The sequence below is a fragment of the Papio anubis genome, chromosome 3, assembly GCF_008728515.1.
Source record: "Papio anubis isolate 15944 chromosome 3, Panubis1.0, whole genome shotgun sequence".
In the NCBI taxonomy this organism is placed as follows: Eukaryota; Metazoa; Chordata; class Mammalia; order Primates; family Cercopithecidae; genus Papio; species Papio anubis.
In genome coordinates this window covers 98,797,073-98,941,251 of record NC_044978.1, presented here as the reverse complement: position 1 = coordinate 98,941,251, position 144,179 = coordinate 98,797,073, and the positions used below count along the sequence as shown (strand labels likewise).

The 144,179-nt window shown below is 40.7% G+C and overlaps 1 protein-coding gene across 6 annotated transcripts; it reads right to left on the bottom strand.

Annotated features, from left to right (window-relative positions):
- Positions 1 to 55,958: 55,958 nt before the first annotated feature.
- KIT (KIT proto-oncogene, receptor tyrosine kinase) lies at positions 55,959 to 139,289 on the bottom strand. Of its 6 annotated transcripts, none has more exons than XM_021938619.2 (21): positions 139,130 to 139,289; positions 100,452 to 100,721; positions 97,647 to 97,928; positions 96,444 to 96,580; positions 92,768 to 92,939; positions 89,325 to 89,514; positions 87,091 to 87,206; positions 73,002 to 73,116; positions 70,680 to 70,873; positions 69,357 to 69,463; positions 69,139 to 69,265; positions 68,754 to 68,858; positions 68,560 to 68,670; positions 67,196 to 67,346; positions 65,286 to 65,374; positions 64,706 to 64,833; positions 63,521 to 63,643; positions 60,125 to 60,236; positions 59,914 to 60,013; positions 59,455 to 59,560; positions 55,959 to 58,308 (listed from the first exon to the last, which is right to left on the bottom strand). In XM_021938619.2, the coding sequence occupies exons 1-21, from the start codon at positions 139,194 to 139,196 to the stop codon at positions 58,180 to 58,182; spliced, it is 2,931 nt and encodes a 976-aa protein (XP_021794311.1). In that variant the 5' UTR covers positions 139,197 to 139,289; the 3' UTR covers positions 55,959 to 58,179. The 6 variants fall into 6 exon arrangements, with proteins under 6 accessions (XP_021794311.1, XP_021794309.1, XP_021794312.1 ...); XM_021938617.2 differs by having other exon boundaries at positions 65,286 to 65,377; positions 139,130 to 139,288; XM_021938620.2 differs by having other exon boundaries at positions 65,286 to 65,377; positions 70,692 to 70,873; positions 139,130 to 139,288.
- Positions 139,290 to 144,179: the final 4,890 nt, after the last annotated feature.

Below are 144,179 nucleotides of genomic sequence, written 5' to 3'. Positions count from 1 at the left end.
TTACAAAATCTAACATCATCTGGTAAACATTTTTCTATGTTGTTATATATTCTTCAAAATTACAAATTTGAATGAATATATAAAATTGTATTGAATTGTTGCAGTATAATTTTCTTAACTGTTCCTTAATGATTAGGTGTTTAAGTGGCTTCTAATTCTGTAGTATAGATAATACTATATTGAATATCTTTATCCGTTTATCTTGCCTCTGTTGAATGTTTCCTTGAGACAAATTCTTACCCTTTACAAAATCAAAGGGTAAGAATATTTTTATGGATCTTAAAAGATGATGTGATATTGCTTTCCAAAGAAGTTATAATTTTGGGTACTGCCAATGGTATATAAGTGTCACAATTTCCCCAAATCTTTACCTATAATGGGTACTATTATTGAATTTTTTTCTAATTTAACAGTTTTCAAAGCATCAAGAAGATAGTCTGATGTTGGGTTGCCAAGGAGTGAAGTGGAGAATGAGAAGAGTATACTGGGAGGATGGGGAAGTCTGGTCTATAATGGGAATGGATAAAGCTTCTATGCTTTTAAGTAACAACTGGAACCAAGAGGCTATATGAGTTAAGTAGCAGCACTCATGGACTTAGTAAACAGTGCATTCCCACTGTCTGTCCAGTCCCTTTTCAAGCTTCCACTTCTAAATGTTATCAGTCAAAATGGAAACCGGGAGTCAGGGTTTGATCAGGACAAACAGGATTACCCTGGTCACTTTGTAAGGCTACTGTGATATGGTAACAGTATGGGCTATCCTCAGGAGTATGTCATTCTCTCTAAACAATTGCCTGGTGCTCCATAGCAGCACCATCCAATAGAAACATAATGCAAGCCACATATAGGTAATTTTCAGTTTTCCAGTAGCCACACTAAAGAAAAAAAGTAAAAAGAAACAAATGATCTTCCTGACTTCAAAATATATTACAAAGCTACAGCTGTTAAAACATGGTACTAGCATAAAGACAGACATACACACCAATGGAACAGAATAGAAAGCTCAGAAATAAACTCACAAGTATACAGTCAACTGAGCTTTGACAGGGGTGTCAAGAATATATAAGAGGGAATGGACAGTATTTTCAACAAATGTTGTTGGGAAAACTGGATATCCACATACAAAAGAATGAAATTAAATCCTTATCTTACTGTATGCATAAGGATTTATTCAAAATTGATTAAAGACTCAGACATAAGACCTGAAACCATAAAACTCCTAGAGAGAGGAAAAGCTTTAGTATATTGGGCTTGCTAATAATTTCTTGGATATGATACCAAAGTACAAACAACAAAAGCAAAATTGTACAATGTGACTACATGAAACTAAAAAGTTTCTGTACAACAAAGGAAACAATTAACAGAGTGAAAAGGCAGCCTACAGAATGGGAGAAAGTATTTTCTATATATATATTGATAAGGGATTAACATCCAAAACAAATAAGAAGCTCCTACGACTTAGTAGCAAAAAACCAAATGACTTGATTTAGAAATAGGCAAACAGGCAAAGGACTTGAATAGAGATTTCTCCAAAGAAGACATGTAAATGGGCTACAGGTGTTTGTAAAGATGCTCAACATCACTAATCATCAGGGAAATGTGAATCAAAGCCACAGTGAGATATCACCTCACACCCATTGATATGGCTATAGTGAAAAATAAAACAAGGCCAGGAGTAGTGGCTCACACGTGTAATCCCAGTACTGTAAGAGGCCAAGGCAGGAGGATCACTTGAGGCCAGGAGCTCAAGACCAGCCTGAGTAACACAGAACGACCCCGTCTCTGCAAAAAATTAAAAAATTAGCCAGGCATGGTAGTGTGCCCGTATAATCTCAGTTACTTGGAAGGCTGAGGTAGGAGGATCGCTTGAGTCCAGGAGTTCGAGACTGCAGTGAACTATGATCACACCACTACACTCCAGCCTGGGTGACAGAGCAAGACTTTGTCTCAAAAATAAGTAAATAAATAAGACAAAAAAGATTACAAATGTTGGCGAGACTGTGGAGAAATTGGAATCGTTATACACTGTTAGTGGGAATGTAAAACAGTGCAGCCAATATAGAAAACAGTATAAATGTTCCTCAAAAAGTTAAAAGTAGAACTACCATATGTTCCAGCAATTCCACTACTGGGTATATCCCAAAAGAATTGAAATTAGAATCTTTCAGAGATATCTGTACTCCCACGTCCATTGCAGCAGTATTAGCAATAGCCAAGATATGGAAGCAACCAAAATGTTCACTGGCAGATAAATGGATAAAAAAATAAGGTGTATACATAAAGTGGAATATTATTAAGCCTTTAAAAAGAAGAAAATCCTGCCACTTGTGACAACATGGATGAACCTGGAGGACATTATGCTAAGTGAAATGAGCCAGTCACAGAAGACAAATACTGCATGATTCCACTTCTATGAGGTATCTAAAATAGTCAAACTCATACAAGCAGAAAATAGAAGTGGCTACCAGGAGCTGAGTTGGGGGGAGTAGGTTGGGACTTGTTCAATTGATATAAAGTTTTGGTTATGCAAGAGAAATAAGTTCTAGAGATCTGCTGTACAGCATAGCACTCATAGTCAATGGTACTGTATTATGCCCTTAAAAATTTGTTAAGAGGATAGATCTCATGTTAAGCATTCTTGCCAAAAACAAACAACACAAAACGAAAAAAGAAAAAACAGTGGAAGGAGGACACAGGGCAACTTTTAAGGTGATGGAGATGTCTATTACCTTGATTGTGGTGATAGTTTTATGGATGTATGCATATGTCCAAACTTTTCAAATTATATGCATTAAATGTATGTAGTTTTAATATATCAATTATATCTCAATAAAACTATTAAAAAGCAAATCAAATTACTGCAGTACTATATATTATTTAACCCGTCATATCTTTAAAAATATCATTTCAGCATGTAATCAACATAAAAATTATTATGTATTTTCACAGTTCTTTTTTTAAACTAAACCTTTGGAATCTGTTGCATATTTTATACTAACAACACATCCCAGTTCCAGACACCTATATTTCTAGTACTCAATTGCCACATGTGGTCATGGCCACTGTAGTAGACAGTGCAGCTCTGTGGCCTCAGCCCACAAAGGTGAGCCTAGGATGCTTTGCATTGTAGAACCGTCTTCTCTTAATGCTCGAGCTACTGGGAAATCAGAGCCATGTTATTTATCATGAAAGAGCATTTGATTAAAAGTATAAAATATCCTAGGTCAAATGGCTCACTGTAGTTGTAGGGGAGACAGTGTGAATTACTGACCATGCACATGCTCTGCTGACCATGCACACGAATTGCTGACCATGCACATGATCTTCATGACCATTTGATTGTGATACATCAAAATATGGGACTTCTAGGCCCCACCTCAGCCGACTCTATCAGGATCTTTGGGGTGAGTCTAGAAAACAGAATTTTAAGCACAGGTTTTAATATGATAAAGGGGTGTCTGTTACTAATGGGAGGACATTGAATGCCAGAGAGAATGAGTGACTCACTCATGTTCTTCTCATAGTTAAGGGTCAGCCAGACCTAGAACCTCAATTGGACCCCCTAGACACCTTTCCACACCCTCACCACAGTCACTGCCAACTGCTATTCCAGCACAATTCTTGCCAAGAAAATACCTGTTGTCATGTGACAGGTATCGGCACACTTTAGGAGAGGTCAAGACAACTTCCTAAGAAGGTAAACTACATTTTCCCAACTTACCAAATTAGAGTAAGAAGAATAGATTTCTTCCTTTAAACTGGCTTTGTCTCAGACTGGAAGTGCTCTCTTGTCCAGTTAGAAACTAATCATGTGATAAAATTAGTAGTCCAGAAGGACACTCACGGCCCATCTTTAACAGGCTTTGTAGCCCTGGTTCCTTTTCTTGTTGCCTCTGTGGAAATGTGCAAGCATACATATAGTCAGGAAGGTTTGAAGCAAATGCCTTAGAGAAGTCTCAGTGACCAAGAAAAGCTAGTCAATGTGTTAAAATGCTCTGCAGACCCAAGTGTGATCATGAAACAAGTACAGCAAGAACAGCAGGTCTGTAAACATCCTGATGACAATGGGGAACAAACAGCTGGGCTGAGACCAGATCAGTTCAGGCAAATGTGCTCGTGCTTTTGATCCAAGTGCAAGATGAGCGGATGCAGGGGAGGCGGCAGCTGCGGCACAGCTGGACTCAGGAGGCATGTGATAGCGTGACTTGCAAATCATGCTTGAAAAATTCATTCTACTAAGCTTGGACGTGAACACAGTCACGTGGGGCCCATCAGCTCACACACTGCAGCCAAGGGCGAGACAGAAATGCATCCAGGCTAATAAGAGGCGTCAGGCCCACTTCTAGTTGGACACGGCTGTCTTTCAGGGAAGGAATGGGACAGGAAATGCACTATATTTGGAAATGACTCTAAATTTAGAAAGAGGGACTGACCTGAGAAAAGTGAAAACTTGATTGAGAGATACTTAAATGTATTTTATAAGCATGGAAGGCATTTATTGGGGTCTTTACCATAGTGTTTTTTGCTTGTTTGTTTCTTTGTTGAAGACAAGGTCTCACTGTGTCACCCAGACTGGAGTGCAGTGGCACAATCACTACAGCCTTGACCTCCTGGGCTAAAGTGATCTTCATGCCTCAGCCTCCAGAGTAGCTGAGACCACAGGCAAGCACCACATGCCTGGCAAATTAAAAAAAAAAAATTTGTAGAGATGGTGTCTCCCTATGTTGCCTTGGCTGGTCTCAAACCCTTGGTCTAAAGTGATCCTTCCCTCAGCCTCCTAAAGTGCTGGGATTGCAGTTGTGAGCCACAGCTCCTGGCTTCATAGTGTTTAATATGAAAAGCAAATCCGATCTTTCCTATTGACCTGGCACTTTGGGGTTTGCAAAGAGCCTTGCATTCGCTTTCACTTCATAAATGAGTAAATAAGTCTCAGAGAAACTGAGTAAATACTGAATGTGTGTGTGTGTAGACATACAATACTACATGATGTGCTATTTAAATATCGTGTGTATATATACTGTTTTACACATATTTATATATAATATTATCATACTATATATACATATATGCATACTATTATAATCATTCATTTAACAAATATTTATTAAGCAATTACTAGGTACTGGGCACAGTGCAGTATATCAACAAGGGTAAGGGATACAGACATTGCCCCAACTCTCATGAAACTCAGAGCCTAGTTAGGAAGAAAACCATTGCATAAACAATCACATCATAAATATATGATTAGAGTCTGGAGTAAGTGCTACAAAAGAAAAGTCTAAGAGGTCACAAGAGTATAAGAAGAGGGTCTGCCTTGCCTGGGGTGTCAGATGCTGCCCTGAGGAAGGAGCCTGTGAGCTGAGTGGTCTGGATGAGCAGGTGTTTTCTACAGTCTGTGCATTGTGTCTGCTGAGAATCTGGAAACTAAAACTGCTGCTGTTGGGGGTTTTGCCATGTACAGACGAGGCAGGAGTTCCTCCAAAAAATACAAATTCCACGAACTTAAATCATACCTCTCAGCCCCAATTAAAAGGTAAGGACTTCGTGGAAGCTAAAGTCAAAGTCCATTCGACTTAATAGACCCTGAGAATGTAACGTCCTATGGAAGCTGAAATCTGAGTGCAGGTTAGTTCTCCCAATTGCCTTCTGCTCTTTAAGGTTGGAGAAAGAAGACAGCAAGAAGAACAAAACTGAGTTGTGGCTCTCAGAGGCACAACTGAAGTTTTCTTTCTTCTGTCTACTCCTTTCCCTGCTTTCTCCTGTCTGTCTTTGTCCTCTTTGAAGTTTTCTTTTTTTTTTTTTTTGTCTTCTCCTTTACCTGCTTTCTCCTCTCTCTGTCTTTGTCCTCTTTCCTCTCCCTTCTTTATTTTTCACTCTTATAGATTAGTAGCATCTATTCTATTAATGTTGACTATAAATACATATATTCTTCATGTTAAATGCTTATCAATTGTCTTCTAGCTTTCAAAAGTTAAAAATGTATATATGATACAGCAAAACTTTTACCAGATCACAAAAGTAAGCTTTCATTTTTATTTACACAGGTATGTGTGTACACACAAACACACTAAATACTAAATACAAAGGGTTGCTGCTATAGGCTAGCATCAAATAGCTTCCTGATGCTCAACACATCAGGTCATATAAATTCTAGTAAGCTCAGCCTGCCTCTAAATGTTCATATCAATTAGCCTTAAGGTCTTTTTCTGAAGCACACAGTAAAATCAACACAGCATTCAGAGCTATTTTCTCAAAAACAAAGAGTTTGAATTCTTGCTGTAGTAGTTCTGAAGTAAAAGAGAGGCTCCTTGCCCCTGGTTGTTCAAAGTCATCCATTTCCAACAGGCGAGGGCATCAACAATTTGGCAGAGGCAGGTGAAAAAGAGCCAGTGGAACCCAAGTGAAATTTCACCACAGTGGTTGCCTTGGAACCCATTTGGAGGTTAACTTGCTCTTGTTTCTCCAGCATTTCCTTGCTGAAGGAAATTTGTACTCCAATTCCAGCCTCATTCCAACTCCAATAAAACAGTGATAAGATGCCCTGGAGGGTTGCAGCCAAGCCTGTGGGTGCAAACAGGGTCAAATCACATCATGGGAACGAGATGGGATTCTACATAGTTTGAGTGTTGACTGTTTTCCTCTTGCCAACAGTGGGACGTTTGTTCTCATTGTTAAATAATTAAATAGGCAGTTTGTATTTATTTAACATACAGACTGTAGCCAATTCCTGCTGACAGCTACCAAAATAACCCCACATTTCCTAGCTCTGAATCACTCAGAAGACTGTTTCCTGACTGCGGGGGCATCACCACAGAGCGAAACTCTCCTCCAAGTCTCTGAACACCTTTTTCATCACTTTAAACAATAAATCAATTCACAGCATGTGATCCAACAACAACAGACCAGTTTTATTGGATGAGGTTCTTTTCATTCTCTCAGGCACTCCTCCACTACCAGCACTGAGCTGTCTTGAAACTGTACTTGGCTGTGGATAGAAAAAAAAATCTACCAGTTTTCCTCATTTATACTTGCCCATTTAAAAAAAGTAAATTGTGACCTAATAACTTAAAAAAGAAAAAAAAAGAATGATAACTTGGAGGAGAAAGTAGAAAGTTTGGGAGAAGCAGGCCAATCAGGAAGTCAGGGGAAACAAGTATTTAAATGTGGAGGTGGGTAGTCTTTGGAGCTTGGGAATGATTCAAGATAAGGTAGAGACTCTCACTGGTCCCCTAAGTTGGTCAACAGGGCAGAGGGAAGAAACCCAGCAGCCAAAGACAGCATCCTCTGTGGAGGGTGCTGCTAAGAGAGATTCTAGGACCATTTACATGTGATCAGTGCTTTGACCTTGTCATGTGTATCAGAAGAGATGTAGACCAGGCCGGGCATGGTGGCTCATACCTGTAATCCTAGCACTTGGGGAGGCCAAGGCGGGCAGATCACTTGAGGTCAGGAGTTTGAGACCAGCCTGGCCAACATGGTGAAACCCCATCTCTATTAAAAATATAAAAACAATTAGCTGGGCATGGTGGCAGGTACCGGTAATCTCAGCTACTTGGGAGGCAGAGGTCGCAGTGACCGAGATTGCACTACTGCACTCCAGTCTGGGTGACAGAAACTCTGTCTCAAAAAAAAAAAAAAAAAAAAAAAAAAAAAAAAAAACGGAGATACAGACCAGACTCCTCTTGAAATTTCCTGGTGTTTATAGTGTCTGAGGCATTTAGACAGTAGGTGCTAAAGACTTATCCCTAGAAGTCCGGAGTCCCACTTAAGTGGAAGAAGGAAGTGATTTTCCCTGTCCTAAGTGGCTCACTACCAGCCAGCAGCCAGGCGATGTGTGGGTACTGACATATCACAGCATCTTTCTCTCAATACTCCCACTAATGTGGCCACCAAAGGTCCACCCTTGAGGAAACAGCAATGAAAGAAAACAGGACAAAAGACCCCATGGCAAGAAAAAAGACGGCCTAATTTTTTCTTTCTCACCATTCCTCTTGTCCTCTTAACTCATCTCTTTACTGTGCAATTTGCGCTTTGAGTGGCTCTACAGATGGTGGATACCATGAAGACCTCTGTTATCAATACTAAAACTGAGCATCAGTGAGTCAACAAGGCTCCACTTTGTCCTGTTCAACTTTAGCAGCACCACAGAGATCAGAGCTAAGTAAAGCCATTTACACAATTAAGGAGGAGGCCACCTTTTAGAGCAGCACAAGCATTTCCTCTGGAGTAGTGTGTCTGAACCAGGAAGTCCCTCTTTGCCTTGTCTGTGGATTTTAGATGGTCTGAATTCAGTTTCTTCTTCTGTGAAATAGATCAGTCCCACTTGTCCTGTCACAGTATTCTTCTGAGGATGGAAAAGGACAATGGAAAATGAGGTGCTCTGTATTCTGTTATTTGTCATTAGTCGTGTTCTACTAACCAAACTTTAGGCATGCTAGAGTTCATTTCTGCCTCTTCTGGAGATAGGAAACTATAGAACCAACTTCACATGTAGATTTTTTTAAAGTTGTCACTCTGTCCCTTTTCTTGTTTGTAAAAGGAGGAAGTGCTTCTGTGTGCTCTCCAAGGCTTCTTCCAACCTTCCAAAAAAAAAGAAAAAAAGGCAGACAGTCCATTCAAGAATGGCAATCATGAAGTCTTGACCTACTTTGGAATGAGAGGCAACATCTAAGAACACCTCAGTTTAATCTCTGTTAGCTCACCACAGAAGCATATATTCTGGGCTAGGATCTCTCAGAAGCTGGGCCATGGCCATGGCATGTGCTTAAAGCATAATAAAATGGATGTGGAAAACAGAGGCGTGTATCCCACCTGCTCATTATCTAGGGCCATATTCCTAGCAGGCTAGTTCAACTGTTCACAGCCAAGAAACATTTTTGATCAGAGTCCAAATCTCCATCCAGAAGCAGGCTCCTGGCATACCACTCGCCCCTGTAATCAGTTCCCTGGACTGTGAATCAACTGACTACTGCCAGAGCAATGGAGTTGGATTGTTGACTTTTTGACAGGCCCCTCGGCTCTTTCTGCATCTTATGTCTTCCCTGCTCTCCTTGCCCCACCTACTGGAGCCCTCTACCTTCATCCCTTTTCTCCCTTACCAATCTCTCCTGCCTCCGTTTTTTCCATTCTCTGCACGTCAGCTGATGGCAGATACTATTTTTCATATTTCTAAGCTTGCATCAGTATCAACACAGCCAGATTCACTCATATTTCCCTTCCCCTCCTCCCTCCCTGTCCCACTCCAATTCTTTCCAAGGAGAACTTGGGGATTATGTCCAAACTGGGACTGAATACAACCAATGAGGAACCCGATGACCCAAGCCCCACCCCCATAACACACTATAATCCAGCACTGTATAGAGCAGTTCACAGAACCCAATATAAGGTCCTTATTAAGAATAAACATGTTGGCTGGGTGTAGTGGCTCATGCCTATAATCCTAACATTTTGGGAGGCTGAGTTGAGTGGATAACTTGAGTCCAGGAGTTCAAGACCAGCCTGGGCAACATGGTGAAGCCCTGTCTTTATAAAACATACAAAAAACAAAATTAGCTGGGCATGGGACATGTGCCTGTAGGCCTAGCTACTTGGGAGGCTGAGGTGGGAGGATAGTTTGAGTCCAGGAGGTTGAGGCTGCAGTTAGCCATGATTGCATCACTGCATTCCAGCCTGGGCAACAGAGCAAGATCCAATCTAAAACAAAAACAAAAAAAGAGAATGAACATTATTCCATATGGAGACTCAGCCTCTGTCAGTTAGACCCGTTGACATCCATAACACAGAACTGGAAACTGGACAATGGGCAAAGAAAGAAAAATCACAGGTTCAGTTTAGAGAAAAGAAGGCAGGAAGAAAGAGCAAGTTAATCTAAATACTGGGTAAGAGACAAAAAGCTAAATGAGATGGGGGAGTATTCTGTGGTGGGAGTGGGAGGTGTTAGTAAATGGGGGCTGTGGAACAACATGGGTCCAGGAGAGTTGGGGAGACAGAAAAGGACATATGAAAAGTGTTGCCAGTTTGTAAGTCACATCCTCATAACTTCTTTTTAAGACATACATATTAGAGGCTCAATTCCTTTTTTATTACTTTTGACTGCTTGGTCTATAAGTTTGTGAATATAAATCTCTGGAAACTGAGGCATGTGGTCAAGGAGGCACATGGACTACGGTGCTGGAATCTAGTTTAGTTAACTCTCAGATCTTCTGAGCCATCTTCAGATTAATCTCAGATCACGGAGGTCTAGCAAGGGAGATGATCTCAAGAATCTCCCTTACAATACACTCTCATCAGATACATTTTTCAGAGGACATTTGTTTTAGCAGAATTGGAGAGAGATAAATGGCAGCCCTGTGCATTTGATACTTGATACATCCTTCCTCCACTGAGAAGCTAATGCTCTAGTTCTGGGTTTACCTGAAGCCATTAGGAGAACTAAAACTCCATGTAATGTGCTCTGCTAAAAGTAAGTGGATTTTGGAGCTAGAAGGAGAATTGTGTCTCTCTGTAGTTCAAATGGCATTCAGAAATCCAATTAGCGTTGGTTTTTCTAAAGCAGAATCTGTAATTGTGTTCAGTACAGCCAACTGTTCAGTTTGATAATAAAACAGGCTATTCTTAAGATGGCCTATAGTCATTTGGGAAAATCTAGCTCTGTAGGATACAATTTCTCTTTGGAATAATATATGTAATGTTTTTATAATTTCTTTCATCCAAGCATTTTAAAATAATTTGGAGTCATAGGATATATATGTTTCATAAATTAAGCTACATATGTCAATACTTTGCCTAGGGACAGAAATTAATTATTCCACAGAAGTGATGTTGGTATCTAATCTTATTACATTTATGCTGTAAAAGTATCATTATTAATAATTATGACAGCTATTATTTATTGAAAGCAGAATGCTTATCCTGTTAGGCATTGTGTTAAGTGCTTTGTGTGTATTATCTCATTTAATCTTCCCATGAATCCAATTCTAAATCTAATCCCATTTCACTATGATTCTATGAGAAAAGTACTACTTCTATCTTTTTTTCACAAATGGTGTCAATTAGGTTCAAAAAGGTTAAGTAACATGCCCATTGTCACGTCGCTAGTAAGAGTGGTGGAGCATCTCTTATTGGGGAGGACCAGTTATTAAGAGTTCGATGGTCAATTTCCTTTTCAAATGTCACCTGCATGGAATGTTGTGCAGCCTGTTTGATCATGAAGAGATGGTCTTCTTAATTTTAGAACTATGTGGCTGAGATCTTTTGCTAATTCTGGAATGTACCAAGGCCTCCACTGTCTCTCAACATCTTGTAAGTAAAGAAAACTTAAGGGTGATTTTTAAAGTATGGCAAAGGACAACCTTTCTCAACTGTCAGCCAGTTCTCTAGATCACAACCATAGCACATACCATACCAAAAAATTACAAAATTTGGAAACATAAAGCTATCATCGTCCTCCTGGGTTATTGCAATGTCCTCCTAATTGGTCTCCTTGCTTCTCATTTTGCCCCCTTGGAATAAAACCCATGGCTAAATGTTTTCGCCTAGTTTACCAATAATCTCATCTCATCTTACGTCACACTCTTCCTAACCCACTCTACTCCAGTCACACTCACTCAGCCTTTTCCCGCTCTTCAAACACGCCAAGTTCTTCTTACCTTTATACATACTATCACCTCCTGCTGAAACCTCATGCTCCTGCTCTTCTCCCATATTCCTTCCTCCTATTTCTCGGCTCTTAAATGTTACAAATGGTGTTCAATCACATACATACACACATCACAAACACACACCCCACATCTAAATTACACCCTTGCTATATCTTCCCCTGGCATCCCGTTTTTCCTTCCTAGTTCTTATCCATATTTACAGTTTTCTGTTGTTTTGAGTACTTCATCTAATGAGTGTCTCTTCAATTGGACTATAAGATCCATGAGGGAAAATTTCATATCTCTTCATTTACCATTGTATTCCCAGTGCCTGAGACACTGCCTGACTATATTAGAAGCCAGTGAAATATTTGATAACTTGAATTCCTTATCAAACCTAAGTTTGATTCCTTATCAACCACTTAATTGCTATGTGATCTTTGGAAATGCATATTCAACTTCTTCTCTGAGTGTCAGTCTTTTCAACTGCTAAATGGGGCTCACAATACCTATATTACAGGATTTACATGGAGAAGATGTATGCTAATATGTATATAAAATGCTTCATAAATTCTTAACCTTGTAGAAGCTCAAACTTCAAATTCAGTATCGCCCCATTGAAGCAAAGGGTGTTTCCTCCAGTTTGGTAGGCTAAACTTGCAGAAGGAGCAGACTTTGGACAGCATGTGGGCAATTTTCACAAGGCTTTTAACTGGGCTTCAAGCCCAGGGCACTCAGAGGCTCAGCAAGGAGTGAAATAGGGCCAGCTCGTCCCCTGAGGGGTGCATCGGTCCCCTGGCTGAGCTGGTATGCTTATGTGGTGTATTTGTGCTTCATAAACACAGCCATCTATCTGGCTTTTTGTTCTCTTTTCTGACTGACTTCTCATTCAAAGCACAGAGAAAAAGAAAGGAAATGCAAAGTCATGTGCATCAACAGAGCCTATACCTTTGAGTACCTTAGTGACTTGGGATTATTTTAAGGGACAACAAGTGGACTAGCTCTTCAGGGACCTAACACACAAGGCTGGCTCTCATCCATACTCCAAGTAGACATCACTTTCTTTTTTTTTTTTTTTTTTTTGAGACGGAGTCTCGCTCTGTAGCCCAGGCTAGAGTGCAGTGGCCGGATCTCAGCTCACTGCAAGCTCCGCCTCCCGGGTTCACGCCATTCTCTGGCCTCAGCCTCCCGAGTAGCTGGGACTACAGGCGCCCGCCACCTCGCCCGGCTAGTTTTTTGTATTTCTTAGTAGAGACGGGGTTTCACCGTGTTAGCCAGGATGGTCTCGATCTCCTGACCTCGTGATCCACCCGTCTCGGCCTCCCAAAGTGCTGGGATTACAGGCTTGAGCCACCGCGCCCGGCCGACATCACTTTCTTAACTGTTGTAGATATTTGGAAGGAAGGGTGTGTCTGATGCAGCCTAGAACTTTTCCCAGGGATTTTGGGGAAAGCTCTCTTCCTTCTTATTGATCTGGATTTGAAAAAGCAGTAATATCTAAAACTATGTTAGGGGAAAGGTCAGAAAAGAGAGGTCACCTGATAGAGAAGGGGTCAGGGTGGACAGAGGTCACCTGTGGAGACCAAGGTCTAAGACATATGGTTTCCTTTGACTTTCTTCTCCTCACCAGTGGATCAACTGGTGACCTGGATATCAGCATTCTTGGAAACTCCTGGAAGTTTTCTAATTCCCTCCAGAACCTTGAAGTGAACAGGGTGCTTCAAAGAAGACTTGATCCATAGCCCTTGCTTTTCTACAGGTTAGTCTCTTAAACAAATGAGGAAATAATTCACATTATAAGTGGTATTCCAAAAACAACAGCCATTTGGGATTCTTATCTGGTATTGAGGGGTAGACAGGATTTTTCCAAGCTTGAATAAAAGCCCCAGGGTCTGCCAGACACTGGGAATTTACACTCTCTTCTTTATCCATGTGAAATCTCACTCCACGACCACTCCCTGACCCAGGCCCCATCGTCTCCTGCTTGGGCCACTGCAAGAGACTCCTAAGCAGACTTTCTGCTTCTTGTCTGGTGCCTGCTCCACATCACCCCTAATCCATTCACACTTTACCCAGACTGATCTTTCTGAAACAAATCTAATCATACAAACCCTGCTTAAATCTCTTCCATCATTCCCCATGGTTGTGGAGGTAAAGTCCACACTGTAACATGGCCTATGAGGCCTGCCTACCTCACCAGCCTCATCTCGTATAATTCCTCCCATATCTCTCCACCTACCTTGGCCCACCTCTTATTCCTCAGGCATGCTGTTCTTGCAGCAGGTCCTGAACAGGCTGTGCTCTCTTGGGACTCTAGGTCTTTACATATCTGTGAATTATAAAGTTCACCTTCTCACTACTACCATTCAAAACATTTTCTTGGAGCTCTTTCATTGTGCCTAACATTGTACTTGGCAGTAGAATAGACAGACAGGTAAACAAATCATTACAGTTCAGATATTACAGAGGACAAAATGTATAAATATGATAAAAGCCAGAGAAAGGGGCAACTAATTTGGCCAGGGCGAAGCAAAGGAGAGTTTCACAAGAAAAGAAGACCAATCATATTAGCTCACATTTATTGAACATTTACTTAGCTCTGTGCTAAAGTGTTTTACAAATGTTATCTTACCAAATTATCAAAATAACTCCATGAAATGGATACCTTCAGGAGAGAGGAGAGCATAATAGTTAAGCACATGAGCTAGGCCTCAGCTTAAACCCTGGCTCTACCACTTAGAAGATTTCTGGCCTTGAGCAAGTTATTTAACTCCCAAGGCATTTTTGTCACCTTCAAAATGGAGATAGATAGTAGCTTTTTAAAAAAATTAGTTCTTATTTTTGTAAAAGACAGTGACGTATGTAAATACTTAGTATGGTGCCTGGCACCTAGCAAGTGTCCACTAAAAGGCGGCAACTACTACTATTCTTCTTGGCTTACAGAAAGGTTAAGCAACCTTCCCAAGGTCACACAGCTAGTAAATTCCAGAGCCTGAATTCAAACCCAGAACAGTCAGGCTCCAGAGCCCAGTCTCTCAACCAGGATCAGGCTCCAGAGCCCAGCCTCTAAACCAGGATGTTTCTTTTGAGTGTGAAAGAGGAATAGAACTTGATGATGAGTATTTGAAACTGCTTCTCGAAGTAGGGGTCATAAAGAAAAGAAGAGAAAAGAGATAGTGTTGATGCAGCACCAGTCTAGGAACAGATACTTGGAGTTGAAATCTGAAAAACATATGACTTACCCAGAGAAGAAAGTGCTGAGGCTGACACAGCTCATGTTGGTGGTGCACACATGGTGAGAAAGCAGCAGCAATTTACGCTATGCCCAAGGCTGGCTGGCGGGGGCAGCTGGGACAGCCTCCGGGATGATAGAACCAACTCTCTCTGCTGCTCTCCCTGCCACCCAGGTTGCTGCTTCTGGGATCTACCTTGAATGCAAAACAGCTGCCTCCTAAATACCAGGTTGAGCCTCTCTCAGCTATTCTCACTAGCTCTATTAGGAGCTGGAGGGATGCAACAAAGAAAAAGCAGAGCTAGGGGTCAATTCCGCAAAATTCAACTGCTCCAAAGGAGCAATCATGGTGTATCTACGTAACAGACCCTAATTATCTGTTAACCCAATAAAACGAGTTCAAAGGGCCACAAAGACCTATTTACCAAATGCGTAATCTGTAATTACAAATCATCCATTGGGCAATCAATAGATGTTTTAAACAATTACTTGAAAGTTTATGTGCTTCTCTGACAGATGGTTTTCCTGAGTCCTGTTATGTTTGTTTTAGGTTGATCATAGGAATAAGTTATCCACTGTTACAGAACTCACAGCAGGGTGAAATCACTGAATTTGGATGAGTTTACTCATACAGATTATGATGTTGAGAGTAGTCCCCAAATTGTACTAGAGGCAATGGACTTGGCTCTTCAAAACTTGAGATGGATTTGGGCCTTGAAATGGTCTACATTAATGAAATACTCATCCAGGCAAAACCTGACAGCTTTCAGTGTGTCTTATCCATGAAACCAGATTATGCAGTCTAGGCAAACAGATTCTGACTCTTGAGATGAATGGGACCCCTGTGAGGTGGTTTCATCCACATATTCATTCACCTTGCCAACAAAGAGTTGAATTGCACTGCAACTCTATGCCACTTTGCTAAGCAAGGAGGATCAGATTGACAAGGTCCTGCTCCTGTGGAGCTTATATTTGGAAGTTGGAATGAGGGCAGCAAGATATAAGTAAACATAATTTCAGAGAATGGTAGTTGCTATTGAGAAACTCAAATGAGATAATGGGAGAGTGAGTATCCAGCCAGAGGGCTGAGGATAGGTGGTCAGAGAAGCTTCTCTGAGAACGTGGTTTTTTGGCAGAAGACCAATTGATGAGCAGGATCTGATAGCATAAAGATCAGCAGTGAGCTTGCCATGTTTGAGAAACAAACAGAAGGCCAGCATGGCTGGAGCACATTGAGCGTGGAGGTACAAGAGGGTATCAGAGAGGCAGGCAGAGACCGCTCATCCAAGGACCTTCAGTGATTGTAAGGAGTTTGGACTTCATTTTAAGTGTAGTGAGAAACTATAGGAGTGTTTTAAACAGAGAGACGACATGAAAATCTACATTATAAAAAGCACATTCTGGCTTCTGAGTGGATAATGGATTACAAGAGAACAAGAGTAGACTCAGGGAGACAGCTAGGCTACTGCAGTAATCCAGGTAAGAAGAGATGTAGGCTGAGATTACAGTGACAACAGTGCAGATGGTGGAAATGGTTGAATTTGTGATCTATTTTGGCATCAGAGCCAACAAGATTCACTTCATATGGAAAATGAGGGACAGTGATAAAGGGAGGATGACTGGAGATTTTGACTGGAGCAATGGAAGAATGTTGGAGACATTCACTAAAATGAGGGAAGGTAGATGAGGAGGAAGCTTCAGAGCATGGAGCTGCAGGAATCAGAAATTCTGTTGTGAAAATGAGTTGAATATGCCTGTTGGTATCAAAATGAATACATCAAATTGGCATTAGATGACTTAGAGCTCAGAGGAAAAGTCAGGGCTAGAGTGTTAGCATATTTGTATTCATTCGTTTTCACGCTGCTATAAAGAACCTGACACTGGGTGATTTATAAAGGAAAGAGGTTTAGTTGACTCACAGCTCTTCATGACCTCAGGAAACTTACAATCGTGGCAGAAGGCAAAGGGGAAGCAAGGCACATCTTACATGGCAGCAGGAGAGGGACAGAGGGAGGACCTGTCAAACACTTTTAAACTATCAGATCTCATGAAAACTCACTCACTATCACAAGAACAGCATGGGGGAAAATCTGCCTCCATGATCCAATCACCTCCCACCAGCTCCCTCCCCCAGCACATAGGAATTACAATTCAAGATGAGATTTGGGTGGGGACACAAAGCAAACCATATTGATATTGAAAATTATCTCCCTTTGGCCGGGCGCGGTGGCTCAAGCCTGTAATCCCAGCACTTTGGGAGGCCGAGACGGGCGGATCACGAGGTCAGGAGATCGAGACTATCCTGGCTAACACGGTGAAACCCCGTCTCTATTAAGAAATACAAAAAAAAACTAGCCGGGCGAGGTGGCGGGCGCCTGTAGTCCCAGCTACTCGGGAGGCTGAGGCCGGAGAATGGCGTGAACCCGGGAGGCGGAGCTTGCAGTGAGCTGAGATCCGGCCACTGCAGTCCAGCCTGGGTGACAGAGCGAGACTCCGTCTCAAAAAAAAAAAAAAAAGAAAATTATCTCCCTTTTAAGAAAACTGAGGCTTAGAAAGGTTACCTAAAGTCATACGGCTTATTAGTGTGACCTCCAAAAGCCCTTAAGATGTGGGGTCTCTTTCTGTCTTCTCAGCCTCCTCCAGACTTACTGGCCTATGTTGGCTAGCCTCTAGCCACATTGGCTTCCACTTCACTTCCAAAAGATGTCGCTCCTTCCTGCCTCAGTGCCTTATACACAAACTACCTTCTGCCTGAACATCCTTCTAGATTTCAATCTGCTGAGAGGCACCATGGCACTTCTCAGAAAAACTTTTCCTGAACCCCTGAGATAAATCTCAGATCTCTAAAACATGTTTTCATGATTGCTTTTATGTGTTACATGTCATGATCCAATTTGAGTATGAGTGACTATTTGATTAATTTCTGCTCATTCTCTAGAATATAAGTTTCAGGAATGGTCTCTTACTATTGTATACTCAGTATGTGGAGAATCATGAAATATACATTGAAAGTGATTATTGGTAAAAAGTGGTAATCAATGAATACACAGTAGTTCCTCCTTATGAGATGAGGTCCTGAACAGGCTGTGCTGATCCAGCTTCAAGTCAGCTCATTGGGTCAGGATGATCCAACCCCCTGTAACTGCCTGCAGAAGTAAAAGCAAATTCTCAAAATATATAAAGCGAAATTTGACACACCTAAAAGAGGAAACAGGAAAATTCATGAACACAGTGGGAGATTTTAACGCATTCCTCTTAGTGATAAAATAAGCAGACAAAAATATTAATACAGACATAAGAGGCTCGAACAGCACTACTACTAACATTGACCTAATTTATAAATATCTATAGATATACATAAATGTATAAATATATAAATGTTCCAAAACCCCCCAGTGGATGCCTGAATCTACAGATAGTACTCAACCCTCTATCTACTGTTTTTTCCTGTACATACATACCTATGGTAAAGTTAATTCATAAGTTAGGCACAGTAAGATATTAATAACAATAATAAACAGAACAATGTAACAATATACTGTAATAAAAGTTATGCGTATGTGGTCTCTCTCTTTCTTTCTCTCTCTCTCTCAAAATATCTGACTGTACCATACTCACCTATTTTTGGACCACAGTTGACCACAGGTCATTGAAACTGCAGAAAGTGAAACTGCAGGGGGGGACCTGCAGTATATTGAAAAAATTGATACTTTTCTTAAATAAATTGATGACTACATAGATGAATGATTTTACTACCTCAGTCATGTTAGGGAAAATATTTAGCTTTTCTTCTTCTACCAGACTTACAGAATTAAAATGAAAATACCTTCTGTCTCCTATTAGGGCTGTTAAAAAACTAACGATAGACTGCTTTGCCAGTTAGAAAATAAGACCTATATAAGTACAGGGTATTTTTAAAGCAGAGAAAATACCAAAGCATCATTTAATTAATAGTCATAATTTATCCACTTTGCCAAACCTTTTCTTAGGGTTGTAAACAAATTCATTTCAACAGATTCCCGTTTCTCTTCTCTTTTCATCCTTGTTCACTCACTTTTAGGAAGGTGGAAATACTTTTAGAAAATGTCTCAAATATCAGCAACTGAGAGGAGCCAGGAATATCCCAAGTAATCCTTAAATATCTACAGAATTATTCTCAAAGCAGAAGTTAGAAAAGCTGACTGCATTTTTCTTTCCAGTGTGCCTGTTGCTTCTTTCATTGGTGGCCAAGAGAAGTGGGATCTAAAAAAGCCTTCATAGGGAATCTGTGGGCCATGGCAAATAAAGTGCCATTTGCATGTGAGCCAGATGAAAGAAGTCAGCTACGCTGCTCAGAAGACCACGTGGAGAGGAATACCCCTGGGACTAGATGGAGAGTGGGAGAATGGCCCAGCTATTCCAGCATCCCAGCTAAGCCCAGTCTTCCTGCCATTCTCACCAAGGTACCAAAAATGTGAATGAGTCAGTTTTGGAGATTCCAGTCCACCGAACCCCCAACATGACTATAGAAACAGCTGAATTCCTTGAAAAGCAGGAAAAAAATGCTATTCAAGCACACAAACATGAGAAATAATACATTGTTATTGTTTGAAGCCTCTGATTAGTGGAGTGGTTTGTTATGCAGCAATAGAAATCAAAATAAAAATTGCTACAGTCAGCAAGATGCTTCCATAACAGAAACCTAAAATATGTGGCAGTGGGACCAAATGCCAGGTAGAAGCTAACCTTGAGAATACTTTCAGTAAAGACTGGACAGGCATGAAGAAAATGTTATTGGAGCCCAGAGAAGAGGCAACTCTTGTTATGTAATTACAGAAAGTTTGCCAAAACTGTTTCCCACGGCTACTGAGAAAACAGAAAGGATATTTAATTAATTAGTAGTTATGTCTAAGGAAATTTCCAGAAAGTATATTAAAAGTATCAGTCTGTTTTATCTAGCTGCCTATAACGTATAAGAAGAGAGAGATTAACTAAAGAAAGAACTGCCTAATTCTCATGCAGGATTTAAAGCAATATAGAAAGCTCAGAAAAGTCTTTCTAGTCTGAAAAGAAGCTCTTAAATTAAGAGATGTTCTTAAGCAAAGACCAAAGCTAGGACACTACCAGTTAAAATGGACTCAGGTTAAATTCAGATCAACTATGTGGCTGGGAAAGTCATTAAGACCTTTGGTAAAATATAAGGTAACACCTTATATATCCTAGCTGACTAGAAAAAGACTTCCATTCTACTTCTGTTCTTCAGGTATTAGAATTCTTGTTTAAAGGCAAGTTTTTGAGTCTACATGGGATGAAGTAAAAAAGTGACTTCTGAGAAATTAGTCTGGCAGTAGACTGTAGGATGGATTCAAGTGGTAAACCCTGAGACATTAGGAGACAAAATGGGAAATACCTTAGTGGTGGTGATTCCTTCTCAGAGACAGTTGCATTCACTTCATAATCCTTAGAATAACACAGATGATTCAGTTACCTATTACAGTACCTAGTACATAGTAGATATGCAAGAAGTATTGTTAATGTATGAACAATCTTATAGTTTGGAATATTAAGCAGGGAGGATGAATAGGAACAGACCAGCTCTCACAAAGATCCAGCTTCAAGTCAGCTCATTGGGTCAGGATGATCCAACCCCCTGTAACCGCCTGCAGAAGTAAAAGCAAATTCTCAAAATACATAAAGTGAAATTTGACCCACCTAAAAGAGGAAACAGGAAAATTCATGAACACAGTGGGAGATTTTAACACATTCCTCTTATTGATAAAATAAGCAGACAAAAATATTAATACAGACATAAGAGGCTCAAACAGCACTATTACTAACATTGATCTAATTTATAAATATCAATAGATATACATAAATGTATAAATAGATATAAATTGACACACACACACATACACACACACACGCTGTAGAATACATGTGCTTTTCAAATGCATATGGAGCATTTCTTTAGAGTCCAAATGATGGACAAAACTCAAAATTTTCAGAGGATTGAAATCATGTGGAGTACATTCTCTGACCACTGAGGAATTAAGCTAGAGATCAATAATAAAAATAACTTCAAATGTTTAGAAATTGACTAAAAAGGTTAATTAGAAAAAGAAGAGCAAATTAAAACTAAAGAAAGTAGAAGGAAGAAAACAATAAAGATAAGAGTGGAAATTAATGAAAGAAAAGCCATGTACAATACAAAGGATTCAAAGTTGATTCTTTGAAGACTAAAAAATTTTATAAACTTCTTGATAACCTAATTAAGAAAAACGAAATAATAGTCAAATAACCAATATCAAGAATAAAAAGGTGAATGTCATTCTATATCTTACAGACTCTGAAAATATAATAAAAGAATATCATGAATAATTTTTGCCAATAAAGTAAAAAAATAAGGAAAAAGCAAATAGAAAAATCAAAACCTACCAAAATGCATCCTTGAATAAAAAGAAAATCTAAACAGCCATGTATCTGTTATAGTAATTGAATGTGTAGTGAAATCTTTCCTGCAAAGAAAAGTCAGACCCAGATGGCTTCATCAGTGAATTCTTCCAAATATTTAAGCTATTTAAGGAAGAAAAAACATCAATCTTGTACAAGCTCTTCCTGAGAAAAGGAAAAAATGAAACATTTCCCAACTGATTTTATTAGACCAGCAATATTTTGACACTAAATCCTAAGAACCGCATTATAATGCAGGCCAGAGTCTCTCACAGAGATGCAAAATTCCAAAAATTCCAAAAAGAGTATTAGCGCATTGAATATAAGAAAGAAAATGTATCAGGACTAAGCTGGGTTTATTCCAAGAATGCAAAATTGATTTAACATTTGAAAATCAGTAGCTGTGATTTACCACTTTTATAGAACAAAGGGGAAAGAAATCATATAATCATCTTAATAGAAGCAGAAAAAACATTTTACAAAATTTAACACCCACACAGGATAAAAATTTGTAGCAAGCTAGAAATAGAAGCGTGCTCCCTTAATCTGGTGAAAACTATCTGCAAAAATTCTACTAAACACTGAGATCAAGAACAAGATAATGATGCCCCATCATGACTTCTGATGAACATTATACTAGAGGTCTTAGCCAGTATAATGTAAAAAAGGCAACAATGTAATAAAAAAGAATAAAAGGTAAAAGGATTAAGAGTCAAGAAATAAAGCTGTCCTTATTTACAGATGGCATGATTTGTATCTACACCTAAGAAGTCTACATATACATTTTTATAAATAATAAGTTAATTTGTAAGATTTTTGAATATAAGAGAAACAAGAGATAATTTATATTTTTATATACCAGCCACAACAAACAAACAAAACCTATAAAATATAATAGCATCAAAACAGTCAAATATCTAAGACTAAATCTAATAAAAGCTGTTCAAGATCTCTATGCTGAAAACTATAAAATGTTCCTGAGAGAAATTTTTAAAATCCTAAATCAATTGAAGGCTATGCCAGTTTTCATGAATCAGATTAATATTATAAAAATGTCAATTCTCATCAAATTGATCCACAGATTTAATGTGATGCCAATCAAAATCCCAGCAGGCAATTTTGTTAAAAATTAATGAGGCAATTTTTAATTTTATATGAAATACAAAGGGTCAAGAATAGCCCCCAAAAAAATTTGAAGAAGTTCAAGTATAGAGAACTTACCTTACCGGACATCCAGACTTATTAAAAAACTCTGCTAATAAGGACAGTTAGTAAGTTAATGAGCTGATAAGGTGATGAGCGTGATCACTTTGTGATAACTAACAGAGCTGTCCATTTATTATTTGTGCACTTCTCTATGTATATACTGTACTTCAATTAAAATGTTTATTAAAAAATTGCTTTGCCAATGTGGGACAGATGGTCATCCTATGCCTTCAGAAGTGTGTCCTGAGAAGACCACTTTGGTTATGTAACAGTCCAGTCTAAAAGCGAAATCTGAATTTAACCATGGGAAACATCACTCAAACCAAAAATGACGAAAAAAATCTAAAGAAGGGGAAACACAATCATATTCTTTAAAAATGTCTGTGCCATGCAAGGCTGTGGACACATTCTGGATCAAAGGTGACTAAAGAGACAGCAGCTAAATGTCATGCCCGATCCTGCACATAGGAATAAAATTATAAAAGGTATTTTTGGATGGATTTACCTAACTGGACAACAGAGAGTAGTATTCTTATGACATGTACACTAAAATATTTAGGCATAAAGAACCAGGAGGAATGCAACTTACTCTCAAATAGTTTGGAAAATAATATTTTACTATATACATATATGTATATATTTGTATGTGTGGGTATATATATATATATGTACATGTGTATTTGTGGGTATATATACACACACGTATATATATATACACACACATATATATACACACACATATATATAGAGAGAGAGAGAAAAAGCACAAATAGAAAGCAAATAAGGCAAATATTAAAAACAGGTGAATCTGGGTAAAGGCTATTGGTTGTGCTTTATGTACTATTCCTATTCTTGCAAATTTTCTGTAAGTTGAAAGTTATTTTCAAATAAATTTCTTTAAAAACTGCATTGGTTTATTGGACAACTTCACTGCACTGAGACTAGTTGACGTGGTTTTTGAGTTTGCAAGTGTTACAGATAAATTGAATAAATGAATGAAAAGCCTGCACAGACCATTCTACCTAGTTACTGAGAAGTACTCCAATCCCAGCCATATAGATAGATTTAATGAGAAGGATGTCCCCAGCAACCCTGTCAGACTCCTGTCATATAGAATTAGCATAGATTTGCAAGTCATTTGTAATATTCCTTAAGTTTGAGGACAGATAAAGCCAGCGAAGTTTGCATAGCTTTTCTTATGATTTGTCAGCTCAATCACTGAGCACCTACTATGTGCCAGGCCCTGTTTTAGGCACTGAAGGTAGTGAAAATATATATGCTACCTGAACTCCAAAAGGGAACATAAAAACGTAACTAAAAACAATATAATTCAACCAATGTTTATTTTAGGAATGCTTATTGACTGAATTCTAATACAATTCAACAGACTCCAAAGGACCACTGTATACAAAGACAATAAAGCTATGAGAGCTCTGTCTTCCTAACTCTTAATGATCCAGAATTACCATGCTAAGGAAGCATGTGTTTTATTTATTGTTGTTGTTGCCCTCTACTAATATATTCAGCACAATCTCATCATAACAGCTTCCTGTGGAATCCATACCAAAAAGGACAAAAAGAGTAAGTGCACGCTGGGATCATGGCGGTCGGGAGGCAGGACTAGACTGCAGCTCCCACTCGGAGGGACAGAGCAGCGTGTGGAGGCTTGCATCATGAACTTTTGCTGCGGATCGACTGCAAGAATAAATCGGGAAACCTCAAAGGACCCACAGACCACCTGAAGGAAGTGGCTTGCTCCTGCAGGACCCTGGAGACACCCCAAATACTCAGCTGCCGCAAGACCTGCCCTAGGAGAGTCTGAGCTCAGACACGCCTAGCCCTGCCCCCACCCAATGTTCCTTCCCTACCCACCCTGGTAACTGAAGACAAAGGGCTTATACTCTTGGGATTTCTAGGTCCTGCCCCCACCTGTTCCTCTCCATACTACCACAGCTGATGTTCTCTGGAAAGCGCCACCACCTGGCAGGAGGCCAACCAACACAAAAGTAGTACATTAAACCACCAAAGCTAAGAACCCTAACAGAGTCCATTTCAAGCCCCCTGCCACCTCCACCAAAACAGTTGCTGGTATCCATGGCTGAGATACCCACAGACGGTTCACATCACAGGATTCTCTGCAGACAACCCCCAGTACCAGCCCAGAGCCTGGTAGACTTGCTGGGTGGCTAGATCCAGAAGGGAGGTAACAATCACTACAGCTCAGCTCTCAGGAAGCCACATCCATAGGAAAAGGGGGAGAGCACTACATCAAGGGAACACCCTGTGAGACAAAAAAATCTGAACAACAGCCTTCAGTCCAAGATCTTCCCTCTGACAGAGCCTACCCAAATGAGAAGGAACCAGAAAACCAACTCTGGTAATATGACAAAACACCAAAAAAATCACACTAGCTCACCAACAATGGATTCAAACCGAGAAGAAATCCCTGATTTACTTGAAAAAGAATTCAGGAGGTTAGGCCAGGTGCTGTGGTTCATGCCTGTAATCCCAGCACTTTGGGAGGCTGAGGTGGGCAGATCACCTGAGGTCAAGGGTTCGAGACCAGCCTAGTTAACATGGTGAAACCCTGTTTCTACTACAAATACTAAAAATTTGCCGGGCATGGTGGCATGCACCTGTAATCCCAGCTACTTAGGAGGCTGAGGCAAGAGAATCACCTGAACCCAGGAGGTGGAGGTTTCAGTGAGCCAAGATCACACAATTGCACTCTAGGTTGGGCAAGAAGAGTGAAATTCCATCTGAAAAAATAAAAAGAATTCAGGAGGTTAGTTATTAAGCTAATCAATCAGGGAGGCACCAGAGAAATGTGAAGCCCAATGCAAGGAAATTTTTTAAATGATACAAGAAGTGAAGGGAAAAATATTCAAAGAAATAGATAGCATAAATAATAAAACAACCAAAACTTCAGGAAACAATGGACACACTTACAGAAATGCAAAATGCTCTGGGAGATCTCAGCAACAGAATTGAATAGGTAGAAGAAAGAAATGTAGAGCTCGAAGATAAAGTCTTCAAATTAACCCAATCTAACAAAGACAAAGAAAAAAGAATAAGAAGATATGAACAAAGCCTCCAAGAAGTCTGGGATTTTGTTAAAATGGCCAAACCTAAGAATAATTGGTGTTCCTGATGAAGAAATCTAAAAGTTTAGAAAACATATTTGGGGGAATAGTTGAAGAAAACTTCTCCAGCCTTGTTAGAGACCTAGACATTCAAATACAAGAAGCACAAAGAACATCTGGGAAATTCACTGCCAAAAGATCATCCCCTAGGCAATTGTCATCAGGTTATCTAAAGTTAAGATGAAGGAAAGAATCTTCAGAGCGGTGAGAAAAAAGCACCAGGTAACCTATATAAAGAAAACCTATCAGGTGAACAGCAGATTTCTCAGCAGAAACCCTACAAGCTAGAAGGGATTGGGGCTGTATCTTCAGCCTCCTCAAATGAAACAATTATCAGCCAAGAATTTTGTATCCAGCAAAACTAAGCTTCATATGTAAAGGAAAGATACAGTCTTTTTCAGACAAACAATTCTGAAAGAATTTGCCACTACCAACTGACCACTACAAAAACTGCTAGAAGGAGCTCTAAATCTTGAAACAAATCCTGGAAACACATCAAAACAGAACCTCTTTAAAGCATAAATACAAAACCTATAAAACAAAAAAGCCTGAATTTAAAAAACAATAACAGGGGAAATGGAGAAAGATGGCGAATAGGAACGGCTCCAGTCTTGCTAACTCTAAGCGCCAGCGACACAGAAGACAGTGATTTGGGCATTTTCAACTGGTACTCCGGTTTGCTCTCACTGGGGGTGCGGAATTCGGTGCGGTCAGCTGCTGCAGCCCGACCAGCGAGGCTGGAAGCAGGGCGAGGGCATTGCCTCACCTGGGAGGCGCGGGGGGAAGGAATCCCTTTTTTCTAGCGGGGAACTGAGACACACAACACCTGGAGAATCGGGTAACTCCACCCCAATACTGCTTTGAGCAAACAGGCACACCAGGAGATCATATCCCACACCTGGCTGGGAGGGTCCACACCCACGGAGCCTCACTCTCATTGCTATCACAGCTTGATCTGTGATCTACCACCCGGCAAGGCAGCAGCAGGCTGGGGGCTCACGCCATTACTCAGGCAGGCCAGGGTAAACCAAAGCTGCTGGGAAGCTCGGAGGCAGGTGGGCCCCAGCAGCTCAAGGAAACCTGCCTGTCGCCAGACTCCGCCTCTGGGGGCAGGGCACAGTAAACCAGCAGCAGCAGCAGATACCTCTGCGGGCCCAAAACGACTCTGTCTGACAGCTTTGAAGAGAGCAGTGGATCTGCAACACGGAGTTGTGAGATCTGAGGAGACGGACAGACTCCTGCTCAAGCGGGTCCACGAGCTGAGCAGCTAACTGGGAGACATCCCCCACTGGGGCAGTGCAGAGCACCCCACACCTCACAGGGTGGAGTACACCCCTGAGGAGAGCTTCAAAGCAAGAATCAGACAGGTACACTTCATGTTCAGAAATATTCTATCTTCTGCATGCCTCTGCTGCTGATGCGAGCAAACAGGGTCTGGGTGGACTCAAGCAATCTCCAACAGACCTACAGCTGGGGTCTGACTATTTAGAGGAAAACTATCAAACAGGAAGGACACCTATAAAACCATCCGCATCATCAAAGACCAAGGGCAGATAAAACCACAAAGATGCTGGGGGAAAAAGCAGGGCAGAGAAAGCTGGAAATTCAAAAACAAGGCATCTCGACAAGGGCAGCTCATCTCAGCAGCGGATCAAAGCTGGACGGAGAATGACTTTGACGAGATGAGGAGAGGCTTCCGGTCCATCAAATTTCTCGAGCTAAGGAGGAATTACATTGCCAAGCAAAGAGGCAAAATCTTGAAAAAAAGTGGAAGAATTGACGGCTGAACTAATTAATGCAGAGAAGGTCATAAAACGAAATGAAAGAGATGAAAGCATGACCACGAGAAATCACGTGACAAAATGCACAGCTTCGACCGACCGATCAACTGGAAGAAAAGTATCAGCGATTGAGGATCAAATGAATAAATCGAGGCGAAGAAAACAAAAAAATGAACAAAGCCTGCAAGAGCCGCTAGGATTATGTAAAAGACCAAATCGTCTGATTAGGGGTGCCTGAAAGTGAGAGGAAAATGGAACCAAGTTGGAAAACACTCTTCAGGATATCATCAGGAGAACTTCCCAACCCTAGTAGAGGTGAGCCAACATTCAAATCCAAATACAGAGAACACCACAAAGGAATCACTCCTCGAGAGAAGAGCAACTCCAAAGACACATAATTGCCAGGTTTACCAAAGAAGTTGAAATGAAGGAAAAAATCTTGGGGGCAGCCAGAGAAAGGTCGGGTTACCTGCCCACAAAGGGAAGCCCACATCAGACTCACAGCAGATCTCTGGAAACCTCAAGCCAGAGGTGGGGCCAATATTCAACATTCTTAAAGAAAAATTTTAAGCCAATTTCATATCCAGCCAAACTGTATAAGTTTCATAAGTGAAGGAGAAATAAAATCCTTTACAGATGGCAAATGCTTAGAGATTTTGTCACCACTAGGCCTGCCTGAGACCCTGAAGGAAGTACTAAACATGGAAAAGGAACAACCAATTTGCCAGCCATCTCAAAACATGCCAAAATGTAAAGACCATCCGAGGCTAGGAAGAAACTATATCAACTAATGAGCAAAATAACAGTTAATATCATAATGGCAGGATCAAGAGTTCACACATAACAATCTTAACCTTAAAATGTAAAATGGACTAAATGCTCAATTAAGAACACAGACTGGCAAGGCTGGGACAAGAGTCAAGACCATCAGTCTGCTGTATTCCAGGGGGCCCATCTCACACACAGAGACATACATAGGCTCAAAATAAAGGGATGGAGGAAGATTTACCAAGCAAATGGAGAACAAAAAGCGGGGTTGCAATACTAGTCTCTGATAAAACAGACTTTAAACCATTAAAAATCAAAAGAGACAAAGGCCATTACACTTAATGGTCAAGGGATCAGACCCAACAGGAAGAGCTAGCTATACAAATATATAGCTGCACCCAATGCAGGAGCACCCAGATTCATAAAAGCAAGTCTTAGAGAGACTTACAAGAGACTTAGACTCCCATACAATAATAATGGAGACCAACCTCCACTGTCAACACATTAGACAGATCAACAGAGACAGAAAGTTAACAAGGATATCCAGAGATTGAACTCATCTCTGCAATAAACAGACCTAATGAGCTATCTATAGAACTCTCTCCACCCCAAATCAACAGAATATACATTCTTCTCAGCACCACATCATGCTTATTCCAAAATTGACCACGTAATTGGAAGTAAGCACTCCTCCGCTTAACTTTAAAGAACAGAAATTATTACAAACTGTCTCTCAGACCACAGCACGTCAAACTAGAACTCAGGACTAAGAAACTCCAATCAAAATAACCAGCTGCAACAGGCTGACGGCACTGCTCCTGAGACCGGCTACTGGGTGCATATAGCAACGAAATGAAGGCAGAAATAAAGATGTTCTTTGAAACCAATGAGAACACAAAAGATACAACATACCAGAATCTCCTGGGACATTTCAAAAGCAGTGAGGGAAAATTTATAGCACTAAATGCTTACAAGAGAAAGCAGGAAAAGATCTAAGAATTGACGCACTCTAACATACATGAATTAAAAAGAATTAGAGAAGCAAAGAGCAAACACATTGAAAGCTAGCAGAAGGCTAGAAACTAAAAATCAGAGCAGGGCAGAGGAGATAAAGACACAAAAACCCACTCCAAAATCAATGAATCCAGGAGTTGGTTTTTGAAAAGATCAACAAAATTGACAGATAGCGGAGACTAATAAAGAAGGAAAGAAGAATCAAATCGTATGATTAAAATGATAAAAGGATATCTACCACCGACCCACAGAAATACAAACTACATCAGAGAATACTATAAACCTCTACGCAAATAAACTGGAAAATCTAGAAGAAATGGATAATTTCCTGGACACTTACACTCTTCAAGACTAAACCAGGAAGAAGTTGGAATCCTGAATATAGACCAATAGCGAAGGCTCTGAGAATTGAGGCAACAATTAATAGCCTACCAACCAAAAAGTCCGAGACCAGATGGATTCACGTTTACCAGAGGTACAAGGAGGAGTTGGTACCATTCCTTTGAAACTGTTTAATCAATAGAAAAGAGTCCTCCTAACTCATTTATGAGGGCAGCATCATCCTGATACCAAAAAGCCCGGCAGAGATACAACAAAAAAGAGAATTTTAGACCAATATCCCTGATGAACATAGATGCTAAAAATCCTCAATAAAATAGCAAGCCAGTTCAGCAACACATCAAAACTTATCCACCACCATGATCAGAGTGAGGCTTCATCCCTGGGATGCAAAGGCTGGACAAGCGTATGGAAATCAATGGCACTGTCCAGCATATAAACAGAACCAAGACAAAACTACATGGTTATCTCAATAGATGCAGAAAAAGGCTTTTGACAAAATTCAGCAGCCCTTCATGCTAAAAACGCTCAATAAATTCGGTATTGATGGAGCATTACCTCAAAATAATAAGAGCTATTTATAATAAACCAGCCAATATCATACTGAATGGGCAAAACTGGAAAAATTCCTTTGGCAGCAAGACAGGGATGCCCTCTCTCACCACTCCTATTCAACATAGTGTTGGAAGTTCTGGCTAGGGCAATCAGGCAGAGAAGAAATCAAGGAGTATTCAGTTAGGAAAAGAAAGAAGTCAAATTGTCCCTGTTTTGCAGATGACATGATTGTATATTTAGAAAACCCCATTGTCTCAGCCCAAAATCTCGCTTAAGCTGATAAGCAACATAGCAAAAGATCTCAGGATACAAAATTAATGTGCAAAATCACAAGCATTCTTATACACCAGTATTAACAGACAAACAGAGCCAAATCATGAATGAACTTCCATTCACAATTGCTTCAAAGAATCAAAATACCTAGTCCAGCTTACAAAGGGATGTAGGAACTCTTCGAGAACTACAGCCTGCTCAGTGAAATAAAAGAGGGCCTAAACAAATGGAAGAACATACCATGCTCATGGATAGGAAGAATCAATATGTGTGCACTGCCCAAGGTAATTTATGGTTCAGAAATGCCATCCCATCAAGCTACCAATAGGTTTCTTCACAAATTGGAAAAAACTGCTTTAAAGTTCATATGGAACCCGAGAGCCCGCATCTCCAAGACAATCCTAAGTCAAAAGAACAAAGCTGGAATGCAGCTACCTGACTTTAAACTATACCACAAGGCTACAGTAAAACTTAAAACAGCATGGTACTGGTACCAAAACAGAGATATAGACCAATGGAACAGAACGGTCTCAGAAATAATACCACACATCTACAGCCATTTGATCTTTGACAAACCTAGAGAGAAACAAGAAATGGAAAGGATTCCCCTGTTTATTAATAAATGGTGCTGGGAAAATTGAGCTAGCCATAAGTAGAAAGCTGAAGCGGATTCACTCCTTATACGAAAGTGAATTCAAGATGGATTAGAGACTTAAATGTTAATTTCCATATACCATAAAAATCTAAGAGGAAAACTAGGTAGTACCATTAGGACATAGGCATGGGCAAAAAGACTTCATGTCTAAAACACCAAAAAAGCAACAGCAAAAACCAAAATTGACAAATGGGATCTATTACAAACTAAGAGCTTCTGCGCTTAAAAGAAACTACCATCGAGGTGAACAGGCAACCTACGGGAATGGGAGGAAAATTTTTGCAATCTACTCATCTGACAAAGGGGCTAATATCCAGAACCTACAAAGACTCAAACAAATTTACAAGAAAAAACAAACAACTACATCAAAAAGTGGGCAAGGATATGAATAGACATTTCTCAAAAGACATTCATACAGCCAACAAAACACATGAAAAAATGCTCATCATCACTGGCCATCAAAATGCAAATCAAAACCACAATGAGATACCATCCACACCAGTTAGAATGGCGATCATGAAAAGTCCAGGAAACAACAAGGTGCTGGAGAGGGATGTGGAGAAATAGGAACACTTTTACGCACTGTTGGTGGTAGTAAACTAGTTCAACCATTATGGAAAACAGTATGGCGATTCCTCAAGGATCTAGAACTAGATGTACCATATATGACCCAACCATCCATTACTGGGGATATACCCACCCAAAAGGATTATAAATTATGCTGCTATAAAGACACATGCACACCGCGATATGTTTGTGCAGCACTATTCACAATAGCAAAGAGACTTGGAATCAACCCAAATGTCCATCAGTGACAAGATTGGATTAAGAAAATGTGCTTTATATACACCATGGAATGCATACAGCCATAAAAAAGGATGAGTTTGTGTGTCCTTTGTAGGGTTTATGGATGCAGCTGGAATCCATCATCCTGCTCTGCAAACTATCACAAGAACAGAAAACCAAACACCGCATGTTCTCACTCATAGGTGGGAACTGAACAATGAGATCCGCCAGCGGACTCGGGAGGGAACAGCATCACAGGGCCTATCATGGGGAGGGGGAGGGGGAGGGATTGCGTGGGAGTTATACCTGATGCTTGAAAATGATGACAGGTTGATGGGTTACAGCACACCAACAAGGCACAAGTATACATATGTAACAAACCTGCGTTATGCACATGTACCCCTACAACTTACAGTATAATAATAAATAAATTTAAAAAATAACAAAAACAAAAACCAAGGTATACAAGGCAATAAGTAGCACTGATGGTGGGTGGTACCTCCATCAGCAACTGAATGTAAATTGCCTAAATGCTCCATTTAAAAGATACAGAATTGCAGACTGGATAAGAATGCACCAACTAACTATCTGCTGCCTTCAAGAGACTCACCTAACACATAAAGACTCCCAGAGACTTAAGGTAAAGGGGTGGAAAAAGACATTTCATGCAAGTGGACACCAAAAGCGAGCAGGAGTGGCTATTCTTATATCAGACAAAGCATACTTTTAAAGCAACAGCAGTTAAAAAAGACAAAGAGGGACATTATATAATGATAAAAGGCCTTGTGCAACAGGAAAATATCACAATCCTAAATATATATGCACCTAACACTGGAGGTCCTAAGTTTATAAAGCAATTACTAACAGACCTAAGAAATGAGAGAGACAGCAACACAATAATAGGAGGGGACTTCAATACTCCACTGACAGCACTCGACAGGTCATCAAGACAGAAAGTCAACAAAGAAACAATGGATTTAAACTATACCTTGGAATAAATGGACTTAACAGATATATACAGAACATTCCATCCAACAACTGCAGAATGTACATTCTATTCAACAGCATATGGAGCATTCTCCAAGATAGACAATATGATAGGCCACAAAATGAGCCTCAATAAATTTAAGAAAATTGAAATTATAACAAGTACTCTTTCAGACCTCAGTGGAATAAAACTGGAAATCAACTCCAAAAGGACCCTCCAAAGCTATGCAAATACATGGAAATTAAATAACCTGCTCCTGAATGATCCTTGGGTCAACAATGAAATCAAGATGGAAATTTTAAAATTCTTTGAACTGAACAATAGTGACACAATGTATCAAAACCTCTGGGACATAGAAAAGGCATGCTAAGAGAAAAGCTCATAGCCCTAAATGCCTACATCAAAAAGTCTGAAAGAGCACAGACAGACAATCTAAGGTCACATCTGAAGGAACTAGAGATACAAGAACAGATCAAACGCAAACACAGCAGAAAAAAGGAAGTAACCAAAGTCAGAGCATAACTAAATGAAATTGAAACAAACAAACAAAAAATACAAAAGATAAATGAAAAAAAGGCTGGTTCTTTGAAAAGATATATAAAACTGACAGACCATTAGCAAGATTAACCAAGAAGAGAGAAAATCCTAATAAGTTCAATAAGAAACAAAACAAGAGATATTACAACTGACACTACTGAAATACAAAAGATCATTCAAGGCTACTATGAGCACCTTTATCCACATAAGCTAGAAAACCTAGAAGAGATGGATAAATTCCTGGAAAGATACAACCCTCCTAGCTTCAATCAGGAAGAATTAGATACCCTGAACAGACCAATAACAAGAAGTGAGATTGAAATGGTAATTTAAAAATTACCAACAACAAAAAAAAGTCCAGAACCAGATGGATTCACAGCAGAATTCTACCAGACATTCAAAGAAGAAATGGTACCAATCACATTGACACTATTCCACAAGGTAGAGAAAGAGGGAACTCTCCCTAAATCATTCTATGAAGCCAGTGTCACCCTAATACCCAAACCAGAAAAGGGAATAACCAAAAAAGAAAACTACAGACCAATATCCCTGATGAAAAGAGATACTAAAATTCTTTTTTTTTTAAATAAATGTATGATAATATTTATTTATTTATTTATTTATTTTTTTATTACACTTTAAGTTCTAGGGTACATGCATAACGCAGGTTTGTTACATATGTATGCTCTGTGCCATGTTGGTGTGCTGCACCCATCAACTCGGCCAGCACCCATCAACCTTGTCATTTACATCAGGTATAACTCCCAATGCAATCCTCCTCCTCCCCCTCCCCCATGATAGGCCCCTGGTGTGTGATGTTCCTCCCAACCAAGTGATCTCATTGAAATTCAGTTCCCACCTATGAGTGAGAACATGCCGCGGTTTGGTTTTTCTGTTCTGTGATAGTTTGCTAAGAATGATGGTTTCCAGCTGCATACATGTCCCTACAAAGGACACAAACTCATCCTTTTTTATGGCTGCATAGTATCTATGGAGTATATGTGCTCACATTTTCTTAATCCAGTTCGTCACTGATGGATATCGGGTTGATTCCCAAGTCTTTGCTATTGTGAATAGTGCCTCAATAAACATACGCAGGCCAGGCGTCTTTATAGCAGCATGATTTATAATCCTTTGTATATAATACCCAGTAATGGGATACTGGGTCATATGGTACATCTAGTTCTAGATCCTTGAGAATGTTATTGTTTTCATACTGAAAGGCTGAACTAGTTTATATCCCACCAACAGTGTAAAGTGTTCCTATTTCCACATCCTTCCAGCACCTGTTGTTTCCGACTTTGATGATCGCCTATATTCTATCTGGTGTGTGAGATAGATTCATTGTGGTTTTGATTTGCATTTCTGATGGCCAGTGATGATGAGCATTTTTCTCATGTGTCTGTTGGCCGATGAATGTCTTCTTTGAAATGTCTATTCATATCCTTCGTCAATTTCTTTTGATGGGGCTGTTTGTTTTTTCGGTAAATTTGTTTGAGTTCTTTGTAGGTTCTGGATATTAGCCCTTTGTCAGATGAGTAGATTGCAAAAAATTTTCTCCCGCTCTGTAGGTTGCCTGTTCACCTGATGAAGCTTCTTTGCTGTGCAGAAGCTCTTTAGTTTAATGAGATCCCATTTGTCAATTTTGGCTTTTGCTGCCAAGCAGAGCTGGTGGGCTTAGACATGAAGTTCTTTTGCCCATGCCTATGTCCTGAATAGTAATACCTAAGTTTTCCTTTTAGGGTTTTTATGGTATTAGGTCTAACATTTAAGTCTCTAATCCATCTTGAATTAATTTTCGTATAAGGAGTAAGGAAAGGATCCAGTTTCAGCTTTCTACTTATGGCTAGCACAAAATACTAGCTAACTGAATCCAACAACATATCAAAAAGATAATTCACCATGATGAAGAGGGTTTCATATCAGGGATGCAGGGATGATTCAACATATGCAAGTCAATAAATGTGATACACCACATAAACAGAATTTAAAACAAAAATCACATGATCATCTCAATAGGTGCAGAAAAAGCATTCAACAAAAATCCTGCAGTTCTTTATGATTAAAACTATCAACAAAATTGGCATACAAGGGACATACCTCAATAAAATAAAAGTCATCTATGACAATCCCAGAGCCAATATAATACTGAATGGGGAAAAGCTGAAAGCATTCTGTCTGAGAACTGGAACAAGACAAGATGCTCACTCTCACCTCTAACGTGGTACTGGAAGTCCTAGCCAGAGCAATCAGACAAGAGAAAGAAATAAAGGGCATCCAAATCACTAGAGGAAGTCAGACTGTTGTTGTTTGCTGATGATATGATCATTTACCTAGAAAACCCTAAAGACTCCTCCAGAAATCTCCTAGAACTTATGATAAAAGAATTCAGCAAAATTTCTGTACACAAAATTAATCTACACAAATCAGTAGCTCTTCTACACACCAACAGCAACCAAGTGGAGAATCAAATCAAGAGCTCAACCCCTTTTACAGTAGCTGCAAAAAAAAACCCATAAAATACTTAGGAATATACCTAACCAAGGAGGTGAAAGACCTCTACAAGGAAAACTACAAAACACTGCTGAAAGAAATCATAGATGACACAAACAAATGGAAACACATCCCATGCTCAAGGATGGGTAGAATCAATATTGTGAAAATGACCATACTGCCTAAAGCAGTCTACAAATTTAACACAATTCCCATCAAACTACCACCATCATTCTTCACACAATTGGGAAAAACAGTTCTAAAATTCATATGGAACCAAAAAAGAGCCCTTACAGCCAAAGCAACACTAAGAAAAAAAGAGCAAATCTGGAGGCATCACACTACCTGATTTCAAACTATACTATAAGGCTATAGTCACCAAAACAGCATGGTACTGGTATGAAAATAGGCACATAAACCAATGGAACAGATTAGAGAATGCAGAAATAAACCCAAATACTTACAGTCAACTGATCTTCAACAAAGCAAACAAAAACATAAAGTGGGGAAAGAACACCCTAGTCAACAAATGGTGCTGGGATAATTAGCTAGCCACATGTAGGAGAATGAAACTGGATCCTCATCTCTCACTTTATACAAAAATCAACTCAAAATGGATTAAGGCCTTAAATCTAAGACCTGAAACTATAAAAATTCTAAAAGATAACATTGTAAAAATCCTTCTAGACATTGGCTTATGCAAGGATTCATGACCAAGAACCCAAAAGCAAATGCAATAAAAACAAAGATAAATTGCTGGAACTTAATTAAACTAAAGAGCTTTTGCATGGCAAAAGGAATGATCAGCAGAGTAAACAGACAACCTACAGAGTGGGAAAAAATCTTCACAATCTATACATCTGACAAAAGACTAATATCCAGAATCTACATGAAATTAAAAAAAAAAATCCACAAGAAAAAAAAAAATCCCATCAAAAAGTGGGCTAAGAACATGAATAGACAATTCTCAAAAGAAGATATACAAATGGCCAACAAACATATGAAAAAATGCTCAACATCACTAATGATCACGGAAATGTAAATCGAAACCACAAAGCTATACCACCTTACTCCTGCAAGAATGGCCATAATCAAAAAGTAGTAGATATTTGCACGGATGTGGTGAACAAGGAATACTTCTACACTGCTGGTGGGAATGTAAACTAGTACAACCACTATGGAAAATAGTGTAGAGATTCCTTAAAGAACTAAAAGTAGAACTATCATTTGATCCAGCAATTCCACTACTGGTATCTCTACTCAGAGGGAAAGAAGTCATTATATGAAAGCAGCACAATTTATAATTGTGAAAACATGGAACCAACTCAAATGCCCATTACTCAACAAGTGGATAAAGAAATATACATACATATATATATATACATATATATATATATCTCACAGTTATATGATTGTATATATGATGGAATACCACTCAGCCATTAAAAGGAATGAATTAATGGCATTTTCAGTGACCTGGATGAGATTGGAGACTATTATTCTAAGTGAAGCAACTCAGAAAAGGAAAACCAAACAATTGTATGTTCTCACTCATAAGTGGTAGCAAGCTGTGAAGATGCAAAGGCCTAAGAATGGCACAATGGCCTTTGGGGACTCAGAAGAAAAGGGTGGGAAGAGGGTGAGAGATAAAAGACTACAAATAGGGTGCAGTGCATAGTGCTCTGGTGATGTCTGCTCTAAAATCTCACAAATCACCATGAAAGAACTTACTCATGTAACCAAATATTACCTGTTCCTCAATAACCTATGGAAATGAAAAAAAATTTTTAAAGAATAAGTGCACGCATTAATTGAGCAATTACTTAGTAGCAGGCACTTAAAATAGATATCCCTTCTTGTGAGTTGAATTGTGTCCCACCAAAGATATGTTGAAGTCCTGAACATGACCTTATTTGGAAAATAAGATCTCTGCAGATGTAATCAAGATGAGGAAGGTCATACTGAATTGAGGTTGCCCTCAACCCAGTGACTAGTATATTTATAAAAGAAAGGAGGAGACTGAACATAGAGACACAAAAACAAACAGAAAAGGGAGAAGAGAATATCCTTTGATGTCAGAGTCAGAGACTGGAGCTTCAGGCCAAGAAATGCCAATGATTGCCAGGAAGGAGTTTTTTTCTAGAATCTTCAGAGGGAGGTTGGCCTTGCTGACAACTTGATTTTGGACTTCTAGCCCCTGGATCTGTGAGAACATACATTTCTGCTGTTTCAAGCTACCTAATTTGTGGTACTTTGTTACAGTAGCCTGAGAAAACTAATATGCTCCTGTTTTACAGTTGAGGACACTGTAACTCAAAGACATTATGCAACTTGCTCCAGTTTATGCAGCTAGTAATTTGCAGAAGCAAAAGTCAAAGCAAAGTTGACTGGCTCTAAAGCCCATCCTGCCATTTTCTATCTCTGACCTTGACTTCTCTCCCGACTCAAGCCTATAACATCTAAATATCTACTTTATATCATTACTTGGATAACTAATAGGAACTTCATCCATGTCAAAATTAACATGTCAATAGTGAACTCTTGATTTTTCCCTTCCTCTTTCACCCCCAGTCTCCCCATCCCATCCCAGTAGCTTGCATCACCATCCAGCAAATGTTTTAACTGGAAAACTAGAGTCACCCTTGATTAGCCCCATTCCCTAATCCCTTATATTTAAATCATCAGGAAGTGTTGTTCATTTTACCTCCAATAAACCTGAATCTAACCATTTCTTACCTCCTTCACTGCAGACATGCTGGTCAAGTCAACATCATCTCTCAACATTATCTCTTGCAGGAGAGTCCCGACTTCACTTTTGCCCCTTTATAATTTACTCTCTACCTTGTAGCCAGGGAGACCTTTTAAAAATACAAGTTTGATCATATCACTTTCTGTTTAAAGTCCACCAATGAATTCCCATTGCACTTAAATAAAAAGATAACTCTTGCTAAGTTAAAGTGGACATTTGTCATTTCCTTTGTTATCTAGAATCCTAATCCACATTCTACCCTTGGGAAATTCCCCACCTTTTGAGTTTTGGGTGGTAGACTTTGCTTTTCACTCAAGAATACCTTATATACTCACTTTCCCAGGCTTTCACATTCTGAAGGAATAGGCTCATGACCACTTAGCCAATCAGTTGCACTTGCTCATTTTGATGGTTAATTTCACATGTCAACTTGACTGAGCCACGGGTGCCCAGATATTTGGTTAAACATTATCCTGGGTGTGTCTGCGAAGGTGTTTTTGAATGAGATTAACATTAACATTAGAATGTTAATCTTCCCACCACTCTATCCAGGTGTTGGGCAGAGGCAACAAGGCTGCTGTCTAGTGATGGCAAGGGTGGCAGTACAACACTGGCGTTGCAAGTGTCCAGCTACTGCCTGTGATCTAATCTCTTTTCCATATCCTTCCCTGGCAATCCTGTGGGACACCTAAGCTCCTTTCAACAAATTACTTTTCTGATATAATCAGCCAGTCAGTCTCTGTCACTTACAAAATGGACTTACACACATGACTTAGAAGGGCTTGTATATTCTGGTCACTGCCTCCTTCCCCAGCTTCATCACATACCACCCTCCCCACTCAGTCCCTACTCTCCGTCTGTTGGGGTCTTTTTTCTCTAAACTCTTCCTATCTCCAATCTTTGGCATTTGCCCTTCTGGCTGCTGGAATTCCCTTCCCCAGGTCTTTCTGTGGCTTCTTACTATTATTGAAGATCCAGCTCAAAGGGCTCTTCTTCAGGGAGGACTTCACTATGTGATTTGAAGCAAATTCTTTCTCCATAAAAATCCCTGTGTTAATAACTGTCTTAATTTCTTTATAGCACTAGTAATCTAAAAGTAACTATAGTGCTACTATCTAAAAGTAACTCTTTCATGTTTTGACTTGTTATGGTCTACCTGCCCCCTTAGAAGTCATCCCAAGAGGGCAAGGACCTTGTCTGTCTTGTCAACGTTGCATCCCCTTGAATGCAGTCAATGTGCAGGAATCATTTGCAGAACGAAAAAAGAAAATGAAAGCCCCTCTCGGGAGATGCCCAGGCCAGACTTCTCAAAGGCCTTCTGCCCCAGCTCCAGGCTTACACTTCATGCCCAAGCATTAATTTCTGAGTGTGGAAAACTCATGAGTTTTTCCTTCTGAAGATTCAGGCTTTATCCCCTTCAGGGTGTCAGCAGGGGTGGTTCTGTTCATATCAATGACTGCCATTTAAACCCTGAAAACTGCTAAAATGTTTGACAGTGAGAAGTTAGAAGACCAAAAGCCATGATCACCCCAAGCTACACATGTCATAAAGAGAGCCCTGGCTATGTTGGAACAAAGGGGCAACCACTGGTATCATTCTCTGAGAAGCAACAATAACAAAAAAGATTTACTTCTCTGTTCTTGTCTGTCCTAAGCCTATTACTATGCTTCTTGCCAGGGGCAGGGGGGCAGAGAGAAGAAGAAGGTCTGGTTTTTCAGGCCTTGGAAAAGTATCTGTAGAGCCAGCTTGGTTGAGTGGGCAGGGGGAGGAAGAACAGGGATTCAGGGAAATTAAAAAGGGGAAGAAACAGAGGATGCAAAGAGGAGGTCTCAGGAGGCTAAAGAGAGACAGAGGGAAGGAGAGGAGAAAGCAAAGAGTAGAAGAAAGATGGAGGAGGGAAAAGGGAATTGGGGTCAAAAAAAAGGAGAAGGAAAGAAAGGAGAACAAAACGTTACCAAAAATGAGAGATAGAGAAGAAGATGGCAGGAGGCCAGAGACAGAGAATAAGGGAGGACAAGTACAGGGAGCTGGGGCTCCCGCATTGCCCTCCCCCCCCCAGCCCCACCCCTTTTCTTTAATTCCACTAAGAGCAAGTTTCCTCACTGAGTTATTGAAAAATTCTGTTTTTGTGTTCTCATTGTCCAATTCCCACTTATGAGTGAGAACATGCAGTGTTAGGAAGGGGAACATCACATACTGGGGCCTGTTGTGGGGTGGAGGGAGTGGGAAGGGATAGCATTAGGAGATAAACCTAATGTAATTGATGGGTTAATGGGTGCAGCACACCAACATGGCACGTGTATATATATGTAACTAACCTGCATGTTGTGCACATTTACCCTAGAAGGTAAAGTATAATTTAAAAAAAATAATAATAAAAATACAAACATGGGAAATTCTTAATCTACAGAAAAAAAAAAAAAGGAAAAGAAAAATTCTGTTTTTAATCTGGATCCCAGGCACTATCTGTCCTTCTTTTCTCTATCCTGCAAACTCCAGTTCAATGCCCACAGTAAGCTGCAAGCCTATGCAATGCATTTACCACATGTCAGACACTGTTTTAGTACCTTACCTACATTAACTCTTAATCCTCACCACAACAGTTGACCCCAGTACAATTTACCCCATTTTTTCAGATAGAAAAACTGAGACACAGAAAACTTAAATATCTTGCTCAAAGTTACACAACTGATAAAGTGATGAAGCTGGGATCCAATTCTATGCAGTCTAGCTTCAAAGTCTATCACCTCAAACATCTTCTCACTGATAAATATTTATTGAGTAGTTACTATATGACTGGCACCATAAAGTTTCTTCTGACCACCCAGGCAAAAGAAATTGTTCCCTTCTCTAGGCTTTTAAGGCATTGTGTATACCTACCCCTGATCCCATTGCAATAAATTATATATTTATGATCTCTATCTCCCAGGAGCCCATATACTTCTTAAGGACGCTGTCTATGACTTCTTTATCAATGTATGTCTGCCACCTACTCTTGTGCCTCACACAGAGCAGGTATGCAGAAAATGTTTGTTGCATGGAAGACTGTGGTGGTTAAAAAAATTAATGTTATCTGCTGTGACTTTGGAGCTAGTGGCTCAGATTCTAGAATTGTGGGCTTTACTTGACTAGTATGGAAAACGACAGAGCAGCCGTGAAGGCAACCGAAAGAGAAGTGTAAGATTGCCTGCCTGTGTCCTGATTCATTTACCTCAAACATGTGCACCCCAAGGCAAGATTACAAGAAAAAAAATAAAAAATAAAACAAGGCTGAGGGATTGGCAAAGCCAAAGTAGGAGGCATTGCACCATCAACTCCTGTTTCCCAAGGAGCTATGCACATCCTAGGAGGGTTAGTCCTGTTACAGCATTTTTGGGTTCTGAGCCCATGGCTGGGGCTGCAGCCATCATTTGCTGGCATCTAATAGAGAACCTCGATGGCACAGCATGCACCACCTGTTCTCAGAAGATTCACCTGCATTCACAGAAGCAAAGAACCTAGCGATCAATCTGTCTAGTGGTTTTCAAAACCTTTTCTTGCTTTGAGTGCAGAATTCTTTCTTCTTACCCAATCTATAAACCAGATAAATGTCAGATAGCTCTAATTAAAACAAGGTTAGAGATCTATCCACCCCTGTCCTCATGCCCACTGAATATGTTGAAAACCATTGCTATATCACGGTCATCTCATTTCAAAGATGACAAATCCAGCTCCCACAAACCTTAAATGACCTGTGCAAAGTCCCCCAGCTGCTTGGCAGCGTATCGGTGGGATTAGACAGACCTGAAGAAGGTTTTCCTTCATTATGACCTTCTGCTTCCTTTCTTTCTAATCTTCTAAAAATAACAATTAAAATAATGCTGTATATTTTCTAATCTGTACAATTTTCAGGGCATTCTCTGAATCTTGCAGCCAAAATGCCGCTACTTGTTAGGACCAGCCTCGTACTAGATTAGGCAAACAGCAAGGCCTTGAGTTATGTTCTATGCATTTATATAACACTTGACACGTCTGAGAACTCTTTTTCAGATGTGGCAGTACAATTTGTTGAGAGATTAATTTGTGTGGCAGGCAGAAGTTGCCGGAAGACAACACCTGTTCCTTTTTGTAGCCTTCATTTTTTAAAACCTGGGCTTATAGAATGCATTATGCTAGGTTTTCTCAGAGGGGATAAGGGATATTTGGGGAAATTTCCTGAGACTCGCAAGGAAATAGGAGTTTTGTGATGCAGCAGCTAAGTGGGGCTCATGCATTGTGACACCTCAATACTCTAGGAATACTCTGAAAAACAAAGAAGAGCCAGGCCCCAGGTTTATTGAGTAGCTACTCTATGACAGGCCCCATAAAGTCTCTTCTGACTCCCCAGACAAAACTAATCAATCCCTGCTCTATGCTTTTAAGGCATTCTGTATACCTACCCCTGATCCCATTGTAATAAATTATGTATTTATGATCTCTATTTCCCAGGAGCCCATCTACTTCTTAAGGACGCTGTCTGTGCCTCATTTGTCGATGTATGTCTGGCACCAAAGACCTGGCTCCCCAGCTGGTACGGGAGCAACAGAAATGCCTGGTTTCAAGGCACCATGCATGACTTTTAAATGAGGATCTTACATCAACTACTACGGACCAAAGGCGAAGAACCGTCTCTCCTGTCTTACTGTGTAAGTCCTCTCTGGGGAAGAGAGGAAGCCCAATAATGACTTAGATTAAATATCTTGCCAGCTTGGTAGCATAGGGGGTGTACAGCAGATAAAATGTGATTTAGAAACATAAATGCCACATGTCTTTTAAAGGCAAAAATAAAGAGATCTTTATCCCTAGAATATAATGTGAGGTAGTTAGGGAAGGTGTTACTGTTATTCTCATTATATTAGTGAGAAAACTGGTTCTCAGCCTTGTTTCATGTCCCATGGCTAGTAGAATCAGTGCTCAGCTCTAGTTTATTAATTTCCAGTCTCCTCTTTTCTCCAAGTGTTACTCTTAATATTTGTGTGAGGGAAAAAATAGGTATGTTGGATATAATGTAAGGAGGGGATATGCTACTTTTATTTTTTAAAAGGTGAAGGGATTCGGAGCATCTTTCTAATTATATCCCTACCCACCATACCTTAGACTGGAAAGGATTTATGGCGACTCACAAAAATACTTATAGTTGGATTGGCTCTTAGCGTTCATTGCAGCCTTCTTCTAGTTTGGTTGCAGTGCTGCAGAGTGCTTGACAAGAAAGTATTTCCTGGACTCTCTTGAAGCTAGGGTTCTTACTGTGAATTCAATTCCACCTGTCAGCAGTACTTATCTGAGGTGTAGCAGGAGGAAGTGAGGGCGAGGCGGTAATTCCCCTCCTGCTTCAGCTGCTGTTGCTGGGAAACACGGGCACTGGGAAGGGAGTTTTTCTGTATTACATTGCCCAGCTCCTGGTTTTATGGACATGAGAAAGCAGAGGCAGCAACCTAAGCAACAGTAGTTTCCTCACCTTTGGGATACAGCTATGAAGTGAGCTTTTGAGATCAACGATTCCAGTGGTGGCCTCCCAATTTTCATATCCTGACTGTGTCAGAGGCAGCAGCAGCCCTTGTGGTCAGTTTAGCAGTGTTTTTCTGGAAGATATTCTTGGAGAACCAGCCTAGAGCCCACCATTCCAGCCCCTGATTAAGCACCTAATTCTACACTGAATCCCTCTCTGCTTGAGATAGAAAGGTCGCAGGTTTGATATCTGTATCTTGCATGATACATAGAGTTACATAAAATAACATAAATCTTTAAAACAAATAAAGGAAAATGAAATGAGGGAGGAAACAAGATTAATACAAAATGTGTATCATCAAATGGTCTCCATTTGCAAGGGGTAAGTCGCTCATTTGGCTCCAAGCTTTCTAGGAGTAACTACAAAGAGAAAAAAACATTATTTGATTCACGAAATCCAATAAGCCAAAACATTCTGTTTCATGAGATTTCTTTCATGAGTCTTAAAAGTGCTGTTAGTGAAAATAATACAATAAAAATTATCTGGGTCTAGTAACTCACTGACAGATTGAAAACAAAAACAAAAGCCAAAAAAAAAAAAAAAACACTCAGTAATACCTTAAACCTTTTATTTAAATTAATTCTATGAACATACATTCATTCTCCAGTCTTTCAATGCCCTTTCTTTGATTAAAAGTCCTCTGATTTGAACTATGGTGCCATTTTTCTTGTATACATCACATCCACAATACATCATCTATGATTTTGAATTTCAGTTTATTTAAATTGGAGTGTGAAATTACATAATTTGTGAAGCATTTTGATTATATATTTCTTCTAGGCTTTTAAATAGTATTTTCCTCATTAAAAATTTTTTTATTTGTATATATGCATGGAGTACAGGTACAATTTGCTACATTGATGTGTTGCATTTCAGTGAAGTTAGGACCTTTAGTGCATCCATTACTGGAGCAATGTGCATTGTATCCCCCAAAGCAACCTCCTACTATCCACCCCCTCAAACCCCAACCCCTCCAAGTCTTCATTGTCTGTCATTTCACACTCTGCTTCCATGTATACACATTATTTAGCTCCCACTTATAGGTGAGAACATGTGGTATTTGTCTTTCTGTGTCTGAGCTGTTTCACTTAAGATAATGGCCTCCAGTTCCATCCACATTGCTACAAAACATATGATTTTATTTTTTTGTGGCGCAATAGTATTCAATTGTGTATATATACCATGTTTTCTTTATCCAGTCTTCTATTGATGGACACTTAGATTGATTACTTATCTTTGCTATTGTGAATAGTGATGAGATAAACATATGAGTACAGGTATCTTTTGATGTAATCTCTTTTTCTTTTTCTTTCTTTGAAACAGTCTCATTCAGTGTAGGTTGAGGTACAGTAGCATGATCTCGGCTCACTGCAACCTCCGTTTCCTGGGCTCAAGTGATCCTCCCACCTCAGCCTCCCAAGTAGCTGGGACCACAGGTGAGAGCCACCATGTGGCTAATTTTTGAATTTTTTTGTAGAGATGGGGGTCTCACCATGTTGTCCAGGCTGATCTTGAACTCCTGAACTCAAGCAGTTCACGTGCCTCAGCCTCCCAAAGTGCTGGGATTATAGGCATTAGCCACCAAGTCTGGCCTGATTTCCTTTTCTTTGATTAGATAGCCAGTAGTGGGATTGCTGGATAGAATGAAAGTTCTATTTTTAGTTCTTTGAGAAATCTCCATACTGTTTTCCATAGAGGTTGTACTAATTTACATTCCCACCAACAGTGTATGAGTTCCCTTTTCTCTACATCCTCACTGACATCTGTTATTTTTTGTCATTTTTGTAATAGTCATTCTGATTAGTATAAGATGATGTCTCATTGTAGTTTTAATTTGCATTTCTCTGATGACTAGTGATATTGAACATTTTTTCATATTCTTGTCCATTTATTTGTTTTCTTTTGAAAAATGTCTATTCATGTCCTTTGCCCATTTGTGAATGTGACTATTCGTCGTTGTTGTTGTTGTTGTTCCTTTTAAATTCTGTATATTAGAGAATTATATGACTTCCTTAAAGACTTATGGCTAATAGATGGCAGAGGTGGAATGAAAACTCAACTCTTCTGGACTCCAAACAATAAACATTAATCGTAATAATGCTCTTCTTCAACAATTTCTTTAATCTGTGGTGAAAGCTGATGGATTAAACCCAAAGCATAATTTGGCAAAAGCATTTCTGGGGTTATGGTACAATATAACCCAATCCATACACACAGCTTTCTTACGTTCATGAATAGAACTTGAATTTCAAAAGAGAGGGCAGATGAACTGATTATTCTTTAGACAATTGTGCATAAGTATTGTTTCTATCAACCAGGCTTTTGATGGATTCTGAATGCCAGGGAGTTGGAGCTTATACTGCCAGACAAGTACCTGGAGTGCAGCTATTTTCATTGCGGTTAAGAGCAGGCTAATGCTTTACCAATCACCCAAACTGGAGTAAGGATTGATTGACATTCTTGGGAGGAGGGGGGTTGCATTCATTGGAGAGCAGTTCAAAAGGAAAGTGATAACCTATTGTTATCTGAAGGGTGAATGTCTAATGCAACCCTGGTGTGGTTTGGCTCTATTTTAATCATAGGCAGACAATCTATAGAAGTATGTGTGTGATGGGAAAATAACTCCTTTTCTTCCCATTTCCTTTAGACATCTACAAAAACTAATAATCTTACTTCTAAAATACTTTCAATAAAAATCAGTCCAGGCACACTAATATTCCTTCTACTTTCTCAGTTATTCTTACTTACCAAAGCATATTGTATTTTGAGATTTAATTAACATTTAATGAGCACATGTGCCTCAACTGGCACTGCACTAGGCCCTCTTGTATAAATTATCTTTACTTACTAAACTGACCAAAATACAATATCACATACTTTCCCCTGACTTAGCTTTTAGTCCATACAAACAAATGTATGCCATCCTCTGCATTTGGTAGAAGTGGACCAAAAATGATAAGATCTTAGACTGCCAATAGCCAATGTGACACGTTCTTACCTGAAAATATCAGGTTTGTGGTAGATCCATACTGTGGAAAATTGTAAATTTAATCTATATGTGATGATATGGAGTGATAATCATAATACATTGTAAGTTAAAATGCTAGTTGCAGAATATATACATGCAATGCATATATATATGCAATGCAATGTTAGTTGCATATATATGTGTGTATATATATAACATATATATATAATGTTGACATAAAAGGAAAGGAAGAAACTGAGGCAAAATTAATATAAGCAGAGAATTTATTTGGGCCAAGGTTGAGGACTGCAACTCGGAAGCATAGATTCAAGTTGCCATGAATGTATACTTCAATTAGTGGAAGTTACAAATGGATTTTTAAAGGAAAAAGAAAAAAAGAGAGACAGGGAGTGGGCTGACAGGACACTCATTGTTTGTCAGGAATTCTCATTGGTTTACAGAAATAACATTGATTAGTGATTGGCTATACATTGTTAAACTATAGAGTGTGGGTTATAGTGTTTGATGTGGCATTATTAGATTAATTAGGCAATAGCAAGCAGGTTCAGTGGATGAATGCATAGCTCACAAAGCAGGGAAGTAGGATGTGATTGTTTCTCATTTTAATGGCTTTTTAGGCCTAAAAGTTAGAAAGGACTCACATTCCTCAGATAAAAATTCTTTGCCTTCCTTAATAGAATAATCCCATTTCTTTAAATAATAGATATAAATATATGCACAAGAACAGAAAGATATTATATCAAAGTTAACATTGATTACCTAAAGGAAAATAAGAGCTGAGCAGATCTTTTGAATGTAATAGCATATTACATAAAAATTAAAAAGAAATTTAAAAACAAGAGCCTTATTGCTGGAGAAATCTCGGAAACTTGTAGACAGGGAAGGTGTGCTTCCTTCCATGTCTTCCTGTTTGAGTCAATAGAAGAGGCTGAGTTTAAGAGACTGGGGAATTCCCCCAAGTAAGAGGAGACCTCAGCCACAGTCAACCACATCACTACAAGGTGGGATTTTAAGCTGCTGAACTGCAGGGAACTTCCAGTGGTTTCCCAAATGTGGTCTGTGAAAGACTAGAGTCTGCGGGGTAGCTGTGGAGGAAGAGCTGGGCGGGCAAGTGGACTTCAGGGACCCCTATCGCTATTGTCTGTTTTGCTTATTGGGACTTAATTTGGGGTTCAGCAGTAACAACAGTGGAAATTTTCTGCTTCCATTGAGAGGGAATTTGGAGTTAAACAAAATTTACTTAAACTCCTTGAGTCTTAGTTTCCTCATCTTTGCAATACAGATAACTCCCTATCTCCTAGGGCTGTTGTGAGGATGGGATGAAATAATGCAAGTTAAGTGTTTAATGCTTAATAAATGGTTGCTTAAGAAAGGAGGTCAGGTAAGTGGTAAACAGTAGCACAACTAAGGCAAGAGGATGGGCTTGGGACTTCTTACAACCTGGGTCCCCAACAGGGACCGGTACTGGTCCATGACCTGTTAGAAACCAGGCTGCATTGCAAGGGCAAGGGAACATTACTGCCTGAGCTCAGCTTCCTGTCAGATCAGCAGCAACTTTAGATTCTCACAGGAGCATGAACCCTATTGTTAACCAGTACATGCGAGGGATCTAGGCTGCCCAATTCTTATGAGAATCTAATGCCTGATGATCTGAGGTGGAACAGTTTCATCCTGAAACCATTCTCCTCACCCCGTCCATGAAAATATTGTCTTCCACAAAATTGGTCCCTGGTGCTAAAAAGGTTAGGGACTGCTGCCTTACACTGTACCATTGTCTTCTACTTTCCCTGTCATCCTTAGATATCATGCATTTCAGAGACAGTTCAATTGTCACCAACATGTGCTCTGGGTGCCTATTTATCCTTGGAGCTTCCTTATTGTCTGCCTGAAAAAGCCATCTCATTTTGCAAAGTCAGGAATCTAAATCCTTGTCAGCCTAGGAGAAAAGAAGGGCATTCAAGTCCCATGAAACTCATGTGTAGGAGGCATCCGTGTGGAGAAGACCCCCTCTTGCATCCTAGGCCAGGGAAAAATATGAGGCCTGTATGGAATCCGGCTGACCTAGGTAGTCTGTCTTGATTAGAATGGGAAAATAAGTACATAGAGAGGCAGTTTGACATAGTGGTTCAGAACCCAAACTCTGAAGCCAGGTTCCTTGGATTCCAGTCCTGTCTTGGCCACTTACTAGCTTTGTAACATTTGGCAGGCTGTTTGACTTCTCTGTGCCTTATTTTCCTCATCTGTAAAATAATAACTATTACATATGGTTTTTGAGAGGATTAGACTAATGAATGTATGTAAAGCACTGAGAACATACGAGCTATATATGGGTGCTATGTAAGAGTTAGCACACAAAATACAATTCCCCATGCCTATGTCCAAGCAGACAGAACTTAACCACAGCATTCTTTCTCACTGAACCTGTTGGAAGCCTCTGTATCCTTCTCAACAAAGTCACTTCATGTCTTTGCTAATGAACCAGATCATTCAATAAAAACTATTGTCACATCATGCTATCATGCCAGCTGGAGTATCTGAATGTAGCAGTAGAGAAATTCAGTTCACACATACCCGCTTTCTATACCAAACACTCCATAGGAGTAAAATGCACCCTGATTAGAAGCAAATTATGCCACATAAGAGGGTTTGGCACTCAGGCCACCCAGGTGGCCTGTTGTGTGGACACAAGTGTTTTCAGTTTCCCTAGGATGCCTATTCATATCCTGAGACAAGCAGCCATGAAGAAAGTCCTTTTGCCTGTCCTCATTCTTCATTTGCTATAGAACAAGAGTGGCTGCTAAGCCACAGACCACAAAGAAAAAGGTCAGTATCATAAAATACACCATGGTCCTGCTGATGTGCTCAAAAAGGCACGCACACTTCAAAGTCAGCCACGGATGGAGACACACAGCTGAGTCACTTGAGAACATTGATTTCAACTAGGAGCGTTTACCCTGAGGACTTAGCCCTTGTGAAGTTAAACCCTTCATAGAAGAACCCACATCATAGAAGCCGCGTTCAACCAATGAACATGGAATCGACAGTGGAGGAGACATATGGGTAACAGCTTGTTAATTTATAATCAACAATAACAACTGTTGGATCGAGAGAAAGGCGGTATTTTCACCCACACTCTCATTGATCTGAAATTCTTGATTGGCTCTATCTAATGCTCCTCTCCACACTTCAGACTCCACACCCCTCTGTAAATCCAGCATTTTGTTTTTCTCACTAGGCTCAAATGAAAAAGATTATTCTTTGAAACAGAGGGATAAATGTCCCTGAAGGACATGGGGAAGTTCACATGGCACACCAGGAAGTGGGCAGATCACAAACCTGTGACATCAACAGATAATTCTGGAGCCTATATTAGCATTTACTTCAACTACATTCTCACCAGCATTTTAGAGGAATTAGTAGTAAGTAGCAAAGTGGCTGATTTGATTTCCTTACCTTCTCTTGTATTTTTATTTATCTTACTTTTATTTTTTATAGAGATGCAGTCTCGTTGTGTTGCCCAGGCTTGTCTCATACTCCTGGGCTGAAGCAATCCTCCCCCTTGGCCCCCCAAAGTGTTGCGATTATAGGTGTGAACCACCATGCTCAGCCTTCTCTTGTATTTTTAAAAGTGAAATGAAATGGCTAAAAGATCATCCAACACTGAGAAAAAGAAAGGGCTTGCTCATTTTGGTGAAGTTGCTGCTTAAAATCCTATGACTCAGGGGTCAAACTAGAGCTTACCTCTCAATTCCATTGCCCATAACCGTGAAGTTTAGGGCAAGATAGCAAGTCTCTCAGAGGCCAAGTTTTCTCACCTTTAAATGGAGACAAATAATACCTACCTTCCAGGATTGTTGTGAGGCTCAAATAAAGTAATGCGTATAACACACCCAATAAAGATCCAGGGACATAATAGGCATTACATAAATGGTAGCTCTCATTATCATCAGTATTATCACCACTGATAATTCTCCAACCAAGGCAACCTGTTGATTATCACTGTTATTTATATGACCAAAACATCTAGAAAGAGCCTAGAGATAATAAATGACTCAATGAGTGAGTAATATAAGAGAAAGTCAAATATGTGGTATCATCTCACAGGGCAAAAGTAACTGAAAATTAATCCATTAAAATTATTTGAATACCTTTTAACTGCAAACAGGCATAAGGGAAATTTTGGGGATAACAGCAATGTTCTAAAGCTGAATTGTGGGAATAGTTGCACAATTCTGTAATTTAATAAAATCATTGAATTTTATACTTACAATGGCCAGTGGAGTCTATGCTATGTTCATTATACCTCAGTGAAGGTACTAAAATGGTTCTCCATGGACAGGAGCTGAAGGGGAATTTGGATAACAGGAAGAACAGTTATTACCTTGCGTGTAGCGTAGAAAGACAAAAAGAAGGAAAATACGAAAGCCAGATTAAGAGATATGGAGGATACAGTGAGACTTTAAGATGCATTGAATTGGAGTACCAGAAGGAGACGAGAAATAAGATGGAGAAGAAAGATTTTTTAAAGATTGAACAATTTTAAAAGGACTGAGATTTTTCCAGTATTGATTAAAGACACCAATCTATAGATTCAAGAAGTCCAAATAATTTCAAATAAAATAAGTAAAGAGAAATTCAAGCTTAGACATATCATAGTGAAACTGTAAAGACCAAAGACAAAGAGAAAATGTTAGAGTCAATAATGAAAACAAAAAAATAATATCTTCAGGAGAATGACAATCTGAACAGACTTCTCAATAGCAAAAAATGGAAACTCGAAGAGGGTGGAAACGAATGTGCTGAAAAATATAACTGCCATCCTTGAGTTCTATATCTAGTGCAAATATTTTTTTAAGAATGAAGGTGAAACGACAATTTAGACATCAAAAAGTAAAGGGTTTGCCACTTGCAGATCTTCAATAAAATAAAGTTCCTTTTCCATATTTTAGTGTCTTTGAAACTGCATTTCTTCCATGTGCTGGACTTAGAATATCCAATAATTAATTAAGTGCCGTCCTTAATTTCAAGAGTCTCACAATCTAGACAAGGGTTATCAGATTTAGTAAACAAAATACTGGTCATCAGTTTCACTTTGAACTTCAAGTGCACAATAATTTTTTAGGATCCATATGTTCTAAATACTTAAGGGTACATACTTATATTAAATGTTGAAATTCAAATTTAACTGGATGTCCTCTATTTTATCTGGCAATTCTAGTCTACACAAAGGGAGAGATGTCAGAGCCAGAGACAGAGTTGGAAATTGTAGGTTGGTTGATGACAGCCACATCTCAGGGATTAGATGAGATTGACCAGAGATTGGAGAATGTATCAGCTGAAATAAGAAAGGACCAAATGCTGGAACTGCCACTTTTAAAAGGGTGCTGGAGGAAGACCAAGAGGAGGAGCAGAGAATGCAGGCAAGAAGGCAAGTTACAAGGAGGAGTATTTCAATGCATAAAGCTTCATTTATTTGACAATTGAGTGGTTGCTACAGACCAGACTCTGTTCTAAACACTGCTCTAGGTAATGCAATGATTGAACAGAGGGCTCTGAAATTGGAACTTTGGAGATCATTCAAGAGTTTTTAGAGAGCCCATTTCAGTACTCTAGGGAGGACCAGGTCACCTGCAATCAAGAGGGTTTTGAGATTTTTTTGTTCTGGGTTGAATTGTGTCTCTTCCAAATTCCTATGTTGAAGTCATATCCATAACTCCTAGTACTTGAGAATATGGCCTTACTGGAAATAAGGTCTTGGGAGATGTAATTAGTTAAGATGAACTTGTACTGGAATAGGTTGAACCCCTAATCCAATATGACTAGTGTCTTCACCAAAAGGGGGAACTTGGACACAGACACACACACAGGGAGAGCACCATGTGAAGTTGAAGTTGAAGACAGAGATGTACAAAGAATGCCAAAGACTGCCGACAAAGCACCAGAAGCTGGCAGAGGCATGGGGCAGAGTCTCACAGTGCTCAGAAAGAACTGCCCCTGCCAACACCCTGATCTCAGACTTCTAGCCTCCAGGACTGTGGGACAACCAGTTTCCATACGGAAGCCAGCCAGTTTCAACTGCTTTATTATGGCAGCCCTAGCAAACCAATACACTTTTCTTCATAAAGGTTCACTCAAAGGCTGCCCAGCTGGTGCTTCCTGAAGCCTTGCTCATCCCGAGACCTCTCCGCTGGGGCGTTTTCTCATGCAGACGCCAGTGCTGCTGACCTTCTCCAAGACCAAGTGTGGGGTGGCACGGTCTTCCTGTCTTCAGCTTCTGCACCTCAAGCCCAGAAACTGCTTGTCAGCTTCAGCTCCTCTCCCTGCTTCTGAATAAGGAAGAGCACTCCTGCCACTTTCCCTTCGTCTCCACCCTTCCCAGTCTACCAACGCCTTCCTTTTCTTCTCTTCTCCTTGTTCCCACAAAGCCTCTGTACAGGCCTCAGTAAGGCTGTCCAAAGGAATGTTTCTAGTTCCCCTTTCCCTTCTCCCCAAAGTGCCACCCCCTCATGTGAAATTAAGCTAACTTCACTTCCTTCTGTCTTCTTCTATTTCCCCTCTTTCTTGGGCCCCTTTCCTCCCAAATGGCTCTCTCTCACTCCAAACACTGATGGGATGTTCAATTATTTGTTCAAAAAGAACCACTCTTGAAGTACTGTGCTAGCAGCTTTGGGGGTGTCTGAGATGAAGAACATCTGTCCCTCAGGAAGATGGAAACTTGGTCATCATTTAAAGGGGACAGGTAAGTCTCTCTGCAGGCTAACACCAACTGATTCACATCAGCTTGTTGGAGAAGACTGTGACTTCTAAGGCACCTGGGCTCAGTTGGAGGGTGTGGTGGCAGATGAGTGATGTCTGCATGGCCAGGGTGGTTGGAGACACCAGCGTGGGAAGACCAGGTATTTGCCATCACTGAGGTACAGATCTGGATTCTAAGTCTGGCTTCATGTACTGCTCAGTGAACTTGGGCAAAACGTAACTCTTGCAACCTCTTGGGCAATTTAACCCCTGAGTGTCTGGACAATTCAATATTTAAACAAGTAAATGCAGTAACCCTGGCACATACGGGAATTTTATGTTAACTGATTTTAAGTCTGGATATAGTGGGGGTGGGGACAAGACAAGAGCCAAAATAATTGGAAAATCAATTGTAAGAGCCATAAAAAGTAAAGAGTGCTGTGGGAGTTCAGCGACAACTTCCCATCGAGATGATTTTGCTGGTCTGTCTTGCTGGAGAGAAGGGACAGTATGCAGTCTGAGAATGGAAGCAGAGAAGAGCATGGGGCACACTCATGGGCCTTTGATAATGGGAGAGAAGTAGGAAGGAAGGCTGGAGCAAGAATAGAGAGTTTTGAATTCCTGGCCAAACACTGGGATTTAAAAAAACAAAACAAAACAAAACAAACAAACAAAAAAAACCACCACCACCCAGAAATCTTTATAGCAACGTCAAGTTTTGCAGCACACTTGTACAATACTGTTTGCACCTAAGAAAATTAGAAGCAAGTTTTTGATTGTATAATTTTATATGAGTTGTGTCAGTACAGAAGCACCACCCTCCCTGCTTAACAAGGTGAATTGGCCATGGCAAAACTTATTAGGCATATGAACGAGCTGGTCTCGACAGCTTCACATTAATACATCAAGGTAGACACTACTCCCACGAACTGAGATTTCAAGAGCTAATCTGCCTAATGTCACACAACAGTAAGTGGTAGAGACAGGGGTGGCACTGAGATTTGAACCAAGTTTGAGCCTGGGCACCAAGACCTGGTATTACTTTCCTTTGAAAAGCTAGGCTGGTGAGGAAAATTAGCTAGACTCCTAACACAGGGGCCTGTCAACCGCTTCTAACGCAAATTTCTCACACATGACAAAGGCTAAATGACAGCGAAAACATTCGGAAAGAAAAGACTTCTTTGTTTTGTGGTCAATTAGCATTCATTCCTGTCTGTAATAAAATAATGGGAATCGCCTGACTGAAATGTGGGTGTTTTTCACTGATTATTGACGCATTCTTTGCCACACAATTCCCTCTTGATTTTAAAAGGATTCCTTTTCATTACAGGTCACTTTTCACCCCTTCCCTTTCCTTTCAGGAGACATTTCTGCAGGTGTAGATGTCACATCAATAAAGGCAGTCATGACTGAGAGTGTGTGGGTGCCTAATTCATTCTTAATAGGATTATGTGATTCAGGGTGCTTCCTTTGTTTCAAGCTGAAGAACTCTCAGCCTCTGTTTGGGTTCCAGTGGTCTGGACAGAATCACTTGGGCATGCAGAATGTTTCACCCACATGACGGCACCCAGTTCATACATACTAAGCACCTCCCTCCAAGTAGAAGTGGAACCTAACTCTGTTCCAGAAGCAAGTAAGAATAAGGACTTCAGGTGGAGCATGAATATCTCATTTTGAAATAACCTGTCTTCAAAACTCAAGCCAACAAGAATACAAGCCACTTTCTTGGGATTCCTCATGTTAACTTGGTCTATTATTTTACTGTTCATATTTTTAGACGGTCTCTTCTGGGAGGAAACATGCCAGTCATATTAAATTAAGCCACATGAAATTGCTGTTATTTGACCATTATTTTGCTGCCAAAAATGGCAGCAAATTCACGTGAATACCAAAAATTCACATGAATCAATCTAATAGTAATCATAGCTATGTGTAAAATTTTTAGAATGTTCACTGTATCTATTTTTCAATTTAAACAGAGACCTCAGGTTGTAAGACTAAAATGAGAAAATATCACACGGATGAAAATTCTTAATATCTGTTCAATCTCTAAGTATGTAAATCCTAGTATGATCTGATAGTCTTGCACATATTTTATGAAAACTGAGTACAAAATGTTGTCAGGATGAATGCACTTTAATGCTTTAAAGTTTAATCTCACGAATCTCAACAATCAAATGATTCCACTTGATTTATATATGTACATTTTATTAGAATTCTTCAGAACTGTCAACAATTGGACAACATACAGGAATAAAACACGTGGAACACCAACATCCTTTAAACTTACGCCGCTTATGTATTTACACATAAAGTTACTGTATATATAAAAAATATTTTCAAGGACTCATGGGCTTCAGAATATTCAAAAGACATTATTGCTACATTTCAATATTTACAAAAAAAGCCACAAAATAATTTCAAACGTTAAGCCACTGCAAAGAAACATCTGATGTAAGAAAAAATTATAAAAATATAAACTTTCAAGAATATCCAAGACAAAACTCTCAATGAAGTGCCCCTGAAGTACCTAGACATCTATAACTAACAACCACTTTTCTTACTATAATTGAAGTCAATAGAAACACAAAGGAATTTTTCAGACAAAGTATGGCAAACAACAATCTCTTGGGTGACAACACAACCCCAAAATCTGTTAACTTTGGAAAGGTGCGAGAGCATAGAACTCCAGTGCAAATGATTACTTCCAGATAATGGCCACAGTTCTCTAAATGTAGTCTAAGAAACATAGAAGGGGGAAACCATAAAGGCAACATACCTGAATCTTTCAAGACAACACACAAACTCTGCCATGTACACATTTGCCTTTTATATTGGGCAGTGAGGAAGGAGAGTTTTTTGTTTTGTTTTTTAAAAGAGGTAAACTACAGTAATAATGTCCAGGCTACAGTCTAAAGGGTAAAATTTAAATGTTTCAGTGAGACAGTAGCATTATGGAAGGTCTAAGGAACAGGTACAGTAAGATGAGTCTAAATAACAGAGTGCGTTAAGTGCAGGTGGACTGCAAATACATAGGGACTTATGCCTTCCACTTCCTCCGCACCACTATGGAAGCTTCTGGTAGGCTACTCTAGATAGCTATGTGAAAAGAAACAAGAGCAGTACTAATAATGAAAGCCAAGTTACTTTTTGGGTACTAAAAGACCCTCTTGGACTCAGGGCAAAAATACCCCTCCAAATATTTGTCTACACGCATACAAACGTACACACACATATATAGATACTGGCCCGGCGTCCAGGACATGCCTGTGAAGGAGGCTGAACCTAAACTTTATTTCCTGCTACGTAAGAATCGAAACTAAGACGGCAGTGTTTTCTCACTCCTGTGGGAGCCATGCAGTGAATCAGTAACTTTGTCAAACAGCATCAAATCCATTGAGTACAATGCCATTCTGAAGCTGATAGACTTGTTCCGCAGAATCTATAGAATAAGTTCATCAGCTAAAAGAGGAGATTTTTAGACTGTGCTTTGTGGTTACACTGTTTCCTTAAAAAATGGTATAAACTATTTCCTTCAAACTTATATGGCTCTTAATCTACTTCTATACACAAGTGGACATAATGCCAGGGTTGTATACAGAAACGAAACCTTATGGTGTTTTCCCCTCAAATGTATGAACACGGACAATTTATAGATGCGTATATACAAGTTCTGGCTAGGGAGGCCTTCTCTCCAATTCAACGCTCTAATAGCAAACTCTATTTAAAAACCAGGTCAGTAGTATAAAAGCTCATGCAGTGGTCCACAGAAGAGCATCTTTTGTTCACACTTGGGGATCCTTTTTTTCATGGCCTATGTCTCATTCCCAGCATGAAATACTAGATTTCTTAAGACCAGGTGTTCACATTCTGTCCTTTGTTCTAATGATGTTCTGTTTTCCACATAAAGGACTTAGGTTTTCAGCTTCTAATCTTGTTGCATCATCATACTACTATGGATGGTTCTGAAGGCCAAATGTGATTACTACCATTTATTCAGGTAAACTATCAACCATATTTTTGGGCAGCATTGGAGGAGCCTTGGAAAGGACTCTGGCCCCCGGCCCATACCTCCCTCTCTTTTTCCAAATCAGAATGTTTTCTGTTCATGGTAGGAGCTACTTTGCTATTGGGAATATATACAGTTCGAACCTTTGCAATAGGATGGTGGCTGATGACAAAAATCATCAACCACTAAAGTGTGCTCAGAAAGACAGGATTGCAGTGGGGTGCCCACTATCCTGGAGTTGGATGCAAGTCAAAAGAAAACAAAATAACCATCATGGAAGCCAATAGAAGAGGAGATCATTCCTGGAGGGGTGACCCAAACACTCATTCTGCTCAGACGTCGTCGTGCACAAGCAGAGGTTGGGAGGAGGAAGCGGTGCTGCCGACAGAATTGATCCGCACGGAATGGTCCACTACAGGCTTCTGTCGGTTGGGGCTGCAGTTTGCTAAGTTGGAGTAAATCTGGGGAAAACAAGCGCATAGTCAATACACCAGGTCCCTACAATGAACACAGCAACAAAAGGCATACTTACAGTGTCAAGATCACCACTAACTGATGGAAACTCTTAAGAGAGAAGTGGTTTACAAGAACTTTATGGCCAAAACCCAAGTCATACTGACAAAACAAATATAAGCTTTGTTTTCCCCTTCATTTTTCCAAAGGAAATAACTTCATACAAGAAGTAGGGACAAAACATGCACAAGCTTAGCTCTTCTAATGGGGCACACCAGGGAGCAAGCACTATCAAACCTATCTAAAAAGGCTTGTAAATCTCTACAGCCAACTACAACCCAACAACCAATGTAATTTGCTGAGAAACCCATGGCCCTTCCAGGGGTCTCCTGTCAAGAATCAAAGTAACTGGGTGAAAAATGCTGTTTAAGTTGAAACACGCTTTGAAACCCAGAAGAACAAGCTTTAACCCAAAAATTATCAGTGGTGTGCTATTAGGAAAGAAAAGATAGCTCCAAGCACACAGCCCAGTAAAGAAAGCAGCTTAAAAAAATCAGAGTCAAAGTATCACTAATTCTTCCTTAAAAGCAAGAGAGGAAATAATAGATTTGAGTTTTCATTCCCCCCCACTTCCCAAATCACTGGGAGGGATCTCCCAACTTCAAACAGCTCTTCATTCTATATGGCTTGTGGGCATGACAGCTATCTGCCATTTTCTGGCTATGCTTGTTTGATCAGAAGGCTTATTTCACTGCAGTAACAAGCTGTCTTTTCTATGCGTTTATTCTATTCACATCACCCCAACCCTCCAAAGGATGAATGGCCCTGACATGTGAGAGGGAGAAAATACTGACCCCATGACCAGCATTTGAGATAGGGGAGGAAACATGGCAAATCCTTACGGAAACTTCTACTTCCACTGAGTACAAAACTCTCCACCCTTCCCCCTCAATCTCACATCCTTCTTTGGCTCAGAACAGGAGGGCTGGGCAGAAAGAACTGGTTTCCATTGCTTTACTTCCCCTACTTGAAGCCCAATTTGCAACCTAAGATGAGGAGAGAAGGGGTTGGGAGGTTAGTCCTCACCTTGAAAACCTGAGGAGGAGGACACACCTGGAACTGGGAGAAGGAGGATTCGGCCAGAGTATACTCACATGATTGGTGCTCTCTGAAATCTGCTTCTCAATTAGCTGAACAATTTGCTTGAATGTTGGTCTTTTTAGGGGATCCGCATCCCAGCAAGTCTTCATTATGTCATACCTGCAAGACAAGGGCCATTTACTATCCCTCCTCAACACCCTCAGTCTGTTTTCAAATGTATGGCATCCAGCAACTTCAGTAATAATTCCAGAGCTATGCAACTGGACATATGGACTGACGTATGGATAACATAAAACACTGCATGTATGAAATGCTGCTGAAACTTTCTGTATTTTTGGTGACAAGAGATTATGAAAATAAACTACAGAAATGACATTTGACCAGCGTGTCATAAAGAAACCAAGTGACATTTCAAACTGTGTTATGAAAACCCTCAACATCTGGGTTTCTGTCTTTAAAAAGAAAAATAAAAGGGAAAATGTGATCTAAAGGAAAAATTTTTCGACCCTTACATTTCAGCAGGTGCATGTTCAGGGCTGAGCATCCGGAAGCCTTCCTTGATCATCTTGTAGAATTTAGAATCGACTGGCATTCCAGGATAGGGGCTGCTTCCTGAGACACAGTTTGCAAAGCAGTGTTAATCACAAGGAAGCAGGACACTAATGAAACCTCAAGAAGATGCTCTGAGTCTAATGAGGGTGTCTTTGGCAAGGATCATTTTACCTAAAGAGAATAGCTCCCAAAGAAAAATCCCATAGGACCAGACGTCACTTTCAAATGTGTACACACAGTTGAAAATGCTTTCAGGTGCCATCCACTTCACAGGTAGTCGAGCCTGTAATGGAAGCACAACAGAGTCAACAATGTTAATTCAGAAGCTCAACAAAACTGAACAGAAGATATTCTTATAGATGCTGCTGTTGCTGAAATGTGAGATGATAACTTAAGTACCATCTCACAAAAACCTTCTACCTATATAATCTCAGATGATCCCAATCACCTCTGAAATACATGGCTCACAAGTTCATTATCCCCATTTTAAGATGTGAACACTATGTCAGTACGGCATGGAGATTAAGAGCACAAACATCAGAGACAGCCAGACATTTTAGCTCTGGCTCTATCATGGGCCTTAGGTAATGCAGCGATTTGTTAGTTTCCACTGAATATGTCCCTCTCCTTCCTTAAAAACAGAAACATGGCCTCTCACAATTAGGACTACATTTCCCAGCCTCCTTTGCAGCTAGCTAGCTGTAGTGAGGTGACTCGGTTTTGGCCACCAAGTTGTAAGTGCTGTATGGCAGCTTCAGGAATACCTCCTTACAATATAGCTGGCATGTGCCTTCTGCCCTCTCTTCTGTAGTGCAAGGGCCCCCTGCCTTCTGGATGTGATGGCTGGCTATCTACCTGGTGATCATCTTGGACCATGGACATGGGGGTTACTCCCAGGAATGGCTAAGCATGGAAGGGAAAGACTTGGCCCAGGTACTCCATGGAATCTTTATACCAATCCTGGCCTGCTACCCTTAGACTTCTTTTATTTTGGGTTTTCTGTCAAAACCCAAAACTCTAATACACTGGGGAAGTCATTAAAATATCTGTAATTAAACCTCCGTATCTTCTGTAAAACAAAATGAACACTTTTAATTTTATGAATTGTCCTTTATGAATTTTATGAATTGTCCCATTAAATAAGACAATGTGGGTAAAAATGCTTAGCACCACCTGACTCAGTGCTATCTGAAAAACTGCCTAGAATAAAGGCAAGTACCCAATAAACAGTAGTGGCTTGTGATCATGACTCTTTGGAGAACTCTCTCCATTAAAGTTGAGATGAACTTTCTGTAACTATTCCTCTTAGATGCATTCTGGATTCCCAATCTTAATCTGCCATAAAAAGCTAAATCAATCCTTCTCTTAATCCATTTAGGATTGAAATCTGGGACAGCTTTTTTTTTTTTTTTGGTGTTAAAGTTATTTTAGTCAGTTTAAAAAAACAAAACAAGACAAAACAAACTTCCAATATCCCTTCTCTTCCTAGATGTTGTGCTAAAGTTCCTATGAGGGCTCCTAACCTGAGATCTATGGGTGTCAAATTCAGGGGCCTGTGAACTTGGAAAGGAAAAATGACATCCTTAGTTTTGCTAATTTCTAGATGAAATTTAGCATTTCTTCAAATTACTAAGAAAGGTGATAAACCACAGTAGTATTAGCTGTACCTGCGACTTTGTCATGAACATCTTCATATCCTATTAAGTCTTTACAGGTATCTCAAAATCATATTTACATTAATCACCACTCTAAAATTACAGTGGTTTTTAGAAAAAAGTAATAGCAAAACCCACAATTACTTTTGCACCAACCTAACAGAGCCTGTTACTCTCTGTAGTAAACACATGTACTGACATATCACAAATTTACTTAATAACGTGATAGTTATTTCGGTTTAACTGTTTTCCTTGGTAATCCTACATATTTCATCATAGGCGTCGAAAACAGTGTTCTGATAAGGGTTCCATAGGCTTTACCAGACTCTAAAAGGGGCCATGACACGAAAAATGATGAAGAACTCACGTGAAAGGAAAGAACTTCAGAGAACCTGACGTAACAAGGAGATCTCAAATGATGATGACATAAATGCAGGGCAGTAACATGTTTGAGTTTCTTATCTTGTTCCAGAAATTCTCCTTACCCACTAGACAGGTGAAAGCGACGTCTGTGATTGGTTAGTTCAACTGACTTGAACTGGACTCTACAGTCTGGAAGCCTGATGGAGCCAACCCCTCTGTCAATTCAAACTAAGGTCACTAACTAATAACAAGACAGTATATAACCATCATCACGATTATTCAGATCGTAAATAAGACATCTATAAAGAATAGTAACAATATGTCTGGCACTGTCCTGAGCACTTTACATATATTAACTCATAACTTTCTCAGTCAGGAATCACTATTATTCCCAAGGGGAGAAAAACAAAGATTCAGAGTTATTGGATAACTCTTGACAAAATTACACAGCCAGGAAATAATGGAGACAGATTACAGAATTCATCAAGACTGGGCCTGGAGACTGCCACCTTCCTCCTCCTCCCTTTGGTCAATATTCAGAGGACTGGATAATTAACAACTTATCATTCTTCCTTCCAAAATTGCACGAGGATGAAGAGAAGCTGTTTTTATTATCACTCCTGATGATAATATCTAGCTTCAGGGCAGCCTTTTCAGAAATTCATGCTTTGGCCAGGAGATAAACACAGCAACACTCTTACAAAACCAAGTCGGGTACAGGCTACCAATAGAGACACTGCAGTGATGAGGGGGACACTACATTATCATAAGGGGCCCAATTCCACCTCCAGGAATAAATCTGACTGTAGAAATGAGCCCAGGAAGACAGGCACAGAAGAATATAAAGGGCGATATGGTTTTCCATGGCGATGAGATGCCAATCTGGAAATCACAGGCTCTGGTTTCAGTCTCTACTGCCCTGTGTCACCTCAGATAAAAAGCACTAAAATATGCTATGCCTTAGTTTCTCCAACTTTTAAAATAGGAAGGTGCTGCAATTATAGGACGAGGGTTTGTTCTGAGGATTCAGTAATTGGCAATGAAATACAGCACTTTGAAAAACATTTACTATGTTCTACAAACCCGCTATTACTTATGAACCTATTTAATAGCTCTCCGTGTATTCTAGGATCCAACATTCTATATGGCTAACTCTGAACACGATCTTAGATTTTAGTATTTTTCACACGGTATGTCAATCCCGCCAAAATTTATCCTGCTGTGACCTTCAATGACCTACATTTGTTACACTTGAGCAAAATCAAGTTCATTGCCATTCTCAGGCTATAATGAAAATTAAGGCTATTTCTGTTTCCTTCCCATGCCCCATAATTACACAATTAGAATTAGGAATTCTATTATTGACTGTTAGTTGTAGTAATGTTCAGCATACCATGCAAATTTTGCTGAAGTACACTTAATTTGACTGCTAAAATGTGTGATATCCCTGGACAGGATTTACATTATGAAAATCATAGGAAACAATTTTTATCGAAAGTTGAAACTAAAAATCCTTTGCAGGACTGTCAAGCAGAAAATGGGTACTCACGTTTCCTTTAACCACATAATTAGAATCATTCTTGATGTCTCTGGCTAGACCAAAATCACAAATCTTTGTGATCCGACCATGAGTAAGGAGGATATTTCTGGCTGCCAAGTCTCTGTGAATACACTATTAGGTTGGAGGAGAAAAGAAAACCATTTAAATTCATTTTAACTTGTAAAGAGTGAAAACTAACTTTTTAATATTAGAGTGTTGCTTATATTATAAAAAATCCAACACTTTTGTTTTAAAGTACTCAGTACACCAAAAATAAAAATCAAAAGTATGCCTTGAATGATGTTCACATAATCAAGAGTCTAATTACTATAATCTCTTTCCAAAGCAATTCTAATAAATGCTATTTTCTTCTCAGGACTGCTTTCATTCATAGGGAAATACATAAGAAATAGTCATATCATACTGTTTAAACTGAAAATTCATTTTGCATGCATTTCTTTGAATGTCCTTTCACAGAGTTCCTAACGTGCCTTTGCAACTTCAATCTAACATCTCCCAAGGACACACGGAAGAAGGTCTTTATTTCAGCCATCCTATATCCTTTCTTAGTTTGGTAATTGCTGGGAAATGTCACCCATGACATTTAAGGGTAGGACTGGTAACCTCATTCTGTTTGGTTAATCTTACTTCCTAAGGAATCCTCTCACCCTTCCACAGACCATGCTCCTTGTTTTCATTCCATCATTCTCTTTCCATTCCTATCCTTCTCCCAAGTGTTTATTATTCTCTCTGACCCCTTATTTCCTGATACCTCATAAGCCACACATATAATATTTGGATCTAACTTCAATAAAACTCAAGCCTATGGTTCACCCTAAGCCTTGTAACTATGAGGTGCCCTCTGCTTTTACTGATAAAATGATTCTGTTCTCTAGGAACATATCCTATGTCCTAAAAGCCAAAAGTTTTAAATGAATTTCAATGCATATAAAAGAATATTCATAGAAAAACTCATTTAGACAGGCTTGCACTTTAAAGCTTACAAATTAGAACAGGAATTCCAAAGAGACAGCCGTTGGAACATGAAGAAACTAAATTTCCTCTGCTTTTGGTTACCACACTTCAAAATGACACTCTGCATTCTAACTATGGCTCTAAAATGCTCTGTTCTCAAGAAAAAAAAAAATCAAAAAACCAAAACACAAAACTCTTTTGAGAATCACTCCCACTTACATTCTTGGAGGCAAGGAAAGCCATGCCCTTTGCCACCTGGTAAGAAAAGCTCAGCAAGTCTTCTAAGTCTAGAGCCAACTCGTCATCCTCCATGATGGCGGGTGTCACATCTCTTTCTATGTATGAGCCTGTGAGGAAGAGAGGATTTTTCTTAGCGATTAAAACCATAAAGGTTAGGACAGGAAAAGACAGTGGCAGTGACAATACCAAAGGCTGGTAATGAATGAACTAATGTGAACTTGCAGGCAGATCACTTCCCTCGTGTCCAGCAAAGGTAGATGCTGAATCACAAAGTTAATATTTAACAATCCTAGGCTGAGTTACAAAATCCGTAGAGAGGGATGGCGAATTAATACAAAGATCCCATATCTATAGTAAGATGCTCAGGCACAAAAACAAATGCTCTGACCCCAAATTCCCACTTACAACCCTAACTGCCATTGACCATTGGCATTGCTACCGTAAAGCAGAACTGGTCTGCATCGTTGCTACTGGGAATGATGTTATATTCCACATTAGCATGATACATATACTCTTTGTAAATAAAGTTGCTCTTGTTGCTTGATAGGTAGGTACTCACCTATTCTCGCAGATCTCCTTTTGTCAGCCTTGGTTGGGACAACATAAGAAACTCCAGGTTTCATGTCCATGTACTCATTAGTACTATCGCTGCTGGGAGAGATGAAACAAGTCATGACTGAATCAAGTGGGACACGCAGAAGGGCACTCACGGGTCAGGCTCTACCTCCTCATCCCCTTTGCTACATAATAGACTGGACCAATTTGAAGAAAGCCATGTAAAGTTTGAATAGAGTTTGAAAATCTTATTCTGTAAGATATGACTTTTTAATATTTGATATTGGGGTCCATGCCCAGAAACTAGGTGTCCTTTTTGTGTTTAATCATATAGAGGACTCAGGTTAGAAATTTCCCATCTCTTGACACAATGAATTTAATGGGAGACAGAGAGCCAAATATGCTATCCTGTATCACCTCAAACTCTCTAAATGAGCCCCAGGAGACAAGATGAAAGAAAGACAAAGAAGAGCTTCCAAGATGTGTTATGGGGGAGGCAGAGATCGTTAACATATAGTGACTGATGGAAAAAGGTTTTAAAAAAAAAATCAAGTTGGTTCAGATAAACACCAATAATTTGGATGATTTTCTGAACCATCTGGACCTCTTCAATCTGCAACATTTGGCTGGAGACTCTTCAAGATTTCTAGTACTTCCTGCTTCTGATTAGCATAGAAACACCATGACAACAATCTCCTTCAGAGTGTGCTGGTGGTTCCAATCCCATATGGGATCCCAAAGCACAAAGAACATCACACAGGATTGAACAATTTAGGCCATTATATCAGAAAGTTAAAGGATATATATAGGGCCAAGGTTTCGGAAAGAAGCAAAATGGCTCATTTCTTCATATAATGAGCACATGCCCAGGAGAAACTAACAAAAAGTGGTTTTGTACAGTTTCTACTACCACTTTACATTACTCAAGTTTATAGGATTAAAAAAACATAAAAGTTTCACCTGGGGTTTTAAACTTTAGTCAGAGGTACAGAAAATGGCTTTAAGAGGTAATTGCCCATCAATAATATTTACTGAGGTCTCCTTGAGGGCCTGGTGTTAAGGGTTCAGGAGGCAATGTCTTGTCATCGCAAGATGCAGTGGATATAAAGTGCATAAAAAGGATAGGAAAAATCTACCGCACAACTGCAGCAATATACAGTATAGGGGACTGGGCGAAATAACCATGACTTCTGTTGGACTGAGTACATCTAGGAAGTCTTCTCAAATGGTGGCTCTTAACAGCATTTCCAAAGAAAGAATAGGCAAGGTATGAGAAGAATTCTTCTCTGGTTGTAAATCAAACTCGAAGCTCTTTATACATGATTCAAATGACGAAAGAGATGAAAATAATGTCCAGAATTTTTAAAAACGTGCTGGAATAGTTACGACTTTTAATAGCATGATGAATTAAAAGGGGCAAGAGGCAAGGTATATAGGAATAATCCAGAGGTCAAAAAGAGATAAGTTCAGAGCTCTTTGCCATTCTGCTAAAGGTTTTAAAGGGACTTTATTGTGGCAACTTGAGAGGCTTTAGCATTTTCCCTATAAACAGCATCTCACTGGAAACATGCATACAGTACCAAGCTCAACGGTATAAATGGAAATACATGCAGGACAGAACCGTAAGAGAAACAGAAATAGAATTCATTCAGTTGCATGAAACTAAAGTGTAGAAAAAAACTAAAAATGCATTTTTTAAAAATCAGCAAAAATCTAGGTTTAACACAGTTTGAATCTTTAAAAACACAATTTGAACTTTCTAAACTGTTAATCACATTTAAATGATTTAATAATTTTGATTTCATACCTCAGAGTACCTCAGTTCATTTTATAAAGAATCAGCCTTGATTGCAAACCCTTATGACCCCATGAACTGCCTGTCAACAGCTAACTATTTATGTAAATCAGTCTTACCAGGAAGACTCCTTTGAATGCAGAAGATTCTTATAAAGTGCAGTTTCTGCATGATCTTCCTGCTTTGAACAAATAAAAGAATCACGTTTTCTTCTCAAAAAATTCAAAAGATCACCATAGCAACAATATTCTGTAATGACCAGGGTGGGCCCTAAAAGCACATAAGAAAAGGTTAGAAAGAGGTGAGATATATAGATTAATTCTGCCTCCCATAAAAATACCCAAGGGTGGTCATGGCCATTAATATTCAGCTTCAGTGGATAAGCCTCCTTAGTCCCAATACAATCCTATATATTAACACTACTTATCAAAAAAGCAGCATTATGTGGAGTAACATAAAACAAGCAAGTCTCTTTTAACCTGAATTTCTAAATGACATTAGTATTTGGGGCCAAGCGTGATTGCTGATTTTACAGACAGAAGTTACTGCTTTCAAAGGTTCTACTATTATCAAGCTTCCTACGTGAATCCTTTGATTCACTTCTGTTTACAGCAGGGCTTCACACACTCGCTGTAACGTTATTATGGAAATAACGAAGGCACAAACTGCGGCATAGTGGGAAAATCAGTCACATGGAGCAGCCAGCTGGGACGAGACTGGAAAGTGAGTGAAAACCTAAAATGACCTGTGTTCTGAGCACTACTAGTTGAAAAAAATTTTGGTGTTATGAATGTTTAAAACTGTAATTTGGAAGTAACAGGCAACTAATTAACTTAGGAAAGAAATTTTCTCATGAACAATTCATGATGTGGTGAAGCAACATTTATGGGGGTTGTTTGAAGACATTATATAAAGCTGTCAACTTTACCATGGATCTCTAGAAACAGCTCATTTTACACATCTTTGTTTCTTTCAACTGAAATACTTTCTGCGAACATCACAGACATCCTCGATGGGAACCTCAACTAAGGCTTCAAATTGGAAACTTATTTTTTACAGAAGTGAAATGTTTGCCTCATTTGGTGTATATTTGAGAACCAGTAGGCTTAGGGGCCTATTTTAAATTATAGTATGCAAATTAATATTAACCCTTTCAGTGGCTAAATATGATCAAGAAATATATAAAGCTTACAAGATAAGAGAAGCCTTCTGGTCGGGATGAGATATACAAGAGGCCAATGTTGTTGATGTTACAAACACGACAATAACTAGTGTATGTCCTGGGCTGTTCTACCCCATAATGATAAAATTAAAACCTGCATTCTTAAGAACAATAAGGAAAACAAAATCTAGCAAGAGAGAACAATAATCTGGGTAAAAAATCTTCCAAGCACTTTATAATCAAGCATTGCCAAAATCATATTAAAATGTCATGTTCTGATAACTTGACAGACAATAAAAGGCAGTTTGGACATGGCTTTACCTCCAATGGTGCAGGCTCCAAGAAGATTCACAATATTCATATGATTACCAAGGTAACTCAGGACTTTGAGTTCAGACATGAGGGCTTCTCGTTCTGTTAAATGGGCACTTGCTAAAATTGGAAACATGCATTTTAGCAAAAAGCACAATTGGCAAACTGATGTCAAGCGCACGCAGTACCATACAGGAACTTACGTTTGAGCATCTTTACAGCGACAGTCATGGCCGCGTCCGACTTAATTAAGCCATAAGCAGTTGCCTCAACAACCTTCCCAAAAGCGCCAGCACCCAGGGTTTTCCCTGTAGGAAGGAAGACAACAAGGTAAGTGGTGGTGGTGCTGGTGGTGGAATTGAAGGATCATTTATGTAGTTTCAAAATCAATAAAGGAATTAAAAACAATTTTGTCTAGAGACATTTTCCTACAATGTTCTCTATGCCAAACCTATCAAAAGGGGTGCAATTTCACAGAAAACTCATTGTTTCAGGTGGAACAAAACAAAGGAAGCTACTGGAGTTCCTTAAAGTCATTGTTATGTGTACCCAAAAAGGTGACATGGAAAGCCCCTGTTTCATACTGACCAAAACTCAGCCTGTTTCTGGGAAACTCCCATTTGTGATCATAAGGAAGTTGTGTTGGGTCTATGTAAACATAATTGTTTCCATTTATCTCCTCAACAACCTTCCACTGTACTTCATACATGGGTTTCTGTGGGGAGAAAGGGGAAAATAGATCACCTTTTAAGAATTATTGTCGGAGTCATTAGAGCACTCTGGAGAGAGAACAAATAAATGGTTACCTGTAAATATTTGTAGGTGAGAATCATCACAATAATGCACATCATGCCAGCTACGATTACAAAACCAATCAGCAAAGGAGTGAACAGGGTGTGGGGATGGATTTGCTCTAAAATCAAACAGAAATGTGGAATCACAAACTTCGGCAGGATGGGATCTCTACCACAGCCACTCATTCCCAAATTGACCTCCCAACTCACAGCCCATGGCAGGAAGCAAAGCTATGTGACTCTCAGAGCTTCACCTTGGTTACATCGTACTCTTGTTATTCAAATGAATCTTTAAAAATATAACTTGAAACCAGAATACTGCAGAATAGAAGTTGAGATTTCTGTAGAAAAGGAATAATTTATGCTGTTTTTTAACGAAAAACAACATCTGAATGCACTTTGTACTTCAATCAAATCCCTGCCTTGTACAACTTTAAAAAAGAAGCTTCCTTTATGGATGGTTTATATTTTCTTCTTTACACTTTCCTGTATTTTCTAAATTTTCTACACTGAGCATGAATGTCTTTCACAACCAGAAAAAAACACCATTTTTAAGGTATGCTTTTCGTTGCCCCGTCTGAAAAATCGATGACGTAGAACAATGGAAGATTCTTCCCCTCATTACTCAAAACCTGAGAAAATACGCCACTTTTTGGCACTAGTCTTCGCCGACTCAAAAAAAAAAACAAAAAACAAAAAAACAAAACAAACAAACAAAAAAACCCACAAAAAACAAACAAAACCCAAGAAGGCCTAAAAAGTAAGTGCCCACTTTCTTTGTCTTCCCACTTTGTACCAATTCAGCAATTTGCTCACAAGGAACTTTTAACTTATGTTAAGAGAGTTAATCACACATGAATCAAATTTTAAATATTTTAAAGAAATAACTTGCTAACATGACTTCATAAAGGCAGTGTTAACTTTTGGATACAGTGTCTGGCAAAGTGTTAAAATAATTCACTTTAAATAATTGAAATTTTTAATTGAATTTAAATGTTAGATTGTTCTAATTCTGTTTGGGTGTAAGGTAAATATATTCCCCCCATTTGCTTTCTCTACCCCTTTTTAATGGAGACAATTGTAAATATACAACTAATATAAAAGAGGCGCACATACATATAAAATATATAAAGTAGCATGGTTAAAAGTGCTCTGGTAAAAACATATACTTAACAAGCTAGTACAAAATGAAACATAGCGAGTTTGATGACAGTATGGTGTGATGTACGTATTACCAGAAATGACATGGTCAATGTTGGAATGAACTTAAAATCATGATTGATATGGTAGACAGAGCCTAAACATCCCCTTAAATTGGATTAAAAAGAAATATACCTTTGTTGTTACCTTTAAATGCAAAGTTAAAATAGGCAGAAGTCTTGCCCACATCGTTGTAAGCCTTACATTCAACCGTGCCATTGTGCTTGAATGCACTAGAATCTATGGAACTCTGAACCACTAGTTTTCCAAACGGTGGCCCAGATGCGTTTAGTGTCTGCACATCCACTGGCAGTACAGAAGCAGAGCATCTAAAGGGAAGAAAACAAAAGCCCAGGTTTACTCTAGGAAAATAAATAAATACATAAGACCCTTGGGATGTGGCACACTTTTAAAACAAAGTTAGAGGTTCATAATCAACAGAAAATGTCCTTTTACAAGTGTCTAAGAATAAGCACTTTGGTGACCTAGTGAGTGAAAAAAGCACTGGGGAAGAGAAGGGCAGAGGAGGCTTTGGAGTCAGATGTGGGTTTGAATCCTGATGAGTTAAAGACTGAGTTTCTACCACTGTAAAACGGGGATGGTAATACCCATTGCAGAGGGTTACTGAAAGGACTGGAAAGGAATTCAATAAAATGGCAGGCATATATGCTGGTACACAGCAGATCCCTAAAATAAACAAGCTTCAAAAGGGTACATGAATGGTTGAAAATAAATAGCATAGAGGAGGAAAGCATAAAAAATCTTCAAGGGACTGGGCGCAGTAGCTCACACCTATAATCTCAGCACTTTAGAAGGCCGAGGCGGGCAGATCACCTGAAGTCAGGAGTTCGAGACCAGACTGGCCAACACGGTGAAACTCTGCCTCTACTAAAAATACAGAAATTAGTTGGGCGTGGTGGCAGGCACCTGTAATCCCAGCTAGTCAGAGGCTGAGGCAGGAGAATCACTTGAACCCAGGAGGCAGAGGTTGCAGTGAGCCAAGATCACTCCACTGTACTCCAGCCTGGGCAACAGAGTGAGACTCCGTCTCAACAACAACAAAAAAATCAAGAATGTAGACCAGGAAATAGTCAAAGTGGGGACCGAAGTTTGAGTTCTAAGCAGGAAGGCCTAGTTGTACTGCAAGTGGCTGAGACCACCACTGCAAGGGATCTTTTCATGAGCCAGACCCCAACTTCCCTAAACACCTAGCTATTTCCTGTTTCCCTTCTTAACACCTACATACATTCACTGTTTATTCCATCTATTATGTGTCTCTACCCACTAGAACAAGCTTGTCCAACCTGCAGCCCACATGTGGCTCACGACAGCTTTGAATGCGACCCAACACAAATTCATAAAGCTTAAAACATTATGAGTTTTGTTTGCAATTTTTGTTTTAGCTCATCAGCTATCATTAGTGTTACTGTATTTTATGTGTGGCCTAAGACAGTCGTTTTCTTCCTATGTGGCCCAGGGAAGCCAAAAGATTGAACACCCCTGCACTAGAATATAAACTCATAAAGGCAAAAAGACTTGGGTGTGTTCTGTCCATTAGAATAGTGTCTGGTACACACTCGCCACTCCCTGTGTATCTACTGAATTAATGCCTATAACTACGGGCCTTGCTTCCGCTGTGGTCATTCCTCCCAGGGGCTCCTTAGTATTCCCCAAAAGAAAACACTCTCCTAAAATCCAGCTGAAAACAGCAATCTGATGTAACCCCTTCCAACTTGTTGTGATAAAGAGGCTTATTCCATGAAAAATAAAATTTCCGCGATCATACTGACTATTCAATTGTGACGTTAACCTGGGCTTTTAAAGCCTGAGCATAAAATAGCAATTGATGGATGAAAACAGCTATAGTGACCCCATTTTCGTCTTCAGGTAACGCAAAAGGACAATTTAAGGCTTAAGTGTGGATGGTGAGGGGCAAGCAGCACAGTGCCAGATGTTCTCTGTTCAGGGGCTGGGCACCTAATCAAGAAGAAACCCTTTTTAAAAGCCGTCGCTTGCAAACGCCATATGTATGTTGTAATTGTGCGATCATTACTTTTTGGTAACTTGGCAATTAACTACTGAGGTAATTTTTTCATGATAACTACAGTCACATTTCCCACACACATTACCTCCTGTGTATAGAATGGAAATCTAATTACTCTGTCCTGCAAAATTGCTTTATCTACCTGCAGGCTAGAAATTGCATGATAAATCCAGAAAGATAACCACCAAAATAGAGAAGTCATTCAGTAATCATTTTTCAGCAAACAAAATTAATGTCTACCAAGAAAAATACAGCAATTATCCCTTCTAAAAAGCCACATGGCTAGAAAAAAAAAAATAATCAAAACAAAGCTTTTTTTAAAAAAAAAAAAATCAGAAAACATATTTGAAATTCAAGTGAACTACAGTCCTTCCTCTCTGCATTATAAACAGTGCCAAAAAAAATCATCTCACCTCTGCTCAGTTCCCGGACAAAAATACCAATCTATTGTGGGTTCTGGGAATCCTGCTGCCACACATTGGAGCATGCCATTCACGAGCCTGTCGTAAGTCAGGATTTCTGGTTTTGCTGCAGGAAAACAGAAGTGGCCATATGTCAGAGTGCTGAAAAACCTCAGTGACATTCACTTCCCTCCCTGTCTAATCCCTACAACCTTCCTGAGGCTGCTGAGGAGGCTGAGGGAGCACGTTCAAAGGGCAGAATCTGAACCAGGGAGTGGAAGGTACAAGGAGGCGGCTGTCAGGGTCCAACCCAGAAAGGCTTTCCCAGCGACAGTGGCCCAGCCCCAGAGCAGATGGCTGAGGCAGAGGTCGCAGGGCCAACTGCAGAGTTTCTGCTTTCAGGGAGTGGGGATCTGAAAGACTGCTTCTAATCAAGACTCCAGGACTCCAAAGTGCTCTATAGGTAAAAATCCACTTTAAAGGATTCCTGCCAATGGGATTTCAAGCAACGGTACCTGCCCTAGGAATTTCAAGTTATTGTGGGAACTGGAATGGATGAAATTAGGAGTTGTTAGAAGAAAAGATAAGCCCCACTCTTTGCTCTTACAAGAATTGTCTCCTTTTCCGGGGTGGAAGGGTGGTGCTGATTAAAAGCTGCATCACTCTATTTACACAGAAGCTAGAACATAAAGAGTAAAATACAATATGGGCTTTACTTCAAATCTTTGTTTCAAATGCAAAATATGAACAGAAAACTAGAAGAGAAAACCAGCCCAAGATTTATGTATTTATGTATATATGAACCTGAATATATATATATATATATATATATCTGAATATATTCGCTGTAACAGCAGAAATGCTCTAATTTGGTATTTCTATGTAACTACAATAACCAGCTGATACTCAAGACTTTCTAATTTTTGAAGTTATTTACAAAGTGAAAGGAAGATGCACTCGGTGGTTCCGATAGCAATACATCTGAAGGATTCTAACCCTTTGAGAATAAATAAGCTCAACAGAAGCATCAGGATGGCAGGGATGGTGATATGCTCACCCTGTACTTGGAGTACAGCATTGATTGTGCCAAGTCTAAGCACAGAATTACGGGAGCCCCATGCATAGTGGACACATCTGAATACCAGCTCTTACATTTCTCAGGTCTTTGAACTTGAGTAAGTTTCTACATCTCTCTAAATTTTTGTTTCCTTATGTGTAAAATGGGAATAATAACTGTGCCCATCTCATAGGGATATTGAGACAATTAAATGAGATGGCACATAGAGAGAGCTAAGAATGACTTATAGAAATGAAACAGTTATTTATTATTATTATTGCTGGGCACGGTGGCTCAAGCCTACAATCTCAGCACACTTTGGGAGGCCGAGGCAGTGGATTACCTGAGGTCAGCAGTTAGAGACTAGCCTGGGCAACACGGTGAAACTGCATCTCTACTAAAAACACAAAAATTAGCTGGGCATGATGGCATGCGCCTGTAGTCCCAGCTACTCGGTAGGCTGAGGCAGGAGGATGGCTTGAACCTGGGAGGCAGAGGTTGCAGTGACCACCACTGCACTCCAGCCCTGGGTGACAGAGTAGGACTCCATCTCAAAAAGAAAATTTTTTATTACTATTATTCCTGAGTTATTCTTTTATAATCAGAATATCTACCTTTCTTGGATAATTAATTTCACTACAAATGAATTGTATTTGCCACTCTATTCTCCTCAATAATCTAAAAATTCCTTCTTTAAAATAGTCTGATAAGGTATATATTTTAACCCAATGCACAGGGAATTCAACATCAATTATGTTACAACTGATAGGGAAAATAAAAGCAGTGAGAAGGAAAGATTGACAGATCAGAAACTTAGGAAGTTTATTTCCCCAAAGGAAGGTAACACTGATAAATGACATCTTTGTAGAACAACCTCTCAGCATCTCACCTCCCTGGAGGCAAATGAGTAGGCAGAGATCAGAGTATCCACATGCATGACACACCCACCTGTCACTCAACCTGGCCCTGCTGATGAGCAGGCCATTTGGCTAATATACACAAAAGAGAAACTCTCCAAAACAATCTCAAGGTAGGGGCATCCTTGAGAGTTTGGATCCAATGCCAGCTTTCACAAATAGAGCAAGAAGACAAGCCATCGTCTTGCGAAAGCATCCATCTGGCAAGTTTCATTTAATTATCATGGGCAACTGTGTGATCAAGCTGAAAAGTAGGACACAACACAAAAAATCAGCAGACCCTTAGGATAATGCTATTTGCTGGGGACTCTAGGTGCCATACTGTGGGTCTCTCTGGACTCAGTTTAAGTGTCACCTCCTTTTCTAAGCAAGCCTAAACTCTCTGATGCCAAGTTGGCCTCTCTCCTTTCCTTATTCCCAAAGCATTTATGAACACCTGATGCTGGTATGCAAGATCTTGGTCTGCCTCCTCCATCAGACTCGATGTTCTCGAGGGCAGAAATGGCATCTTATGGATTGAGTATACTTGTAACTCCTAGCTCAGTGTGACCCACAGCAGGCGCACAGTAAAAGCTGTTGAATGATGAAGACCCCACCCAAAGGAACAAGTCTCTAAGATTCCAAAGGCATTCAATTATAGAATCACAAGAAGAGAACTGTGAGAACAGCCTAATGGTGACTTTTGTAAATACGGCACTATTTCTATTATTTTTGCAATAGAGGGCCATGAGATAAGAAATCCTAGTGGCTGACCACATGAATTCTTTATAACACTGAGATGAATGATGAGTGGGATCAGTCTACACTAAGATGGTAGAGATAACTGAATAGGACTCAAATAGGAGCTAAGTTCACAAACAGATGTACTCATACCTATATTCCCTTAACACTCATACTTCCTAATGCTTATAACACTACATGGTAAATTCTTAGTGGAATTAAATATTAACTCAATAGGCGGAGGAAGGGCTGAAAGCACACTTGAAGATGATGTCAACAATGATTATCTCTGGGTAGTAGGGTTATGAAAAGTTTCTATTTTACTCTTTTATTTCTAATTTTATTTTTCAATGAATGGGTAGCTGAAAGTGAACCTATAAAACATTGTTTAATTAAAAAATTGGAACAGCTCAAAATTACATAATCAATTCCATTTAGCTTTGGTTACAAGTGTGCTCTAACATCCAAGCCTTCTAGCGTGACACCTGGTAGCAGTTATACAACAGTCATGGCTGCCAACGGTGTGGTCTGGCTGGCCTACTTGTTCCCATGTGCCGGTTAATTAAGCAGTTTTGTTAAGTTCCTATCCCAGGTGGGTCATAACCTAAGGCTAATTGAGCAGCTTTTGTCCTGTTGGCCTGAGGTTGGCCAACCAAGCTCACAGGGTCCTAAATCTTCAATATGCCTTAGACTCTCTAAGGGAAGAGGATAAATGCACATTCCTGGGCCACACCTCCAGAGATCTGGTAAGCTGAGGATATGAGCCAGCAATGTACTTTTTTAAAGGGCCTTTAAGGAACCCTTATCAAAGCCAGGACTAGAGTAGGGCAAGAGAAGCACCCAGAGCATAAAAATAAGAAGGGCACTAACCCTAAAAGGCCTACGAGTGGGTACCTGTGCGAGTACCTCCTTACATTTCACACTCTAGGTGCCTTTCTTGCCTCACCTCGGTCCAGCCCTTTCCCTAACATTGGTGCTAAGAGACCTCCTTCTGAAAAGGATGAGACATACTAGTACAGCATGAGCTGTATATGGCAAGTTGCATTATGAAAATATTTAATGCATAAAGAATGAGCCAGGTAGAAATCTAATTCCTAAAAATGAAAATCTCAGCTCATTTGCATTTTGTAAGTGCCTCAATGCACCGTGTTTGGCATTAAATATACATCTTGCTTTTAAAGATACATAACTCTGCAGTTCTCCAGGTTAAATCTGAGCGGTGGCTTCTTAGATATTCTGCAATAAGCAGTATAGCAAATGACACATTCCCTAATTCCTCCCAAGTTGGAGGTTTAGATAAGCCTAAGAGGTATATAAGTTATGCATTTACTGTGGAGATAAAAAAAAAAAAAATAGCCTTTTTGCCTTTAAAAACATTGTGGACCTGAGTCATTCGGATATCTCCAACAACACCGATCAGCTTGTAGGCAGATTTCAGATGCTTGTAACTCTGCTGAGAATTTATTGCTCTTGCAATTAAAACTCCTACACATCCAGTGATTTACCCCACAGATTTGTGATCTTGGAAAATACTCCTTTTCATCACCATCCAGTCCATGTGGAAAGCAAGAACAAAATGAGTTTTAAGAACACAATACAGATAACAAAGCTGAGGGCTGGTGGCTGAAAGGGAATACACAAGCCAGTGGTAGAAGGGGTCTTCCTTTCTTCATCTAAATGCAGGGAGGCATTTTTTGAGTAGAGTTCTCTCACCCCAGCCACTTTAACCAACTTCCGCTATAAATGAGCATTTGACCACATGTTATAATCAGCAAGACAAAAAACACAAACACTTTAGTATCCAAATAATAAAAGACTAAATGAAGAGGGATCATAAGAATGAATTTCTGTTTTTAAAGTTTGAGGTTTGCTGGTGTTTAATGGCAATGAAGTAGTGCTTTTCCAGAATTTGTCACTATCCCGGTCTTGGGGTCTATGTAAAACCTACACTTATGCCATAATACCATTATAATAAAGAAATTTAAGTCAGCTAAAATTGGAGTATAAAAATAACTCAACTTTACTTATAAAAGCAATATTACACTTTTTAAAAAATTCCCAGAATAGATATTTTAGACATACACTGTGTCTTATACATTCTTAAAGATATCCAGAAACTGGTATATGGACACTAACAGAAGTTTATTTAACAAACAAAATAAAACTCAACTACGATCTGCTGTACCTATTTAACTTTAACAGTGACTGTCATTTTAAAAAGAAAAAATCATTCTCTTAATGAAGTGATGTTCTCAACTAGGGCTCAGCAAAGTTTTACTCTAAAGGGGTGAGATAAATATTCCAGGTGACTATTTTAGATTTGTAGGTCATCAGGTCTTTCCTGCAACTCAGTTCTGCAGCTGTAGGACAAATGTGCTCATAGACAACATATAATCAAATAGGCATGGCTGTTTTCAATAAAACTTTCCTCGTGGGCACTAACATTTGAGTTGTACTCTCATGTCTCATGAAATTTCCTGATTTTTTTCAACTACTCAAAAATAAATTCAATAACGTTCTTAGTTTGTGAGCCATTCAAAAACAGGTTATAGGCTGGGTACAGTGGCTCACGCCTGTAATCCCAGCACTTTGGGAGGCCAAGGCAGGAGGATCACTTGAGGTCAGGAGTTCAAGACCAGCCTGGCCAACATGGTGAAACCTTGTCTCTACTAAAAATACAAAAATAAGCCAGGCATGGTGGCGGGTGCCTGTAATACCAGCTACTCAGGAGGCTGAGGCAGGAGAACTGCTTGAACCTGGGAAGTGGAGGTTGCAGTGAGCCAAGATTGTGCCACTGTACTTCAGCTCAGGCAACAGAGCAAGACTCTGTCTCAAAAGCAAAAAACAAAACAAAACAAAAACAAGCTACAGGCCAATTTTGGCCAGCAGACTATAGTTCTACCAACCCCTGTTCTAAACAGCAATCAAAAAGATATCCCAATTGCGAGATTATGTTGAAAAATGATGAAACTACTTGGACAGAGATTTCTTCAGCCAGAATCACTGTTCAATTTACAGGAGCACTGTTGCTGTATCACCCAGCCGTGGGGAAGAAGCCTGTACACACATCACAATTCCACTCTGCTTGCTGCCGAGCAGTGCAGGCATGGGACAAAGTCTCCTTTTTCCTACTCTGGAAAAGTAGCTAATTCATTTTGCCACATAATTCAGAAGTGGAGAAGACGAGTATTGACAGAATGCCCATGGAAACATTAAGTCCCTATTCTTGGATTAATTTAAATTTTACTACATTACAGGTGACCTTGCATACATCTGTAAATGAAGGAAGCTAATTTGATGTAAAAACAAGTGGCTCAATTGAAAAGAAAATCTTCACAAAGTGGAAGTTCCACGATATAAAAGGGGCCACTCAATGCTTTTAGCAAAGTCTATGTATCCAAGTTTAGAGTCAATTCCAGCAGTTTATATGGCTACATACCTAAACCTGTTTCTCTTGCTTTTCCACCATCAATATAAAAAAATAGCCAAACCACACAAACGGGGGCAACCAAGGGCTATGGATCCAGACAGGTTACCTGGTTTTCTTACAGGTTCAGTGTTTACATCAAGGCCCCTAAATTAGCAACACATCCACCAGACCAACTTTCTTATGAGATAGGGAGGAACGGTAATGACACCAACCTTTGAGGAGGGGAAGATGTTTAGCTTAGTTCAGAGCTACATCTGCTACATTTTTTCAGAACAGAAGAGAATCAAGTTCTACTTTAAAAGTAGGTTGCCATTATATCTTTTTTTTTTTTCCAATTTAAACATCTATAACAATTCTTGCCTCCACAGAGATCCTCTTTATAAGGAGAAAGAGATATTAGAGTGTCACATCAAAAACAACATTCATAATTCCCAAGCAATTTGAGAACAAAATCTAATTTCAAGTTCAGGAAGAGAAAATAAAAACAGAGTTCAAACACTGTCAGATATCTCAAATGAACACACATTATCTATAAAAAGATTAATGTGAAAAGACAAGCAATGATTTTTACATAGATTAGTTACCACACTAAGAAGATCTGAAAATTATTCCTTAATTTAAAACTATCCTGAAAGATAGCACAGTATATCTACCATATCATATATTGAAGACACAGAGCATGAAAAATAACGACAGATGATAACCTTATTAACTTCTAGCCACTTAAGCAAGGTCACTCGTTCGAGATTAAACAAGATAATTATAAACTTTAAATAATCATCTGACGGGTTTCTTTTAAAATTCAGTCACATCATTTCAAAGTCCCACCTCACTCCCGGATGTCTCAAAATTGCATCACGCATGGGCTAGAGAAATTATAAAAGATCCATACACTGAGATGCCAAAATGATGTTATAGAAAGACATTCACAATGCTTTTGTTGTGCAGCGCCAAAAATCTAGGTTATAAAGCAATATGATCTCATTTTTATTAAAAAAATGGTCTGAAGGAATATATAATAAATAATATTAGTAATGGTAATCCATAAAAAGTAAAGAAACATAAAAAGTAAAAATAAACTTAAAATGATTTTTATTTTTACTTATTTACATTTTCTAATTGTTCTACCCTTCACATAATGCTTTTGTAATAAGAAAAAATTGTTTTAATTTAAAAACATATGCAGTATACAAATGTTCACACAAACCAAGCTATGTTCCAGTTACTGTTGCAGCCTTAGAGCAAACTCTCAAAAGCAAGTAAATAAATCAGAAAGGAGTCCTATTCAGCACTTTCTTTAATGTTTAAAAATTCTAATTATTTAATATAAGAGGAAGTCACTCTAATAGAATCCACCTAATGGGGGAAAACACTGAAAAGCAAAGACTTTCAAGCAAAAATCAACAGCAAGTCTTCAAATTTGTGGCCTCTAACACAAGTATGGTTTGGACACGCATGTTTTTGAAAGGTCCTACCATTTTTTTAAAAAAATGGAAATAAAAAGCTAATAGGTTAAGTGGTGGGAAGACATTTCCATCTTCCAAAAAAGTTGAAGTTCTAGTAACTTCGCTCTTTTTTGTGAGGATCTTCCTGAACAGCACAGTGGCCTTAAGGACCAAATCTGAGCAGTCCTTGCAGGCAAGACTGCCATTATTATTTTACTCTGGATAAGAGTACTTGGAGATTCCAGTCAGGTGGGTGACCCGGAGAGCTGGCAAACAGGTGAAGTCATCTATATGGCTGGCTTCCCAGGTCTATGATACAGTTTGAATATTTGTCTCCTTCAAATCTCATGTTTAAAAACTGATCCTGAATACTGGAGGTGGGGCCTGATGGGAGTTGTCTGTGTCATGGGGACAGATCTTTCTTTCATGATTAGCTTGGTGCTGTCCTAGAGGGAATGAGTGACTTATCGCACTATTAGTTCCCTCGAGATCTGAGTTTTAAAAACAACCTAGCACCCTTCTTCTCCTCTCTCTCTCTCTCGCCATGTGATGCCTGTTCCCCTTCCCCTTCCACCACGAGTGGAAGCTTCTTGAAGCCCTCACCAGAAGCAGATGTTTCTTACAGCCTGCAGAACTCTGAGCCAAATAAACCTCTTCTCTTTATAAATCACCCAGCCTCAGGTTTTTTTTCTGTTTTGTTTTGTTTTTTAACAGCAACACAAATGCACTGACAGTAGTCTACCTGTGATCACTTCTGGTAGGCTGGCCAAAAGCTAGTTGGCTATGTGCTTTATCTGCAGGAGTTTCTCACTAGAATTGGTTCAGCCATCCATAACTGGATTTAACTATATCCAAAAATACTAAAAGGCAGCCCAGACTTTGCAAACATGGTCAAAGGGGATCTTTCTCATCAAGAGGCCTTATTCTGGGTGATTTATTGCTTTGGCTGATTTTGGTATACTGTATGACCTATAAATAATTGCTAACAACAGATAGGATGTTAATTATATGATGCCGTGATTTAGAAATAATACATTATTTAACATTTCCTTAAATTGTTTCTCAACTCCCTGTTAATACCCTTCCATAAATTCAGTGAAATTGGTGACTTCTGAGTTAATTTGGTGCACTTCAGCAGCCATTTGGGTTTCAATCTAGCTCAACATTAAATGCATCCTATGTAAGGCTAATGATCAAAGGGAGCCCTTCAGTTCTCAATGTCTGCCTCCCCGTCACTACCACGTGAGGATCACAGTACTCCCACTGCACTGGCTGAAATCGTCATTAAAGGATAAGCCTTTAAGATGGGAAAGAGATCTACTTATGATCCCTAAATACCATTTGCCACATATTTTAAATGCATAATACCGCCCTGGAAATGCTACCAAATCATGTTTTGAACTATCCACTTTAAGGTTACGGGATCTTCTTAAAATCATTCCAAAGGTTTGAAAAACAACTGGCTTATCATATCAATCATAATTTATTTCTACAATTATGTAAATTACTTCGGGATTCACATGGGTATTTAAAATTAAAGCCAAAATAAACCTACAAAATATTTACTTTACTGATTATCCTTTCAGTCCACTATAAAGTTTGTTATTTATTCAAGAAATACGAGATGGAGTGGGAAAACAGGCCAAATGGATATATTAGGATTAAAGTGCATATTTGGCCTTTTATTTGTCCTGGATCTGGCAAAAAACCTCATTGTGTGACATTTAATATAACCAAAGAGGCCATCAGTTCCTAAATAAGTAGCATAAGCTACCCATAGCATCTTGGCAATGTCATTTTTTCTAATATTTCCAATAATTTTGGAAAGGGTAATGCCTATTAAGAAAGCACTTTGAGGTAAGGTTTCAAAACTCTACTTTTTTCCTGATTTTCACTTCCAAGAAAAACAAATCACCATTTTCACTGAAGGATATCAAACATTTCAGATCTAAGAACTTGATTTCTATACACATCTTGGATAAGCAATTCCAAAAGTAATTAGAGTAATGCAAATTCAATGCAGATATAATCACTAATTTTTGGTTTTGCTTTGTTTTTTAATGAAAATTCCTATCAGTTTCCACTAGAAGTTCTCAAAAATGGCAACCATGTTATAGCTCTTGGCCATTATAAACCACCTTAAATGTCACTGAGTCAGTTCAACATGTCCATGTAAATCATGGCTTGATTAGAGAGGTTAGAAAGAGTATTAGAACATTTAAGCTTAACATGTTGTTATATACTGGTTTTCTTAACATAAATTGTCAGAGCACAATATTTTTTTAAAGTCTACCATATAAGCAATTAAAACATGCCCCTTCCCCACATTCAATATACTGAAATTTTCATGTGGAATTTTCAAAACAAATAGATTTTTCAACCGCCAAACCTTTAACCAGGCCAAATCAAGGATTTCACTAGCATTTCTTGCAGATGAATCTATTGAGCAATTATGCATTAGCGTCACAGAGTAAAAGTAGGCTGAATTTCGGCACTAACACTATGCATTCATTATTCTGATTTTTATCAATTCTGATTTTTGCAGAACACAATCCCTTTTGTCCTTGAGGCTGAGCTTATTTACAAAATAAACCATACAGTACACCTACATATGTAACTGGCTCAGCTAACATGATGTCAAAAAGGCCACAACTATCCTAAGTTTAAAACTGTAAAATTATTTTAGCTTTTGATTTTAAAATTTAACATGAAAAAAATCCTACCTCAAGAGCTAAGGGATGAGGATGCAAAATCATGAGAATGATAGAATGCACTCTGGGGACCTGGGAAGAAGGGTGGAAGGAGGGTGAGGGATAAAAGACTATACATGGGTACAGTGTACACTGCTTGGTGATAGATGCACCAAAATCTCACAAATCACCATGAAAGAACTTATCTATGTAACTAAAACCCACCTGTTCCCCAAAAACTATTGAAATAAAATTTAAAAGAATACCACCACATAATAATGTTAACTAAATTTTTTTTCAATTAAAAAATCAACAAACAAATCAGCTAACCATATCTGTAAAGAGCAACTGCGACATACCTCAGAGACAGTTTAAAGCTCAAACGTAAATGCTACTACCTCTGTCCAAACGTTTGGCAATCAAGAAATCCAACGTGTTAAGTAAGTGAAATAAATGCCTTTGTCAGTTTGCTATTTGTAACAAACTGACATCAAGGAAGAGACTTTCTGAAGAGCTTAACTTGAGGTCAGGACCAACATGATCCTCTCATCTGTATATCCAGTGAAATACAGTGGGACCTCAGGAAGTGCTGGGTGGGTATTAAGAGAACCACACTCCAGAATGCAGAAAAGGCCTCCTACCTACAGGGAATCCAAGAAGATATCCTTTTGGAAGGTTAACAACATATCCTATCTAGTTTCAAATAGGCATGGGTTCACCAGCAGCACTGATTAAAACTGAGACTGCGGGAATGGCAAATTAGCCTGGTAAGTAAAATGGTAGCAATTTTATCCCTGCCACAGAAAAGTCAGAAACACCTTCCTGAGGTCAGTATCTCATGACCAACTGGCAGACCACACACTGGCAAATGGAAGCATGAAAAAGGAGGAAAAGAGACACATCTAAACGCCCCTTTGGACTTAAAGCCAGGGAAACAGCGATAACACAAAGCACCTTGCTTTATAAAATTCCCAACCACTGAGCTCTCAAAGTGAGGTCTGTGGAGTGGGCCCCACCCACGGTCTGCTGTTGCTGGTGCATAGGAGATAAATAAGAAACTCAGAAGAAGCCCTGAGGAGGAGCAATTTGACAGAGAGTAATTTTTATATCTATTGAATCTAAAACATAGAAAAACCCGAGCCTGTATTTTGTATATCGCTGTTCTTTTTCATTTCACTTTTCTAGTAATTGGTTTTTACTATATTTTACAAGAAGTATTGATCCACAATGAATTGGGAATCTTAGAAAAGAAAGCCTTTTACCATAGAAAGGTTGAGATGCATCACACAAGAGCAGCCACAATAAAATTCTGTATGAATATGCATATTATGCTTGCAAGGATATGGATTTACCTCCAGTCATCTCTTAAACGAGATGAACATTAAGACTTTTCAGAAGCAAGTAATTTTGTCCATGGGTAATATACTAAGCTCTGTATACTATAACTTTTTTTTTTGAGACGGACTCTCATTCTGTCGCCCAGGCTGGAGTGCAATGGTGCGATCTCAGCTCACTGCAACCTCTGTCTCCAGGGTTCAAGTGATTCTCCTGCCTCAGCCTCCCAAGTAGCTGGGATCACATGCACTCATCACCACACCCAGCTAAATTTTTGTATTTTTAGTAGAGAAGGGGTTTCACCATGTTGGCCAGGCTGGTCTCGAACTCCCAACCTCAGGTTATCCACCTGTTTCGGCCTCCCAAAGTGCTGGGATTACAGGTGCGAGCCACCACGTCCAGCCTCTATATACTATTACTTTCTGATTCACATTGAAATTAATCTAGAGATACTTGAATTGAGGGCCAGTGAAATGCTATGTAATCAAAACTGTTTGCTGGAACTCAGATAATAATTAATGTTTCCCTTGAAAAGGGAGAACTGTGTGATCAAATAAGTTTGGGATATATACTTCCTATCCCATGGCCCCCTCCGGCAAAGTCACATCAGCACATTAGGATTCTGGGAAGGCCAGTAATAAAGATATGTGTTTAATTACATGAATGTGACCTTCTTCATCTAAACTCGTATGAATGTCTTATTCAGAAAACACAATTTTTGAAATGCTCATATAGTCAAAAGACTCTGGATTAGCAATCAAAATCTGTCCAGTTATTTCTTTTCTTCATTTATAAATGGTTCACACCACCCACCCTACCATCTTTCCTGAGCTGTAGCATCAAATAAGACAATTATGTAAAATGACTTCATACAGGTTGAGCATTGTGGCTCACTCCCATAATCCCAGTGCTTTGGGAGGACAAGGCAGAAGGATTGCTTTAGTCCAGGAGGACAAGACCAGTCTAGGCAACAAAGCAAGATCCCCGTCTCTAAAAAACATTTAAAAATTAGCTGTGTGTGGTGGTGCATGCCTGTACTCCCAGCTATTTGGTAGGCTGAAGCAGGAGGATCTCTTGAGCCCAGGAGTACAAGGATATAGTGAGCTATGATCGATCACTCCACCCTGGGTGACAGAGACAGACGCTGGCTCAACATGTTTGTCAACATGTTTGAAAACAAAAACATGTTTGTCTCAAAATCAAACAAACAAAACATCTAGCTGGGAGCGGTGGCTCATGCCTATAATCCCAGCACTTTGGGAGGCCGAAGCAAGTGATCACTTGTGGTCAGGAGTTCAAGACCATCCTGGCCAACATGGTGAAACCCCATCTCTATTAAAAATACAGAAATCAGCTGGGTGTGGTGGCATGCCTATACTCCCAGCTACTCAGGAAGCTGTGGCAGGAGAATCACTTGAACCTGGGAGGTGGAGGTTGCAGTGAGCCGAGATCATGTCACTGCACTCCAGCTGGGGAGACAGAGCAAGAGACTCTGTCTCGAAAACAAAAAAAAACCAAAACCACAACACTTTGTACAGCAAGTAAGCTCCTTTAAGACAAGGAATTGGCCCCAGTCCTTTGTTCCCACAACTCCCTATAGCCCAACACACATAAAGTGCCCAGCTCCTAAGCTCTTCTCTATGAAATATTCCAGGTGTCTCCTCATCCTCCACACACCCAGGAAAACCAATTCTGAGAGTCATTTGTTGGGCCACTCCTTGGAATTCCTAGTCTTTGGGGGCCTTCCCTGCCCTAGCAGGTATGGTGTGGCAGGCACATTCCTTGGAAATGCACACAGGGCCCAGAGTGGAGCCAGGAAGAAGCCCTGCACTTGGCAAACGCTCTAGCTCATGATTGGGCTCCCTTGGCCTCAACTTCAGAGCAGACATTTCTCTAAGAAGTGGTGGGCTGTAGGAGTGGGGTGGGTGGGACCCCACAGATGCCCATGGCCATGCCCATCTCCCATCTTAAACCATCTGCTACCTTCTCCCACATACCACATGGTACTCAGTAGTGAGCCATGGGCCTGTCAATATTGCATTTGTCTCAGTGGAAGAGCAATCTAAACACAAATAACATCACCACACCTCAAAAGAGATGGCACTGTAACAAAGAAATCATGTCAGGGCTCGATAGCATCTCTTTCCTGATATAGTAATTCAGCTCCTATTCAACCACTATCCCCCCATTCCAACAATCAATAATAATACATTTTCCCTCAAACAACTGTTATGGTCAACTCCTATGGCTCCTTTGTTTACTTCAAAGGCAGCACACAGAATTTGAGCAACTTCTACAAGGTCCTGTGGTCAGTGAAATGTAGGACAAGGAACTGGTTTTTTGACACACTCTAACCACCAAACCACAAAGTCTCTGTGAAGGTCAAGATTATCATGAAACGTTATTTACATAGAACACAAGTTGAGTCCTTGCAGCTGTTACAAACACGAGCCACAATTTTAAAAGAATAAAGAATTAAAAGATAAGGAGCCCTTCATGTTACTTACTATTCACATAAACATTAAATGCTATGGAAGCATTGACGTCAGAATTGGACACTAGGAATGTGTAAGTGCCTCCTTCAGTTCCTTTTAATCTGGTTAGATGAAGTTCACTTACGTATCTACAAAGAAAAGACAATTAATCAATCACCTGTGGATAGTCTGCCTTGGAAGGCATGTCTTTTTCAGTTTCTACCTGGAAATCTATGCCTGTTTGAGGAAAAATATAACTCATTTAATTCAGTAAATATTAGCAAAATCCACATTAACAGATACACACACACGCACACACATATTCCATCTGGGACAAACGCCTGTTGTGAAAGAACACAGAGGGAGGAAAGTTAAGCACAAAGGCAACCTGACAGAGGCTGCAGTCTCTCCACTGGCCCACCACCTCCCCCTTCCCCCACCACTCCGGGCTGTCCCCATACCACTTCCTCCCCTGCCCATGCTGCTGCAGGAGCCTGCTCCCCACAGTGTCCTGAACTTGCCTGCTCTGCACGCACATGCTCACTGCCCTCATACAGACACTCTGGGCCCTCAGCGAGGTCCACGCTGCTCACCTTCCTTCTTGCAACACCCCCATCTCCTGGTTTTCCTCCACCCCGGAGATTCTCAGTGCTCCTGGTAGTATTTGCTGCTCAAGCTTCTGACTTCTTGCAAGGCTGCCATATAGGGCTGTGTACACTGAGCACCCTACCATCCTGTCGGGGTTACTGGCAGGGGCTCTGATGTACATGTGTCACCCTGGGCAGCCCATGACACACATGATCCACATGGGCCACAACACCAACTTGCCATAGGCGGTGTTCCGATTCTCACACTGTGCGAGCTCCCTGGGCAGCCCACTCTCTCACACTGAGCTGCTCGCTGCTGGCCCACAGGCTTCACGTCTTTACCTCCAGTGCAGGGTTCTCTGTACCATGTCTCCTCTACAGAGCTACTTTCACGGCCCCAAACCCTTGACTGCAGCTTTCTCCCAAGGATTGCCCTTGCGCGGTCCTTGGAAGAAGCTGACTGTACAGCCAGGTCTACAGCCAGTAAGTGACTGACAGCCAGAGAGGTGCAAAAGCCCCGCTCAGCTCCTGGATAAGACTGAGGTTTGGGGCCATCTGAGCCACATCCTTATTTGCCTCCCTTCCCCCCGACCCCTCCTCCCCTACTCCCTGGTCAGTCTCTCTCTCCCTGCATAAGTCACTTGTCTCAGAATCCCTGTCTCAGGCTCTGCTTCTAGGGCGTTTGACCTAATATACTTCCTACATGAACAATCCCACTCAAGATCCCACTATCAATCTGAAATCCAACAAACCGCAAACTGAAGTCACTGTCTTTCCTCAGAAATTTGCCCCTCTGCCTCCTCCTCCTCTCCTTGAATGGGATGGTCTCTCACCACCCAACCTAAAGCCATCTTCAACTCCTCCCTGCCTCTCCTGCCCTCTCAATCACCCGGAGACCTCCCAAATCTATCCTCTTCCCTCCAACCTTTAGCCCTTGGCCCGGGACGCTATCATCTCTCACCCATATTTTTCCAACAGTCAACAGTCCTGACTGGAAAAAGAGAGCAAAACCCTATCCAGGTACTTAGCCCTTATTAGCCATTCCGTCTTGGTCAAATTACCTCACCCCTCTGTACCTCTGTCTCCTCTTCTATAAAAATGGTGGGAAATAAGAATGCCTACTCACAATGTCTGTGAGGCTTCAGGTCAGTGGGTGAATATATGTAAAGTACTTAGAACCATGCTTCAGAAAAAAGCACTTATGTCTTACCTGAAGTATTACTATTGCTACTATTTTTACTATAATGTTTTGAGGATCAAATGAGAGGTCTAATGTAAAAGAACACGGTTCATTGCCTGAAGCGAAGCTATTTGGCTCTTAGTTTTCTTAGAGCTTTAAGAAACAATTATAAGTATTAACTTCCCTTTTTCTCTGAAGAGACTTGCTGTATCCCGAGTACATGCCAGTTACTGCTTTGAGCTAAGCTCAGATCTCTAGAAAACTGTCTTCCATTTTACAAGTGAGAAAACTGAGGCCCACAGGTGTGTGTGTGTGCACACATGTGTATGCTCTAAACACACAACAAAATGGAATACTAGGATGAGGACACAGGAAGCAGCCCCAGAATTTCTTCTTTACCAGGTATCTTCTTGTGGATTTACGGGTTACAGAAATAATCTGATAAGCCCAGTGGAAAAGGGGGTAATGTATAATCCCCTAGGGCAAGGTCTATTTCTTACCTGATATTACTTTCATTCTCAGACTTGGGATAATCTTCCCATTTATCAGTGAAGGTTCTGTTCATATAGATCCACTGCTGGTGTTCAGGTTTGGGGAATGCCTCATATTCAACAATCAAATCTACATTTTCTCCATCGTTTACAAATAGTGTAGTGTTTATCATGGGGAAGATATTAATGAATCCTTTATCTAATTAGAATGAAATAAGACAGAAAGAAACCATTACCTACAACTACTGGACAAAAAAACAGAACCTCACCTTGGAATTATAAAGATAATTGATTGATTTCCAGTATTAATTGGCAGTAAGAGCATTTTAACTAGCCGTTTTCCATTTTATTCTGCTCTTGTAGAATCACTGTCACAAGTGAGAAAGGATACACATTTGAAATACTGATTCTCCCATCTCCGTCTCTTAAGCAATCCTCTTAAAGATTGTTACCATCTTAAAAGTCTTCTAAATCTACTAGTCTTGATGTTTATTAGGTTAAAAAATATTTGGAATAAATAGAGAGTTCATACACAGACCCAACATAATTGTATATGTGATAAGGTATCATAAATCAAGGGGAAAAAAGGGACCCCTAATGTTTAATAAAAATGTTCAAAGAATGTTCTTTAGTATTTGAAGAAAAATAACCTTAGGTCTTCTTACCATATATCACAGATAAATCAAAGAGCATTTTAACAATAAAATGATATTTTTAACTAAATAACAGAATTGACTCCTATGAAACTTCTACAGAGGGGGCAGTTTTCTAGGCATTTTAGAAGCAACAGAAGAAAAACATCATAAAAGACAAATTTAAATCTATAAATATTTTTAAATGTCTATATAGTAAAATAATGTAACAGGAAAAAGAGGAGAATAAAATGTAGAAAAAATGTTTAGCTAAACTAGTAATTAAAATAAGACATCACTTTTCACTTATTAAAAATAGCAAAACTAATTTTAACTAAACTCAATAATTTTGCCAGTGTGGTAAAAGTAGCATGCTGAATTACACACTGTAAATTGGCACAATTCTTTTAGGAAGCATTTAGCAATATAGATTTTTTAAAATTATCTATTCCTTGATTAAATCTTGTAATTTCCATATGAGAACTCTTCCTAAAATGAGATAGATAGCTATAGGCCAAAAAAAAAAAAAAAGTGCTATTTACACTATCATACACTATTATAATTTTTAAACTGGCAAAACAGAGAACTAGTTAAATAAGTAATGGAGTCCTTAGAAAAGGTTATATAATAATATTAAAAAGATCTTGAAAAAGAAAGCAATAAAGTAATTGCTAACATTATCTTTGTGGCCACCATTTATGTGCTTACTATGTCCTAAGAACTACTTTAAGTACTTTAGCATATCTTTTACTTAATAATTGTGACACTTAGTCTTTTGTTTTTTTGTTTTGTTTTGTTTGAAACAGGGTATCCCTCTGTTGCCCAGGCCGGAGCACAGTGGCACAATCACAGCTCACTAAAGCCTCGACCTCCTGAGTTCAAGCAATCCTCCTGCCTCAGCCTCCCAAGTAGCTGCAACTCAGGCATGTGTCACCACGCCTGGCTAATTTTTGTATTTTTGGTAGAAATGGGGTTTGTAACCCATTGAAATTTGGGTTTTGTATTTTTGGTAGAAATCCCATGTTGCCCAGGCTGGTTTCAAACTCCTGGGCTCAAGAGATCTGCCTGCCTCAGCCTCTCAAAGTGCTGGGATTACAGGCAGAGCCCCCAATTCAAAACCAGGTAAAATGTTAACAGCTCTTATCACAAAACCAAAAACAAAGAAAGGGTAACTTTGTGAGATGATGAATATGTTAATTTGCTTCACTACAGTAATCTTTTTACTATCTATATGTACCCCATAACATCATGTTGTGTATCTTAAAAATATATAATTAAAAAAATTATTTCTTAAAAAAAGAGTGATCCCAAAGCCTTGTTCTCTTCATCACTCCATGATGGATCCAAATCCTCCTCCTAGCCACTAAAAAATTACTTTTCTCTTTGTCTCCTCCTGTTCCTGTTCCACCCCAGCCCATTCTCAAAACAATACAAAACCAGATTCAGGTTTCACAGCCACAAGTCCTTCCAGTCATACAGTGATAATTCTTGGAAAGTGATGAATGGATTTTAAAAATCCGATTACATACAACAATGTTCTCAAAACATCCTTACTAATTGCTTTCTGGAGCTGAAGCTGATATATCAACATGCTCCCTAATCAACTTAGCAAATTAGTGCTTATGGAGTTTAATATTTTAAAAGCATAGCCTTCTATTCAAATTAATAAATGGTTCACAATCATGTTTAGGAACAAAGTAGTACACTTTCTGTGTGCTGACTATAATTGCAAGTAAAGTATCTTTTCCATGTTCAGTCTAGGGAGAAACTGTCCATTATAACATGGGCAGAAATGCCAAAATTTTACGAGATTATTGTGGGATAATCATAAAGCTTTAATACTGCCACATAAATTATTGAAGAAATTTGGTGAGGCGAGGAAAGAGATGAAAACAAATACTGCATCACTTTATTCTTGTTTTTGATAAAGAATTTTGCCACCCTAGAAGCATTTAATGAAAGTCAAGCACTAGGAACATGGCTGTACTAAAAAGACAGAAAAATGGATTAAATTCAAACAATACTCAAAAGACAAAAAAAATTGTAAACAAAGTAATTTAAAAATACTTATTAATCTCAGTAAATCAAAAGCATGAAGAAACTCACTATGCTCTGCTCTCTTTAACTAGAAAATAAATATTTAGTGAAATTTCTAGAGTAGAGAAGATAAGGCTAAACCAATTGTGCATACCAGATATGATGGGGCCCGGGGACAGATTACCATGTTGTAGTTTACGCTTTGTAGAACCAATGACCTGTGTCCCAATGTCACTCCTTCCTGAAGGTTTATGCTATTACCTTTATGCTTAGAGAACAGGTGAGATAAGGAGGTAGGGCATACTAGGGAGGAATAGTCCAATTCAGTCCTTACTACAAGGAACTAGAGCTGATGAGTGGCAAAACAATAAATCAAGGGGCAGAGCCCCTACCAAAAGTTTCAGAGAAATACTTCAGGCTCTAAGCATTTGTGATCCTTGATAAATTCTACATCCGTTTCCAAACTCAAGTCATTCAGCGAGCACTAGCTTTTTTGAAAAACCTCAACTTTTGTTTGTTTGGTGGGGAAAGGAGGGTGGGGTGCACAGAGAATAATAGGTTTGAACAATTTTAGTAACAGCTTTCCACTTTCCTCCAATAAACTGGTAGAATTTGGTTTTGTGCTTTCATTGCAAGAGGCTACAATAATTTTCATTCATTCATTCAGTGATAACAAAATTCTAAGAATCTGTTCAACATTCCATTTACATAAAAAGGAAACTATCTAGTAATTTCTTCTTTCACTACTGCCAGTAATTTAAACATTCCCATAGAGGTATTTACCTACTACTTCCAAGGTTGTTGTGACATTTGCTGATCCAAAAGTATTATTGGCATAACACATGAACACTCCAGAATCATTAACTCTCGCTGAACTGATAGTCAACGTTGCCTGACGTTCATAATTGAAGTCACCGTGATGCCAGCTATTATATTTCTCCTGTAGTTTAGTCTGCTGGTTTCAGAAAAGGAGAAAAAAAAATAAAGATTACCATATAATTTATATTCAGAATCTTTCCTAGATAAATTAAAAATAGCAGCAATTAACTTCTCCATATTAGCTTTCATTATACACTACTTAAGTAAGAATAATAAAGCGTCATGACAAGTCTGTCATTGGAACACTTCATATTACAGGATTATATTGAAAGACAGTCATTATTAATGATTGGGAAAAAAATGAAAATTCATTTCTTAACCCTAGTATGTATAATTCCAAATTCTATGCAATGTTAAATTTTAAAAGTTGCTATATATGAAATATTATGGGATACTGATATTTTGTAATATGAGTCAACATATTTTTGTCATGTCCTGTTATATCTTTTTCTATTCTATGTCCCAACAACTGAGAGCAAACACACTGCTAATAACAATAATGTTCTATTTTGTTAAAATTTATTATTTGCAAGAATGAAAACAGAATCACAATATTAACAACTAGCTTGGAAACTCATCCTGCAGTTCTCACCCAGCAGAATCTTGTGAACCACTGATGGGAGTTTCAAGGTATAACAGACATCTAAGAACAAGGCCCAAATTATTTAAGCATGAGCTGAAAAGAAAAGGTTGTGCATTTACCCTTGTGATAACACCATCTCACTCATTATTTGTCTGCAGACGAGACATGGAGAGATTTCTCGTATTTAAAAAGTCATGGGGGAAACCATAACATAAGCTACAACAGCTTTCTGAAAAGATTAAAGAAAGTCAAATATAGCTTTCTGCATCTTCCAAATTTTCTGTAATGTACACACACTCCTATCACAATGAGAAAAAAAAAAAAAACAACAACTAAGTAAAGTAAAAGGAGTTAATATTGACATGGAATGAGACCAAGAGTGATTCCTTGGCGAGGCTTTGGTAAACCTAATAAAGCATCTGACAGTATTATAAATCAGAAAAATCCTTCTGGAAAGGAGTGTGCCAGGATGTTCATACCCTCTGATCAACTCCAGCAAATTTAACTTAAGGAAATTGCACAACAGAAAATAAAAGCTCCAACATGTTGGTTGTGGTAAAAACTCAGAAATGACCTAAATGTACATCAAGTATAGCATTATGACTGTAAGAGAGGTGTTTACCTATTTAAAAAGCACAAATTGAATGTACCTTAAAATTGCAATCATGTGATAATATATATGCATAGGGGAAAAGAGAAAAAATATGAAAAAATGCAGACTATATAGCGTTTATAAGGACTAGACACTTGGGACTACTGAGCAGCTGAAATCTGGTAGTCCAAAGTAAGTTGTGCTGTAAATATAAAATATGTCCTGGATGTTGAAGCCTTAGTATTAAAAAAAATGTAAAACATCTCATTAATAATTTTTATGTTCATTACATTATGGAATAATATTTTAGACACACTGGGTCAAATAAAATATATTATTAAAATCAATTTTACCTTTTTTTTTGTAATGTGCCTACTAGAAAATTTAAAATTACATATAAGGTTCATGTATTTCTATTACACAGCATTGCTATCTATGATGGTGGGATTATACCTATTTTTTAATATTATGGTTGTACAAATATTTTTACATTGAAGTAACCACACATAAAAGTTGACTGCTGAAGCTGAATGTTTCAAACTTTTTAAAAAGAACAGAAACCTGCTTTGCTGTTAACTAATTGTGAGATCTTAGGTAAGTCAAGAGCATCACTAGGCTTGACTTTTGTTTCTAAAAGGGTATTTGGGAACAAAACTATCTTTAAGGACTTTTCCAGTGTGTAACACTTTGTAGATTTCCTACTACCCCCTTCTAAGAGAGTCTTCTAATAACTGGCAGAAATGTACCATTTCACAGCATAAGATCAATTGTCAAGAAGATGTAAAAGCAAGGTGAAGCAACATTTTCAAACTGGCTTTTCCCAGTTCATAGTTTTACAGACTTCTCTACAAAGGCAGAGTGACAATGGACAGATAACATACTAAAGTCTCGATTTAAGGTATCTTCCTTCTAGTTCTTTCAAGAGCCCAAGAGTCCACAGCAGAACTCAAACAGGAACACTGAACTTGTCAGCGCCCAAAGGAATAGTGCAGTCACAAGAGATGCAGCCTGAACATCCAAACCCAAAGCCCATAACTTAGGATACTGTCAAAGATTCTGATTATAAGTAAGTAAAAATGCGAGGGTTTAGAGGCATTAAGAAAGCTAACCAACCAAGATTAACAGTATTGAACAAACTCCAAGATTCCCCTGCGCTGAAACAAACAATGGCAACAATGCTAAAAAGTCATTTTACCCTAAATTACATTGTGAGTTAAACTTATTCCAAAGGGTCAGAATAAAATATTATGGATTTTTGAATAATTTGATAGTGCTAATAGTATTCCAAATTAAGCCAAAAGATATCAATAAAAGATTCATGGATGAAACTTGGCAGACAGCCATGAGCCCCATCTGCAAGTCACACATTACATATTGTTTGCACGTGATTTGGTTTTCCTTAACCCTTGGAGGTGCACACTGGGATTTCCCCAAAGAGCTCCTAACACTGAAGGCTTATCTACCAACACCAGTGGATTAATTGGGAATGGCATGCAGGGCTCCTGGGAAAAATGGTTCAGAACAAAACTGCCTGGGGCAATTTAATTTCTCATCTCAAAAAAGGGTAATGTTCAAGTTATACAGAGGCTCAAATGCACACCCAGTCTAAATTGTTCTCTCATCTGAAATCAAGGATTATAGAAAGCCAATTAATATGGGATTGTATTCTGTAAGGTTAGCCAAAAATCCATACCTAAGCTATTGTTTTTATTACATTATATGATACAAAAACTAAAATGTTTCTCTGAGTCATTGGTTTGAAAGAATAGTCTACAGTACAATCCATTCTTCCAGTCAATGGCAGGCTTCATTTAGCAAGATATCATCCATCACAGGTCTACATGAATATTATCACAATGTCTTTGCATTATGGTAATCACCATGGTTATTTGTTTAGCAAAGAGTTTTTTAAACAGGTATAAAATTGCCGATGTTGAATATGGGGCAGGAGGAGGAAGAGGAAGAGAAAGAAAATACATTTTTCTGGTGAATATCTGAGACTGTCTATTCTTTTTAAGTATAGAAGTGGCAACGCTTTTCAATATTTTAAATAGCCTGGCCTAAACAGTATCAAAATAGTTTAAATCAAAGTATTCATGAAGTTAACCATGTTTTTTAAGTCCCTAACAGAGTTTTTCAAAGAAACAGCATGAAGTAATAACATGAATCTGAAGTTCCCTCAAGTTTCTCAAAATAAATGTATAAAATTAATTTGTTACTAATAATAAATGTATATATCTCCATGTGGAGGTATGAAAGGGGGAAATATGCAATCCCAACACTCTCCCAGACAATCCACTACACTAATCGAGGTAGTTCCAGGACAGACCTTTCTTAAAGAGAAACCTTATCATCTCCCACAGAGACAGAACAATATGTTGAGAAGAATGAAGCAATTCACTCACCTGACTGTTTTCTCTTTTCCACGTTGAGTACACAGAACTAGACACATCTTTTATTGTGCATGTCACTGTGAATTCTTCCCCTTCCCTAAGAAGATAGCTTGCTTTGGAAACAGACACAACAGGCACAGCTTTGAAGGCTAGAATGAAAAGAAATGTGGCCCCTCAAATAATTTGTTGTATTATAGCATGAAATTTTGATTTACCATTTCTCCTCAAATGTGTACAGCTTACTTTGTCATCTTTTAAATAAAATACAAAGCATGGTGCTAACCTATCTGTACAACTTGCATATCTGAAGGTATCAGCAATTAAATCATGCCTCCTTCAAGTACGTTGAGTGAAAATAACAGAAATGCCCACTGTGAGATTGTAATGCTTCTGGAAAATGCTTTTTCAAAACCAAGAGAAGCCCTAGCATAGGGAAGCTGCTTTAATCTTTACTTCAGACAACCTTGATGGTGTCATGAGGATGTGACCAACGACTACTTATATTCTTTCAAGCAAACAGGCATCTTTCTCATGCAAATCCTACCCTGCTCACTTCTGGAAATCCCAGGCTTTAAATAATCAAATTTTCCCTAATTTCAATAAGTATACTTTTTCAAAAGCCTTAGTAAAAACTGTACTCAATAGCTGAATGTCAGCTGGTGTTGAATTAGATGATCCCTGAGATTTAAAACCTAGATTATCTTCCAGCTAACGAAATATTCTACATAATGGCACAACAATAACTAGTTCCACAGTCAACTGGAATTTTCCTTCTCAGATCTCAAACAGTTTGAGAATGCATTGCAATTGATCAGCTGAAGGGAAAGCCAATTCACATGTCAATAGTAAATCAAAGAATGAATCATCTGCATGCTAATCTTTTCAACCAACACAACTGAAGCTGCCCAATGGGTTTCTCTTGGAAGGAATACTTGATGCAGTTATGAAACTTTGGGCTGACTTAAGTCAGTCCAGTCTAAATGCCAATCGATGGCAGATACATTCGCCTCTATGAGAGGCAGTTGTGGAACCGCCACACAGGGTCAGGACCATGAAATAAACAAACTCAAAAGCAGATGACATTTTTTGAAGCTGGGGGAACTATGAAGAGCCAGCTCCCTGACTGACTACACTAAGGTGGACCAACGAAAAGAGAAGTCTTCTTTAGATGAGTGAGTTCTCAACTCCCAGAAGCAGATAAGAAACAGCCAGTACCTGGCCTCACTTTCAGGATGAATTTGTCCGACAGCACTGACTTGCCCTCCTGGTCCGCGGAACAATGCAGACAGAGCCGATGGTAGGCGCGTTTCACACTTTTGATCATGATGCCAGCCTTGGGGTCAGGAACAAACCTCAAGTCCTTGGGAAGAGGCTTCCCCTGGCACCCCTTGAGGGAATAACTGGTCACTTCTGGGTCTGTGAGAGGACAGCGGACCAGTGTGTCATTGTCTTCTTTCCCATACAAGGAGCGGTCAACAAGGAAAAGCTTGGCAGGATCTGTAGAAGCGCATATCCAAAATTAGTAGTTGGAATGGCTGGTCACAGACACTGAAAACATTTTGTAAAAGATCTAATATGTTGCCTTTCATGACTAGTGGCGCAAATGGCTGCTTTTTTCTGTGTAAACAAAAGCAAAATTTATCCATCTAGTACTATTGAGAATTAACATTTATTAAACGCTTTCCATGTATCACACACTAAGCTTGGACACCATTACACTTAATCTCATTTAATCTTCATATTGCCCCTCCCGTGATCAGTACTATCATTATTGCCATTTCATAGATGAAACTGCACCGTCATAAAAGCAACCCTCCTAAAGTGACATGACCTGGAAATGGCTGATTGGAACTCAAACCCAGGTCCAACAGAGAGCTCTTAAAACTTTGGGAAAACTTTATTACAACTCCAGGGATCATCCGCCAATAAGCCAGTGTGATGATTCCTAGTGAGAGCAGGAAAGGCTTCCTCCTTCTAACCCCTCGGTGCATGGCCCTTTCCAGGGTTTCCCGTCTCCAGAGTCTTTCGGATTCTAAAGAGAATCCAGAAAACTCTCACCAGGCCACCTAGTACCCATGATAGGTGAGCCTCACTCGATTCATATTCCTCTGAAGAAACATGCAAATGTAACTTCTGGAAATCAAATTATTTCAAATGCACAAGGTGAGCTTGTGAGTTTCAGGAATGCTGTGACAAATACTGTAGCCCGCCAGGACGCTTGTGAGTGAAAGTGAACACTATCAGTCTTTATGACAGGACACCAGGCACAGACTGGGAGTGGCTCAGGCTGATTGGGGCCTCACAGAAGCCAGACAAACCTAATTCCGTATACACAATATGCTGCCACCCTCTACAGTGTAATGATAATACAGATACATGTTTAGGCCCACAGATTACATTTAAAATCTGTTTTTAAACTGTCCTTTCCATCTGAAAATCAGGTGTTTCACAAACATGAACTTGAGGTCATTGAAATAGGTTTGTGTTTTATCCTTAACCTTGACCAATTTTGAAAAAAAGTTTTCCAAGATAAATTACGCATCTCCCAGCCTTACTAATTTATTCTGCAAATAAATGACTTCATGATGGTTGAACTATGTATGGTCCCAGGCCATAGCTAGTTACTGTTCTATCTACTCTTTGTAGGTCACTTGAGTCTAGCTCCTACAACGATGCTCCACCTTCCTTCATTGCCTTAACACAGATTACTTAAGTATTCAAACATCTTACATTTGTTATAATTAAGGATAGTTCCAAGACACAGAAGATGACTTTCCCTATGAAGAAAGTCTGTGAGCCCTGTTAGAGTGATTTAACTAATTCAACAGTTTTCCTCATTTACTCAACTGTCATGCTACTTCATCACCACCTGGAAATTGCAGAATGCCTTCCTGAATGTAAAGGACAGCACATGGGTTAGCTCAGCAATTACAGAAGCATGCCCTGAGGCGAAGTGGTGATTTACCAGGGGTATATCTCTTTGCAGCTACCTACTTAGGAAAGAACAACTGATAAAGCGGAGAGGCACAGTCAAGCTTTAGAGTCAGCTTTATTCGCTCCTGATGGAGCATGTTAGAATTTGTACCATCCGGGCTCCCTAACAATTATGTAAGGAAGACAAGACAGAAGGGATCATCTTATCCAAATACTGTAGTAAGGAACTGAACTCAGGAGGCACCTACGATCTCCAATCTAGAATAAAAGTATCCATTATTCATTCATAATACCATGGATAAGGCCTCTCACTCTGGCCTGTTTCAAAGACAGCCCCAGTCTAGGGACACTGAGAACTAGAAAACAGGACTCTATTTCTCCTCCCGTCACTTGGATATGCCCCATAAACTGTCAGTGGATCGGTTTTTACATCAACTACAAGATACACTGCTGCCCAGCATGCCTATTCTTGACAAGCCTATTAAAATCATAGGCAAATCACTGAACTTGTCATAGGAAATGAGGCACAGAACTCCAACTACCATATTTATTTTTCTTTTGTTTATAAGAGGTCACAATGTTTTCTACGGATAACTCTACAAAGAACTCATGACAGACATGGGATGTTTAGCTGACCAAGTTATTTTTCTGAAATTTACTCCTTAAGAGTGGGCCACATCTTTTGAAGTGTCGGTCTGGTTAGGCCTTGAGAGGCCTTTGGTTCCCTGAAGTGTTTTTACTAAGTGGGAGTATCTAGTATCTCAAGGCATTAAAATGCAGCTCTCCCAAAGGGCCTAATTGATTCTCAAGGTTTACTCAAAGCACCAGCACAAATGGGCTAAACCTACTGTAATCTCATTAGGAAAAGTATCACAGTCCTGCAGTCCTCCAGCTGGGGTCATACCCAAAGCCACTATGTATCATATCAAAAGATGGGGGAGAACAGTAAAGAAACATGTGTTTTAGGCTTCCTAGACCCAGCCAGAAATATTTTATCTATGGCTCAGTGATCCATATGTCATCCAAAATTAAGAGCAGGATATCAAATTCTCGAAAGCACAGCATCGCAGAAAGCCAAGCATTTACCTCTAACAAACACATAAATGGAACTGCTTAAGCCATGTTTGTTGGTGCACGTGTATTTGCCGGTGTTGGTGGCCTCTGCCTTTTCTGTGATCCATTCATTCTGCTTATTCTCATTCGTTTCATCCAGGATCTCAAAAGTCCATTTGACAAAGCCTGGATCAATGCACAACAGCCTAATCTCGTTGCCCACGCGGACTATTAACTCTGATTTTGCTGGATGGATGGATGGTGGAGACGGTTCCCCTGGACTCACAGATGGTTGAGAAGAGCCTGCCAAGAAAAACAGAATCGTGTTGAGTATGATCGTCTTCCTTGGCGAAATAAAGCACTTCTTCCAATACTGAGTTCCATCTTCTGTGTACTCTACAATAAAAATAGGACAAAGCTGCCCTGCTATTTATGGTTGAAAAGAGAGTTCTGCCTAAAATTTCTTAAGTTCATCTGGAAAATTAAGTTATTTTCTCCAACCCTCAATGAATCCTGAGGGTCACATTTGGTCCCCAAGCCAGGATGTGCTGGATGCCACAGCCTTCTCTGGGTTAAACATACAACTGGGTCAAGTTTTCATTCTGAATATGGGCCATCTTCGCAGTGTGGCCATGCAGACACCTAGCTTAGAAACAACAGAAACAAAACCTCACACTATGGGGGGCGGGGAACTACTGGCCTGTCACTCTCTTTGGCAGAACGTACATGACCATGACATAGAATAGCTTTTCCTTAAAACTGTGTGAATTCAGTTATTTCTATATAATTCCCTTTACATGGCAATGTTCAGCAAAAGGAGAACCATTCACAAATCTCTAAATACTAAAGTAGAAAATGATACACCTGTTTTAACACCCTAATGCCTAAATAGGTTTCCTAGATAGGAAACTATTTAGTTTATAAAGATGCAAACTTTAGGCTCTGAATATGAAACCTGAACTCTAGAAATTTTACAACAGCCAATTCATTCAGTCATGCATGCCGCCATGTAATCAAATACCTATTCATTATCATCTACAAAAGCACCATGATAGATGCTGGGGAAAAGTTCATGCTAGTGTGAGACATGATCCTCACATACATTTCAGGGTTTAAAGAACAAACTGCTGGCCAGGTGCCGTGGCTCATGCCTGTAATCCCAGCACTTTGGGAAGCTGAGGTGGGAAGACTGCTTGAGCTCAGGAGTTCGAGACCAGCCTGGGCAACACAGTGAGACCGCCCCCCCAACACATCTACAAAAACTAGAAAAAACATTAGCTGGACATGGTAGTGGGCACCTGTATTCCCAGCTACATGGGAGGCTGAGGCAGGAGATCACTTAAGCCCAGGAGGTCGAGGCTGCAGCAAACTGTGATTGCAACACTGCACTCCAGCCTGAGTGACAGAGTGAGACTCTGTCTCTCTAAAAAAAAAACAGAACAAACTACTGAAGTAAAACATAGCTATGAGATTTGCTGTCAATCTGAAGAAAAAGAAGAGGTGGGCTGCAGTGTAACCATATCATAACAGCAAAGGAGGAGAAGGAGAAGACGATAGCATGAAGAAAGGGCTGGCAGTGAAGTGAGCACAGAGCCTCTAGAGTCATTCAGAAACTGGCCTGGCTAAAAAACGGTACCTTGTGGAGCACGTGACAGGTGAGACTACATGGAGTGAAACCAGATCTACCAAGGGTTCTGAACTTCTGGGTGTAAATTCTGGGAATGTACCTCAGGGACCCTGTAGATTCACTCCAGGTTTTTCAGCAGAGAAGTGACATGCACAGTGAGATCCCAGAGAATCAACTAGATTCAAAGAAGTGAGTGAAAAGTGCTAGTCGCAGGCAGAAGTAATGAGAACCTACAGAAAGGAATTCAGAATAAAGAGGAAAAGACACCATAGATTGTCAGAGGAAGGACATGTCAGTGGGATGAAAAAGCAAAAGGTTGACTCAGGGAGGACCTCAGTGAGGAGGCAGAAGGCAAGGTCCCCAGGTGAGGTGGGCTGGGGCAGTGTGATAACAAGACTCCCTGGGGGCTCTCAGTGACCTCTTGCAGAATGGTGAGGGGAATGGTTCGGGGAACGGTTCATGCACATCAGATTTATGTCCCCTGCCACCATATGCAATGTTGCAGATGAGGACTGATCTGAGTGAGCCACACAAGTTCAGCATGGCTGAGGATAGGGGATGGGGACATAGTCTGAGGGGAGGGGACGTGAGAGGTGTAATTTGCTCACAGGTACAACCTGGCTGGTAATGGGACTTCTCAGCAGTGGGTTGCTTATAACCTGGAATTCAGATGATGGTGGTCCAGTGACACCTTGTGAAGTTAAAAAACAAGATCAGATCATTAAAGAAACGGGTTTGAGGAACCAACCAAGCACTGATCTTAAAGGGATCTTCCAGCCAAGAGGGGGTAGGAAAGGGTCATGAGAGATTTAAGAAAAAGAACCACCAGGAAGAAAGGGGAGAGAGGCTAAGTGGCAAAGAAGTCAATGCAGTACAAAGTTTCAAAGAGAGGGTGGTGGCTCTAAGGGCAGATGCCACAGTAAGATGGCAGGAAATGAACAAAAGACCCCTAATCTGGTTACAAAGAGACCGCTGGAAGTTCTAAAGTACAATTTCAGTTGAGTGGGAAGTGTCATTTGCTCCAGGGTTACAGGCTGCAAATGCAGAGCTCTCCCTTGGGTAGTTCTGGCAGTATAAGATGGAAATAGAGATCTGTAGCCGAACCAGGCTTAAAGGTAAAGAAAACAGGAGACCTCCTCACATGTGAGATAGAAAGAAGAGCACTATGGGTAGGGACAGACTGAAGGTGCTTTATAGGAGGGTGGAAATTGCTTCCTGCAGGTGTGTGTATAGATGACCAGTCTCAATTCCTGTTTGTTAACCAAATATTGCCTGTGGTGGCATCCACTGTAGCCCCATTATGTCAAGCAAAGTACACCCCAGATCAAAAGACAATAAGGCCAATTATAAACACTAAATATTATTAGGCACCAACAACGTGATAAAGGCTATAGAGTGAGACGTTGAGTCTGCTAGGTGCAGCATCTAAATGTGGCAGCAAGAATATGGACACGCAGTGGCCAGGATTATTTTCAGAGTTGTACAGAGCACTAAATAATAAAAACAGAGGCAGCAATAAATAGAGACGTTATTTCTATTATTTATTCCTTTTAAAAAAGGAACAGTTCCCAATGAATGTGCATGATATTGATAGCAAATTTGACCCAGTAATTCTTAAAGATTTATACTGCAATCTATTTCAATCAATTCCATTTTCTCATGGGTTGATCTGATGGATATAGATAATTACAATCCAGTCAAGGAAACATCCTTGACTTCCTGAGACACACCAGGCCAATGCAGCTAAGTCTAGCTGTGTGACACAGGCAAATCACCCTAACTCTGTGTCCAACTTTCCACACCTGGAAAATGAGGATAAAAATACCCTCATCTCATAGAATTCTTCTGAGAATCAGGTGAAGTAACACATGCAAGGAGATTAAAACAGGACTGGACAGTTTTTAATACATGCTATCATAGAAAAGCAGGAAAGCCTTTCAGCATACCAAAAGTGAGAGCTTGGCTCTTGAGTTAGGACTGTCTAGACTTGCATCTGGGCTCTGATACTAAGTGCGTAACCCTGGGGCAAGTTCCTACTCAACTCTGCCCTCAGTTTCTCATCTGTAAAGTGGGGATAGTAACAGTACTTATTTTATAAGGCTGTTATGTAAAGCTCTTAGAACTATGCTTGGGTACATGGAAAACACATAATGTCAGGCACACTTATTCCAGAAATGGAACTTCTTATTGGCCCTCCAAATCAGTCCAGACTCACCCACTTCCTATGTATGGGACGAGTTCCCATCATCTGCCAAACACGTTCCTACCTGACTTCCCCATCTCGGGCAGCACATCCTAGCATTCTTTCCTTCAGAGCCTCCTCCACACACCCCGTATCCCTTCCATTCCTGCTGTCCTACCCGAGACCAGCCAACTACTTCACAGAGCTAACATCCTCTCCTAAAAGACTCCTCGCCAGCCACCACCCACCCCACCCCAACTCATCCTCCCTCAAAGCTGAGGTCCAGCCTAAAACATCCTTTTTTTAAAAAAAAAAAAAACAACTCCACCCCCAGCCTCAAAACCACAACAGAGGCAGCAGCAGCTAACAGTAGCAGCTCTTACAACTTTAAAGGAACTGCTATGGGGTGAACTTCTAGCTGTTTTCCCTAGACCAAACCTGCCTCTCCTTAGGCTGACTGGCTAAGGATCCTGAGAACATTCTTCATCCATTGTCATGCCCATCATTCTTTCTGCCTGTGTCCCTTGGACACGTCTTATCTTGTGTAAAGCCTTGCTGATGACAGCCTCTTCATGGATGTTGTTCCCTAGCCACTCCATGTCCCGATAACCTGTCCTCACTAAATCTCACCAACAAAGGCAGTCCATCACTCATTTGCCTTGTACTGATGTTCAACTGTATCCATATCTCCTACACCCACTCCAAGGTCTTAGATCCTGCAGGTAAGGATCCTAAATCTTACTTTTCCCTCTAGCACAGTAATACAAACATTCTCTTCAATCCTGAACATATGAAAAAACAAAGAGAGGACAGGCTCCTAAACACCCAGTCCCTATAACAGATGTCAACAGTCTACAGATCTATCCCCAAAAGATGACCCATGTCAATTCTGCTGCTCCACCAAGAAAAGCCTGGCTTCATTAAATCAAAAAGCCATGCATACCTCCAAATAGGGCCCTCTAAATTCAAGATCATGAGTTCATGCTTCACTTCTAGAGTTTTAAAAAATAATTAATTGCCACCAGAAGTATTCAGGGTTTTATTTTCAAAATAAATGATTTATAAACTCACATTATAAAATGAAAATAGGGCTTTTATTAGGGTGGGACTGCAATGTTTATTCTCTTTTTTAAATTGTGTTTAATATTGTTATAGTAGTCTCACAATTGTTAAAAACTGTAAAGATTTGTTTAAAAGAGTAGAGCTTCATATTAAGAGAATGCCTTTCAAAAAGGTATTCCAACTTAGCTTTGAAATTGCTCTGAAATTCCAAATTTTGAAAAGTGTGTGGTAGACAGCAAGTTGTTAACAAATGTTTGTTGAATTGTGTTTTATCTGCATCAGGACTTTTTGCATTAGCAAATGTACTTCCCCAATTATGTTTGGCTGAGGCTAATATTAAGGTTTGTTTTCTGTTCCCTGAACATGTGTTAATTAATGAACCCAAAAAAAGGATAGATGGCAAAACCCAACACTCTGGAGACCAGCTAGTACTATAAGGAATGATGGCTCTAAGCTAGGAACTCCAGAAACCATTCCATAAATACTTATTCAGTAAATACAGGTACTTGGTAAGTGCTGAACCTAGAAAATGGCCTTTGCTTTCAAAGAGCTTTAAGGAGGAAGGGGACACTTAAGAACAGTCAACAATGCAACATTTTAGTGATAGTTCAAAAAAAAAGAAATGCCAACAAACCCTCTGCTTATAACCTCTTCAGATACTTGCTATGTCTCCCTCATCACTAGTAGTATAAAATTCAACCAAAATAACTGAAAGCAGAAACTCAAACCCGTACTTGTACACCAATGTTCCCAGCAGTATTATTTACCATAGCCAAAAGGTGGAAACAACCCAAATGTGGTCCAATAGCTTATGAATGGATAAAGTGTGGTATATACATACAATGGAATATTACTCAGCCAAAAAAAAAAAGTAGCACTCCATACATGCCGCACATGAATGAACCTTGCTAACCCTATGCTAGGTCAAATGTGCCAGACACAAAGGCATATTGTATGATACCAGTTATATGACGTACCTAGGATAGGCTAATTCACAGAGACAGAAAGTAGAACAGGTTACCAAGGTGTGGGGAGGGAGTACAGAGGGGGATGGACAGTTATTATTTAATAAGTTTCTGTTTGGGATATGAAGAAGTTCTGGAAATGGTTAGTGGTGATGGTTACACAACATTGTGAAGATACTTGGTGACACACAGAATTGGGACACTTAAAAATAGTACATCCTAAGTTACATGTATTTTACCGCAATTAACTTTTTTAAAACTCAACAATTCTTTAATGCCCAGCTAAACCTAAAACTTGCCTCAGGTATCTGGACGCTTTTTTTTTTTATCTCATCACACTGGCCTCTATTATTAGCCTCTGTGAACCCCTCAATGTTGTTTTAAATCATGTCATTAAAAAATTAATTGCTTCACTATTTTTATTTAGTTTTTCTATACAGTTGAGCTTATACTAAATAAGCATTGGCAGGGGAAGGTCTTTTAACTCTCTGAGCGGAAAGACCTAGCTCTTATTTTAAACCACACTGACCCTGCCCAAGGCATTTTTAATGTCCAATGCTATTAAGTTCTTCTCTAGTGTACCTTTGCTCTTCTACTCACACCATGAGTCATGTGGTTTTATCCCCAAACCTGCTTATGGGAGTTGTATTTGATATTTTATTATGTATAAATTATATGTATAAAGTGCACATTAAAGAAATGGGTAAAAAATGAGTGTGTGCTTACGGGGAGAAGGATGCTAATTCTTCCATAACTAAGAAAGGCTTTCTATGGGTCGCTCAACTAAAGAAAGCCTACTATTGAATTAATGTGGCAAACATTAGCAAATCGGGGGAGGGCCTCCTTAGCGGGGGTTCTGCATTTGGATTGTTTCACAAGTACTCCACTTAAGGACACAAAAATAAGAATCACAAATCCTGCACTGTGGGTGTGGTGTATGGAAAGAATGGCAGCTCAGAACTTTCCTGAGAAAGACCATCGCTCAACCAAAACTCAAAGAGGAGGCTTTGGCCCTCCATCAAAAGATAGGCAACTGTCCTTCTTCTGTTTTTAAGTAAAAATAAAATATTCAAGCACACGTGTAGTATTTTTTTAACACGTCAATTCCCAGACTAGTTGAGACTGCAATTCTGGGCGCAGTGATCTGTGGAAGTAGGAGAGACCTGTTGATGGAGCCCAAGGGTGCTCCCAGGCAATTTCAGCAGTGGCTGGCCCAGGTCAACCATGACTGCAAGGTCTTTCTATCCTTCACAAAAGGCTAAAGCTCCAACAACTGGATTGATAGCTAGGGTTAAAAGTAAGGAAGTCCTTTCTAAACCTGTCTTCCTTTAGACACAGATATAAGGAACTAGATAAAATAATGGCGGGGAAGAAAAGAAAATCCACTACATTAGAGAGACCTATTCTAGTTTTGGGGAAGTAGAGCAGGAAGAACTGTGACTAGGGCACAGCCTGTGCATTGCAGTTCAACTACTCTTTGGTTCACATAGTGTTTAACCACAATTCGTAATAAAAAAGCTAATGATTTGTATATCATACTGTTTCTGATATACTTTTATATCCCCATAGGAATAAACTGGATGATAACCAAGATGGAAGGATCCCAGTAATCGCCCACAACACCCATGAGGCTTTACAAACAAAGAGATGATACTGGAAATAGCGTGCAGATGGGGGAGGGGGAGTATGAACTCAGTGAAAACCACACGAGTCCTCAAAATGCTCTTGCTCAGAAGTGAGGAGACTAAATCAACTCTGGATCACCCACACGAACCAAAGGAAGTCATGCAACAGAGTCCCAAAACTGTCCCTGTTCTACTGTGGGAAGCCCACTCCACCATCATCATTAAAGTGTGACCTTTCAACATGCATGTACTGTGTAACCAGAACGAGTGCTCCTGGGGGAACTCACAGCCTTGTGCAAAGACAAAATGCTAATGAAATAAAAATATCAAGAGGTGATGCACATGCTACAGGCCTGTGCTGCCCAGAAGAATCATGAAAGGGTGGAGGGGAGAGCTGAGCCAGGAAGACTTTGTATATGTATTTGCATGTGTATGTGTTTCTACGTGTATTCAAGGAAAAGGAAGGCGAAGACAAAGTTCTCAAAGCATGAACGGGTGCGGTGCTTCAGGAAAAGCTAGTCCTTTGGGGACGCCAACCCAACCAAGCTTTGAGCTCTCACAATCCAAAGTAAGGTCTCTGTCCAGTGCCAGGAATATGGCACGTGCTCAGTAAGTGCAGAGGGAAGGAATCTCCTACAGTACAGAAAATGCAAAGGGGCAGAAAAGAAAGAATGGTTAAATAATTTGTGGCATCACCCTACAGTGAAAGAGCAATGCTTTTTCACTGAGGATGTTTATTAGTCTTTTTTTTTTTTTTTTTTTTTTGAGACGGGGTCTTGCTCTGTCGTTGCCGAGGCTGGAGTGCAGTGGCGTGATCTCGGCTCACTGCAGCCTCTGCCTCCTGGGCTCAAGCAATTCTCCCACCTCAGCCTCTCAAGTAGTTGGGATTACAGGGGTGCACCACCACACCCGGTTAATTTTTGCATTTTTAGTAGCAATGCGGTTTCACCATGTTGGCCAGTCTGGTCTTGAACTTTTGACTTCAGGTAATCCACCCGCCTCGGCCTCCCAAAGTTGATTATGAGACTTCTTGAAGGTCGATTTCACTCAGTGGTAAATAATTTTAAAAAGTCTTTCATATTGTTTTACATATTGTAATATAGAAGGTAAAATCAAATATATTTTTTTCAGGAGGAAATACATGAGTTTTCGAAGAAATTGAATTACTTTACAACTACACATTCCCAAACGTCCCACTCAAACCCCTGGTCCCTCCAATCTTTAAAAGTATTCCATGGAAAAGTTTGAGAGCATGCCTGGATGGATCACACTTTCTATTTCCAAAGATTTTTCTGGGTAAGAGAAAGTTCAGATCTATCTTTAATCCAGTAACACAGAGATTAAAGCACGTATATAGGCAGAACTCATGATTACAATCTGCTCAGGGCCAGGCGTGGTGGCTGACACCTGTAATCCTAGCACTTTGGGAGGCCGAGGCAGGCAGATCACTTGAGTCCAGGAGTGATAGACCAGCCTAGGCAATATGGTGAGACCCCATTTCTACAAAAAATACAAAAATTAGCCGGGTGTGGTGGCACACTCCTGTAGTTGCAGGTACGCAGGAGGCTGACGTTGGTGGATCACCTGAGCCCAAGAGGTCGAGGCTACAGTGAGCTGAGATTGTGCCACTGCACTCCAGCCTGAGGAGCAGAGTAAGGCCCCATTTCAAGAAAAACAAAAAACCTTCTCAGGTTTAGTCATGAGGTGAATGATAGGTAACTGTTGGACATCATTTCCTCCTTACCTTTCATTGTAATACTCCCACGTCCAGGCCTGAGAAACCAGTTCCCTTAGACAAAGCAAATTTCTGTTTAGCTGTTAAAAATTAAAGAAATGTTCTATCTGCATGCCAGGTCTCAGTACTGTATTATGTACATGATATTTAGTGATTTTACAGAATTTGGACAGTTTAAGGTTTCAAGCAATAGCACTATACCATTTTAAAATGATTAGCCATTTAAAATTCACAAAATAACAGACTTCATTACAGCATACTTAGTTGTTTTTTTTTTTTTTTTTAAATAGCTCCTTAAGTATATTTCAAGGTTGGTCTAAAGATGATGAACTAATTGACACAGGGGAATCACAGAACAGAGAAATAAAGCTAAAGCTAGAGTGTCAGTAATTAATGGCAAACAAGGCTGGATCAGTAACAAAGCAAGCACTTCTGTAACATGTCCTCATTGATGAAATGGGAATTGAGCTCCTATCATTTGGCCTGGGAGTACAAAGAAGGGGCTCACAGCCCAGTGGGGAAGACAGACTCATCTGATTACCATACAATATAGCAAGTATAGGCTAAAACACAGGGCAGAGTATTATGGAGAACTGAGCTGGGAACCTAAGGCAGTGGGCAAGTGGAGAGGGCTCAGAAAAAGATTCCTAGGGCTCAAAACAAGTGATGCATGTGGCCAGGCTGAGGGGTAGAAGAGGAGAAAAGTCTATCACTTGGGTTGGGGGAGAAGGGAGAGACATTCAAGACCAAATATCACAGAACTAGTAGAGTCAGTGCCTAGGAGTCACAAAATCATTCAGAGTTGCTGCAGGTGTGAGGCCAGAGAGGGACGGAGGGCAGGACCCCCGGAGGCCTCCTCCACCATGGTAAGGGGGTGAGCTGCAGATGTACGTTTTGGGAGGACTCCTCTGGGAGCAGTGAAGGACAGTACAAGGGGAAAAGAACCGGAGACAAGGTCAGTCAGAGACAACCAGTCAGTGATCCAGAAAAGAGCTGACAAGGGCATCAACCAGAGGCAGTGGGGTGAAGGGGAAGGGTGGCTATATGCCAGGTGAGCCTAGGACCTTGGTTGGGCTGGCCCTGGACAGTGAAGAAGCAAGAAGGAGAAAAATATCCCCGGTTTTGTCTTACATGATGGGGAGATGGGGTGCCAATAGACTGGAGGGGTAAAACAGATTTTGAGGCATTTGGCCCAGCAGGCAGCAGCATAAAGGTTCTGGAAACTGGAGGCAGGAGGTAGGGATAGGTCGAGGCCACAGATATACTGTGGAGTCTTACTGGCACACAGAGGGTGGTAGTGGCGTCCATGAAATCCCCCAGGGAGGGAGTGGAGACTACAAAGAACAGAGGGGCCAGAGGGAAATGACAAGGCCCAGGGTGGCTGAAGTAGGGTAGAGATGACAATGACTACATTGCTAAAGGAGAACCAGGAAATTCAAGATCAGACAGTGCACAGGGCCTTCTGTTAGGTTGGTGCAAAAGTAATTACGGTTTTTGCCATTACTTTTAATGGCAAAACAGATGGACACTAGAATCTCTGAGGACAAGGCAGCAGGTGGGGGAGCAGAGAAGGATGGGGAACCCACCCCCAAGTCTCCAGGGCACAGGACTGGCCATTGACAGCAGTGAGGACAGACAATCACAGAACTCATACACTCATTAGCAACCCCAGCTGCATGTCAGAACCACCAGAGTTTTGCCTACAGTAGTCACACCAGGATCTCTAGATGCAGGGCGTGGCGATTGGTACAGCAGAATCAGGCCTGGCCGTTGGGATGGCAGAAGTGGGACATGGAAGAAGGGAGCTTTGTCGTGCTGCTGGGGGAGCAGCAATCGCGGGGGCTGGCTGGTGTCAGGGAAGAGGTTGGGGGAGGAGGTAGAGGGAGGACCCTCAAAATCAGTGAGTGTGGGGGACAGTGCCTGATGGCGGCATGAAGACACAGGGTGCTCCCAGAGGGCTCAGAATGAAGAGTTAGGGAGCTGAACATCCACAGAGAAAGATGGCAATAAAGAAAGAAGGAACTGAGGGGAGGGACAGCCAGAGGGGTGACTAGAAGGTCTCCTAAGATGACCTGCCCAAGACCCAGGCTGCTGCAGCTAGCCTCAGGAGCTGATGCATGTGTCCATAAGGTGCAGAAGCTCATTTTGGGCTCAAGACCCCCTTTTTTTGGACCTACTCTTTTCAGGAGACTCTCAGTGGTACAAAGGAGCCCATGGTACATGTGGGTCCCACGTTTCCAAGGACATGTGAGAGGAAGTGGTTCGCAGGCTCCCCAAGGCTAGAGAGGGATGTCACACTGCACACAAAGGCACATCCTTTGCAGTGGAGGCAGTCAGGCTGCACCACCCCACCCCACCCGCGCACCTCTGTGTGGGCGTTCAACCTGGGTGGATTCACCTGTGGTTTGGGCCCTTCCTGCCTCTGCTACTGAGTAGTTTCCTCCTCAGGGCTTTTTGAAGGGCCAAGTCAGCCCTTCAATTTTCTGCCTTAAACCACACGGACATAGTGCCAAGGTATCGTTTGTGTCGATCCCACCTTTCCTGTAGCATTTTCATGTTGTGCTTTTCTGTCTTTTATTTTTGTGATCTCTGGGCAAATCAGACGGACTTCATTCTCTGCAATGAAGCATTTTCCCACTCAGATTCCTCAAAATTGCCCAGCTAGGATATTCATTTTAGTGCAACCCTCAACTTGACTCATTCCTTCCACCAGTTCCCAATTCACAAGCGTGCCACCTGGTGGCAAGAGAAGATGCCCTCAGGCTGCTTCTGCTTTTTGAACAGCACTCCCAAGAGAGAGAACATGTTAAATGTTCTGTGTGCTTCTAAGGAAACTTACTAAGAGGACCCAGCATCAAGGACTCAAGCTTCCAGTGAGTGAGTTTTAGAGACAGGACATCTGTCACAGCTTTTCTCAGGCTGGAGAAGACAAGCAAAATTATTAAATGCTTGGAGTCTGGTAAATATTTAAAATCTGTATATATTCGATTAAATGTATAACAGCATACTTTTGCAGGTAGTTACACTTGGGTTTTGGGGGTTTTTGTCTTCCCCCCGCTGCCGCCCCCCGCCTTTTTGTGGAGAATGAGGTCTCGCTATGTTGCCCAAGCAGATCTCGAACTCCTGGGCTCACGCTATTCTCCTGCCTCTGCCTTCCTATGTGCTGGAATTACAGGTGTGAGCCACCGTGCCCGGTCATAACTGCACACTTTTAAGCAATTAGTGAAGGATGTGAAGGGGAAAAATATACTGGTAGAGACATAGCAGTTCTGGATTCTAAATCATTAGGCAAGTTACTTAGGTTATCTAGGCCTCATTTTTCTCATCTGACGAAGTAAATATTTAGTCTAAAGCCACCAACAATTCTAAGATCTGTAATTAAATGCTTAGGAGAAATAAATGCTGAGGTGATGGGATAACCCCAAATATCCTGATTTAATCATTCTACATTGTATGTTTGGCATTAAACATATAGGCCATAGGAAGGTTAAGATAGGCTGGGCACAGTAGCTCACACCTGTAATCCCAGCACTGTGGGAGGCTGAGGCAGGAGGATCACTTGAGAAGTTTGAGACCAGCATGGCCAACATGGCAAAACCTTGTCTCTACTAAAAATATAAAAATTAGCCAGGTGTGGTGTCACATGCCTGTAATCCCAGCTACTCAGGAGGCTGAGGCACAAGAATTGTTTCAACCAGGGTGGCGGAGGTTGCAGGGAGGCGGAGGTTGCAGTGAGCCGAGATTGTACCACTGCACTCCAGCTTGGGTGACAGGGCAAGACTCTGTCTTAAAAAAAAAAAAAAAAAAAAAAAAAACCATCAAGATAAAGAAATATCAGCCAGGCACAGTGGCTCACACCTGTAATCCCAGCACTTTAGGAGGCCGAGGCAGATGGATCACTTGAGGTTAGGAGTTCAAGACCAATCTTGACCAACACAGAAACTCCATCTCTACTAAAAAAAACAAAAAAATTAGCTGGATATGGTGACATGTGCCTGTAATCTCAGTTTAGGAGGCTGAGGGAGGAGAATCACTTGAACCTGGGAGGTGGAGGTTGCAGTGAGCCAAGATCGTGCCACTTCACTCTAGCCTGCGCAACAGAGTGAGACTCCATTTCAAAAAAAAAAAAAAGGAAAAAAAACAGATAAATCTCTTACATTAATACAAATTCAGTGCTTGGGCCAGGCATGGTGGCCCACGCCCGTAATCCCAGAACTTTGGGAGGTCAAGGCAGGAGGACTGCTTACCCAGGAGCTCGAGACCAGCTTGTGCAATATGGCTAAACATCATCTCTGCAAAAAATACAAAAATTAGTCAGGCATGGTGGCATGTGCCTGTACTCCCAGCTCCTTGGGAGGCTGAGGTGGGAGGATCGCTTGAGCCCAGGAAGTTGAGGATGCAGTGAGCTGTGATCGTGCCACTACACTCCAGCCTGGGAAACAAAGATAGATCCAGTCTCAAAAAAAAAAAAAAGAAAAGAAAAAGAAAAGAAAATTCAGTTCTTGTACATAGAAAGCACTGAAATGTTTGTGGAAAGAATGAGTAGCAGTGATTCCCTCATAATATAAACATACAGCTAAACATATATGTGTTTATAATATATAAATTTTTAAATATTTTTTATAATATATATATAAAATATATAACTTGTTTGTTTTTGAGACAGAGTCTTGTTCTGTCTCCCAGGCTGGAGTGAAGCAGCATGATCTCCACTCACTGCAACCTCCGTCCCCACTAGGTTCAAACAATTCTCCTGTCTCAGCCTCCCGAGTAGCTGGGATTACAGGCACCCGCCACCATGCCCAGCTAATTTTTGTATTTTTAGTAGAGCCAGATTTTCACCATGTTGGCCAGGCTGATCTCGAACTCCTGGCCTCAGGTGATCCACCCGCCTTGGCCTCTCAAAGTGCTAGGATTACAGGTGTGAGCCACCATGCCAGGCCTACTTTGTTTTTACACTACTCTTTGGACACAAAATTAGAATAAGGACCTAAACATGAAATTTGACTTATGGCTCTGACATCTTATAATTAACTGTGAAGATGCAAGTATCATTCGACACTCAAAGACGTACCTTTCTCAGCTAATTATGTGGTCAAACTTCTCCTAGATACGCACACATTACCAGCAGCAAAGACCTTCGTAGGACTACTAAATATATTCTCTTCTCACTCACTCATCCTAACAAAAATACAACCTAAGGCTTGAGGAAAGACCTTCCCTTTTGATCTCAGAGACAGACTAAGAAGAAACCTTTCTCTGCCATTATGAAGTCAGTCTTTGGGGAGTTGCATAGGGTCTGGATGTGACAAGGAAAATATGCTGGGATCCACCCCTGAGTAGAAAGGAGGAACCTTCCCATTTCCGCGGGTTCTTCCCAAGAGCCTAGCACAGTCTTCTCTACCTGCCCGCTGCTGCCGTAAATATGTAGATTTCTGTGTTTTGATTTCTGGAAAGCACATATTGAAATGTGAACCAGAAAAGCACTAAGGATTGGAATCCAATAAACACCAGAACAAGGCCCTCACCATCTGTGAAGTTTGGGGTGGGGGTAGAGAGCTCGTCCCTTCTTTGAACATTCGCTTCCTTCACTTAAAGAACAATTCAGAACAAAGTAAAAAGAAACAGGTCAAAAGAGCATGGCAGAGGTCAGCCACACTAGTCAAAGGCTTCACCCCCGCCCCAGACCTAGGACATACAATAAGGGAGCCCTGGTGCAGTCTCACCTCCCAGCAGATCCTCCTGGCTGCACGCTTTACAAACAGATGGGGGTAGCCGGATCCTCGCAAGAAGATCCTGCAGGAGGACCTGTCAAATGCAAACTGCCTTCATGTTAGCACTGTCCTGGACGTGTGCGGGTGTGAGCGAGTGTGAGCTCCAATATTCACTAATCACCAAATTTCCTCCTATCAGGCAACGCAGACTTCTGCAAAATGTCAATTCCCGGCAGACTCAGGAGGGAAAACGGGGTTTTGAGGAAGACAAGTAAGGCTGGCGCGGTGGCTCATACCTGTAATGCCAGCACTTTGGAAGGCTGAGGCAGGTGGATCACCTGAGGTCAGGAGTTCGAGACCAGTCTGCCGAACATGGCGAAACCTCATCTCTACCAAAAATACAAAAAAATTAGCCGAGCTTGGTGGTGGGCACCTGTAGTCCCAGTTACTCAGCAGGCTGAGGCAGGAGAATTGCTTGAACCTGGGAGGCAGAGGCTGCAGTGAGACGAGATCGCGCCACTGCACTCTAGCCTGGGCGACAAGAACGAAACTCCGCCGGGCGCGGTGGCTCAAGCCTGTAATCCCAGCACTTTGGGAGGCCGAGACGGGTGGATCACGAGGTCAGGAGATCGAGACCATCCTGGCTAACACGGTGAAACCCCGTCTCTACTAAAAAAAATACAAAAAACTAGCCGGGCGCGGTGGCCGGCGCCTGTAGTCCCAGCTACTCGGGAGGCTGAGGCAGGAGAATGGCGTAAACCCGGGAGGCGGAGCTTGCAGTGAGCTGAGATCCGGCCACTGCACTCCAGCCTGGGCGACAGAGCGAGACTCCGTCTCAAAAAAAAAAAAAAAAAAAAAAAAAGAACGAAACTCCTTCTCAACAACAAAAAAGGACGAATGAATGAAAACTTCCAGACATAAAAAAGTGTGACAATCCTAAACTCTAGTTCTAACATATGGCATCTAATTTGAATGATATCAAATGAAACATAGATAAGTGAGAGACTGATTAACATTTATACATACACATACGCGTATCTGTGTGCACGTGTATATATACACATATATCTGGCAACTGGGGCATTTAAGAAATTTTTTACTATGGTAAAATATACATGACATAAAATTTACCATTTTAACCTTGCAAGTATACAGTTCAGTGGCATTAAGTACATTCATGTTGCTGTACGGCCATCACCATTATCCATTTCCAGAACTTTTTCATCATCCCAAACAGAAACATTGTACTCATTGCATAATGACTCACCATTCTCTACACCCTCCAACCCCTGATCACCATGATTCTACTTTCTGTCTGGATGATTTCATTATTCTAGGTACCTCATATAAGTGGAATCATATAGTATTTGTCCTTTTCTCTCTTGCTTATTTAACTCAATATAATGTCTGCAAGATTCATCTATGTTGTATCATTTGTAAAAGTTGACTTCCCTTTTAAGGCTGAATAACATTCCATTGTGTGGATGCTATATTTTTGTTTATCCATTCGTCTTGACATTTTATTTCCCTAAGGCATTTTTAAAACCTGTCTTCAATTATGATCTACGTTTTGGAAAGGCCTGATTTTCTAGCTCTTAAAAATGCTAGAAATTATACTTGACTTAGATACTTAAGCTAATTTTCATTATAATGGATAAATCAGTACATTTTGCTAGTGAATATACTCTGAAATCCTGCTTTTAATGGGCCTGTCAAATAGGGAAAATTGCACCTTCCCCTCCATCCCACACACTGAACAGAGAGGACATTTTTCCGTCTATTTCCACTTTCAAACCTGTCACTTTATAGCCACAGGGATGGTTTATACCAAAGGAAGTAAAAACAAAATTATTAATAAGAAAAACAAGTTTTATCCGAGGCCGTTGCTAGAAAAAAGGTTACTGCCCTTGATAACTGTTCTGCAAACAGACTTGTATTATCAGCAGCAGAACAGTTTACCTACAGCTCCGGATAACAAGCAGAGGCGACTCTCCTTTCTCCCCTCTTTCTGGAGTTGGTAGAAACGTTCAGGGAGCCCCTTTTCACTTGCCTTTGTGTTACCTTGCCATAGAGGAGGATCTGTTTTTTAAGTGCTAGAGAGAACCAATTCCAGGAAGGCAGTGCATGTGTTTTAGAATATGAATTTAATTTAAAGGGCTCACAAGTGAGCAGCTCACAATGTCACTCCTTGGAGCAGGGCCCTCGGCTCTAGAGGGACAGGGTAAAGTCTGCACTTGGGTGGAGACAGAGGAACTCACCCTGGGTGGTCTCAGTGTTCTCATGGAACACAAGGCTGTCTCCTTCGGTGGGTCTTCAAAGGGGCACAGCGAAGGTGGGGGAGGGGGTCATGCTAGCAACTTACTCTCAAATGGTTCAGAAAAAAATATGTATATAAAACAAAATAAATGTGGTAAGATGTTAACAACTGGTGTACTGGAGTTCTCTGTACTAATCTTGCAATTTTCCTGTAAGTTTGAAATTATTTCCAGAAAAGGAGCTTTAAAACAAAAAGTGGGTCCAGCTTTGTAACTTTATTCAGCAATATTGGAAAGTCTAGGAGGAGGATCAGACACTGGAAATTATGGTGTCTCTCTGAGCTTGGGTGAGCAGGTGAAAACAACAGGAATATTATGAAAACAGGTGTGGGTTTTGGAGTCAGACATGCATGGATTCCAATTTAAGCAATGTGAGACTTTGGGAAAACTCATTTGACCTCTACAAACTTCAGTTTTGACATCTATGGGGGTAAAATAGGTCGGAATCTTCACGTCACCTTCAAATCCATGCTTCAAAATAAAATGCTTTATACTAAAATAAAATGGTCCTGTTGTTACTACTACTATAATTACTGTACTATAATTACATCAAGAAGAGAAGGGGGTGAGGCAACATGAAGGAGCAAGGGAGACTGCCTCACAGGGATTGGGGGAGGGAGGGAAGGAAGGAAGGAAGAAAGGAAGGAGCCAGCCAGCCATGGAATGCATTGAAGCTATGAAGAAAAATGGCACCCGATGAAGATAAAGGAAACAGATAACAAAGCACAAAATTATAGTTCTTCCTGCTATCAACACTGCTGGCAGATGGTAGCTACAGTATTCTGACAGTGACTGAGGAATTGTGTTTATAATTTTTCCCAAATTTACTGTTTTATTACATTTACTTAATCTAATTTACAATAGGTATGAGAGAGTACGTTGAGCCTCAAATGTAAAAAACAAAAACCACACAACAATCAATCAACGTGTAAATAGTCAACAGATTACCAGTTCCTCCATCAAAAGCAAGATTCCCATAAACACATCAGCCTCTTTACCCTCTAGGTCTTGAAACCCCAATCTTTCACAAAAAATGAGCCCTCATTCTCAATGTATGTATTTTTATAAGCTATTGTCAAGCTTTCTATTAAATCAGCAAGGCTGAGTTCCTTATTTTAGACAAATGTCCCAATGTTGCACAGCTGTTGCTTCTGAAGGGCAACTTCCATGCCTTTACCTTCTAGAACAGGAATAAAAAACACTGGCTTTAACCAGGCCAAAGTAAATTGACTAAAATAGGCAAAGGAGTGCATATCTTCTATCAAATAGATGTGGAAGTGGGTGGGAAGAAACACAACCCACAACCCCCTGCCTGCCATCAACTTCTGTGAGCGAAGGAGGCAGCACTTCTTGGAAGCCCTGAGGAAAGAGGAGGCAACAGTCATTCTCCCTGAAAACCTTCCAGGGGCCACCTTTACTCTTCAGGCTGCTGGCTTCTGATCCATGTATTATAAATGTCTGCAAGAGCAAAGGAGTTCTTCCTTCCCCATATCCCTGAAATACTGACACTCAAGAACTTCTCTCTGGTGTCCCACAGGGCAGACCCCAAGTTAGAACCAAGTTATGAAATTTCACTGCCACTGTGCCAGGGACCTGCCTTTCCCATAGAATGAGATGGTGGTGGCAAACGCTCCCAGAACGAGGGTGGGGACGGGGGTGGGAGGGATGGAGAGGTCTAAACCTCAGGTGACACTTCAAAATTTAATATATTAACCAGCCCATGTGTCCTAAGAACAAAGATGGGGACTGCCCCACCATTCATTCATCCAATAATAAAGCTTGCTGTGTGCTGGACCCTTGGGATAGTCAAGAGGGCAAGACTTCCCCACCCCTCACCCATCGAGTTTATATTTAACTCCACACCAGCAATAAACCAATAATTATACAATTAGATAATTACAATGTGATGCGTTCGAACAAGCACACTGTACAATGAGAACGGATCTGACCTACCCTGGGAGGTCAGAGAAGATTGCAAAGGAGGGGTGGGAGCTGGGCTGTGAAGTGCACTAGGAGGCCAGGGAGAAGCATGGGGCCTCTGGCAGCGGACAGAAGGGCAGCTCCTGCAGAGGCCACAGATGGGTGGATAGGAGCTGGACACCTTTGGGGGTGCAGGGTGCACTTAAAGCCAAGAATGAGGCAGGTGCTGTGTGCAAAATGGAGATCAAAAGGAGATGCTGGAGGCTTGAAAGGGATCTATGGGGTCAGACTTTATTCCAAGAGCACTGGGCAGTCTCTGAAAGGTTTTAATCAGAGTGGGACACTATCGTATTTGTCCTCTTAAAATACCACTCTTCCCCTGCTCCCTCCACCCATGCAGGTTTCTCGAAGCCTCTACTGCAGCGCAGTCCTACAGTACTCCAATTGTCTGTTGTCCTGTCTGGACTAACCGAAACGCATATCTATCTTTCTCCGTCTGACAGAAGGAGAGCTGAGAATTGCACCCCGGTCTGACGTTCTGACATTAAGAGGATTGAAGAATCCACGAGGGCTTTAACTTTTTAACTAGCACGGCTGACAGCTGTGACAAAGCCCAGTAATTTTTATACTCAAGGCCAGTGGTTCTCAAACTTTCGCCTGCAGCAGAATCACCTGGAGAGCTTGTTAAAACAGATTGCTGGGCCCTGCTCTCAGAGTTTCCAACTCAACGGGTCTCGGGTAGGGGCGGAGAGTTTGCATTTCTAACAAGTCCCAGGTGACCCTGATGCTGCTGGTCCAGACCACACTCGGGAACCCAGTTACCAGAAGAAACCCAGGGCATTAACGCAGCAAACAATTTTACCAGGATCTGTATCTTGGAACTCAAAGCAAACCTGCAAAAACAGATTTTCTTGAGTGAGCAAATCTGCCTGGCTTTTACACCTAGAAATCGGCCTAGCACTGGGTCCCCCTGACAAGCTTTGGCAGCCAGTCGGGCACAGATTTCTCGAATCCCCAAGCTTTAGAAGTGGGAAATGTTGCAGAATTCTCCAGTCACAGCTACGGGACTCCAGAATAGTGACACCGGGTGGCAAATACAACTTCTGCAGCACATCAGACCTCAATCTGGTGCACTACATCTGAGAGCCCGGAGCCCACATCCACAGTCCATACTAATCCAGCGAGAGTCTCTGAGCTGCCATTTGTAGTGAGTGAAAAACAGCAACTATCCTCCTTGGACAGTCTGTTCTTCCACACAGCCCTATGAAATACCAGATATTTCTTGGTGAGTAGTCAGATACCATTCACCAATTTTCCAAATTGCTAATCAGATAATTGCTGCAATAGTTAATTCTGCAACCATTCTACATTTGAATAAGCAAAATAGAAAATAATTAGGCCAAACAATCACATTGGTTTAAAAGCACACTAATGGACAAAATTAGTTTATTCAAATTTGTTTCAACATTCATCAGAACGCTTGCTGGTCAATTTGCTTAATGAGTATTCACTTTTCCCTTAATTTTTCTTGGGTGACATTCACTTAGAGCAATACATTAAGCCTGTTTCCCTTTGCAAAGAATTCTTAACGACCAGCCCTGTGTTTGAAATGATTTCTTCTCAATCTCTTTGTGGAAAACAAGAGGAAATGTCTAAAAACAATCTTGCTCTATTTTCCAGAATTTAAATAACAAAAGTTTCCACTATTTCTACTGAGAAATCTTTCCTTATTCTTTATATGGCCAAGGGGTAAAGAGGTCAATTCTAAAACTGTATAACCTTTTAGTAGGTAATTTAAATCAATGGCCAATTGGAGGAAAACTCAAGTTGGAGGAAGGAAATTTAGTATTTTTGGAAATCTAAATTAATATTATGTCAATCCCTAGCAGCATTTTTTCCAGAAATGATTATAATTAGAGATATGCAAATTTTTCAGTGGGGGAAAAAAATCAGAGAAAAATACACCTAATTAAGAAATGCTGTTATCTTTATTAGATGGCATTAAGTATAAATGTGGTTTAATACTTTTAAAACTGTAAAACAGCACTCTCTCCTTCAGAACTCAGGGAATCTCACACCAAACAAATGATGACAAAAGCATGTCAGTTCTTACAAATTTTCCTCAGAAATAATAGCTCAGCAGTGAGTTTCCTGGCACTCAGATGATTTCAGCCACTATATTTTGTCATAAACAATAAGCTTAGAAAGCTAATGTTAGGTAGGCCATACAGTGTTCATTTCCATGGTAATCAGTTTTCAGATAGTTAGAAATTTTTAATAACTTATTTTGGAAGCAAATTATTTTGAAAAACAGCTACTTGTGAGTTGAGATTTCAAGACAGGACTTCAGTCCAGATTTGGTCGACCCAAAGGTTGCCAAATTTTATGTTAAAATGTCAATATAGATTCTGGGAAGATGGTGGTGGCAGCATAATTATTGACTCTCCCCAACCATAAAAACTGACAAAGAGCAGACTCAAAAACCATGGACAACATCCACAACAACTCTAGATGACAAACTACCATCAGCTACAGGAACCACCGTCAGGCACTCACTGGAAAACTCAGAGGGTCGTCCTGAGAGCAGACGGAGAAAAAAGGTCCAGTTTAATTAGTGAGTGTGGAGAGGGCTGTGCCCCCTGTATGTCCAATGTGCCAGAATGTTCTGGAGTGGGAGAGGTCCGATTCCTATGAATTAACAAGCCAAGGCAAAGCCCCACACTGGGGAGAAGCTCCTGGGGATGAGATCTAAGATGAGGAAATAGGGGCACGGTAAGGGAAAGTCTGCGCAGGTGAGCAGTGTGGGTAGGGACAAAAAAAAAAGTCTTAGGATATAGGAAAGTAGAGTTCATATTTTTATTACCACTTTATGAAAACAACTATGAGGTCGGGCGCGGTGGCTCATGCCTGTAATCCTAGCACTTTGGGAGGCCAAGGCGGCTGAATTGCCTGAGCTCAGGAGTTCAAGACCAGACTGGCCAACATGGTGAAACCCCATCTCTACTAAAAATACAAAAAATTAGCTGGGCGTGGTGGCGCATGCTACTCGGGAGGCTGAGGCAGGAGAATCTCTTGAACCAGGGAGGCAGAGCAAGACTCTGTCTCAAAAATAAAATAAAATAAAATGAAAACAACTAAGAGTCTCCTAGATCTCTGATGCTAGGAAATCTACACTGGCTCTCCTAAAAGTATAGAAAAACTCAGTTAACAACAGAAAAGAATCACAGTTGAATTCCACATAGTTATTTTTAAAGAAAAATTAAGGAGCAGAATGACATCCATCGTGTAAACAATAAAATCAGGCCAGAAGGGCACAAAGGAAAGCCATGACCTAATATTTCAGAAGCAGCTAAGAGAAATTAACTAAATGAAAGATGCCATGAAGAACAGCATAAATCAGAATTTTTAAAACTCAGAAATGATTGAAGAAAATGAAGATTTAAAAATGGAGGCAAAAGAACTAAGAATTAAAAATAAAGAAAATAATTTCAGAAATGACAGGTAAAGATAACACGAGAGCAAATAAATATGAACAGTGCCTTAAATGAACCAGAAGACACAAAGGAGGAAAATTTTTTAATTCAAACGAATTATGATGAGATTGGAAGGATTTGAGAGAAAGTGGCAGATACAGAATACAGGCAAAGAAGGTCTAACATGAATAACGGGAGTTCCTAAAGCCAACAAAGAACAGAACAAATCGTAAATGCAATCTTTACTGGAGAGGAAATAAAAAAGAACTCTTAAAATTACACGTTAAAGCAGCACATTGTGTCTACAGGGAAAAAAAATCAACCTACAGCAGCCAATACTATAAAACTAACTAGTGGACTTTAAAGAATAAAGGTGGAAAAACATTCCTTCGGGTATCTAGGCAAACACACCAAGTTAAATGTGAGGGAAAGAAAATAAGATCATCATCAGATTTTGACACCACTTTATGGCAAAAGGCAATACAGTAAAATAATAAAGGTATCTGAGCAAAGATAAGATGGGCCAGCGATTTTATACTAGCCAACCTGACCTTTAAATATAGAGACCACACACTCGCCGTTGTGGACATATAATTCAGGAACTACTTCCCATAAGGCATCTATTAGAGGGTGCGTTTCAGAAAACGAAAATGCCAGGAAAGCCATGATATGAGGACTGGTCCCCAGCATTAAACAGATATTTACCTATACAGCTAAAACTAAATGATGGTAACAAGGGAGACAGCAGAATATATAACTGCTGTATGCTCTGAAAAATGAGTACAGCCATCAGAAAAATGGGGAATAGGTGAAGTTCCGAAAAGTAGAATATGCTTTCTGATTGCCTTTTAGATATTAACTGGAAGTAAAAGAATATTACTTCCAATCCCCAGCTCAGGAGAGTAAAGAGAGAGCAAAGAACAAACGCTGGCTAATTTAAATGTTATGGTAGCAAACCAATGAAAAATAGCCCCCTCAGAAAGAGCAGACAAGGGTATTATTGAAAGGCATCAGTCTGAAGGCAATCATTAAAACCAAAAATACAAATCTAACAAAAAATATGAATCTTCACAAATAACCAAAGGTACACCAAAAAGAGAAAGCAAAACAAGAGAACACACCACTTACGCAGTACCCTCATTAAAAAAAAAAAAAAAAACTGAATATGATCAAACGTCTAAGTCACTAATTTACAGGACATATTCAAAATGGTACAGGTGAAGACCAAGGAATGCAATCAGAATGAGAAGCTGCACAGGACAACTGCAGTTTCCTTAACAAAAAAGGAGCTAACACCTACAGAAAAGAAATGACTTAAAGGACATATCAACTAATTACAATGTGTAGATCTTGTTTGCTTTCTTTTAAACGTGCAAACATTTGTTTATATTTTTATTTACCTTCAATAGGAAAATGTGAATACTAGATATTCAATGACATTATGTAATTGTATTTATTTGGAAAGGTTTGATATTGGCATCATCATTATGTTCAGAAAAGAAGGTCTTTGTAGTTGAGGACTACATACTGAAAATATTTATATATGAAATTCTATGATGCTTGAGACATGCTTCCCAATAATGGGAGATAAAGTGGGTAGAGGCCATATTGGTAAGTGTTGAAGCTAGATGGTTATATGAGGGTTCATAACACTATCCTATTTGAAATGTTGCCATAAATAAAAATACACACTTTTTTAAAGTTCAGTTCTTTCATATTGAAATAAAATGGCTGCTAACACATTTTCAAACAAGCCAGGGAATATTCTAGAAGTCATAGACTCCCTACTGCTTCTTTAACCCTTCCCTAGTCAACTGATAATAAATTTAAATAGGGTCTACTTAAATGTAGACCCCGAAATTCTCACCCAAAACAATAGGTGCTAACCAGTGACAATTACTGTAGACAAAAGGAATTGTGAAACCTGGAGCAAATACAGTTAAGCAGCTGAGTTCATAATTAGTTAAGCAGCCACCTACAGACCTAATGCTGCTAATTTCATTGAACTTGTCAACTGACACCCTGCCAAGCACCTCAAGATTCCTCTTTAATACCTTCAACCAAGGCTATGGTCACTGGGGATGCCTTCCTGCCCATATTCCAAGAGGGTACCACTTTCTTTTTTTTTTTTGAGTCTCGCTCTGTCGCCCGGGCTGGAGTGCAGTGGCGCGATCTCGGCTCACTGCAAGCTCCGCCTCCCGGGTTTACGCCATTCTCCTGCCTCAGCCTCCCAAGTAGCTGGGACTACAGGCGCCCGCCACCTCACCCGGCTAGTTTTTTCGTATTTTTTAGTAGAGACGGGGTTTCACCGTGTTAGCCAGGATGGTCTCGATCTCCTGACCTCGTGATCCGCCCGTCTCGGCCTCCCAAAGTGCTGGGATTACAGGCTTGAGCCACCGCGCCCGGCCGAGGGTACCACTTTCTATCCCCAGACAGACTTTATCTTGGATTCCTTCCTGAGAACCAGAACAATACCATCTGCAGCAAGAGTCCTACTCCAGTGCCCAAGAATTGACAGAGAAGGAACTTTCCCTTCCTGAGGAATGCAATGCAGTCAGTTCTCAATTTGAGGCGTCCTTCATTTGAAACTGGAGAGCTTATCACTTCATGGAATTGTGAAAGGCCACCCTAAAGCGAAAATGCAAAAAGTCAGATGAAGTCACCCTATCACCTCTCTGCGGGCACCTCACCCAGGCCAGTAACAGAAGCATCGAAACTGGACATGCAGTAGGGCTGATGGTGGCTAAACAGCACCGTGTCAAACAGACCGACAGTTACTACAACAGTTATGATTAAAACCGAAGTCTGTCATATTTTTCCCCCAGGGAAAACCTTTATTTTTATATTTAGGTTTGATGAATGAACAGCCATGCAGAAATGTGATTGGACACAAAGGATCTGGCCTAAAGGTGATGGATGGAGTGGGGAAACCCGGCAAGACTGCTCCGGACAATTCCCCCTCCCCCAGGGATGGGGCAGGACCCCTCGGGAATGAAGGTCTTCCAGGGAGAAGGGAGAGAGTGACCTTGCTAGGTTTCATGCCTGGCTTTGAGAGAAAGGAGTTCTAGTTTCTATGACCTGCCTTGGGGTAAAAGAATTCTGGTTTCTGTGACTCACTCTGGGGGAGAAAAGGGTGCAGGAACCAGGAGAGGACAAAGACCTGGCTTCTGAGGCCTTCCAGTCTCTTCTTGGTCAGGGTAGTCTGCATGCCAGGGTGCCATGCTTTGGGGTTTAATAAGCCCTGACAGCAGGTCCTTGCAGTTTTCACAGGAAAGTTGTGATCTAAGTAATTGGCTTTCAGTCCCCAAATTCCACAGGACTTTATAGCAAAGCCTGGTTGAAATGGCCAAGTGTTAGAAGAACCTCTTTAAAGTTGAAATTCATCAAGTTCTTCAGCTGAGGGCCTAAGAATCCCAGAGGTAAGGTTAGCAACAAGAGTTAGGAGTTCGGTCATATTTTAAGAAAAACATGAATGAATTTTAAAAAGAGGTGCAGAACCTCCAGTCCTTGGAGAGATACCAAAGAGCATGTAGCCTGGACCCTGAAGCATCTCTCTCAGCTGTGAAAGAGCATTCCAGCACATTCCAGAACAAACAGTTCCAAACCTGCAGACTAAAACACATTAAAGGCGCCAAAGGGCCTGAAAGTGAAGACACCTGTCACTAGTCAATCCTCTTTGGTAAATCCTCCATCAAAAACACCTGTTGAATCAAGAGGCCTGCTGCTCTGAAGTTACAGAAACTGGGGCAGGGACATGCTGGGATGGAGCTGGTGCTCAGCCCTCTGGAGGGCAGGACTGGTGGCAGGTAGTGAAAAGCGCCTCACAAAGCTTCCCTGACTCCACTCCTGCCAGTCTCCCCCAGCCCCTGAATCTCCTTTTCCTGTTGTTCTAGTTGCCTTCTCTGGCTTTCCTCTTTGTTGAACTGGTGCCCTTGGACCTTCTGCATAACCTTTCTTTTCTCTTTCTTCCTTAACTAACCATAATGTGGAACTGAAATAAGTCTAAATTAAACTGCTTTCTATGAGAGCACCTCAAATTACATCTTTCTTTCTTTTTGTTTTTTTTTTTTAACCTTTCTGGACTCCTGGACTTTTCTCTCTCCTGGAGAGAAAAATAATTCACTAAAACATAAGCCTCAAGAGAGGACAAAGACTTTTGCCTGGTATGTTCACTGCTACACCTCTGATGCTTCAAATTTATTCATTTGTGAATAAATCTATGGATTTCTGGTATAAGGTCAGATTAAACATATGAGACGGGACCAAAAGAATGGAGAATGACGCTGTAATGTTAAGTGCCCCCGCTGTACGGCCAGAGCTGGTGTTCCCAGTGGCCAGGATGGTGCAAAGCCACTAGCCCCCGTGGGGGACCCCCCTCACTTGCAGGCACACACACATGCTCTGAGCCAGCCTCTTTGAAAGGCAGTGGTTCTGAAACCAAGATGATCTTGTTAAATAATATCCCTTGAAAATGCTGGAATGTAAATTGGGCAACACATTCAGATCTACTAAAAAAACTCACAAACCCTTCTACATATGCTGGTTTATTTTAAAAAAGCAAAGGGAGGGGGGTCCTCTTTTATCAAAGTGATGCTTTCTGGTTCGGCTAAAAATGTATATACTATTTCCCAGCAGCACATATACAGACTATACTAAAATAAGTAGAGAAACATTTAAACATTCCAATTAAGTATTTTCATTAACTATCCTAATATATTTTAGGTTAAGAATACTGGCTTAACAATGACAAAAATTCTAAAAACCAGTCCCTGTGGTGTTTTATTAACCAAATAAATATCACTCATTTCTTGAACTGAAAATCTTTCTCAGGTACCTTCTCTCAACATCAGCCACAAAAAGAAAGTCTGCATTGTGAAAGTTAGGATGGAATTGCATTTAAAATACTTTATGAGCCAAAATTTATATCCTTTGAAAAGTACCTGTACTATCTTTACTTCAGTCTTCCCAAGTAGAATTCTCAAGATCTTTTTAACATAGTCTTATTTTTAAGCATGCACTAGCCAAGTAGAATAATAGACAGCCAACGTCTCTTGCCACCTTTCACACTTCTAAAATCTCCAGTAAATATTTTCCCCAGAAGCCAATTGAATCCCATTCTAGAAATACTTCTTTTCCAATAAAAAGAGACACATTAACTTCCAGAGCTCTTTGTGATAATGCTCTCCTTTGTTCTAACTCTGTCAACTAATTCCTCTGCTTAAGAACCTACGTAGGCCATTATATTTAAATTACTTGGAGTCCCGGAGTTGTTTGGAAGAATTTTCTAACACCCTCAGAAATGAGTTACCTGGGGTAAAGCCAAATGAAGGTAGATATTTTGCCTCACTAAGCAATTTAAAAATACAAGGTAAAGGAGAACGTTTCACCTTTTTCATTTTCCCTCTTATCTTTTTCTTCTCGGTCAAGAATGAGGCATTCACTACAAGTGCTATCAGACACGCCTTTTCCTTAAGTGACAGAGTTCTGCCCACCACAAACAGCCGCCTCCTCCTCCTTCCCCGGACTCCCTGGGTTGGGAAGGGCGGCCACCAGTGTGTCCCTAATAGCTTTCTAAAACAGGACTGGGGGGATCCGGGGAAGAATCTCAAAATGTTCCAAACCACACAGGCCCCTTATCAAGGTTTGCAGGCTTGTTTATTGCTGTCTTTGCTTCAATGAATGAACTGACATAAATAAGGTGTATTATTTTGCTAAATATTTAAAATATGTTAATAAGCAAATGAAAGGTCATCTACTGCCACAATCAGAAGTTGAGCCCACAAAATCTCTAATCTTGGCTGGGGTGGGGAAGGTGGGTAGGGAGAAGGGAGCAGAATTAGCCTTGGACTTAAAAACAACTAAAAATACATATCTATACTGGATGTGCATTGAACACATTGAATAGGTAATACATGTGAAAGTGATATCCATACTTTTCCACTTTTAAGTTATTTCTCTGAATAGGCAACTACTTAGCCAGATTAGATTTACAAAACTCTCATCACATATAGCACTGCAGGAAAGACTTCAATTATTGAAGAATAAAAATCTAGGTGCTCTAAAAATTATCCCATCTCATCTCCCACTAGTCTCTACAGACGTTCCGTCGGTGGGAGCAGAGCCTTCTGGCTAACTCTAACCTTTGCTTCTCTTCTTCACATCTTGACCAAATTCCACCCCACTCTTCTAAGATTTAATTCAGGCCCCTATCTTCCTTTGAATTGGCCATTCAATTCAAGAAGTGATGCCTATGTCCTCCAAACCAATGGTAATGAATAGGACCGAATTGTTCATTTAAATCTTATTACAAATCCTGTAACATTGGCGCCTACCCAGGACCATCTTCCTATAGGTCCTAGGCTCCTTAAAGGCAGGGATCCCATCTTAGATATCAATTTCGAAGTGACAGGTATTAATAAAATGTTATCAACCAGTAGCTGCTGAATTGCAATTTCATTTCTACCACCTTCCCCACTGGACCACGGGCTGATCTCAAACGTGCCACTGAGCCATGACCACAAAATGACCAGAGGGAAAGGACAGATGGAAAGGGTAGTCAAGAGTGGTGGGTAACCAATCCACCCCTGAGTAATCAAGAGAAAAGGACTTTGGGAGCCGTCCTTCATCCTTACAGACTTTCTGGCTACGTGCTGCGTTCCAGCACAGCGATTCTTAGGGTCGGGCTAAGTGATTAATCATGGATTTCTGTAGACCTTGAGCTTCCTTTTATTTGTCTTATTTTGACACTCAGTTTAAGCTATCACACAGTACAATTTCTTCTGTGGTTAGATCCCGCCACACCTAACAGATCGATAACCCATTTTGAGGCTCTGGGTTCTTTACTGGCTGTTCTCAATATAGCCGAAATTGTGACTATAGTAGTGGATTATGTTAGAATCTAGTCAGCATTTATGAGAAACTCTGCTCCACAGCCAAGGCAGTGAGGAAAGAAAAACGGTTGGTTATTTTCCCATTTCTGAATTATTCCCAAACGATTTCAGGCAGGCCCTTAAAGGGCCATCAAACCAACTGAGTTGGGGAGGACCTAAGAACCATTTCAAAATGACAATTACTTGGTTTTCCTCACAGCTCCAGCAAAGGCCCTATAACCGAATAAAGTTTCTGCCAACTCTTCCAATGAAAGAATTTTCCCATTAAAAAAAAAATTTCTGGACGGACTGGCTCACGCCTGTAATCCCAGCACTTTGGGAGGCCGAGGCGGGTGGATCACAAGGTCAAGAGATTGAGACCATCCTGGCCAACATGGTGAAACCCTGTCTCTACTAAAAATACAAAAATTAGCTGGGCATGGTGGCGTGAGCCTGTAGTCCCAGCTACTCGGGAGGCTGAGGCAGGAGAATCGCTTGAACCCGGGAGGTGGAGGCTGCAGTGAGCCGAGATCACACCACTGCATTCCAGCCTGGCGACAGAGTGAGACTCTGTCTCAAAAAAAACAAAAACAAAAACAAACAAACAAAAAATTTCAATTTCCTTCTGGGGCAATTTAAATGACTCTCATTTTGTTCTGCTCTTCACTCACACACTAAAAATATTTTAAGACTGTCATTCACTAAAACTTCCCTCACCTTATCTTCTCCAGGCTTAATAAATCCAATTTCTTTAAGTTGCCTTCAAAGGACCTATTTTCCAAAGCTTTCATCAATTCTATGTCCTCCTCTATACCCAATATGGCCATTTTATTCTGAGAAAAACAAAAAACATACCTTCAACATGGCCTAATGCAGAGAAAAATCCAGGATTCTCTTCCTAGTATACACTTCTTTTCATGAAAACTTACTTTTCACCGTATGACTGGTTCACAGTTAACACACCATTCTTTATAATCCCCAATGCTACCATAATATTATAGAGTCATGTTCTGTGACTTTGGGGTTTAGTTTTATTTCTTACAGAGACCTGACCCTAAGAAGAATTTCACTGACATCTTCCCTCCGTGTCTGTGAAACTGAGTTTCAAGAAAATGCCGCTCACAAATAATCAATGAACAAATAGCAGAGTCCAACATCATATTCTCTCCCTTAAATAGGCTACTCCTCTTGGCTTTATTTCCACTAATTCCATAGTACCAACATTACTCTCAGTTACCTACACCCATGATAATTCCAGTTCTCCTTCCCCTCAGTCTCAACAGTGCCTGATGAAGGTGACCATAAATAGTCCGAGTGAGTGAAGACCTGCACCTTTATCCTCCTCTTGTGTCTTAAGGGCACTTTCTTTCCAAAGCATGCACCCTAATACCCAGGTCCTATACCCCTTCACCCAGAGATAATCTAAAGAGCCCATCTTCTCCCCAGCTCCCCAACACATAACTCGTAGCCGTGAATTTAACGCTCCTAAACAGTCTCCACAAAAAATCTCCCTTAGATACTTGTATGCAAATGTTCATTACAGCATTGTTTGCAACCCAAATGTCCATCAAAGGAGGAATAGGTAAACAGAATGTGATCTATACATACAATGGAATATTTTTCAGTCTTAAAAATGAAGAAAATTCTGACTTATACTACAACAGGGATGAACCTCGAGGATGTTATGGTACCGTACGTGAAATAAACCAGTCAAAAAAACACAGACAAATTCAGTATGGTTCTGCATTTGCGAGGTACCTGGAATAGTCAAATTCAGAGACAGAAAGTAGAATGGTGGTTTCCAGAAGCTGGGGGAGGGAGCGGGGAGCTGCTCTTCAATACGTACAGAATTTCAGTTTTGCAAGATGAAAGTGTTCAACAATGTGAATGTACTTAACACTATTGATATACATTTAAAGATGATTAAGGTAGTAAATTTCACATTATGTATGTTTTACTATTTAAAAAAAAAACAAAACAGGCCAGGTGTGGTGGCTTACACCTGTAACCCCAGCATTTTGGGAGGCTGAGGCTGGGGGATCGCTTGAGCTCAGAAGTTCGAGACTACTCTCTACAAAAAATAAATTTAAAAAATTAGCCGGATGTGGTGGCACACGCCTGGGGTCCCAGCTACTCAGGAGGCTGAGATGAGAGGGTCATTTGAGTTCAGGAGGTGGAGGCTGCAGTGAACCATGATCATGCCACTGCACTCCAGCCTGGCAACAGAGCAAGACCCTGTCTCATAAATAAATAAATGAATAATAAAAACAGACTCTCCCTTAGTCTTGGTTGCCCACAGCAAGGGAGTGTCCAAGTTTTAAGGCAGGGCTTGGCCTCTGGCCTCCTCAGACTATTGAAACAGGTTGGGGAGTGTGTCTAACTGGACAGAATGGTGGAATAGGCAGCCCTGGACTAGTAAGCAAAGCCTGGGGAGCCACTCCTCGGTCAAGTTCGCCTTAGCCTTGACTTCAAAGCCTTCTTCATAACCTAGACCAAACTCAGCACTAAATACACATTCCCTCCATGCTCCTTGAGGCTAATAAGAGGAGTCTTACCTTCCCAGCCAATTCCCTACCTCCAGCCATCATACCAAAAGAAAGGTTTGATAATCCTCAAGTAAGATCCTAATGCCTTGCTCCATGTACTGCAGTTTTTTCCAGCTGAAGTCACAACTATACTGCCCTCTTCCTTTAAGGTTCAGAAATTAATCTCAAATATTATCTCCTATGTGGATGTTTTTACTGATTCCTGATCTCTATTACCTGCCCATCAAGATTTAAGCTCATCTCCTTGAAAATCCTGCCCAGAGCACTTTGCACGTAAGACAACCAAATTCTACTTCAAATCAGGGGCTGTGCTCTTGCCCTGGCCCTCCTCCACCCCCAGCCTGTAACGGAGGACCAAGGCATGGGGATTGATAAGCCTGTTAAACTGAATCCAAAATGTTTACTGAGCATTTATTATGTTCAAAACTTAGTATAAGTGCTGGAGAATAGAAAAGATGTTAAACTAATACTTACTGAACACCAACCACTGTGTCTAGCCTGGGGCAATGGCCAAGTTCAGCTTGGTCCTTGAACTCCTAGACAGAGCAGTCAAGGAAAAGCTCCTCGACTGCCTACATGAACTTATTCACCTAGAGAAAATGGCCACTTGCAGATATTCCCCCCATCTAAACTTTTATCAAGAAATTTGTATCTCTTTTGGTGGAAAGTAACCCAAGAATACAGCTAAACAAAGGGCCAAGCATATAAACATGCATTACCACTAATTGCAGTATATTAATTAAATGTAACAACTTCATCTTAATATGAAAGAAAAAAAACACTCTACATATTCTATTTACACATTTTCAACGTTTTCTAAGAGGCAAAGCTGAAAGGGGAACATAAGAAAATCAGCCCGATAGTGGAGTCCACACACTTCCTCTATGAGGGGCACTGTGCTAAACACATTACATGCAGAATCTCATTTAATCCTCACAGGGGCCCTATGTCATCATCTCCATTTTACAGATGAGGAAATGAAGTTTAAGGAGAGGTTAAGTGTCTTGTCCCAGAGCACACAGCAGGGAAGAGGCAGAACTGGAATGAAAATCCAGGGTGTCAATTTCAGAGCCCAAGCTCATAATTAACTGATGCCACATGTCCTGAATAATAATTTGGCTTAAACCTTAAATTTTGCAAAAATGTTGAAAACCTGTCAGAAAGGTATGCATGGGAAGATGTCTAACAAGTGTGTCATAACCAAAATGTAAGCATGACAGTTAAAACATAAGATGAATGGGAAAAGTACCAGACACAAATGTTTCTGTTGAAGAAATCTTATAAGATGTGTAGTTTGTTTTTTTGCCCCCCCAGAGAAAGAAAAAGTTCAAGATCTATTCAATCTCTAAGACTAGAGATTTCCTCTTATCAAAAGCTAAATAAAACAAGACCAAAAAAATTAAAGTTTATTTTAAAAACTGTCGGCTGGGCATGGTGGCTCATGCCTGTAATCCCAGCACTTTGAGAGGCCGAGGTAGGTGGATCACCTGAGGTCAGGAGTTCGAGAGCAGCCTGGCCAAAATGGTGAAACCCTGCCTCTACTAAAAACACAAAAATTAGCCAGGCATGGTAGTGGGTGCCTGTACTCCCAGCTACTAGGGAGGCTGAGGCAGGAGAATCACTTGAACCCGGGAGGTGGCGGTTTGCAGTGAGCAGAGATTGCGTCATTGCACTCCAGCCTGGGTGACAAGAGCAAAACTCAATCTCGAAAACAAACAAAAAAACTGTCAAGTTCATATTTACTGCTACCCATGCTCAAGAATCATAGAGAAGTAGTCAAGTTCTATATATACCTGAGGCATTCACTCATTTATTAGGTGCCTATCCCATCCCAAACCCTGTGCTAAGAATCTTTACAAATATCTGTAAGGCCAGGTGCAGTGGCTCATGCCTGTAATCCCAGCACTTTGGGAGGCAGAGGTGGGCGGATCACCTGAGGTCAGGAGTTCAAGACCAGCCTGGCCAACATGGTGAAACCCCATTTCTACTAAAAATACAAACATTAGCCTACCACGGTGGCAGGTGCCTGTAATCCCAGCCACTCAGGAGGCTGAGGCAAGAGAATCGCTTGAACCCGGGAGGCGGAGGTTACAGTGAGTCAAGATTGCGCCATTGCACTCCAGCCTGGGCAACAGGGCGAGACATTTTCTTAAAAAAAAAAAAAAAAATCTCTAATTTTTAGGGCAATCATCTTAAAAGAGGGGGCATTATTCCCATTTTAGGGACAATAATAATTCCTGTTTTACAGATGATAATTATGGCTAACACATATTGAGCCTCTACTATGAGGCACCATTCCAAAAGTTTTACATGTAGCAACACATTGACCAGCACAGAGAGGTTAAGTAATTTGTCAAAAGTCACAGAGCTAATAGGTGGCAAAACTAGGATGGACAATGAAAGCTCAAAAAGGTTAAGCAATTTGCTCTAAGGCCACGGAGCTGTCAGTCATGAAGCCATCAGACCAACACAAGGTAGGCAGGCCTGTGCTCCTCCCACTTGTCATCTGCCTGGTTCCAGGGCCATATTTGGATTCCTGCACTCACCATTGCCCAGTGAGAAATGCCTAAGGGATGGCAGGCCCTAGAGCCTAATGCAACCTGAAGAGCACAGGCCTCATCTGCAGGAGCCATGACCTATAATTCTTAAAGAGGAGACATAAATAGAGATCTTGATTTAAAAAAAATCTCTAGATTGCTTAATACCGCCTCAATGTTTTCTGAAAAGCATCATGTAGGCCAAAGAAAACATGTCTCCGCGGGCTATCAGATTACAACTGCTCTTTACTTATTAAGAGTCTTAGGTCAAAAGATGAGCTACATGATCATGTCCAAAAAATGTCAGAAATCAGAGCTGCTGCGCCAAGCGGACTCAACTCAATTCCTCTCTACATACAACAAAGATTTACACTGGATTTGCCCTCCAGGCAAACTTTTACCTCCTCTAATTCACCCCCAGGCCTTCCTCATTCTGGACTTATAGCTGTGGCAATATCTATTCAAGTTACCAAAACTGCACATGAAATCTGCATATTTGGATTCCTGCAAATGTCATTTAATCTCAACTTTTAAAAGTTACCACACATTAATGCAGCAAAAGAAAGCACTTCCCACATCCTAGCCTGCCAACTCTTAAACTAAATTCATTCTAAAGAAAATGCTGCCACAGCCTTGACCACTACTTTGAAGGGGTCCCCACACTGCAGTCCAGCTCTGAGAATTCCGCTAGAGACACCGAGGTTCATTTCCTTGTGTCCGTCTTTAATCAGCTGGAAGAGACTTGAGGAAATGAGTCAAAACCCTAAGGGTAACTTCGAAGGGCTGTCAACAACAGCAGCACAATTCATCACCACAACAACATCTGTACATAAATGTGCTCCAAGGGAAGCCTGCACAATACTTGGCACATTTCTGACGAGAATTTCTTTTGGGAGAAAAAATGGCTTTGGATGGTATATTGTCGTTATTTCTCACCGTGCTGTCCAGGGTAAATAGCCAATGGCATCAGCCATTATTGGGGGTGTTCCCTTTTACACCTATGCACAAGACCATTTTTATGTTTTGGAGTGGGAGATGAATTTTTAACTGGCTTGCATCATCATTTTAGAAATAGCTTACCTTCATTTCTGAGGGACGCTAACTAGAATGAGACAGCTAACAACTAAGGCCAGCATACCACAGGGTCAAATGCCTACAACCCTTCCTCCAAGCTAAAATTTAATTAATCCTCCCTCCACAAATACTCCCCTTTCATAAGACACCCAATTCTAAATATTTTTCACCAAAATTGGGAAGGCAGTGACATTGGCCATTCTGCATTCCCAGAACTTCCAACAATCCCTGGCACATAGTAAAAACTCATTAAATATTTTTGAATGAGTCTTACTACAGATTCTGGTGAATCATGTGAATGGTTATAGAGCTGGGCACATAGAGCCAATCTCATCAGGCTTCACCACTGATGACTTGGCGCTTATCCTTAGCCAGTTTCTCCAGCTGTAAAATGTTAGGGGTAATAATAATACTACTTCCTAGGCTCATTGAGACTAGTGGAAATAGCAGGTAAAGCCCCAAGCAACAGGCCTGGCACACAGTTTCCAACTGAAGAGCAACAACTATGTATAACACACATGTCATACAAAATTTAAGGCCCATTAGAAAGCATGCTATAAATGCACAGCATACATGATTTAGAGAGTCATAAGGAAAAAATATGGGGATGAGTGGGGGGAAAAACAGAATAGGGATAAATGAATTATCTGGGATATTTATTTGGGATATTTCCAGCAGGATAATAATTTAGACTGCCTTGCATCCAGCTGCTGAGAATGACTCCAGCCTCACACCTGCAGGAATGAAGCGGGGAAGGTATGATTCACCATTCCTTGCAGCTTCATCCTGTTAGGCACAGGAGCTGTAATACTGGGGTGGTGGTGGGGGAGGAGAAGAATGACGGTTAGGACAAAGTGGGCACCTCCTAGCCCTCAAAGGGTAATGCAGAGGAATATATGGGAATTGAGGGGTGGGAAGCATAAGCCACAGCTCCTTGCTGCAGCCAGGGGCAGACGGTCAGATGCACCCATACTCCATGAGGTCCCCGTGAGCAGGAGAGGCAGAGGAATTTCAAGGAGGCAGACAGGGACCGGGGGAATAGTTGAAAAGAGTGCTGAGTCTACACTCAGAACATTGGAGAATTCTGGACCCAAAGGATCCTTCATGATGCAGATGCCTCCTTGTACTCTGGAGGACACTGGGTTCCCCAGAATTTAAGCAACCTGCCTTAAGCAACCTGCCCAAGGGCACGCAGCCAAGAAATGGCAGAGAAAAGGAGAACCCAGGGGACAGATCAAGGCTTTGTCGTTACACCACACTGCCCCCCCAGGAGACAGACTTAAAATTCCCTTTGCCAAAAATCTATTGGGAAGAAGAAAACCATTGATTCTTTTAATTTTGTAAAAGGGAGATATTCGATGTGGTCTTTCTAGTCTCCTACTGGGGTCTAGTTCACATACCTTAACTGATATTAAAAAGGTCAAGGCACAAAAACATAAAGACCAGATGTGTTGTTTTAAGCTAGGTGATCAAATCCTCCAGGGAATCTGAACACTCCCTCGTGACCCCTGCTGACCCCTCCTGCTGCACAGGGGTCCAGATGCAAGGCCTCTCTGCCCCCACAGGAAAGCCCTCACAATAGTTACAAGACCAGGACGCGGGAGACTGCGCCTGGAGACTTTATAGAGAAACTGACCAGTAGTAGACAGTCTCACAACCGTTCATTGCGCCGCTTCCTTTCAAGCGCTTGATTCCAGCTAAGACTCACTTTCTATCCTTACACCATCAAGGTAACCTTAAAGGTTTGTTTTAAAAATGACCTGGGAGAGAGCAGTGCTTCAGGAGTGAGCTGGGCGACCTGCACTCGCGCGCACCAGCGACACCTGGAAAAAAGGGAACGAGAGGCAGAAATCTGACCGAGGGGCTCCAGCAGCCGGCAAATCCTTCACCTAAGACCCAAGTTCCCGCGCGGATATATCTGGTTTTTTGTTATAGCTTTAAGAACTGAGTAGGATTTGCAGAAAGTTCCACTCCATCTCCCACCCTACCCCCAGGCAGCCCTGAAGTATAGATGTCCCCTCCCCGGGGACAGGGAGGCGGGCGGTCACTAATCTCAAAAATTTCCGAAGAAAACAGGACCTGCGAATACAGGTCGCAGATACCGGGACTACGGGCTTCCAGAGCCCGCCAGGCAGGCCGGGCACACTGGCCGGCGTGCTAGGCAGCCGGGATCAGGGCACGCATAATCCCAGCACGCTGTCCCTTGCCTTCCGGGAGCAGGCGGCAAACGCAGCCTCCAGCCGCCCCGGGGCGCGTGGCAGGAATGAAACGGCGCCGCGGCCGAAAGGGACGAGCACAGGATATACGAAAGCAAAAAGTCTGCAACCTAGCGGCTGCTTTCCACACGCCCTGCCCAAGTTGTCCCCGTACCCACCACCTCCAGGCTCGCGGGAGTCCGGCCCCACAGCCACACGCCGCGCACTCCCAGAGCAAAACCCTAACCCGGAGGCGGGGAAATCCGCAGGCTTCGATTCGTCTCCACGGGTGGCGCCGTGAGCAGAGGCGGCAGCGGGTCGGTCCCCAGCTCTGGGCACAAAGAGCGCCTGCGGTTGGAAGGCAGCAGCCGCAGAGGAGAGAAAGGGCTCTCTAACTTTGCCCTCCGCGCGGCGGAGAACCTGCAGGCAGGTCCTCCTGGGCACCGGTCACACACACGCAACTTTTAACAAAAGGAAGCTGCGGCCGCGCCTCGCACGGCGAGAGAAGGCGCTCGGTGGGAACCCCTGAGCCCCTCGCCTCCGCCCCCCGCGCAACCTCGGCACAAAAGCCACCCCAAACTCGCACGCAGCCTGCAACCTCGCTCACGCCTAACCTCCCCTCGCTGTCCCCATTCCCGAAGAACCCCGGCTTCGCGTCCCCACCACTAGCAGCTGGGGTCTCCTCGCGCAGGTGAGCGAGGCAAGGCGCAGGAGAGTCCGAGGGACACCTGGAGTCTCCCCCGGAGACTGGAACGCACGGGCACTGAGGGCCCGCAGTCCTCTCTCCGGATGCACTCCGGCGTGTACCACCCTCCCGGGCACAGGCTTCGCCGAGGAGTCGCACGGTCGAGGTGCCAGCCGCGGTGACCCACCTGTCTGGACGTGGAGCAGGAAGAGCAGAACGCAGAGAAAATCCCAGGCGCCGCGAGCGCCTCTCATCGCGGTGGCTGCGCTGGGATCCGAGCTCTGGTCCACGTTCCAGCTCTCGCCCAAGTGCAGCGAGCGCGGCAAAGCCGAGCCCCCAGAGCCGTGAGCGCCGAGCAGCAGCCCCTCCTCCCAGCGCCCTCCCTCTGCGCGCCGGCCACGCCCCTCCTCGCCTCCCCTCCCTCGCGCCCGCCCGGGTCTCGCTCCTTCCCGGCGGCGTCTGGCCCCTGCTCTTTCGACGTGTTAATGCCGGGGGGCTGTGCCTGCGGGAAGGAGGAGGGCGCGCGCCCCTTTCTCTCTCCCCCTCTCCACCCTGGGATGTGGTCGGCCCGCCCGAGGCCGTTCCCGGACCAAAGAGGTGCTGCCCGCTCGCTTTGTGAAGCTGGGCACCACGCGCACGTTAGGGCACGGGCCCGCCACCTGCCAGGTGCTCCCCAGACAATAAAGGACGGCTGCCCGTCCCTCGAGCACGTTCGGGCGGGAGGAGGCTGGACGCCGCTGCTGGTGGAGGTGACACGGGGATGGGGAGGGGAGCGTTAGGAAATTGAGCCCCGACATTACCCTCCAGGCCTGTTAGGAGCGCGTGGCACCGCGGTAAAGGCTGAGCCCGGCTTAGCTAATTGTTTCTGCTCAGTTTCTCCACCTGCTTCGTAACCTGTAAGAATACAGTGGGTTCCTATTGGTCGGCGTGGCCTCCGCCCAAGAAGCCCCTGCCGGGACTTGTGTGGAGATTGGGGCGGTGAAGTGGGGAGGGGCGCGTTGCAAAGTTTGCTCTGGGAGCCCAGGTTTTCATACACATTTCCCCCTCTGCCCCCAACGCTGCCAACCCCAGTAATGATTTATCTGCCTCTGTATCAGACGACAGTTTTAGGGCTAGGGATCCCTGTGTTCCTCTTAACTGCCCTTGCCGGTCCCAGGAGCAGAATAAAAGTACAATGATTCTCTTAAGCCAGATTTCACTGCCCAGAAAGTGCTTTACCCACAGTCTCATGGTGGATCCTTGAACGGAAAGCAACACGGTATCTGTATAGGGGTTAATAGTTCTTCCCCACACCGACTCTTCTTTTCATGCTCACGATAACAGCTTTGTGAGGAGGGTAGAGCAGGTATGTTTATTATTGTAGTGAGGGAAGACCCAGGGCTTGAACCCTTATTTGAAGACCTACTCCAAGAAAGATGAGCTTTCCCTATGGATTCTGATAAACTAAAAAGACATCCCTCCTGAGAGCTTAAGAATGGAAAATAAATGGCAGATGCCCATGAGAAAAAGGGATAGAACAGATACACCTAGACTCTTCTCTGAAGTATCATCCAAAATTTATAGTTGCCCAGCTGCCCTACTCCATTTAATGTTGAAAGCTCTCCTGTTGTTTAATAGTGTGAGGACCCAGGTTGATTTAAGAAAAAAGATTTTTAAAGTTAATCACTTAAAAATTATCAGTACTAGAGGATGATCAAATGATCAATGTGTATAATTGCCTCTCTTTAAATGTAAGTATTTATTCACTCAGCAAGCATTTATTTAGTGTCTGCTGTGGAGCAACGAGGAGCTAGGTACCAGGAGTACTATTATTAATAGACAGATAAGCAGATGTGGCCCCTGCCCTCACAGTCCTTATAATCAAGTATGGGGACCTACATCCCAGTCTCCCAGCAAAAGGTTCGAGTCATGTGGCTGTAGGAGAACTGAAATACAAAAGGTCTCTGTGCTCTGGGCCATCAGATCTCATGTTTTTCTTAGGATGACAGATAAAAGATACCACTCAAAGCAATCATAAGTTTCTGGGATCTTGATTTATTTCTAAAATCCATTTTGAATTGAGAAAAAATCACTATGAGTTAAAATATCAACATTATGCCTGAGAGAGAAAATTTACAATTTTCTTCTTCAATCAGCTGATATTGGAGAGGATAACATCTTCAAAAGAGTGGGTGAAAAGAGACCATATTGCAGTTTAATTCTAGGCAAGAAACTTCTATCAGGAAAAAAAAAAAAAAAACCTCAATAGGGAGTTATAAAATGTTGGACTGTCATTCCAGTTTTTCATTCAGCAAATATCTTTTGAGCATCTAGGTAGGCATAAGACCTACATAAATGAGTAAGACAAAGTCTCTGCCTAGGGGAATTCACAGTCCAGCAGGGAAAATAGGTACTCAAATAAGAAACTATAATATCTGGTAACAGAATTTGTGTTCAGCCGGTACACACCAATTTGGCCTTATTGGTTGACACAATATTGAAATCCTTGTGTACTGATTACAAAAAAAAAAAAAAAAAACCATCCCCTAAAACATCTCCCAACCCAACCTTGAGACACACTACATCTCCTTAGATCCAGGAATTAAAATTTTAATGCTGGCCACAACAGAGAGCCTCCAGTACTTGTACCTTTAGGGTTGTTAGCTGTTTTTAGTAATACCCCCTACCTGTTACATAAAGAAAGGAAGCATATATATAAGGCACTATGAGTGGACATATGTGCTGTAATATATAAGGAACTATATTATAGATCAGCAGTGTCCAATGGAACATGGGCAATGATGGAAATGTATATCTCAGGTAGGATGTATGGATTAATTCTATACTGTATTAAATTTATGATAGTCCTGGGCATGTTCAGGGATTGTGCTTTATGTATTTCATTGTTTTCATAATTCTTTTAGCAAGGACTCTCGATTGCAACTTATAGAAGCAGCGTAAATTAACTTAAGCAAGCAAACAAAGAAGCCTAAAATGTATTGGCTCTTATAACCAGAAAGTCCAGGGATGATAGTGTTTCAGACTTTCCTAGATCCAAGGACTCAAAGTTTTCAGGACTTGAAGGGTGAGTGTGTGTGGATGCATGTGTGCACAAGTGCACGTACACTTTCCTCCTTTATCCTCAACAATACTTTCCTGTGTTGTTCTGCCATCCTTGTATACACTCAGGGCGGCTCTAGGCTTACAGCTGACTAGTACCAACGGAAGTAGAGCTTTCCTGCCCCCATAAACATCTCCTATAAAAGTTTATGGGAGAAACCGAGTCTCACTGACCTGGCTTAAGTCATGTGCCCATTGGGAAGGAGCCAGAGGGATAGAGTATGCTGATTGGCCATGTCTGAGTCATGTGCCCACCCCCGAAGCCAGGGTCAGGGGTCCACTTCACACCAGTGGCCTGAGATGGGGAGGGGTGCATCCCCAAAGAAAAACTGATGCACCATCAACAGAAGAAAGAGGAATAATGCCACCCAAATACAACTAACACAGCTAAAATCTTGAACTTGAAAATATTTTATTATATTTCTGACAGTATAAGTAAAGATACTTATTGTAGAAAACTTGGAAAATATCAAAAATTATAAAAAACAAAAAAAGCACTCAAGATACAATCACTAAAGAGTTTAATATGTTCCTTTCTTTTTTCTCTGTTTATTTGTGAGGTTTTTTTCCCTTTACATAATTTAAGATCTTAGTATATTTTCAGTTTTCTATCCAGCTTTTTCACAAATAACATGAGCATTATTACAGATCATTAAAAATCCTTTGGAAACATACTGTTTAATGGCAGTATAATGTTCAGTTGTATGGATGTACCATAATTCTGGGTGTTTAATCATTTCTCTTTTTTTTCCAATTTTTTTACTATCATAAATTACTTGATGATTAATGTCTTGGTGAATAAAACTTGCCTGCTCCTGATTAGTTATTAAGTATGCATTCCTACCCAGGGTTGGAATTACTACACCAAGAGTATAATCCTTTTCAAGTTTGCTTTTTAATAGCTTTTCTTGGTTTTCAGCAATCATCTGAAAGTCTTTTGTCCATAAAGTTGAAGAAATGAATAGATTAATACAATCCCCCTGTTTAGATTCTATACTAACAATAGCCACTTCGCAGTTTGTGAGTCTGAAAGGAGATAATGTATGGTCTTCATTCCAGCTTTCATTCAGTATTAATTGAATGAACATCTCTGTGTCAGATGTAGTATATTAGGTGCCAGGGATACCAAGTTAGACAAGACACAGATGCTGCCCTCATGGGATTTCCAGCAAATGAGGGGAGAGATTAATAAAGGGGCAAAAATTACATGACATGAAGTACTCTAACAGAGCTATGCACAGTAATGTTTGCACACAGAGGAGCACCTGTCCGGTGAGCTCATGTGGCCTCCCAGAGAGGTGGCCATTAGACTCTGAAGGATCAGGAGTAGGGGAAAGGGAAAGGAGAGAAGAATGTTCCAGCAGTGGAAAGGACAAACTCACAGGGCTAGAGGCCGGAAACAGCGTGAGGAATAGGAAGAACAAGGAGTGCTGCCCAGTCAAGGAAACGGGGCTTGGAGGGGAGTGGGGAGAGTCGAGGCCACAGACACAGACAAGAACTGTAAATACTCGGAAATGAGAACCTCATCCTCTGAGCTATGGGGAGTCACTAAAGGACTTTAAGCTATGGCCTGTTGTGATAAGATTTACGTTTTTGGAAAGACAGTGAAGAAACTCAGTGAAGGGTGACTTGAAAGGGGGCAAAACTTAAGGCAGGAAGAAAACGGTAAGGAGCCTAATGCAGTGATCCACGGGAGAAACGGGGAACTGAATTAAGTCCACAGAGGCGAGAATAGTGAGAGGGGATGAATAAGAAAGTTAAGAAGACTCAATAGGCCTGTGTGACCAAAAGTATTGTGGAGCTACATGTGCTCCCATCCAGCAAGACATGGAGGTAGTTGGTAGTGGACAGTCAAGGATTTGGAGTTGAGCCTGTTGGTTTTGAGATGCTCATGGACCCTTTTTTTTTTTTGAGATGGAGTCTCACTCTATCACCAAGGCTGGAGTGCAGTGGCACAATCATAGCTCACTGCAAGCTCTGCCTCCTGGATTCACACCATTCCCCTGCCTCAGCCTCCCAAGTAGCTGGGACTATAGGCGCCCGCCACCATGCCCGGCTAATTTTGTTTTTGTATTTTTAGTAGAGATGGGGTTTCACCGTGTTAGCCAGGATGGTCTCAATCTCCTGAGCCCGGCCTC

Coding starts and splice junctions, on each gene's coding strand:
- KIT (XM_021938617.2), bottom strand. CDS start 139,196: ATGAGAGGCGCTCGCGGCGCCTGGGATTTTCTCTGCGTTCTGCTCTTC. Junction 100,722..139,129: donor CCTGCTCCACGTCCAGACAG/GTGGGTCACCGC, acceptor TTTTCTTGGCAG/GCTCTTCTCAACCATCTGTG. Junction 87,207..89,324: donor GAGAATGAAAGTAATATCAG/GTAAGAAATAGA, acceptor TTTTCTTTGTAG/ATACGTAAGTGAACTTCATC.